Source organism: Lissotriton vulgaris, unplaced genomic scaffold (assembly GCF_964263255.1).
Source record: "Lissotriton vulgaris unplaced genomic scaffold, aLisVul1.2 SCAFFOLD_760, whole genome shotgun sequence".
In the NCBI taxonomy this organism is placed as follows: domain Eukaryota; kingdom Metazoa; phylum Chordata; class Amphibia; order Caudata; family Salamandridae; genus Lissotriton; species Lissotriton vulgaris.
The window spans coordinates 34,658-178,836 of NW_028242555.1; the positions used below are offsets into that span (position 1 = coordinate 34,658).

General features: G+C 47.6%; 1 protein-coding gene across 3 annotated transcripts; it reads left to right on the top strand.

Moving 5' to 3' along the window:
• The first annotated feature begins 28,147 nt into the window (after nucleotides 1-28,147).
• On the top strand, nucleotides 28,148-115,607 carry ILK (integrin linked kinase). Of its 3 annotated transcripts, none has more exons than XR_015303780.1 (12): nucleotides 28,148-28,308; nucleotides 69,081-69,176; nucleotides 69,645-69,741; nucleotides 71,051-71,134; nucleotides 82,710-82,795; nucleotides 90,253-90,362; nucleotides 95,986-96,113; nucleotides 96,262-96,383; nucleotides 100,044-100,143; nucleotides 100,915-101,045; nucleotides 112,454-114,019; nucleotides 114,076-115,607. XR_015303780.1 is itself a non-coding variant. In XM_086948348.1 (11 exons), exons 1-11 carry the CDS (start codon nucleotides 28,207-28,209, stop codon nucleotides 112,601-112,603), a joined length of 1,206 nt encoding a protein of 401 aa, XP_086804474.1. In that variant the 5' UTR covers nucleotides 28,148-28,206; the 3' UTR covers nucleotides 112,604-115,607. The 3 variants fall into 3 exon arrangements, 1 of the variants encoding a protein (XP_086804474.1); XR_015303781.1 differs by having other exon boundaries at nucleotides 114,081-115,607; XM_086948348.1 differs by having other exon boundaries at nucleotides 112,454-115,607.
• The last annotated feature ends 28,572 nt before the right edge of the window (nucleotides 115,608-144,179 follow it).

Here is a 144,179-nt window from a genome sequence, read left to right on the forward strand (position 1 = left end):
GTCCTACAGGTAACCAGTCGCCTTTTTTCTCCTCATTGCTGCTTTGTTTGTAAGAACATAGAAAATGGGAGTCGACTGAGTAAGCCAGGTGTTTTCATTCTCCACCGGTCCCTTTAGCTGGCTCCTACTGTGTGTAGCCCTGGTCGGGTTACCATAGAGTGGACTGTACTGCCTTGCTAGTCAGATGTTTTGGGTTTGTTCTTTCACCATTTGCAAGGGAACAAAAGCAAGCACCTGAATCTAAACAGAGCCAGACATTCAATCAAGACACATGATCCGCATACCCAGGCTGCATGTTATGTCCCATGCATGATGAAGGCAGAGGGATCCTAGTTAAAGGAATTACACTGACCCATAACCTCGAGTACCAGTAGGCAGTCGTCACACAGTGAAGAGATAAAATGCCTGTGCCCCTCTAGTGACATTGCTGCTGCCAGTAAATGCCTCAGCAAAGCCTGGGTTTAGTGGTCAGCAGTCACCGTCACTCAGGAGAACACTTTGGGTCCTCTTCAGTCATCAGAGTACAGCGCTGGTGACAAACAGCAAAGGGAATCTCATTCATTGAAAAGCACAGGCATACGCCATATGGCTATTCAGCAGAAACAAAGGCAAGGACAGCACAAGCTGTCCAAGCAATCACAGGAACTTTCTTCTAGTGAGGACCATGCACTGCAGGTTCTGGTCACACTGGAGATGGGCACATGGCATGAGACAAGAGGTAAAGTGACAGTCTTTTGAGAAGGAGCTGGGTGCATAGTGATGCCAGGGACAAGGACTGGGGTTAGTATTAAATCCAAATCCTGCTGCACACAGCCAAAGGCCGTCCGCACCCAGTGTAAGGGGCATGTGGACACTGCTGTCCATGACCAGAGATCATGTGAATGAGTCCTAAGTCCACACCCTGCAATCGGGCAGTCAATTGTTAAAGGAAGTGCACAGTGCTTTCTCCGGTTAGCCATTGGCCAAAGTATGTAATTAAAGGAGCCCACAAATCACTTTGCTAAAGTCCTTTACACAGGAGAGTAAATAACATAGTTTAAAAAAAACATTTACACTAAAAACGATTAATTTGCTTATATGGACTGGGCACTCAGCACAGGGTCTCATCAAAGCCCAGCCAAAACCCCAGAATTTGCCGGGCAGTGCCAAGAATGAGTTTAGTGAGCTCAGAGGCACAGCTGTATGCTTTGTTTAGTGCACCTCGGAGTGTTGTGCACATAGTTTGCCACAGGGCTGTGGCCTCAGCACCCTTTCATACCCCTCACCGGGCTTGTGCGAGGCTAGTCCCTGTTTAAAGACCAAGCTTGGTTTAGTAGATTCTTGGGTGTGTGGGCATTGAGGGTTTACAATGCAATCGTTGAAAAGTCGGTGGTGATGTGATCTCATCAGTGATGTCATTTGTGATATCATGTATCTTATAGAGACTTCTAGCTGCAGATCCCTTACCTTCAAATCCCCAGGTGTCCAACTGGATCAGGAAATATTTAATAAGCGATACCTCTGTGCCAGTAGGTGGTGTCGTTTGACTCCGCATTGCGTCGTCTACTCCATAAGTGATGTGCGCAATGCCTATATAGGGGCCACCCCAGCTTGCTGGCGGGTCTTTTCTTCCCATGCCAGTCAGCCAGAGATGAGTTGGACCCCCAGTCTTTTTTGACTGAATCTTTTTCGACTTTTTGTTGACTAATTTTTTGATTTTGTCTGCTGGTTTGGCAGGGATGTCCACAAGGAAGGCTGGTTTCCAGACCTGTGGAGCCTGTCACCAACAAATGTCAGTGACTGAGCCTCAAGCACGACCATGACGCCAACACCTGAGCTGATTGTCACGCCATGCACCCCAAGGTCTTGAGGGACCTGTCCCTCAAACTCCTTGCTGCTCGGCGTGCGACGCCATGACTGTCTTGATCCTGGTCGAGAGAAATTTCTCGGGATCGATCTCGAAACCACTCCAAGTGATGGTTGTCACAGTGTAAGTTGTCCGAGCGGTAAGGTTAGTCCCACAAACAAACGGAAGAAGAGTAAGAAGTCAAAGAGTTGTTCGACTTATCCCCATCCGTGGAAATCATCAGATGAGATGTTGGAGCTTCGACATTCAAGGCCTGGCTCTGCGGTTGACCCGGTATCTGCAGCTCTTTCCCAAGTTTATATGTTTATTCTTACACTGGCCCAGCAGGGCTCTGCATTGGGCGCGTTGAAAGGTAATTTGTTTGCTATCTCAGCTTTTCTGTGTGCAGACACAAACCATCTCCCGATGGATTGTGCTCTGCATTAAGATCTGCTATGTAATGCCCAAGAAGCAACCTCCGAAGGGCTTGCTTATTGCACAAGAGCAAAGGCTGCGACCACTGTGCTAGCATTCAGAGTTCCGGTCCTGAACATCAGTCAGGCTGCAACGTGGGCTTAGTTGCACACGTTCACCAAACACTGCTGCCTGGACAGTAGGGGTCCCTTTAGGGGGTATTGCTTGGGTATCTATTCCAAGGTAAGGAATCTGTGGCTAGCAGTCTCTATCTTGCCCCTAATTCCTTATTGATCCACCCGTCCTTCTCGCTTTGCGACTGGATGTTTAGGTACAGGGCTGCTCCCTTTTCAGGGCCTTAGTTACACACACCAGTGGTCCGTGTTTGTGGCTTCGCAATTCTGCCATGGAAAGTCGCAAAAAGAAACTGATGTCAGCGTGCTGGGGTGGTGCCCATATAGGCAGTGCGCACAGCGCCAATATAGCCACTGCGTATGTTACTTCCGGCGTGGACGATGACTATGCCACCTACCGGCACACAGTGGTACTGCTCACACAACATTTCCGGATCCAGTCTGATGCCTAGGGATTATTCGAAGGTGAGGTACCTGCAGCTAGATAGTCTGTACCAAATAAGGCCTTACTGAAGGCAAGTAACTTGTTCAGTAGCAGATGATGTATTTTACATTCTAATGTTTCCCTTTATATTTGGACTTCGGAGGGACATTAGCACATTGGATGTAACATTGGGAGCTAGCCAGCTTATTTCCATGCTTCCGTTGCAGGCTTGTAGTTATTGTTACAGGCCCGCAAAGGGAGCATCCTGTGCTGCCAGCTCTTCATGTCTCTCGGGTTTGGTCTCTGGGAGTGCTGCGGGAGCATTAAGCACAGATTGAAAAAAAAATAGCTCCTTTCATCCTTTATGCTCCCTCAGCTTTTTTAATGCAGTTGCTGGTTCACAGACACCTGACTGTTTTCAGGGTTCTTCTTTTTCTCTGGACGATTGGGCTTTCTTTTCTGCAAAATCAAAGTAGGGAACCGGGACAGCTGTTGTCAACCATCAGCTGTATTCGAAGAGGCTGAGAAAACCGGTAGGAGCCAGTTGCTTGGGGCAGCAAAAGTCAAGGACCGCTTACAAAGGTGGCAGGCCTTTGAAGCTTCCCCTTCATGGACCCAGCCCATCCTGGGGGAGGAGGCATGACACCTCTGCCCAGCATGGGCTTTGTTTCTGGACCCAGAGAGCGGAGGCTCTCTAACCAGGGTCCAGAAACCTGTCCGACGGTGGCAAATGGCGGGCAGTCATTCAGGAACCACACCAGGGCTGGTAGTGTTTCCGGGGGCATCTCTAAGATGTCCTCTGAGTGCATTAAATCCCAGACAGGCATCAGGGGGTTTATTGGGCTGAGACGCTTGCTACCAAACTTCACTGGCTTAGCGTCATTATGGAGCAGTGGAGTTCATAATGACCAACTCCTAGACCATATGCTCCTTATGGCTTTACTACACTCACAATTTTTAAGAATGTACTTGGACACTCTTGGGGTACAGGGCTCATGCCTCTGTACCCTCACCTTAGGCTAGTGCACTCTGCTAGAGGGGCGAATTACCTAGGCCCCAGGTAATGGGTTGCAGACATGGCACACAGGGATGTGTGCCTTGTCGACTCTTCACTAAAACATGCAGCCTGCAATGGCAGTTTGTGGGTGTTAGGGTGCAGGGTCTCAAAGGGTGGCACAATAGGTGCAGCAGCCCCCTAGAGCCTGGTTACAGTGCCGTTGGTACCCATGGACCTTTTACAAGAGGTTTACCTGTGGCCAGAGATGTGCCAGTTGTGGGTACAAAGGTGCAGTTTGGGAAAGAAAACAGGCCCTGGGAACCTGATTGGCAGGGACCCAGGGCACATCAAGTCAAGTTACATCAGTTGTCTGGCAAAATGTGGGGTAACCATGCAAAAAGGGGCACTTACCTACAGCAAGTTCCTCACATCTTCATGTTTTAGCACGATTTTCTTTTTGTCATAGCTGTAGCAAGTTCACCCTAACTTAATGTAATTTGATAGTGTAGCGAGGTAGGCAGTTGAAGCGCTGGTGAGACAGCTTTGAAGTTTGTCAGAGTAGGTGTTGAAAGGAACCAAAATAATGAGGGCAGCAAACTGATGCTAGACCTGCCGTTTAAGTAGAAGGAGATCCAGTCTAAGATTCTCTGTCAGATGCTAAGTTATCCTTGTCTCAGAGTTTGGTGCTGCTCTGTGCCAATGGTGGTAGACAGATCCAGCAGCTGGAAAATTTCTGTCCCGTTATTTTCAGATTATCCCAGATGCGATCTTGCTCCATTCCTCAACCAGATCTGACAATAGTAACAGACATGAGCTGGGGCAGCCACCTGGGAGAGGTGGAGATCAGATGGCTCTAGTCTTCTTTCCTCTGGCCAAGCATCCAGCCCTGACCACCCAAATTTATCTTTTCTTGACATTTGACTGCATACTGAGGCGTCTGGACAGAGGACCTAGCTTTGGGCAAAGTCAGAGTGGGGTCAAAAAGGATTTAATTTGCTAATAACTTTTGGAGCTATTTGACAAGTCTGCGTAAACTTTGGCACGTATCACTCAGATTGGTCTAAGATCCTCCTAGTTAGTAAAAAATTTAACATTTTTTTGACCCACCCCTATTTAACTTTGCCACCCCATGTGGTGGATCTGTGTGAAACTTACAATTGGAAGTGTAAACTAAATGTATGAAATATCTGCCAAATGTAATGCAGATTGGTCATACTCCAACACAATCGTCTCAAAAGCTACTGATGGATTGACACCAAAACCACTAGGAATTGGTAATTACCAGAGTCTGGAGACCGTGTGAAATGAAGGCTTCCTTGGAACAGTATTACCTGCCATGTTCCAATCAAAGGACGGCTTTTCAACCCTTTATCGCTCCCACCTCCATAATCCCCATTATCCCCACACAAAATCAAATCCAGTCATTGACTAAAGTGATATTTAAGGTAGAATATTCATTTATTAGGTCGAGGCCTGCCAGACAGCGCTGCTGTCTAGTTTGCTAATGACATCTTGGGGACACTAGGAAAGCTTCCTTGGGAATGCATTTCACCCATTGCTTACCATTGGTGTTGTGGCTTGTAACTCGCATTTGCTTTCTTTCAATTTGCTGGCTTTGTTTGTTTTCGGGCTGTCCAGCCTGAGTTCGTCCCTTCCGTGGCCCATACTTTATTTACTGTATCCTTCCACCAGTGTTCGATCTCAATAAACAGGCCTTTAAATCTTGTGACATTTGCTGAGCATTCACAGAACTAAGTCAAATGTCAGGCTCTTTCTTCCCGGGAGCTTGGTGTTTACTTTTCTTTTTTTGACTTCAGAGTGAGAGGATTTGTGTGACAATCATGCTGGGTACTGGTGATGTGCTGGCTGTGAATTGTGATGGAAGCAAATTGTGTAATACGATCAGAACAATCTACACCACTTAAATGAAAACCAATGCACTCTGTGTTACTGTATTTTACTCCATTATACTCTGTCACTGCACTCCTTGCCACTCTATTCTACTCTGCACCACTGTACTCTACGCCACTCTACTCTGAACCACTCTACTCTGAACCACTCTACTCTGAACCAGTGCACTCTGAACCAGTGCACTCTGAACCAGTGCACTCTCCGCCACTCTACTATACACCACTGCACTCTACAACACTCTACTCTGCAAGACTGCAGTCTCCGCTAGTGAACTTGTGCCACTCTACTGTATGCCACTGCACTTCACATCATTGCACCTCTCTACACTAATGCACTGGCACTCTGCCCTGCGGCACTCTGCCCTGCGCCACTCTGCCCTGCGCCACTGTGCTCTACTCTGCACCACTCTAATGCTCTACTCCAATGCACTGTACGCCACTACACTCTACGCCACTCTACCTTGTACACACCACTGCGCTCCACGACACTGCAACACTGTACTCTCCACCACATAACTATATGCCACTCTATTTTACTCTACGCCACTGTACTACTCTGCATCATTCTAGTGCACTCTGTACCACTGCCCTACGCCTCTCTACTCTGCACCATTCTACTGTATGCTAATACACTCTACTGTACACCACTGTACTCTACACCGCTCCAGTCTAGACCACTCCACTTTTCTTTGCACCACTCCACTCTGCGCCACAACACTGCACTCTAAACTACTCTGTTAGTGCACTCTGTCACTGCGCACTACCCTACACCACTCTACTTCACTCTGCTCTGAAACCATCTACGCTACACCACTCCATGCCACTGCAATCTACATTACGCCACTCTGCCACAGTCTACTCTATGCCACTCTATTCTAAACCACTGCACTATACGCCAGTGCACACTACACCATATTACTCAAAGCAATGCACTCAGCCACTGCACTATGCCAACAACTCTACACCTCTGGACTGTACACCACTATACTCTACAACACTCGACACCACTGCATGCTACGCCACCCTATACCATTGCTCTCTACGTTACTGCACTCTACATCACTCTATTCTACTCTTCTCCGCTGCACTCTCCTCCACTCTAATCTGGTCTGCTCCACTCTAATCTAATCTGCTCCACTCTAATGTGGTCTGCTCCACTCTAATGTGGTCTGCTCCACTCTAATGTGGTCTGCTCCACTCTAATGTGGTCTGCTCCACTCTAATGTGGTCTGCTCCACTCTAATGTGGTCTGCTCCACTCTAATGTGGTCTGCTCCACTCTAATGTGGTCTGCTCTACTCTAATCTAGTCTGCTCCACTGCACTCTGCTCCACTGCACTCTGCTCTACATTACTGCACTGTCCGCCTCCACTCTGCTCCACTGCGGCAGTGCACTCCATGCCAAATCACTCTGCTCTACACTACTGCGCTGTCTGCCTCTACTCTGCAAGACTGCATTCTATGCCACTGAACTCTATGCCACTACTCTGCACCATTGCACGGTACATCACTGCACTCTACTCTGCACTACTCAACTCTACGGCACTCAACTCCTCTCTATGCCAATCTATTCTACGCCACTGTACACCTCTGCATCTCTACCCTGCACCACTCCACGCCACTTCACTGTGAAACAACAAGACTACTCCACTGCATTCTACTCCACTGTATCTTTTTCCACTCTACGCAATTGCACTCTACTCCACGGTAATCTACGCCACTCCACTCTACTGTTCGGCACCACTCCACACCACTGCAAACTATACAACTTTACTCAAAACCAGTGCACTTTATGCCAATCTACTCTACGCATCTTTAGTTAGTCACTATACTCCAGGCCACTCTAAGACACTCCACAGTACTTCACTCTGATGCTCTACTCCATTAAACTCTAATCCACTCTGACACTCTACTCCAATCAAGCAACTCCACTTTGCAACACTGTACAACGCTACTCCACTCTGTGCCACTCTGACACTACTCCAATCTGACACTGTACTCCGCTCCCTCTACACCATTCAACACCACTTTACTCCATTAAGTTCTATGACACACTACTCCACACCACTATATTCCACTCCGCTCCACACTACACCACTTTTCAACACCCTGCTGCACTCTGTGCCATTCCACTCTACTACTCCACTCTCATATTATCGACTCTACACTACTTCAATCTACTCCACTCTATGCCACTCTCTTCTAGAATACTCTACGCAACACCCTCTACCCTACTCCATTCTGCTTTGTAGCACTCCACAGTACTCTAAGCCACTCCACTCTTCAACACTCTATGCCATTCTCTGCCACTCAACGACACCCCAATTCTCGACACTCCACTCCACTTTGACACTCTTTGCTGCTTCACTCTACCACATTCAACTCTACAACACTCTGCGCCCTTCCACTCTACGACACACTACTCTACTCCAAGCACTCCCGCCACTCCACTTTAAGCTACTTCATAACACTGCACTCTACAAGACTCCAGTTTACAAGACTCCACTCGACTTTCTGTTACACTGTTCACCTCCAGCCTCGCTGAACACCAGACAGGCTGGTATACAACATGGCTAAAACATATTGGCAAAGCCAATAGCTCTTGCTTAGGTGAAACCTATTGGCTTTGCCAATTCTTGTTGCACTGCAAGAGCTCAGGATAGCTGGAACCTATGTGCATTTTGTCAGACATATTAACTCACAAAAACCGGCTTTGATAGAGGCTTACATTAAATTGCTTAATGTATGTATACGTTTGTATGAAAATACATGATGCAAGTTTTCACAGTTCAGATTCACATCTATACATTATTTTCAAGTGGATAATTCGATTTCATCAGCAGGAGTAGACAACTAGATTAAACATAGTGTTGGCTTGTATTATAAGGTATAAAGTACCGCTTACCATACATACCAAGCATTAGCAGAGCCAGTAGGTCGGATTTAAAGGGTCAATGCATATAAAGGCATTCACAAATGCAGTTTACATGCGCCCCATGTACAAACTCAATTTTACATTAACAAATGCATTGTTAGCTTTGCCAGTGCGGCGGAAAAATAGCCAAAAAGGACTGCTTTATCTATAGAATACATTTAAGAAATTAAAGAATTGAGTGAGGGAAGCAGCGTGATGATTGAGTTCATTTTTTAGATTGCAAATATCAACTCAAGTCAGAATTTATATAGCGCACTACATACCCAGAGGGTCTCAAGGCGCTTGAGGGAGGGGGGGAGGTTTAACTATCGAATATCCAGGTTTTAAGCTGTTTTCTGAAGGCTAGGTGGTTTTGGGTAATGCGGAGGTGGATGGGAAGGGAGTTCCAGGTTTTGGCCGCTAAGTAGGAGAAGGATCTTCCCCCCCCCATGGTTGCTTTGTGGATGCGCGGTACAGCGGCGAGGGCTTGGTTGGACGAACGCAGTTGGCGGATGGGAGTGTAGAAGGAAAGGCGTGTGTTGAGGCAATCAGGTCCAAGTTCGTAGAGGGCTTTGTGTGCGTGGGTGAGGAGGCGGAACGTTATCCTTTTGTTGACGGGCAGCCAGTGAAGGTCTTTCAGGTGGCCGGAGATGTGGTCTGTGCGGGGGATGTCTAGTATGAGTCTGGCTGAGGCGTTTTGGATACGTTGGAGTTTTTTCAGCAGTATTGCGGTGGTGCCGGCGTAAAGGGTGTTTCCGTAGTCCAGACGGCTTGTAACCAGTGCGTGGGTGACCGTTTTTCTTGTTTCGGTGGGGATCCAGCGAAAAAAAATTTTGAGCATGCGTAGGATGTTGAAGCATGACGAGGAGACAGCCTTGATTTGTCTGGTCATCGAAAGAGTGGAGTCCAGGATGATGCCCAGGTTTCGTGCGTGGTCCGTCGGTATGGGAGCTTTTCCTAGGGCCGTTGACCACCAAGAGTCGTCCCAGGTGGAAGGGGATGTACCTAAGATGAGGACTTCCGTTTTGTCCGAGTTCAGTTTCAGATGGCTGTGCTTCATCCACTCGGCTACTTCTTTCATCCCTTCATGGAGGTTGGTTTTGGCGGTGGTTGGGTCTTTGGTGAGTGAGAGGATCAGTTGGGTGTCATCAGCGTAGGAGATGATGTTGAGGTTGTGCTGACGTGCGATGGTTGCGAGGGGGCTCATGTAGACGTTGAAGAGGGTAGGGCTGAGAGAAGATCCCTGAGGTACGCCGCAGATGACTTCGGTGGCCTCTGATTTGAAAGGGGGGAGCTGGACTCTCGGAGTTCTTCCAGCGAGGAACAAGATGATCCAGTCTAATGCTTTTCCTTGAATTCCGATGTTAAGGCGTTGTATTAGGGTACTATGAAAGACTGTGTCGAAGGCTGCGGAGAGGTCAAGGAGGATGAGGGCGACTGTGTCTCCGTTGTCCAGTAGTGTTCGAATGTCGTCTGTTGCTGCGATGAGGGCGGTCTCGGTACTGTGTTTGCTCGGAAGCCAGACTGTTAAAAGTCGAGTGATTTGTTGGTTTCGAGGAAGGCGGCGAGCTGATTGTTGACGGCTTTCTCAATGACTTTGGCAGGGAAGGGGAGGAGCGAGATGGGGCGGTAATTTTTGTGTTCGGTGGGGTCAGCAGTGGGTTTCTTCAGAAGGGCGCTGAGTTCGGCGTGTTTCCATTTTTAGGTCGAGCTGGAGTAAGCATCCGTAGGATGCTCCAGTCCAGCTCGACAACTATAGTGATCGACTTCGGGGGGATTAGGACAAGAGGGTGCCACGCGCTTTAACTTGTGGATTTGACCTCGTGCACGCGCACGTCGGCTCCGTCCACATTCACAAGAATTCCCGCGCCTTGCACATCCCCACACATACACACATGCATGCGCATACACACACACAGACACTCGCTCGCACACACTCTCCCCCTCCCCCCCGCAGTCATCACACACGCATACACACACGCACGCATACACACATACAGAGCCCCCCGCCGCCCCACGCACACACACATGCCCCCCGCCCTCGCAGCTCAGTAAAGGCCCCCACTCACCGGTACTCGTCTCCAGGCGAGGGCTCGTTGCAGGCGGCGGCGGTCTCTTCCTTCTGTGCGTGCGAGGCTCTCACCTCACGGGAGCCCGCCCGGGCTTCCGGTGTGTCTTCACGTCCCGCCCCCGGTCTGCCTGACTTCCGCCCGGGATTGTAAACCTTGGTTCATCATTCTTTTGTAGTGTAAATGTTGCAAACACGAATAATGAACGGTCTATTTTAACAAATGGCCTACTGTCAACAATGTTTTAATAGAATGTATTTTATCAGTAACTATATTGCATAACAGCACTGTAACGACATAGGGTCTGTATTTCGACAGCTGTAGGAATTAACATTTTAAAACCAATCCGGCATAAAAGATGTTATGTGGTGAGCCCCTTGTGACGTGAAATCCATACATTGAACTGCCCACATGTTAGCGCAGAATTAGTAATAAAAATACGAATGTGTGCGCAGATCTTTGGAATGACAGGCTTCGGACCTCAGTAAGCAATAATTTGAGTGTTGGAAGCGGTCCGGTCTAGAGTACACATAGGAGCAACGTTTTCCGTCCAGGAGCTGTGGTGTTTCTCACAAACTGTGCTGCGCCTCGTGTATTATCAAATTGCAGGAAAGCCGGTGCCCTGATGGTAAACAGACTTGCCAACCCGGTAAACGTATTCACCCTGTGAAAAGCGGCTAGAAGAGGGTGGCTGCCCGAGGCGCCCTAGAGGGGCAATGGAAGCGGTAGGTCAACAGAGGGTGTGTGACATAGGGCTCGTTGCACCTAAGAAGCCTCCCCTTTCAAAAGTACTACAGCTTTTGTCCCCCTCTGCTGTTCTGGGGATGACGCGAAACACTGGAAAGCTCCTCTCGCGAGACTGTGTGACGAGAGCTGACAATTATGACAGGACTCAATTGCAGAGATAATTACAAGGCTTGACGTTTGACTAAGAGTCATTTCGTGTGTCTATATGAAGATCTTAAATTGAGTTTTAAATCTCTGATGTGGGCTTGAAAGTAAACCTGTGTAGTCCTGGGGCAAACTAATGTATATCAAACCCACAAACGGTGATGGAAGAAGGTGTCAGAGCGTGCAGATGAAATACTGTCGCACCCTGCCGTCCCCTACCCAGCTGGGTATCGCAGATGGATAGAGTACCTGCTGCTATGCCAGACTCATTCTAGATGTCCCATTATGACCTGCGATATTAGTTTTCCGTGACACCTAATGTGATGCATCATTTATCTAGGTATGGCCAGGTCGATTCAATGTCTACTTAATACATGTTATAAGCAATGTGTTTTAATTATGAACCTGTGCATACAACTCGCACCACAAACCTAATTGCTTGTGACCGCCTAATAATGGTTATTATTTACCAAAGCTGCTGATTTTATCGACCCCAACAGAATGAATTTGCCTTCCAGGGTTTCAAACTTCTGTCCTGTGGGTTATACGCATATATTTTTGGTAGTCACAACCCACCCAGCGTTCGCTCCAGGATTCAGACTTGTGATTAGCAGATTTTCACATTACGATACTTTAAAGCTACAATGTAAAAAGAACTATCGTAATGCAGCAGTACATTAAATACATCAAACATTTGCATTTTCAATGTATAATGTAAAGCTGTATTAAGACTTCTTTTAGTTGTCTAACAAAATTAAAACAAAGCATTTGCAATGCAATAGGTCTTGCATTTATGCAAGTTTGAGCTATTGGCATTGTAAATGGCAAAGCCTTTTTATTTATGTTTTAAAAAGGAAAACAAAAATAAAAGGCATTGTTATTTGCAATGTCAATAGCTCAAACTTGTGTAAATGCGAGACCTATTGCATTGCAAATGCTTGTTCTGGGAATGTGCCGGATTTGAGGGAGCAGTTGATGACGTCTCGGAGATGGGGTGCGATGATGGAGTCTGCTTTGTTGAAGATGTGATGGGGGCAAGGGTCTGTGGGGGATCCGGAGTGGATGGAGTTAATTAGGCGCATGGTGTCGTCTGTGGTGATTGGGTTCCAGTTGAGAAGGTTATTCAGGGGGGTACAGGTTCGGAGGTGAGAGGGGTTGACTGGGTTACGGGTTGGTTGTCAAAGCTGTTATGAATGTCGGCGATATTGTCATGGGAGAAAGAGGCGAGGGAGTCGCAGAGGACTTGAGAGGGGGTGATGTCGTTGGAGCTGGCGGTGGGGTTGGTGAATTCTTTGATGTTGAAAAGTTCCTTGCTGTTGTGGGCGTTGTTGTCTAGTCGGTCTGTGAGTGCTGATTTCTTGGCTGTCCGGATTAGTTGGTGGTGTTTCCGGGTGGCGTTTTTGAAGGCGGCTTGGGTGATAGTGTTTGGGTCTTTTTTCCAGGTTTTTTCAAGGGAGCGGCAGAGTTTCTTGGATTTCTTGAGGTAATCATTAAACCATGGGGCATTCTTGCTTCCTTGCTTGATTTGATGTTTTTTCAGGGGGCGGTTTGGGTTAACCATTGTGTGAAGTTGGTGGCGGCTTGGTTAGGGTTTGGTTAGGGTTCGTTGAAGAAGAAGTGATGTGGAGATTTGGTCAATTGTGGTTTTGTTCCAATTTCTTCGTAGTGTTGGCTGAGGGTGGTTGTGGATCGTGGTCTTATTGTAAATGAAGTGGATGCAACTGTGATCTGTCCAGTGGAGGGTTGTGGAGTGAGTGAATGAAATATGCTTGCTGGAGGTGAAGATAGGGTAGAGTGTGTGTCCTGCATAGTGGGTGGGGGTGTTAACAAGTTGTTTGAGTCCGAGATTGGCGAGATTGTCCAGGAGGGTGGTAGTGTTACTGTTGCTCTTTTCCAGATGGAAATTGAGGTCTCTCAGAAGAATGTATTCTTCTGAGGGTAGGGCGTGTGGGGTGATGAAGTCAGTGATGTCTTCGCTGAATTGAGTACGGGGTCCTGGGGGTCTGTAGAGGAGGGTGCCTCTGAGAGTGGTCTTGGGGTCGGTGTGGATATGGAAGTGGAGGTGTTCGGCGATAGTGAGGTTGTTTTCTGAGCTGGTTGAGACGCGGATGGTGTTCTTATGGACGATGGCGATGCCTCCACCTGTTTGCTTGGTACGGTCCTTACGGATGATCTTGTAGCCATCCGGGATGGCAATGGCGATGTCTGGAGCAGATGAGGCATTCATCCAGGTTTCTGTTAGGAAGGCGACGTCCGGGGAGATGGTGTCGAGTAGGTTCCAAAGGTCGATGGCGTGTTTGTGAACCGAGCGGGTGTTGAGAAGGATGCATTTGAGGTGGTTTGTGTTGGATCTCTGTTTGGTGTTGGTGGGTTTGGTGTGGGTCTCGAAGGAGTTGTACTTGCAGGAGTGGCAGGTGGAGGGTCCGTGGGTGTGTCCCGGTGCGGCCTGGGCACAATTAGGGAGTCGGCCGGGGTTAAGTGTTAGGAGGGTCGATGGGTCGTATGTGATGCGAGAGGGGTGGGAGATGCGGGGACCAGGGGGTCTGGCGCTGGGCGCGGTCCAGGCGCGGACGGGCGTAGACGGGCTTACCTTTGGCGCACCTTCGGCGCGGCCGTAGCGCGTGGACGCTGCGCGTTGGGACATCTGTCATATAAGGATAGTGGAGGGGCGGACCGTGGGAGGGTCAGCTGGGAGGCGGGAGCGAGGTGGGGGAAGGGCCAGGGGTTGCAAACAAAATGGCAGGAACAACAACAAGGCAGCAACAACAATAAGCGCAGCAGCAGTGGAAACGGAGGCGCTTTGGAAATATGCAAAACTCTGTACCAAGCACAGCCAAGAAGTGCGCGCTAGCGATATTAAAAGCTATTACAATTCAAGCACTATGATCTGAATAGGGACAGTGCAGTCAAGCGCTACGTAATGAGAAATAATCTGCACTCAAGCGCTACGATAATAATTGCAGAGGCAGAGTCAGGCGCTACAATCTCAGGTTTGCAGTCAAGCGCTACGGTGATATTTCCAGCAGTCAGGCGCTACAATACCAGGTCTTCGCAGGAGGAGGCAAGGGGAGCGACCGCTCAAAAGCTGAGTAACAAACCAAGCCACCAGTGGCATGAGGTGAGCGGGCAGTGCTGCTCTGGGTGGAGAAATTGATACATTTGGAATATTTGGGATCAATACTTTTAGCAGCCATCTGTCTAGTAAGCAACACCTAAAACGGATATTTTTAATAGATACTTCTAACTGCAGATTTTAAGCAACTATTTCCACATGCTGGTAGTTGCTGCCACAGGACATGTGGTGGCTTTGCATCACTTTTGCAAGTGGTAGAATGGAGCCTTGTATTCGCACCAACCCTATGTGTGCTAACCATTTCCTTTCTATTTTTTCCCTTTGATGCGGATTTGGCCTCCACTCAAAAATGTTGTTGGTGTTTTACTGACGCCAAATCGTTTTTCAGCCAGCGTGCAAGGTTGTCTCTAAAGACCCTTGGCTTCAAACCTTGCTGCAACTTCATGAGCAGATGTCTGCTATTGACGCCCTCAATATTGGCTCATGGCATCTAGAGTGCAAGCGTGAGTCGAACCCTGCGATAAATACTTCCTGATGTACCTGAAGGCTATCCGGGAATGCCATGTGAAGCTCTATGTCGCGGAGGTCACATTCCAAGCCCGGATCCACTTTAAGTGGCCATCATCGGATAGATCGAATATGAACTCAAGACAAGTCTCACCCCGAGCATAAGTCCAAACTGGATTCTAAACTCTCCGTTCAGGGGGCATGTAAGCCACCATTCCAGTGACCCAGATAACAAGCATTGGCATAGCCAATAGGGCTCACTTTTGGGATCTTATAAGTATTTAGTTATGCAACACAATATCCTTGGTGCAACATCATCAACTGTTGCATGGCTATACAAGTCCCAAAGGCAAGACCTATTGGCTATGCCAATGCTTGTTAAAGGTTACAAATGTGCACACAATGTGAGTTTCACAAATTGTTTTTTTTTTTTAATATGAGGGAGTCCTATTGAAGCGTATGACAAAATTACACAGCAACTCCAGTATACTTGCTAAATCCCCATTAGGTGAACAGAAAACACATTCAACGCCTTTTAGGAAGCTTTTTAAATTAAAGTGAATTAGATCTATAGTCTTTAGTGAACTCCCATCAAACATGCTTCCTGTTCAGCCAACGGAACTTTAGCGAACATTCCCATAGTGCTAATAAACTTTAATGTAAACACTGAGTGAAATTGCATTAGACGCGCATTGAGGATGCTTGTTACATTACAGTTTATCGCTTCGGCCACGCTTACTGAATTGCCGTTGGGTGTACGCCTTTGGATGTAAAAAAAAATGGTGATTGTTTGGGAGAGTGAATGTAGCATAACATCCCGAGCTGCCACCTGTGGTACAAGGGAACTGGGTTTGAATCTTGGCATGCTCACCACGTGCCAATAAAAAACAAAACCAAAGGAGAGACTGTGGCGGCCATCTTAGTGCGGGACAGCGCGGTGAGAGAGCGCTAGTCTCCGCCATAAAAGGAGCCCCAAACAGTGTCTTGCAGACTTCACCAAGTGACACGAGCAGCTTGTTACGCTGCTACACAGCCTTACCAGAGACTAATTCTAGCTGTACCTATTGGAAATTTGTTTTTAAAATTGAATCGAATTGTTTGCATATTTGCCTTTAAAATCTCATCTTTTTAAAATACCCACTTACTAGCGTACCGCTAGACTGTAGCAAACCCAGACTTCTCAGTGTTTGTGTTTCACTCGCTCGATACCTGCCGATCTAGGGCAAGGCACCGAGCATTAGGAAATACTGTGGCGGCCATCTTAGTGCGGGACAGCGCGGTGAGAGAGCGCTAGTCTCCGCCATAAAAGGATACAGTTGGTCTCCGCGATAGCGGACGCGTTTTAGCGGTCGCGCCTCGTCTTCGCCGGAGTCCAGCCAGAGTCAGCCCGTCTGTGCCCGTCCGGGCCAGGCCGGGACATAGGGCGCAAACCTCTGCTCTTCCATCTTGCAGGTATGGCGCTATCTGGGGAGGCTCTCAGAGCGCTTCGCCCCGCTAAACATGACAAATGTATAACATTGATTCCTTCCTGAGGTACAAAAACGTGTCCTGAGTGCACTATCTCTTTGTCAGATCATCAGCCGTACCCTGATGCTTCTCATGGCCCCTCCCAAATAAGACCTCGGCAGCAAGAACGCCCCAGTAATTTTACCTTTTATCTGGTGAACTGTCGTTCGCTACCCCAACACAAACTTGATATTTTCCACCTTCTGTTGGAAGAGAAGCCTTGCGCAATCTTTCTTACAGAAACTTGGCTTCATGATAGTGCCGGCCCAGATGTGGCCATGGCACTTCCCCCGAGCTATGCCATTGTAAGGAAGGACCGTGTTGGCCAAATAGGTGGTGGCATTGCCATTATCTTTAAAAGGGACTTTGTATGCCATTTTGCACCTGCAGACATTCCGAATTGCGAAGCTGCATCTTTTAAAATTACTCTTAGTCCTAACTTTACCTTCTCTGGACTACTTATTTACCGACCTCCAACTAATAACCCTACTTGGCCAGAAAACTTAGCCAATTTCATTCTGCCTCACCATTTAAAAGCTCAAAACTTTACAGTACTCGGGGACTTGAATCTCCATCTGGACGACGAAGACAACAAGAGTTGTAAAAATCTCATGGATGATCTCATGGCTTTAGATATGACATTACGAAATAAGGGCCCTACCCATAAAGCGGGACACCTTCTCGATCCCATCATCTCAAATATGAAAGAATTGTCATGGATGAACACCACTCCCATCTGCTGGTCTGATCATTTTCTCATTCTCTTTTCAATTTCTCTTAAACCCACCAAATGCTCTTCTATTACACCCTCGGATTCTTTTAGGAGAAATTGGAAAAATTTAAATCTAGAAAATCTTAATAGGGCATTGAATAAAGACCATCCAAGCCTCGAAGGTGATATGGAAAATATAGCTGATGCTATACAAACATGGCTTAACGATGCAGTGAACGCCAGTCTGCCATTGTCCCGCTGTAAAGGGAAAGTTCATCGTCCCCCGGCCCCTTGGTTTACAGAGGCACTCAAGAAAGAAAAATCTTCTTGCAAGAACTTAGAGAGGCAGTGGCGCAAGAAATATGACCTGCAACAAAAAGAGAGCTATCGAAAGGCCAGAAACAGCTATCATTCATCATGTATGAAAGCCAAGGCAAGCTATGTGACCACTACTATAAGCACAGCTGTCAACAAAGTCCAGACGCTTTTCAATACAGTGAAGGAGCTGGCCGGAGAAAATTGTAGAGCGGAGGCGGCTCCACTTAACCCCCAGCAGTGTCAGGACCTTTGCGGCTTTCTTTACTGACAAAATTGAGAAAATCGTCTCAAATATAAACATGAACAGTCCAAATGCCCAAAACCAAAATGACACTCCTCTAACCCATAAAAGTACCTGCCATCTCGATACCTGGCCCCCCATCACATCTGATCAACTGAGGAAACTTCTAAAAACCATTAAATCAGGTTCCCCGCGCGACCCTATTCCCATTAGCATTTTGAGTCAACTGGAGGACTCCACCATAGTGCCTATTATTGACACACTTAATGCCTCTATGGAACATGCTTCAGTTCCTGCTCTATGGAAACACGCCATAGTCAGCCCTTTGCTAAAAAAGCCGACTGCCGATCCAACGATTCTGGCCAATTATCGGCCTATATCGTTACTCCCTGCTTTTTCTAAAATACTTGAAAAGCGCATCCATGAGGCACTTTCCTCATACGTGGAGAAAAATGATTTACTTCACCCTTCCCAGTCGGGTTTTAGGAGTGGCTACTCCACTGAGACAGCCCTGCTCGGGATAACCGAAAAGATCAGAGAGCTCAGAGATGATGGACAAACGGTAGCACTGGTCCTGTTAGACCTCAGTGCGGCCTTCGACACCATCTCTCATACCAGACTGCTTGTCAGGCTGGAAGAGTGTGGTGTCGAGGGCAGGGCGTTAGAATGGATCAAATCATACCTATACCTACGCACCTTCCAGATCATCTCTGCTGAGGCCAGCTCCAATGTCGTCTGCTCTCCCCATGGCGTACCACAGGGATCCATCCTGAGTCCCCTATTTAACTTGTATCTCCGTCCCCTAGCTAACCTTGCTGAGAATTCTGGTCTTATTTTGATGACGTATGCCGACGATTCCCAGATTGTGTTTTCTCATTTTAAGTCGGATACGTCTGCTCCTTCTGCACTCAAAATCGGCCTCCATGAGATATTCCGCTGGATGTCGGCCAATCAACTTAAATTGAATGGGGACAAAACTGAGGTCCTCCTTCTAGGAAATAATAAGGACCTATGGAGTGATCCCCATTGGCCGACAGCATTAGGCAAGCTACCGCCTCCAGCCACCCAGGTCAGAAGTCTTGGGGTCATCGATGACAACCTCTCAATGTCACAGCAAGCTAATAAAGTAGCGGGCATTTGTTTTACGATTCTTAGATGGCTCCGTAAAATTGTTTGGATGCTGCCACTCCCCACCCAGAAGACCGTAGTCAATGCCTTAGTAACTTCTCGGCTTGACTACGGTAACATCTTGTACCTGGGTGCAAATAAAGCAGTAGTAAGACGCTTACAACTGGTGCAAAACGCCGCAGCCAGAATGCTCTGCAGAATACCCAGACATGCCAGGATCACAAAACATCTTAGGGATCTACACTGGCTCAGAGTCGAAAACAGGATTCGTTTTAAAACGCTGAGCTATTTGTTTAAAATTAAAGCCGGGACCGCCCCCAAGTATCTCCTAGATCTTGCCAAACTCCACGTTCCCAATCGCAATCTTCGCTCAGCCACATTAGCAAAGTTTGCGGTTCCCAGGTATTACCGGGCCAAAATGGGCGGGAGATCATTCTCACATCTGGGTCCAACCCTGTGGAACACTCTGCCCATTCAAATACGCAAAGAGGAAAACTACAGGATCTTCAGGAAAAGTGTAAAGACCTGGTTGTTTGACCTATAAGTACCCTGGATTCTCTCTCTGGTTAGCTGGGCTCGTGATCCTCCTTTTCGGCTCCGGGAAACCCTTTGTGGGTAGCTGCGCGCCTTATAAATACTATAAAATAAATAAAAAAATAAAATAGAGACGTGCCGATATTAAAAATGTAAATACTGTATGGTTTTTAACGGGCTGGTAAGACTTGGATTGAATAAGTCATTTGTTACACATTTTAAAGTTTTTAAAACAGCTGCATTTGGATGAAAAAATGCCGATTGTTTGAGAAAGATGTAACATAACTTCAAGAGCTGCCGTCTTTTGAAAGGGGAACCGGGTTCAAGTATTGGCGCGCACATTGCTGTTCAGTAACAATCTAAAAGTCTGTGGTGCTAAAGAGGGTGTGCGAAATCCCGAGCCTGTCTTCCACAATGGCATCTGTAGTTCTTTTATTGCTTTTTCTGTGCTGATGGGGAAGGGGCCAACGGTGCCACCCATAATGAAAATCTCATTGACCAATATAACCCCATTGGAATGGAAAACCCTCTGCTGACACCATCATAGACTTCCAGAAATGTACCACAAATGTTGGGTTTACAGGTAAGCATTAATCTAACCGTCTACATACAACACGTTTTACAGTATTGCTGAACAAAACGAACTAAGGAAAGCTATAACGCCTTTAAACATCGACTTATTTAACAAAAGTAATTCCAAATCCAAGTGTAGTAAAAAAATGAAGGGTGCCATCGGGTGTAAGCTTTTTAAAGATTACAAATGTGCACACAATTTGAGTGTCGCACATTGATTTTCTTTTAATATGACGGGGTCCTATTGAAGCACAAGACAAAATTACACAGCAACTCCAGTAAGTGCATTCAATGTATTTTTCGAAGCTTTTTACATTAAAGTTAATTAGAACTATGGCAATCTTTAGTGAACTCCCATCGGATGTGCTTTCTGTTCACCCAATGGAACTTTAGCAAAGATTCCTGTAGTGCTAATAATATTAAATGTAAAACACTGAGTGAAATTGCATTGGAAGCAGATTGAGGACGTTTGTTACATTACAGTTTATCACTATGGCAATCCTTACTACATTCCCGTTGGGTGTATACGTTTGGATGCAAAAAATGCCAATTGTTTGTAAGTGAGAATGTAGCATCACATCTTGAACTGCCGACTGTGGAACAAGGGAACTGGGTTTATATCTTGGCGTGCTCTCAAAGTGCCCCCCAAAAAAAGTCTCCGCATCGGCTCATAGCCCGTAAATCTGAGCAAACCACTTAAACTCCCCTTTCTTTAAAAACAAAAAAGAAAGAATGGGACCTGGTGTAATGCAACCTGTGTTCAAGTAAAGCACTACAATTTGGTCGAGTTTGCACTTAATAAAACTTCAAAAACAACTGTCAACAAATCGAGATTCTTTAATCAAGATACCCTGCAACACAAATTCCAATTATTGGTAAATGTGTTTTTAGACCTAATTTAAGCATAGCACTTTTTTAAAATATGCGATGCTATGGAATATTCAAAAAATAGCTGGGGTAGGGCACACACTGAAACACAAGGCAAACATGAGCAGGAAACAAAGAACGGACACGCATGTGGAGGAGGTGGGAGGGACGACTGCTATAATAAATAGCTTCAACTCTGAACGTATTCCGGAAACCAGCCAATTCTAAACATCGATACAAATGATTTACGGGGAATCAAAGGCCAATGGAGGTACTGAAAGGCCAGAATATTGCAAGCAGCGATGGGTGCCACAAAGGAGATTCACAATGCTTTTCCGCTGCCAGGAGGAAGATCCTCTCCTGGCCCGACCCAGGGAGGGGGTGGGTTGTCCTGTCCTGGAGAGAAGCGATCGGACGGGTTCTACTCATGGGAAAAGGGGTGGTTTGAGATGAAATAAATGGAGTACAATGCACGTCTGCAAACAGGAGAGTTGCTTTGTAACTCTGGAAAAACATGTTAAGCCACAGGATGTGTACTAAACCACAATTGTCCGTCATGATTTTTGGGGAGAACGGAAGTAGCTGCCTCTGTTACAGAGTTAAAGCTTTCTTCACTTGAAAAAAGAAACAGCCCTTGCTTTTCTGGATATTGTGGTACAGTCCACTGTACTTCATGTCTTGGTTTCAGAAGGCTTAGGAAAACACGGAGTGCTAGCTAATAAAAATAATGAGCCATGACGAGAGAGGAAAGCCAGATGGCACCTCTGCTCGTACCTGTGCATGTAACCGCACGCTCTAGGCCACACAAAAAGCTGTGGTCTGCTTTTTAAAGCCCACTCACTATATGTCTCGCCAGAGCAGCACATGCGCTGGCTCGTACGAGACCTGAAAAGGATTGGTTAGAATTACTGATTGACAAAAACCGGTATGCTGTACTGTAGACCATGTTTTGCCATTGTGCAACATTCCGTCCATCATCTTGTGTGTTTTGCTGTTCACCCTATGTGGGAAGGTTAGGCCCAGACGTGGGTCCCGTGCTCGCTAAGCCACTGGAGTCCAGCTATCCTGGCTGAAGACGGCTGATAGACAGAAACCGGTCCTAGGATGCTTGATTCCGGTCCAGGGAAGACATGGCTTGGCAGTTCGGGCTGGACTGTTCCCATGAGGCACAGGGTCAAGACTGATTTGCATATGGCCATGTCTGAACTGGGGTGGCTTGGTGAGCAAAATAACAATGGATTAAACCCAGATCTGTGACTGGGGGTGAATGTTTTGCCAATGTGCAACATTCCGTCCATCATCTTGTGTGTTTTGCCGTAGACCACAGCCAGCCAATTGAGGACACACGTGGTGCTTCCCTACAGGTCACAAGATTCATTCGGGACATCACTTACATCACGGCACGGATATAGGCTCCTACTGCCACAGCCAAGCCCACCAATAGAGCATCAGAGAGAGCTGTTCTGGTGTTTGACATGTGCCAAGCTGCAACATGGGCCTCACTCCACACATTCACCAGACATCACGGTCTCCCTTCTGTCAACCGGGAGGGCCATGTCACATGCCCGGTCCTGCAGAACTCCCTATTGAAAGTGGATTTCTCAGACCCTTCACCTTGGAGTTACGGCTTCGGTATCTATTCAGAAGGTGAGTAATCTCTGGGTAGAAGTCTGTATGAGAAGAACAAGGTACTTACCTTCTGTAATGCTCTATTTGGTGGAAGCCCTGTGTATCCACAGATACCTACCGACCTTCCTTTCCCCGTTCTGTGGAGTGGTTTGGTCTTGTCTTGAAATGGTGCCAAGGTTTGGACATTGTCATGCTTACAGGCTGTGCTCTGTGTCTTAGAGCGAGTGTCAAAACAAAGCGCGCCTCGGTGTGCAGGGGGGGGGCGCCTCGGTGTGCAGGGGGGGCGCCTCGGTGTGCAGGGGGGGGCGCCTCGGTGTGCAGGGGGGGGGGCGCCTCGGTGTGCCGGGGGGGGGGGGGGGGGCGCCTCGGTGTGCCGGGGGGGGCGCCTCGGTGTGCAGGGGGTGGCGCCTCGGTGTGCAGGGGGTGGCGCCTCGGTGTGCGGGGGGGGGGGGGGGGGGCGCCTCGGTGTGCAGGGGGTGGCGCCTCGGTGTGCCGGGGGGGCGCCTCGGTGTGCAGGGGGGAGCCTCGGTGTGCAGGGGGGGAGCCTCGGTGTGCAGGGGGGGAGCCTCGGTGTGCAGGGGGGGGGGGGCGCCTCGGTGTGCAGGGGGGGGGCGCCTCGGTGTGCAGGGGGGGCGCCTCGGTGTGCAGGGGGGGCGCCTCTGTGTGCAGGGGGTGGCGCCTCGGTGTGCAGGGGTGGCGCCTCGGTGTGCAGGGGTGGCGCCTCGGTGTGCAGGGGTGGCGCCTCGGTGTGCAGGGGTGGCGCCTCGGTGTACAGGGGGGGGTGCGCCTCGGTGTGCAGGGGGTCGCCTCGGTGTGCAGGGGGGGGGGGCGCCTCGGTGTGCAGGGGGTCGCCTCGGTGTGCAGGGGGGGGGCGCCTCGGTGTGCAGGGGGGGCGCCTCGGTGTGCAGGGGGGGCGCCTCGGTGTGCAGGGGGGGCGCCTCGGTGTGCAGGGGGGGGGGGCGCCTTGGTGTGCAGGGGTGGCGCCTCGGTGTGCAGGGGCGGCGCCTCGGTGTGCAGGGGCGGCGCCTCGGTGTGCAGGGGGCGGCGCCTCGGTGTGCAGGGGGTGGCACCTCGGTGTGCAGGGGGGGGCGCCTCGGAGTGCAGGGGGGGGCGCCTCGGTGTGCAGGGGGGGGCGCCTCGGTGTGCAGGGGGGGCGCCTCGGTGTGCATGGGGGGCGCCTCAGTGTGCATGGGGGGCACCTCGGTGTGCAGGGGGGAGCCTCGGTGTGCAGGGGGGGAGCCTCGGTGTGCAGGGGGGGGGGGTGCCTCGGTGTGCAGGGGGGGGGGGTGCCTCGGTGTGCAGGGGGGGGGGGGCGCCTCGGTGTGCAGGGGGGGGGCGCCTCGGTGTGCAGGGGGGGCGCCTCGGTGTGCAGGGGGGGCGCCTCGGTGTGCAGGGGGGGCGCCTCGGTGTGCAGGGGGGGCGCCTCGGTGTGCAGGGGGGGAGCCTCGGTGTGCAGGGGGGGAGCCTCGGTGTGCAGGGGGGGAGCCTCGGTGTGCAGGGGGGGGCGCCTCGGTGTGCAGGGGTGGCGCCTCGGTGTGCAGGAGTGGCGCCTCGGTGTGCAGGGGGTGGCGCCTCGGTGTGCAGGAGGTGGCGCCTCGGTGTGCAGGAGGTGGCGCCTCGGTGTGCAGGGGGTGGCGCCTCGGTGTGCAGGGGGGAGCCTCGGTGTGCAGGGGGGGAGCCTCGGTGTGCAGGGGGGGGGGCGCCTCGGTGTGCAGGGGGGGGTGGCGCCTCGGTGTGCAGGGGGGGGGGGCGCCTCGGTGTGCAGGGGGGGCGCCTCGGTGTGCAGGGGTGGCGCCTCTGTGTGCAGGGGGTGGCGCCTCAGTGTGCAGGGGGGTGGCGCCTCGGTGTGCAGGGGGGTGGCGCCTCGGTGTGCAGGGGGGGGGCACCTCGGTGTGCAGGGGGGGCGCCTCGGTGTGCAGGGGGGAGCCTCGGTGTGCAGGGGGGGGATCCTCGGTGTGCAGGGGGGGGAGCCTCGGTGTGCAGGGGGGGGGGGCGCCTCGGTGTGCAGGGGGGGGGCGCCTCGGTGTGCAGGGGGGGGGCGCCTCGGTGTGCAGGGGGGGCGCCTCGGTGTGCAGGGGGGGCGCCTCGGTGTGCAGGGGGGCGCCTCGGTGTGCAGGGGGGGCGCCTCTGTGTGCAGGGGGTGGCGCCTCGGTGTGCAGGGGTGGCGCCTCGGTGTGCAGGGGTGGCGCCTCGGTGTACAGGGGGGGGTGCGCCTCGGTGTGCAGGGGGGGGGCGCCTCGGTGTGCAGGGGGTCGCCTCGGTGTGCAGGGGGGGGGGGCGCCTCGGTGTGCAGGGGGGGGGGGCGCCTCGGTGTGCAGGGGGGGGGGGCGCCTCGGTGTGCAGGGGGGGGGCGCCTCGGTGTGCAGGGGGGGCGCCTCGGTGTGCAGGGGGGGGGGCGCCTCGGTGTGCAGGGGGGGGGCGCCTCGGTGTGCAGGGGGGGCGCCTCGGTGTGCAGGGGGGGGCGCCTCGGTGTGCAGGGGCGGCGCCTCGGTGTGCAGGGGGCGGCGCCTCGGTGTGCAGGGGGTGGCGCCTCGGTGTGCAGGGGTGGCGCCTCGGTGTGCAGAGGGGGCGCCTCGGTGTGCAGGGGGGGCGCCTCGGTGTGCAGGGGGGGCGCCTCGGTGTGCAGGGGGGAGCCTCGGTGTGCAGGGGGGGAGCCTCGGTGTGCAGGGGGGGGGGGGCGCCTCGGTGTGCAGGGGGTGGTGCCTCGGTGTGCAGGGGGGCGCCTCAGTGTGCAGGGGGGAGCCTCGGTGTGCAGGGGGGGAGCCTCGGTGTGCAGGGGGGGGGGTGCCTCGGTGTGCAGGGGGGGGGGGCGCCTCGGTGTGCAGGGGGTGGTGCCTCGGTGTGCAGGGGGGCACCTCGGTGTGCAGGGGGGGGCGCCTCGGTGTGCAGGGGGGAGCCTCGGTGTGCAGGGGGGAGCCTCGGTGTGCAGGGGGGGAGCCTCGGTGTGCAGGGGGGGGGTGCCTCGGTGTGCAGGGGGGGGGGCGCCTCGGTGTGCAGGGGGTGGTGCCTCGGTGTGCAGGGGGGGCACCTCGGTGTGCAGGGGGGAGCCTCGGTGTGCAGGGGGGGCGCCTCGGTGTGCAGGGGGGGCGCCTCGGTGTGCAGGGGGGGCGCCTCGGTGTGCAGGGGGGGAGCCTCGGTGTGCAGGGGGGGGGTGCCTCGGTGTGCAGGGGGGGGGCGCCTCGGTGTGCAGGGGGTGGTGCCTCGGTGTGCAGGGGGGCACCTCGGTGTGCAGGGGGGGGCGCCTCGGTGTGCAGGGGGGCGCCTCGGTGTGCAGGGGGGAGCCTCGGTGTGCAGGGGGGGAGCCTCGGTGTGCAGGGGGGGGGTGCCTCGGTGTGCAGGGGGGGGGGGGCGCCTCGGTGTGCAGGGGGTGGGGGCGCCTCGGTGTGCAGGGGGTGGTGCCTCGGTGTGCAGGGGGGGCACCTCGGTGTGCAGGGGGGAGCCTCGGTGTGCAGGGGGGGCGCCTCTGTGTGCAGGGGGTGGCGCCTCGGTGTGCAGGGGTGGCGCCTCGGTGTGCAGGGGTGGCGCCTCGGTGTGCAGGGGTGGCGCCTCGGTGTGCAGGGGTGGCGCCTCGGTGTGCAGGGGTGGCGCCTCGGTGTGCAGGGGTGGCGCCTCGGTGTGCAGGGGTGGCGCCTCGGTGTGCAGGGGTGGCGCCTCGGTGTACAGGGGGGGGTGCGCCTCGTTGTACAGGGGGGGGGGGCGCCTCTGTGTACAGGGGGGGGGGGGCGCCTCGTATGGGGTTTGCCATCACTTTCTAGTCCGTGAATTCCCCCAGGGATCAGCCTGGACCAAAGGGTGAGTAGCCGGCAGTTAGACCGGTATCCGCCTGAAAGAGGCTCGCCTGAGGGGTGTCCCTGGTTCAGCAGGTCTCAAGGCCTCCTCCCTCCACAAGTTCCCACAGTGCTTCTCACTTCCATCAGGTTTCGGAGTGTGCAGAGTGGGGCACTTTATTTTGCATTCCTCTCTCTATCTTGACGGGATGGTCCTGGTGAGTGAAACGCAAAACCTAAGCAGAGGAGAATGTCCACCTCCCGTCCTCCGAATCCCATGTGACAGTCACCGAACCAAGAACCTGCCCCATGGAGGCCCCCGCCGTGCCTGCCACATGTGGCCTTCTCGAGGTAGCTATAGTCTTTCCCTGCGTCGATTCTTGTATGTTTGTCACCGCCGCCATGTGTGGGGCTCCACCGCTCTGGACAGTCCTTACCGCATTCCGCTCTCTGGAAGGCTGTGTGTTGAGCGCTGTTTTCCCAGGTCCTAGAGGTGAGCGGTGGTATTTCTGGTAACAGAGGCTCGAATCATAAGTGTGTACCTATAATACGGGATTCGCGAATCTGCTTTCTGCCGCCAAAGGCCTTTCATTTGAGTTGGAGTCACTCAGCTCTGGGTGCTGCCGGCCTGGCCGCCTCTTGTACTTTCACACTACCGATATGATATCTCTGATTTAGCGCCCTCCTCCCACGGGTGTGGACGTATCGCATCACACAGTGACTGGCGTGTGTGCATGAGCAATCTGTCCCCTAAGGGCAGGAACATACACTGCTCTTCCACGGAGAAGGAAGGGCGTGTGCTCCCTCGAGTGAGATGAGTGAATCTCTGCATTCCTCTCGCCAGAAATCTGCAGACAGCGGCGCCATCTACTGGCCAACGCCCGCATAGCATCCATTTCATCGCACTCCCACACGCCACATGCAGTTATAAAGATCTTGGAAATTGCAGCCCTTCGGGAGGGGATTCCTGGACAGCATGAAAAAGGTCCACTCATCTGGAGCTTTCTGCTCTTTCAGTCCGAGTGAAAGGAAGCCATAATGGTTGGCCAGAGGGAGGTTAGAAGGTGGGTCTGATACTGGCTTGTGACACCCAGACCCAGTGTTGAGTTTTTCAACTATTTAACTCAGGCGCATAGATGTGTTTTCTTGTAGAAAGAGGCAACCCTGCACCCAGCAATGTGCTGCAGAACGGATTCTCGGTTTACAACCTACCTTACAGCCCACTACTTTAATCGTACATGTGTGGAAAGAGAGAGGGGGTACTTTAGATGGTGTGGAATATGCCATGGTCCTATAATTTAAAATCTACTCTAGAGATTCCTACTATGGTGGATGGTTGTTCTAAATGGCCCTACAAAGATGAACGAGTTAAAACACCTTTTATTTCAAGTAAACCTCTTGCTACAGTCCCTTGTGAATTGGTGTGCTGAATGGATGAATGAACCCTCTTGTGAATAGGCACACCTTCAGAGTCATGTCGAACTGCATGCTCAGTTACTCTATAAAGCAGCCTCAGGTTGTTTTGCACTTTAAGCTGAGGTTCCTTCCTCAGCGTTCACTTTCCTGAGAATCTTTGAGTTTGCATTCCTGCTTCACCTCCTTGCTGTTGTGGAAAGAGGTTACTGAGTGATGCACCACTGTTGTGCAGTGCCTGTTAAATGTGCTCTGGGTTTGGGCTAATCTGACACAGCTCTGCTCTTGCTCTTCCAGGGATGACCACGGCTTCAGCCCCCTGCACTGGGCCTGTCGCGAGGGCCGCTCCACGGTGGTGGACATGCTGATCATGCGAGGAGCCAGAATCAATGTTATGAACCGGGGTGATGACACGCCCCTCCACCTGGCTGCAAGCCACGGCCACAGGGAGATCGTACAGAAGGTAAGTGTGTGCTTTGCTGCCTGGAAGGGCTTTCATGACTACAGCTCTGTCTGAAGAAGTATTCTAGAACGGTGGCACACATTATAGAACGCATCCCTCCTACCAACACTTGTATCCCCCAGGATTTGTGAGGTTGGGGAGGAGCAGGAATTCATATCAAGCAATAAATCTGTTTTTTAGAAATCGCACATTAATGAAAAATGACACTAAAGCAGAGCTGAATCATTGACACTTTACAAATAGTTTTAAAAACAAAGGCTTTCAAATTGGCAAAGCCTCCCATCCTGCAGTCCTTCGACAAAGCCCCTCATTTGAGGTTAATTTGTACGTTTCACTAGGAGCCTTCTTATCTTCATGCCCCTTCTTATTCCTGTGTCAGCCCCTTCATTTATGCCCTGTCACTCTTCTGGAGTGCACAGCTGATACCTACCCATGTTTTCTCTAGTCTAACCACCTTTAAATCTCTCCTAAAGATGTATATGTCCCTGAGCACATTGATTCAATACTGCACTCGCCTCGCTGTGTCCATCCCAGTGATCCCCTACATCGCTTCTGTGCCCATCCCAGCGATCCTCCACATCGCTGCTGTGTCCATCCCAGCAATCCCCTACATCGCTTCTGTGTCTATCCCAGCGATCCCCTACATCGCTTCTGTGTCCATCCCAGCGATCCCCTACATCGCTTCTGTGTCCATCCCAGCGATCCCCTACATCGCTTCTGTGTCCATCCCAGCGATCCCCTACATCGCTTCTGTGTCCATCCCAGCGATCCCCTACATTGCTTCTGTGTCCATCCCAGCGATCCCCTACATCGCTTCTGTGTCCATCCCAGCGATCCCCTACATCGCTTCTGTGTCCATCCCAGCGATCCCCATAATTGCTGTTGTGTTCATCCCAGCGATCCCCTACATCGCTTCTGTGTCCATCCCAGCGATCCCCATAATTGCTGCTGTGTTCATCCCAGCGATCCCCATAATTGCTGCTGTGTTCATCCCAGCGATCCCCTACATCGCTTCTGTGTCCATCCCAGCGATCCCCTACATTGCTTCTGTGTCCATCCCAGCGATCCCCTACATTGCTTCTGTGTCCATCCCAGCGATCCCCTACATTGCTTCTGTGTCCATCCCAGCGATCCCCTACATCGCTTCTGTGTCCATCCCAGCGATCCCCATAATTGCTGCTGTGTTCATCCCAGCGATCCCCTACATCGCTTCTGTGTCCATCCCAGCGATCCCCATAATTGCTGCTGTGTTCATCCCAGCGATCCCCATATTTGCTGCTGTGTTCATCCCAGCGATCCCCATAATTGCTGCTGTGTTCATCCCAGCGATCCCCATAATTGCTGCTGTGTTCATCCCAGCGATCCCCTACATCGCTTCTGTGTCTATCCCAGCGATCCCCTACATCGCTTCTGTGTCCATCCCAGCGATCCCCTACATCGCTTCTGTGTCCATCCCAGCGATCCCCTACATCGCTTCTGTGTCCATCCCAGCGATCCCCTACATTGCTGCTGTGTCCATCCCAGCGATCCCCTACATCGCTGTAGTGCCAATCCCAGCGATCCCCTACATCGTTGCTGTGTCCACTTGCATGCAACGCTCTGCATGTTTACCAGCCCGTCTTGCATGTGTACAAGCCACCAGCATGCTTCTGATACAATTTGGACACAGTGCTACTATTGGCTTAGTCTGAAACTTGCTGGGTGCAACCTTATGTCTGATCTTCATGTGTGTGGCATTGTGACATAGGGCACGGCAAATAAAAAATGACTGAGTTTATAGTGATGCTACAGAGCAAAGCATCAGAGGGGTAAACTTCTTTTTAGATCTCTGCTCCTGTGCCTCTGGTTTCAAGATTCTAGTGCCATTTTGTAAGATAATCTATATTGATCACATAAACTTTAGTGTTTAAAAGTATCCTATATTGCATTCCACGTTCCAACATATAAAGTGCACAATATGTGACTGCCTCAGATGTGCTCCTTGTTGCTTTGTTTGGCGCTACAGTCCGAGTTTGCTTCTCTAGTTGCCTTTTAAAAGCTACAGTTCACCTTATCCCATCACTTAGCATGTTCCAAAGCAGAGAAAGGTAATCACCCCCCCCCCGTTAGTAAGAAAGGTTTTTAGAAATTGATCAACTGACTTCACATATCATTCTATCAAGTAGTTACAGTATTTAGAATTGTATCTGAAATAATTTTTCCTGACCGGAGACGTGAAGGAATATATGCTCACTATACTGCGTGCCTGGTCAGTGTCGCGTACCCACTGCCAGCACCCGTCTGCTGTGTCATTTCCTCGGCAGGCTCTCATCTCTTCACAGCCTCCCTCCCCTGATGCCAGTTGGATTGTTTCCAGGTTGTTCGGCCAGTTGTGCTTCTCTTCGACAAATGGATCCCTTCAAATTCAGGGAGACTGGAGATGGATCTGCTTTGGAACATAAGTTGACAGGAAAGTTCCCCTTTGCCGATGCTGTTAACATGCGTCGTCATGATCTGTATCAAGGATTCATCTGAAACCTAATCTTGCTGGCGGACAGTGGTCACTCCGTGAAAGGTGTAAAGCTGTCTCAGTTCACGCTTGAAACCGGATGACATAAACTCTCTAAAGTGTCAAAAGACCTTCCTCTTGAAGCGGTGATGTGAGCCTGGATGTCTCTGATGCTGTTTGTATTCTGCAGCCCCAAGAGACCCTTTCAAGTGTAGATGAGTCTTTCATCAGTGGCTTGTTTATTAATATTATCATTTGGAGGCATTTATTTTTGTGATCCAATTTATATCCGATATCTTTGGTCATCACGATCTATCTTTAGGTCAGATTTTCTCCTTACTCAGAGCAGTGGTTGAGATGAGGGGGTGACCATTTTAGGTGAAGGTTGGCTTGAGGTGTGGCAGGTTTTCAATACAACCACTTAGTATGTAACTTTTATTGTATTTTTTATCATTCATAATGTGGAAACAAATTCCAGCGACCCCTGCTTCTGCGCTCTGTGGACTAGAAGAGTTAGATACATCTTATTAATTGTTATTTGGAATATTTCTTAACTGGATATCCTATACCTCTAGCCTGCTTCTGGCCCTCCTACACTTCTGCCGCTCACCCTTGTGTAGGTGATTATGTTAAAGTTCTGGCTGGAGAAGGCTTCTCGCTGGGGTTGTTTGGCCCTCGCTGGGGCCTTTCGTCTTGTTCCCTGATTTGTTATTTAGGCCTTGAAGCCAAGCTCTGAGCAGCTGGAAGCCAGTGTTGAGTTCACTGTCTGGGGTTTGCTCTGCTGTGCTTTTCGTGTATCTTCTATTAGTCTAGTTACTTTATTTCAATCCACTGCACCTTGCAAATGACCGTAGCAGAAGTAGACCTACAGTGGATTTGCATACTTATGTGTCGGACAGTGCCAGCAATCTGTGATGGCAGTGTGACTTATAACCACAGCAGTGCACGGTGCATGTCATTGAGTCCACTGCAGTGTACAATGCGCAGGAGGATTGCACAGTGCATGCCACGAAGCGTGGTCTTAAAGCCCGTTGGTGTCCTGAGACAGCTCCGCCGGTCGGGAGACTGCTGTGACGGATAGCGGGCTGCCAATGACCCTAAAACGGACGGACTTTCCTACATAGGCCGTCGGAACATGTCGGGACCTCCCGGCGGGTATTTCCGAGGTTTGGAACTGCCTGAATAAGCAAAAACGGAGGTGGACGGAGCGGACCTCGGACGACCTCCCAAAATGGCGGTGACCGCGCTATGAAGTAACGGACCAAACGAGCATCTCATGGGCAAGATCTGCGCCCTCTGGTCATCAGGGAGAATACAAGAGGTGTCCGCCAATAATGTGGCGCGGAAAATCGTGTGCTGACCTAACAGGCAACGGACCGTGAGTAAATTGCGATATGCGTTCCACGGAGCGCAAGATGGCGGCCAGCGTGAAACTCACAAAAGTAAAGAGCTCCACGGCAATGTACGGTCATGAAATGTGTGGCGTTCTTGCACTAAACTAGCGACTACGATGATCTGCAACTGCCGGCAAGCCCAGCACCCGGGTCAAACCCTTCTCGGGGGCGCCTGCGACTATCGACTGTGTGTTTGCCCACAAGGAAACACGGAGTACGGCGGCGGCTTACTCAGGCACGCATGCTAGAGACACAAGAGACATTGCGGTGCTGCTGTGGAGCGAACTGAGGGTTAACAGCCATTAGGGACGTGATCGAGCAATGTCAATGTGGCGATGTTGGACAATGCGCGGGGAAGGTCGGGACGTCAGTAACATCGGTCGTATCCCCCCTGTGCGTGGTAGCAATATGCGACCGTGGGCTGCCATAGGAGGTGAACCAATATTGGCATAGCAACCAACGCGCATCCAGCGGGCTGCCCACGCCATCCAACTGGGTTATGTATGTATCCTCACCTACCTGCTCCGGGGGGCCATGCATCCATTCTCCGCAACAGACGGGCCTGGGCCCGAGGTCAGAAATGTGCCCCCCCCCACCCCCCTTCACTGACCACGCTGCTTCGCGCAAACGGTGCCTGACTCCAAGATGGCGCCCTGGGGACACGCTTCAGATGACCGGCGGACACAGGCTCCAGGGACACGAACGCATGCCAGGGGAAACCTTTGCTGCAAACTTTGCTGCCTTCCATCTCTGCCTGGGCGCCGGGGGTCTTTTTCCCCTGACCCTCCTCTGGTCGCTGGATTGAACTCCCCTGCCCAGCTCCTCTTGAACGATGAGGCTGCGACTTTGCTGCGGACTGCCTGTCCCCCCCTGGACCTGCTGGCTATGCCAGCCTTCTTTTCCTAACCTTCGGACTCGGACCTTCGCGCTCCCCGCCATTATCTCTATATGACGTGCCTCTTCTACTAACTTTTTCTTCCGCTATTTTAGAGATCTCTCACTGTCCTTTTGACTTTCCTACTGTCTCTCTTATTGCCTTTGACCAGTATAGGCCCAGAGTATATCCATTTGTATCTCCTCCTCGTGTGATTCTATCTCTTGTACATCTGCAATTTTTTTTTTCTTTTTTTTTTTTCTTTTCTATTTGCACCTTTTTGTAACGCTTGTAATCCTAAGTCAGCTGAAATTCCAGGAGCCTAGTCCCGACAGCTCGACGACTTTCGGAGGGCTGGATGAGGTCCCCCGCTACACGGCGGAGGAGGGCACTGGACATCGAATGCTCTCACTGTCCTTTTGACTTTCCTACTCTCTCTCTTATTGCCTCTGACCAGTATAGGCCTAGAGTATATCCATCTATATCTCCTCCTCTTGTGATTCTATCTCTTGTACATTTGCAATTTTTTTCTTTTCTATTTGCACCTTTTGTAACGCGTGTATTCCTAAGTCAGCTGAAATTCCAGGAGCCTAGTCCCGACAGCTCGATGACTTTCGGAGGGCTGGATGAGGTCCCCCGCTACACGGCGGAGGAGGGCACTGGACATCGAATGCTGGCTTATGTAAAGCGCTCTGATAACCTAAACGGTTCAAGATCCTGAAATGTGCAACGTAACTGATTCTATGTAAACTGTTGTGACAACATGTAACGGAACTGGTGCTATGTAAAGCGCTCTGATAACCTTATCGGTTCAAGTTCGCGCTATAGAAAACTCTAAAAATAAAATAAAATAAATAGTATGCCATAGCAGTGCAGAGTGCTCGTCACAGGCCACAGTGCAAGCTAGCGACCATTGCAGCCCATAGTTAGTGCCATAGCCTTCAAAAAGAGCGCAGTGCATGCCACCGATTCTGCAGTAACAGCATGCAGTGCATGCCCCAAAGTCATTAGGAACCGTGCATGCCTGCCAGCCTGCAAGAGCTGTGAATGGTTCGTTCCATAGTGTCTGTATAAGGGCGCGCTCAGTGCACAGTGCATGTCCTAAAGTCCACAAGAGCTGCCCACAGTTGCACACCAGAGTCTGCAGTGGCAGAAGTCCGAGCGTTTCATGGCGCCTGCAAGAGCCACGAGGCCTTATCTGCAAACAAAATGAACAAATGAGTATGAACAGTTGAGTCTCTGATACAAACTATACAACTGCTTAATACGCACTGACCCATGCTGCATGCATCTACTAATAAGGTCAGATAACAGAAATCATACATGGAAACAAACATCAAACAGTAATCTTATAGACCTGTTCGCCAGACATCCACCACCTTGTTAAGTGAAAAAGAGACACAACAATTTTATGAAGGACTTATTTGCGACTATTGTGAATTCTGAAGATTCTTAAACTTTCTCATTGCAAAAACCATGGTCTCCTGCACCTGGGGAATATTAAGGTAAGGAGATGATGGTTGCAGAGAGAAGCTAGGGGTATGGGTGAAATCTGAGTGAGCAAAAGAACGATGGATTTAACCCAGATCTCTTGTCTGGGGGTGAATGTATGATTTATTCAGCATTCCGTCACCATCATTTGTTAGCCTATCAAGTTCGAAAAGCAGGCTTAAAGCTAGCGTAGGCAATCAGACCAAAGTCGTGTCACTGCTGTGCTTGCTTCAGTTTATCTTTCTGAGAGCAGAGGTATGGAATGAATAAAAGATCTATGGCATCAGCGAGTCTTGCCTGCCATTGTGCTGCCTGGAACAGAAAAGCCAGAGTTCCTATTCTAAGGACTTGGCATTCACCCACACTGATTTCCTGTTTGACATTTCCGGTCCTGCTGCTCGGCCTGCTATGTCGTTCGTCACTGTAGCATCCCCTGCTAGCCCTCGGAGATACCCCTGGCAGCCTTCACGGGCAGCACCCCAGCATGTGCTGCTCCTGCTCAGGCAGAGTGCCTCATTGTGTTGTAGGAGCGCCCCCTAAATCTCCCCAGCCTCCAGGCCAAGCCTGGGCTGGAAAAAAGGGACGCCAGCAGTGGCGACCTGTACTATGAGCAGGGAGAGGCACAGGTCCAGCTCTCCTGCTTGATCTGAAAATGAAGAGTGCCTAGCAGGCTGACCTTTGCTTAGCATGACTGACATTCTTTATAGTGGCCAAAAAGTGAGGGGTTGTGGGCCCTCAGCCCATTAGAATGAGCCGCGGCTGGGTGCCAGCACATTTTTTCCATTCTTTGTCTTCTAGACAGGTCCAGCTGCCGCTCTCATTGTTCCGGTAAATAACATTTTTTAATCATGCTATTTATTTCTCCAGGAACTGTTCATTGTAGCCTCCATTTGCCTTTAAAAGGCTATCTCTGCTCAAAGGCTATTTGCCTGTGATTGCCTAAAAAAAAGGCAATAAGTCTGAGCCGAATTTTGTTTCCCACATCTGACAAGTGGCACTATAACCTAAGGTATAATCAGCCATTCTTGGCATTTCAGTCAAACACATTTTGCACCGTCGGGCTGGTGGTTTTTCTTTTACCACTTCTATTATGGGTTCAAAACCCCAGAATGCAAAGTGATGCCAGAGTGCCACAACAGACCGAAGCTGTTCTGTGCAACAATTAGCCATAAATAAGTTGTGATTTACAATTTTACAAAGTCGTCTAGTCCATTTCTCAAACTGCTTGTTTCATATGTAAACACCAAAAGTGAATTCTGGTCACATATTTTGTCAGGGTTTACGCTTTCATTCACAACCTGCAATAAAACTAGCAGTGGCAATGCAAATAATTTTCTCTTTTGTGTAGTTTAAAGCTTTATATCAAACTTCACAAAAAAAAGCTACAACATGGAACGCAGCAACTCATCTTTCCGTAAAACAAAGAATATATAAAGGATGGCAGGCAGTAGCAGGAGGAACATCACACAATTCTCTCACACATGCAGAACAGAGGCCACCGAAGCAGCTAACACACCAAAGAGGGAGTAAGGAGATTTTAAAGGATTGTTGTATGCTCTCCATAAACAGATCTAATCATACAAGAAAACCGAACTCGAAGAAATAGCCAGACCTTTTTTTGCATTAGCATGCATTGAGATGCACGTGGTCCACCTAGAGTCCTTGGTTGATAAGGCATATCCTTTTTAGGTTTCGACCTGGCGATCTGCGCAAGCAGTTCGCGCAGGCGAAATCTATTGTTTACATATATTGGCTTCAGGAACGTCCCCCGGCTCCCATTGGCTAGCTCCATAAATGGAGGCTAGCCATTGGGAGCCGGATCTGTCCGTCAAGGCCGGACCAGATTCGGGGGCATTCCCGCGATTTTTTTCCCTCTCCGCCTCTGTGATGTCGTCATCGCGGCAGTGGGCGGAGTTTCGTTTTTTTTTCTCGGGGTTTGTTTTTGTGTCATTTTATGCCGACCACGGCCGCCGGAGGAAGCCCAGGTGAGTGCTTGTTGAACCCTGCTGTCCATTTTTCATAATTTTAGTACCTTTCTCTTTTGCTCTGTTTCATAATCTGTCTGATGATGAAAAGTAAGTCCAAGCTACCAAAATAAGTTCCGGTGCCCAACAACACCCTCAACCCACATGGCACAAATTAAGCACCGTTAGACTGTAAGCAGCCCTTCCTTGCCGCGGGCTCTTCAGAGCCCCCGCTGTCCCACATTCCCATGGCTAGGCCTCGGCAGTGCGGTCTCTCCCATGGCCCCTGTAAAAGAGTCTGTCTCTGCTGCCGTCATCTCTTTCCTCCTTCACTGGGGAACACGGGCCAATTAAGCCCAGCTAACAAGTGCTGTAATGTTTTGGCAGCTGCTGTTCCCTTCTGCATGCAAACACCAGGCGGTCCCTGCACGCGACTATTTTTAACCATTTGAGCAGCCCTCGGGGAAGCAGTCCCACTACCGACGCCCCAGACGGTACCAGAGAGCGCACCACGCCGCCCCCCTTAATTGCTCACATTCAGGAAGCATCGGAGGATGCTGCTGTGAGGTTGGCGGCGGTGGGTGTGAAGGTAAGGAAGGGCCCTCGTGGAAATGCAGCTCGCTATACTACTTGGGTTTGTTTGCTAGGGACTCTTGTCACAGAGCGGGTGGGGGTAGGAGGCCGCAGGTTATTAGCCAGTGAAAACTGTTAGGATGGTGGAGGATGCTGGGGTGGTGACCTCTCACAGATGACTGTCCGTGTAGAGGGTGCTGTGGTGCTGACGTCTCACAGATGAGTCCGTGTAGAGGGTGCTGGGGTGCTGACCTCTCACAGATGAGTGTCAGCTTAGAGAGTGCTGGGGTGCTGACGTCTCACAGATGAGTGTCTGCTTAGAGAGTGCTCGGGTGATGACCTCTCATAAATGAGGGTCCACGTAGGGGTGCCCTGAATGGTGGCCTACATGTGGGATGCAGCCAGCAGTGGTGATCCCCAATGAAATACGGCCATGAATGTCTATCCTCAGCCCGCTGCTGCCAGCACCTTGGATCCTAAGGCAGAGATGGAGAGGAGTGGTGATCCTACAAAGAGGCTTCCGTGGCATGGGCAGTTGTGGAGCAGGGTTGGAAGCAGACAAGAAAGGTGATCCTATGGCATAGGTTGCAGGATGTTTCAATGCAAGGTTGCAGGAGCTAGGGACGGTGACTGACGCAAATGCTTGCCACCATGGCGGATCTTGGAGAGAAATATGGCCAACAATGTTGGTCCCAGAACAAAGCCTGTTATGATAGTGATCCTGACAGGCAACGGAGCACTCTCCTGTGTCTTAACAGCCCCTCCACAATCCTACTATCCACCCATTCTCACAGAGTTTACATATTTTGACTTATTGTACCCCCTCCTTGCTGACAGTTGTTGTCCAGAGCTCTTGTCTGTATCACAGTCTCAGTAATGCTATTCTGTACCCCTACAAGACCTGTCTTACTCTCAGTTCACCGTGCAGTGGGTTTCCACCACACTTCTCTTACCTCTGTAATCCTTTTAATGAAACTCTCCTTGCCAGCCCTGCTCGCCAGGCTTTAAATCCCACTTGATGGTCACACCTATGCTTAAAAAAATGAAGTCTGACTTCAATGTTAAACTCTTTAACTGTTTCTCAAGCTTCCTACTTCTCCACGAGTTTGTAACTTCTCCCCACTCTGACCATGACAACAATCCTCCCTTATCACCTTCCATCCTTCAGAAACATTCAAAACAGTTAACCACTGTTTCCTACTCATTGTCTTAGTATGCCCCTCATCACTGTACCCCCCTGGAGGGGTTCTTCTGCTTCTCTGACCAATCTGTCATTCTGCTGGTGCTCCTCCCAGTAACCTGCCAACGACAGTCTTTGGTTTTTGCCTTTTCTCTCTTGAATCCATCTCCTCAGTGACATAGTCTGCTTCAACTTCTCCAACCGCCTATAAACCGATAGCACACATATCCCTTTTCCTCTTTTCGTTCCTGTCTCTTCTTGTCACCTCGTTGAAATCTAGTACCCTGACTCGGTTGCTTCTAACAGGCATGGCATGGCCATTCATTCCCTTATCCAAAACGTATGCAAAAGTGAAATAATTTCCATGCCACCATCTGCCCATGCCAGCCAGTTTCCTGCTTTCTACTCCTGTGGCTGCTCCCTCCTCCAGCAACCGTGGCATGAGGCTGACACGTGGGCTGCTGAATTCATATCTGTGCATAGATCGCCGCCTAGTGTTGGGTCCGGATGATTGCACATTGTTGTCCTGGAAGAGTCTTCGACGTATCACGAGATAGGTGGCTCCTCCCCTAGACTACAGTGCGCATGGGCATCGACTCCATCCCCAGATTGTTTTTTTCCGCCATTGGGTTCGGATGTGTTTCGGTTCCCTCTGTCGGAATCGATAGTTGTTTAACTTACTTTGCTCGAGACCAAAAGGTCTTTAGGACTGGCGTCGGTATTGTTTAGCGTTCGGGTTCGTTTTTTCTTCGGCTCCGAACCAACACTGCCCTTCCGCGTGCTTTCGGCGCGGACGGGCCTACTCGACGCTCCAACCTACTTCCATCATGGAACGAAGTCCATTTAAACGGTGCCCGGTGTGTGCGTCGAAGTATCCACATATCGACGTGCACCCGGTGTGCAATAAATGCTTGTCGCCGGACCACGACGAGGCCAAGTGTATGGCCTGCTCCAAGTTCCGGTCGAAGAAGACACTCAAGCTCCGCCGAGCTGCGCGCCTGGAGGCCCAGCGATCGGCACCTCCTCCGGCAGACATCTTCAACACGGAGGATGTCGGCGACGACACTATCCAGGAGATCCCGGAATCTAACCCGGCGTCGGAGGTCGAGGACGACTACGACGCAGAAGACGAGGATTTCGATGAAGTCGTCGGAGGTAGGGGACGACGACGGGGCCCTTGCCACCGTGGAGGATAGCTCGGACGAAGAGCTTCCTCAAGCTGACTCCGGGGCCAGCCACCAACCTATGGCCCAGGCCGAGGGATCGCCTTCGGGCCTTACCCAAAGCCTTGATACCAGGCCCACGGCTCCGCCTCCCGGCCCGGCCACGGACATTGATACGGCACCACTCACGGTACAAAAACCGAAAGTGAAACCATCAATTTCGACGCCGGACATATCGAAACCGAAAGCGCAAGTCGCGCTGGTCGGGTCGAAGTCTTCGGAGGCCTCGGCGCCGAAGAAATCCAAGATGGCCGTCGAGCTCAAGGGCCACGCCAAAATGGCCGACCCGAAGACTACGGTATCGAAGTCGAAGTGTAAAGCGGTCGACGCAACTGCATCGGCGCCGAAGATGGTCGACGCACTTAAGAGTCGCCTCGATACCAGGAAGGCCGACGACCATAAGAAGGACACTCTCGTCACGAAGAAGCGGCAGGACGACCCCAAGTCTCTCCCTGCCCCGCTTCCACTCGGCAAGGCCAAGGGACCGACCGCGTCGGCTCCGAAGACTGCGTCATTGGTCGCCATCCCGAAACAGGCTACAGAAGACTCTCTCGAGCCGGTGCGTCCCTCGGCCTCATTCACTAAGAAGGTTACGGAGTCCCTTCAACGTATTAGGGAGGGGTCCGCAGAAGTCGAGCGGAAGGACCCTGTGCCGCCCAAGCCTCTTCAAAAACCGGCGAAGACGCCAACGCCAATTCTGTTCACGTTGCCGCCAAAGACGACGCCGAAGGCTTTCACAGCAAAACCTGGGGCCGGGGTGCCCGTGAAGGTATCTTCGACGCCGAAGGCATCGCTAGTGGTTCCAAGCCCGCGGCACCGACCGCTGGCAGACGAAGAACGTCAGGAGGTGATCATCGACGCCAACACGGGCAAGCTCTCTCTCCTTAAGAGAAAGATCACCCCTGAACCACAATTGGAGGATTACCACATTCCACTTAAGAAAAAGATGGACTCTGCTGGTGCCCCTGCCCCTGTGGAGCCTGTGTCTCCACAAGCACATGAACTTTCACTCCCTCTTTCCAATGTGGAGGAGGGTGACGGCAACGACGAGGATGAGTATTCCTATCCAGTCTACTCAGACCCAGAAGATGCGACTGAGCCATGGTCTGCTGGTGGCGATCCTGGGGACCCGCATTCGGGGCAGGAGCATCAACTTTTTTCAGCCAAAACTTCCCCGAAAGAGGACTCTGCAGCTTTCAATGCGCTCATTGAAAGGGCGGCAGCCAATCATGACGTCGATCTACATGCTGACCCAGTAGACGTCGACTTCCTATTTGACACCTTTTCAGTCTCTGAAAAAACTGTAAAGACTTTGCCAATGCTAAAAGGGGTGTTGAAACATGCAGCTGAAGTCTTCAAGGAGCCCACCCGAGCAAGGGTCATCAACCCACGTATCGACAAAAAGTACAAGGCAGCGCCCACTGATCCTACTTATATCAGGGGACAGTTGCCTCTGGATTCCCTGGTTGTCTCCAATGCACGCAAAAGAGCCAATTCACAAACTACGGGTGATGCACCTCCCCCAGACAAGGAATCAAAAGTATTTGAGGCTTCGGGGAAAAGGGTGGCTGCGCAGGCAGCCATCATATGGCGCATATCCAATACACAGGCGCTACTGGCGCGTTACGACAGGGCACACTATGACACTCTAGAGACCCTTTTACAGCACTTACCCGATCAATATAAGGAGGCTGCAGAAATGTTGATACAGGAGGGGAAGCTTATCACCAATGCTTCAATTAAGTGCGCTCTGGATGTGGCTGACACCGCCTCAAGAGCAATTAACACTAGCGTTCTACTTCGTAGACATGCATGGCTCAGGATATCCGGTTTCAAACCAGACATTCAAACCACCATCTTGAACCAAACGGTCAACCCAGACCACCTGTTTGGCCCAGAAGTTGATACCACCCTCGAGAAGATGAAGGACACCGACACTGCGAAGTCTATGGGTGCCTTGTAGTCCCAGCAGTTTCGGGGTGGTTCCTTTCGTCGCTCCAATAATAGAGGCACCTTGAGGGGTCAACTGTCAGTCAACGCAATTCTACAAAAGCAACACCCAACCTTCCTATACCAACAAGGGTCAGGGTGGGTACCGTGACAACAACGTCAAAGGCAGAGGACGTGGAAATAACAGCTCCAGGTCCTCCACCGCCAACAAACAGGGACGCCTTGTCACTGCCCCCCGACCACACAACACCGGTCGGGGGGAGACTCCGGCAGTTCCTGCCCGTGTGGAAGTCCATCACCACGGACTGGTGGGTCAGATCTCTTATCCAATACGGTTATTGTCTGGAGCTCACATCCACTCCACCCAACATACCCCCAAAGAACCGTCCTATGTCCGGCGAGCACTTGCACTTGTTGCAGCAAGAAGTCAACGTCATGCTGCAAAAAGGGGCAATAGAGCTCGTGCCCCTGCAGGAAAGAGGTACAGGAGTTTCCTCCCTGTACTTTCTGATTCCAAAGGACGGATCCCTCAGGCCCATCCTAGACCTCAGACCTCAACTTTTACATTCTGTCAGAACATTTCCATATGCTCACGCTGCCGCAGGTTCTCCCACTGCTTCAGCAAGGGGACTTCCTGGCTACTCTGGACCTAAAGGATGCGTACTTCCACATTCCACTGCATCCTTCACACAGAAAGTACCTCAGGTTCACCATTCAAAACCAGCACTACCAGTTCAAGGTTTTGCCTTTTTGGGGTCACCACAGCGCCCAGGGTTTTCACAAAGTGCCTGGCGACGGTGGCGGCGCATCTAAGACGTCAAAACATCCACGTCTACCCCTATCTGGACGACTGGCTCATTCAGGCGAAGTCGGCCCAGCAGTGCGCCGACCACGTGTCCCACACCATTCACCTTCTGCACGATCTGGGGTTCTCACTAAATTACCCAAAATCCCATCTACAGCCCGCCCACATACGGCAGTATCTGGGTGCGACCATAAACACTCTGGCGGCCACAGCGCAGCCAAATTCAGTGAGAGTCAACAGCATTCAATCGCTGATCCAAACATTCAGAGCTCAACACTCGCTTCCAGCAAGAGTGTTCATGCAGTTGATAGGCATGATGGACTCCTGCATTTCCATAGTCCCACACGCGAGACTACATATGCGTCCGCTTCAGGAGTGCTTAGCACGTCAGTGGACTCAGGCTCACGGGCAGTTAAAAGACCTAGTGTTGGTGAGCGGTCGGGCATACAACTCTCTGCATTGGTGGAATCCACGAAACCTTTGCAAGGGCTGACCGTTTCAAGAGCCTGTGCCGCAGATTGTCCTGACAACGGACGCTTCTCTCCTGGGATGGTGAGCGCATGTACTCCAGTACACGGTGCAGGGACTATGGACACTACAGCAAAGGAAGATGCACATCAATGTACTGGAACTGATGGCGATCTTCATGGCCTTGAAGGCATACAAAGTACATCTGTGCAACAAGGTCGTGTTGATCCGGACGGACAACATGACGGCAATGTACTACATTCAGAAACAGGGGGGAACACTCTCCGCAGCTGTCTCATCTGGCTCAGAGCATGTGGAAGTGGGCCATTCAGAGGAACATTTTCCTCATGGCAGAACATCTCCCAGGCAAGGCCAATCAGATGGCGGAGCTGCTCAGCAGGCACAGCCACCAAATGCACGAGTGGGAGATACATCCATCTGTACTCCAACCGTACTTCCACAGGTGGGGTCATCCAGAGATCGACCTGTTCGCCACAAGGGAGAACGCAAAATGCCAAAGCTTCGCCGCCAGGTTCCCACACCCGCAATCGCAGGGCAATGCGATATGGATGAACTGGTCAGGCAGATTTGCGTACGCTTTCCCCCCAGCACCTCTGATACCGCTGGTGGCGCGGAAGCTCAGGCAGCACTCAATGACTCTCATCCTAGTTGCTCCAACGTGGGCTCGCCAACCATGGTACACCACGTTTCTGGAACTTTCCGTGGTACCGCATCAAAGGCTTCATCTCACACCCAGCCTTCTGACGCAGAGCCATGGCGGCATTCAGCACCCAGATCCGCAGCAGCTCAACCTGGCGATCTGGCTCCTGAAGTCCTAGAGTTTGGCTACCTCAACCTTCCTCCCAATTGCATGGACATCATTCGGGAGGCTAGAAAGCCCACTACTAGAGCATGTTATGCGGCAAAATGGAAACGGTTTGTCATCTATTGCGCAAACCACAACATTAATCCACTAGATGTTTCTATTCAGAACATCATCTGTTACCTGTTCCATCTATACAGGTGTAATCTGGCATATACTTCCATTCGCATTCACCTGTCTGCGATGGCCGCATACCTCCAAAATAGACAGCACCTTTCACTTTTCAAAGTGCCTGCCATCAAAGCTTTTCTGGAAGGCCTCAAAAGAGTCATTCCGCCACGGACTCCACCAGCCCCTGAATGGAACCTCAATGTGGTTCTTACAAGACTGATGGGTCCTCCCTTTGAGCCACTGCATTCCTGCGAGATTCAGTTCTTGACTTGGAAAGTGGCTTTCCTTGTAGCAATTACATCGCTACGAAGGGTTAGTGAACTGCAAGCCCTCACAATCCAGGAGCCTTTCTTCCAAGTTCATTCAAACAGGGTTGTGCTACGTACTAACCCTAAATTTCTACCCAAGGTTGTGTCTCAGTTCCACATCAACCAAACCATTGAGTTGCCGGTGTTCTTTCAAAATCCAGAGTCACTGGCGGAGCGGATGCTCCACACCCTTGACGTTAAGCGGGCCCTGATGTATTACATTGATAGGACCAAGGATTTTAGAAAGACTAAGCAGCTTTTCGTTGCCTTTGCACCACACCACAAAGGTAACCCTATTTCCAAGGCTGGTATTGCTAGGTGGATAGTGAAATGTATTCAAATCTGCTATGCAAAGGCAAAACGCACTCTTACCATTCCACCAAGAGCCCACTCCACCAGAAAGTTGGGGGCCTCTATGGCTTTCCTTGGAAACATTCCCTTAGAGGACATATGTAGAGCAGCCACATGGTCTACCACACACACATTTACTAAGCATTACTGTGTAGACGTGCACTCCAAACAGCAGGCAGCTGTAGGGCAGGCTGTTCTCAAGACACTTTTCCAAACTGCTGCAGCTGGAACGGGCGGCCGCCGCTAATGGAGGGACTGCTATGTATTCTATGCACAGATATGAATTCAGCAGCCCACATGCCTCGAACTGCAAATGCTACTTACCAGTATGCATCTGTTCTTGGCATGTAGGGCTGCTGACATTCATATCGCCCGCCCTCCTCCCCGGCGCCTGTAGCAGCTGCAGAATTCACATATACTTCTAGCATGGTCATCATTCACTGAGTTTCACTCCATCTTGGCCACAATGGCTAAAAACAATCTGGGGATGGAGTCGATGCCCATGCGCACTGTAGTCCAGGGGAGGAGCCACCTATCTCGTGATACTTCGAAGACTCTTCCAGGACAACAATGTGCAATCATCCGGACCCAACACTAGGCGGCGATCTATGCACAGATATGAATGTCAGCAGCCCTACATGCCAAGAACAGATGCATACTGGTAAGTAGCATTTGCGTTCTCTTCTAAACCGTGATCCTGCACCCCTTGTCCATTCTGCATTATCCGAGATAAACCCCTAAGTTATAACATTAGGACTTCCATCTAACCTACAGGATGTCCCCAAAACCTTTGTCTTGTATGCACTCCGATTATCAGACTGCAGTGAAGTCCCTTGCCTACATCCGTATCTGAGCCCCTCTTATGCTTCCATTAAAGTTGTACACTCTTCCCTTTTGTGCACAGCAAACCAGAAATAATGATGCCTAACATAAGTCTATACGTGAGGATTTCATTTTTGAAACATAAGAGCTACCTGCCTCTCTACAGCAGTTTTCAACTCCTATTTCTGAAAGTAAACCTTAAACCTCGGTGCTTGCCCGGGATACACTTGAAAAGCCCTTGGTTTGTTTTTGTCGAGCCTCTTGAGCAGGTTGGCACCCAGCCATACCTTGAGATAAGCATCTGGTCACTTCTGCCAGTCAGCAAGCTTGATTATTGGAACAGCCGCCTAGCCTGCGTTCAGCATTTTAAAGTTGTTTGCCCCATCAACCTCATCATCAGTTCTCCTCAAACCCTTTCCAGCTCCTCCTTGTGGATACTGTTCCCTGTTTTGCTCTAGGGCCAGAATAGCTATTTTCCTCCTATTGTGAAAACTAGTGGTCCTTAGATTTCAAAATGGTCCAAGGCAATGAGAGGCTTAAGGGCAGGCGCTTAATTGCGTCCTCCCCAATTGAGCTGCAACCAAACAAAAAGCAAACAAGTGACAAAATAAAGAGCAAAAGTGCTCAATTAATGGGCATTTCTCTTTACTACAGGTTCAATATCGCCAAACATGTGTAGGACACACAAAGTTTGAGCAAATTCAAATATTTCAAAGGTGTGGCCTCACACCTCCTGGGTGTCATGCTTCATCATCAATCTCACCTCATTCACCAAAGAACCTTCAATGGTGAACGGGCTTCTCTAGATAAGTACTTTTTAGGTTTCGCACTGCGAACCGATCGCGAAGCGATCGTCGCTGCGAAACTATTGTGATCGTTTCTGCTTTCAAGGAGTCCAGGGAGACAGGAGAAAAGTGATGTGCGCGCGTAAACGGATCAGGTCACACGCGCTTCCTGTCTCCCATGGCTCCTTGGAAGCAGACTCGCGCACACACACACACAGACAGACCCCCCCCCCCCCCCCACCCACCCCCCCGCCGCCGCACATTATTGTTGTGGCTTGTTCGCTTGTGGCCTTGAGCTTTGCTCTCTTGTGGCTTGCACGCAGGCGGACATTCATCTCTTGAACCCAGGGCTGAGCTGACAATGGTGCTGTTTTGGAACCAGGTGGAATATACCTGTCGGTCGCTGAATGCTAATCAGGTAGGCCCCGCCGCGACTGGTGTTTTAAATGCTCTAAATACAGCCGTGTGCGGTGCATCTTGTTTTCGCAGTCAGTGTAAAGGGGAGCAAGGGCATTGAGAGGTTTGCCGATCACACTGTGGTGAAAGTGGGGATGACGGGATAAGAATATGATACTCCGTGGTTCCTTAGCTGAACTGCTATGGTAGCTAGCGTTTCGCTGGACAACCTTCGTTTTCTGCTGTGTACGATTCAAACAAATGCGTTCATCTCTATGCTCGCAAAAATTACTTAAGTGTATTCTTGGTTTCAGCTGCCTTGACTGTTAAACGGGTTTCGAAAGCACTGATAGAAAACCGACCATTCCAGTCAGTTTGTTGGTTTCATGCTGGGGCACTGAGTAGAAAAGCACTTTGTTTACAAGCGGTGCAGGTGCTGCTGCTGCTGCTATGAACACATCTGTTCTACGAGACATGGCAGGTGGAAATACATTTACTTTATTGGTGGTAAAGCATAGGGTTTATTTAATACGTCCGATTTAAAGTTTGCTTGTGAATCTACCGAGTCTGAGGCCCTCCTAAACGTTGTTGTGCTTCATGGGCAGTCTCGTTGAAGCTGGGAGGATTCCCTGTCGATGGATCGCAGTTCTGTGGGCGGGACGGAGGGCGAAGACTGCATCTGTCTGTGTTCAGAGATGTGCAACATGAGACCTTTAAACCTGCACCCAGTGTGTCAACATGTACCGCCCCCTCCCTGGCGAAGTTATAAATGTTCGGTATTTAGTTTAAAAGTGTTCATGTACTTTTCTAAGTGGACTTATGAGAAGATAGATGTTGTATACTGTGAAACTGTTACAACAATACCATATAATACAAAACAAGCGCCTGGTGTGTTATGCAACCATTATCTTTTTATCCTATGCTGTGTGTCTTGGTGTTGCTGAGTTCTGTCTTTATCATGTCTTGTGAAGCCTGTATTTTTGGTAGAATGCTGTGTGTTTTAACTAGGCATATATAGTGCGGCCCGTTCGCATATCTGTCGCATACCTGTGTGTTGTTTATATGTTTATAGAAGCTTCTGTGTTTTGTGTTAGACTGGCATGTCTCCTGTCTCTGTTGAGGCATGTGTAGTATGTGAAAGTATTGAACAATTTGGGGACTTGAACTTCAAAACTGTTTGTTTTCCTTGTTTTAGACACTGTAGCGCTGTATGTTTACACACTGTACCCATAGCAGTCTGTTTTGTGTTTTTAGACGACTATTTTTTGTTCAGTTCCTTCTCTCAGTACTTTCCTGTGGCTCCCGTTGCCCGTGGGCATATTGTCCTATTTCCCCAGATTTCTATTTTGTTGTCGGGTCTTGTGCATATGAGCTCCTCAGCTAGAGAGGCTAGCTAAGGTTTGGTCTTTCATTAACCCCTCTTGGTAACTTGCAAGTTAACGAGGCTACTGGCATGTCCTCTCGGGGGTCAGTTACACACTTATGTCAATTTATGCTCCTCTAGACAGTATTTGTACCTGCATCCGCCAGACAACGAAGCTTGATTTCCACAGAGGATATGAGTCTGACACAACTAGTTGTAAATATTTGCTTTTTTTATGTTAAGTCAACCCAAGCTCGTCCAGGGATGACTAGCACATATTCGTGTGTCTGTTATGTTAATTGCTGCCGACCCTTTATCTCGCTCTTAATGGGAACAATGCAGCCAGGGAGGTCTTTTGGAGTCTACTTGTCTTTGGGGGCTATTTGGGGTGGGTAGGTCTCCGAGTGCTAGGGAGTGCAGAGTGACTGCAGAGTGCTAGGGAGTGCAGAGTGACTGCAGAGTGCTAGAGAGTGCAGAGTGACTGCAGAGTGCTAGGGAGTGCTAGGGAGTACAGAGTAACTGCAGAGTGCTAGGGAGTGCAGAGTGACTGCAGAGTGCTAGGGAGTGCAGAGTGACTGCAGAGTGCTAGGGAGTGCAGAGTGACTGCAGAGTGCTAGGGAGTGCAGAGTGACTGCAGAGTGCTAGAGAGTGCTAGGGAGTGCAGAGTGGCTAGGGAGTGCTAGGGAGTGCAGAGTGGCTAGGGAGTGCTAGGGAGTGCAGAGTGGGTAATGAGTGCTAGGGAGTGCAGAGTGGGTAATGAGTGCTAGGGAGTGCAGAGTGACTAGGGAGTACAGAGTGACTAGGGAGTACAGAGTGACTAGGGAGTACAGAGTGACTAGGGAGTACAGAGTGACTAGGGAGTACAGAGTGACTAGGGAGTACAGAGTGACTAGGGAGTACAGAGTGACTAGGGAGTGCAGAGTGACTAGGGAGTGCAGAGTGACTAGGGAGTGCAGAGTGACTAGGGAGTGCAGAGTGACTAGGGAGTGCAGAGTGACTAGGGAGTGCAGAGTGACTAGGGAGTGCAGAGTGACTAGGGAGTGCAGAGTGACTAGGGAGTGCAAAGTGCTAAGGAGTGCAGAGTGCTAGGGAGTGTGCTATGGAGTGCTAGGGACTGCAGAGTGACTGCAGAGATTAAGCTAATGGCAATGCAAATGGCAATGCCATTTATTTATCGGTTTTCAAAACCAACACATAAATACAAATTTTGTCATTTACAATGCCAATAGCTCTAACTTTTCCAAAGGCGAAACCATTGCGTTGTAAATGCTTGTTTAGGTTTCGCCTGGCCGAAGGCTGCGCACTTGTGCGCAGCTTTTCGGCGCAGGTGAAATCTTTTGTTTACAATATGGGCTTCAGGAACGTCCCCCGGCTCCCATTGGCTAGCTCCATAAATGGAGGCTAGCCATTGGGAGCCGTATCTGTCCGTCGAGGCCGGACCAGATTCGGGGGCGTTCCCGCGATTTTTTCCCTCTCCACCCACTTCTGTTCGTCAAAGCGGCGGTGGGTGGGTGTTATTTTTTTTTTTTCAAGTCGGCCTGTTTTCTTCCTTTTACAAGTGTCTGTTGTTGGAGTTGGCTGCAAGATTAGAGTTCCCACGAAGCGATCAGGTAAGGAGCATTTTTTTTTATATATAGTGAGCTCTGTTTCCCGCCCCCCTCCCGCTGTCCGTTCCGCCCCCCTCCCCGTGTGCCTCTTTCCCGCCCCCTCCCCTTTCACTCTCCGTTGCTGTTATTTACTTTGGCTCGTGAGCTGTTTCCCGCCCCGCTCCCCTCCCGCTGTCCGTTCCGCCCCCCTCCCCGTGTGCCCGTTCCCGCCCCCCCTCCCCTTTCACTCTCCGTGTCTTGTTATTTCATGCTTACACCGACAGAACATGCAAAGAATGTATTATAAGAAGGCGACACAGGTCCTGGTAGCCCTGCCGGCTCCTGCTATCCCCTTGGCTACGATGGTGGGCACTTTTCACATCTGCAGCTAGCCGCCTAGCCCCGATATGGACACGGATCTCCGCCGCTGATTTAAATGTCCTCCGTGCCGACCTCATCCCTCATCTGATGTACTCGTTCCTTCCAGCTGCGCCCGCACCCCGTGATGTCTTGAGCCACCCCTGAGCAGGTTCACATGCTAGCAACCCCTTTTATCTTTTAAATTGACTTTGGGGATAGGTTTCTTTCAGGTGCAGAATAAACCGCATTGTCTACAGGGCCCAGGTCTCACTTGCACCGTAATTATTTGCGAAGAGATACCCCATTCAGACAGAACTTTCCAAACACTTGCCTCATCCATCGCATTTTGTTGGAGAGTTTAATCTGGACCCCCCCAAACAAAGGTAAAAACACCTAGGCAAACCTGGCCGAGCTGCAGAGAGCCGAATAGATCTGCTCATGCATGTGTCACGAGTGTAAGCTGCAGCGAACGGAGCTACACGCTGCTGCATGTGTGCCCCAGGAGAGCAGACAATCATGTCTGCCAATTGCAGCTATTGCTGTACCCTCCTCCTGCCTCAAATGCCAATTGTGGGGATGAAGGAGGCCACACCACAAGATGCCTCTCATTGCATCAAATCATGCACCCAAACCAATCTATTGACCCTGGATGGAGGAGAGCAAAATCGTGGCCTAGAACCATTCTTGCCCCTGCCTGTGGAATGTGCAGAACCAGAGTGGCCAGAGCCAACCCATCTGTCAAGAGTACTGGGTCCAGCCAATGGCGAAGACTGGCCCAGCTGAGAGACATCAGCACCACTTCCTGAAGGCTTTGGTTTCTGGGGCCCCCCAGTGGAGCATGTGATGCGCAAGGGTCTGCCCACAATCCTGAACATATCACGCTGTTCTGAGGTGACCGGACATGCCAGTGCTTTCTTGGAAGGTATCAGGCCTATCGGGCTCTCTTGAAGCTTCAGAGTATGAGAAGACTAGTGAGCATTAAATACAGTGCTCACAAATTGCTGAGCCTGGCCGTGTACTAGATAAGTCTTCAGTTGGTTGAGCCACAAATGCACCTGCACTAGCATCCACAGACTTGAGGAAAGAACGGATTAGGGAGACACCACTTTTTGAGATGGAGATGAAATAGGAGGAATCTTGTATGTGCAACTTCAAGCTGAAAAGCCATCACTTTTGCGCACGCATCATGGCACCACCTTGGCATACAACGTAAATCACTACGGATGATATTTTATTCCCCGGCATAAAAGGCTAACAGGATATTAAATGGCACACAACCAGTGCTGGGCATTATGCCCTAATTTTTTTTTTTAAATTATTTCTCTTGGTATGTGATTTTTCTAAAAGGGAACAGCACAGAAGAAAGAAGTTGTTTCCAGTGTGCTGACGATATAGTCGCCTACTGTACACCCAATATTTTGTGGAAGGTCCACTTTTCCCACAGTCACTTGCATGATTTCCTGCTATAGACAAACATATTTCCGGACTGCTGTGACAGACACTGAAGTAGTTCCTTTGAAACACGAAGGCACCGATTAGAAGTGGGTCAGAGTTCCCAACCTGTGCGCAAACCCCCGTTTGCAAAGAGTTCAGAATTAGGAGGTGGCTGATATTTAGTGCATTGGGTAATTACCGGATGTGTTAAATAGCTCTCCCTTTGTTGAATTTAGGCGGGGCAAATATGCCACAATTTAGAAGGTAAAAATGTGCATGGTATCCCTCAGAAACTCGTTATAGGTGCTACTTATTGCACCTAATAAATAACAAACCCCAGAGTATCGTTATTTAACTAAAAGAATAAACAAGCATTTACAATGCAACGGTTTCGCCTTTGGAAAAGTTTGAGCTATTGGCATTGTATATGACAAAATGTTTATTTATGTGTTGGTTTTGAAAACAGATAAATAAATGGCATTGTCATTTACATTGCCAATAGCTCTAACTTTTCCAAAGGCGAAACCATTGCATTGTAAATGCTTGTTCTTTTCATAAGATTGGGCAGTAACAGTGGAAAAACAAACTCTTCTTCAGAGCATGCACACCTTGGGCAGAAACCGTGCAAGCCACCCTCCTCCAGAAGATTGATTCCGCTAAAACAGCAGCATCATAAGCTTTCCCCAGCACAAGACGGGCACAAATTGTGCAGCAGCGATGCAAACTTTGCTGCCTCAGAACAGGTACAGCATGAGCATAGCACAGCAATGTTTGATCTTTCACAGAAGGCATCAAGTGCCCTCTTCCAATCCTCCTGAACAGATCCAGCAGGGAAGACTGGTACAAGCTTTCAGCCCTCATTGAAGGCATGATTGACATGCAGCGTACAGACAGCTCTCTGGAGCGGCTGTTCGCTTACTCAGAGGAATTTATAGGTGGAGGAGTGAGTGCATGTGTAATTTCCAATACCATTCTCATTTAATTGGTATTCCCTGCTGGCATTCTGAAAATCTGGCTGCTGTCAGTCTAAGACATGTTTGAGTTGATTCTTTGATTTTCCGCATATTGAAAGTAGCCATTACCTGGTAGGTCATTGTTATTTGGAGCAGACCCATCGTAGTCTATGTAACTATACTCAAGCACATAGATGCTAACCTCTTTGAAAGGGTTTTAAGTGTGTGCGTCAGGCGCTGTGCAATTCCAGCTTCAGTGCTGCACCTGTTCAAAATGCTGAGGGCTGCCTGTGGTTCAGAGTACCTGATTTAGACACTTTAGGTGGCGACCCATTCCTAATTCCTGAGCCTCTTCTGCGAGGACTGTATCTCTCCACACCAGACCGCTTCCCTTGGCTGCTCCAAAATGGAAATCGAGGAGATGAGTCGATTGTTTCTTGGCATTGGTCCATTCCGAGGTGTGTGTGTGTGCTGCTTGCAGCCACTGTGGCAGTCATCACAGAAGAGCCCCATTGGGCAGACATCCATTTCACCATAGTCCTCTATTCCTGCCTTTCTGTATATCCCATTTCTCCTATCCTTTCCCAAATGCTACCCCACTTTGTACATACCTTCTCCCCATTCCACTTTTAAGTTTTCCTTGCCGCACGCTTTGCTCTTGTAAGTTGCCCCTCACCACCTGTGACACATTTTTTGCTCCTCAATGTGCATTAGGAAAGTTCACCACCATTTGAGCAATGGTTCTACCCTTCCTTTAAAAATAAATAAACAGGAGGTAGTTAGACTCGAGACAGAGATCACCGAGCTGGAGCATGATCTGGAATTGGGCGTCACCCGTGAGAAGATCCATGTTTTGCGTCTTAAACAGCTTGACTACAGGGTGTTGGTTACGGATGCTGCGAAAGTTATGGGCAGGGAGCAGTAGGGTCGATTGTATGATGTTGGGGATAAAGCTGGCAAACTGATAGCATGGTTAGATATAAAAGAGAGGGCTAGTCGTGTGGGTCCTGTGATTGAGAGAGTGAATGGTATGCGTGTGACTGAACCCGAGGAGATCGTCCAGAGTTTTGCGTAACACCTCCAAGAAGTGTATTCCCCCGTATCTGATAGGCCGGAGGAAGACTCCCATTTATTGTTGGGCGACATTGCATTGCCCAGCTTATCTGATTCTGATAGAGAGTTGCTAGATGCCGTAATAACCGCGGACGAGGTGGCTCTCGCTATTCGCTCTATTCGTTCGGGGAAGGCGATGGGCCCTAATGGTCTCCCCATTGAACTTAATAAACTGCGCCCCGATAAAATTGCGCCATATCTTCGTGACATGTTCTTGGAATCGCGAGATAGTGGCTCCCTTCCCCGTGAACAGCGTCTTGCGACTATAGTGGTGATTCATAAGGAAGGGAAACCAAGGGACCACTGCGCCTCTTATAGGCCTATATCACTCCTTAATGCGGAACCCAAGATTCTTGCTAAGTTATTGGTCAATCGTGTAATAAAGGTGATTAGTGACTTGATTAATCCAGACCAGTCCGGTTTCATCTCGCATCGGAATACGGCCCTGAATCTGCGACGTTTGATCGGTATCAGTAAGGTGGGTGACCTCTGGGTAAAAGGCAAGTTTAAAACTTTTGAGGAATTGAAGGCCGAGTTCCAACTTAGTGACGGGGAATATTTTCGATATGCTCAGGTCCGCCATGCCTTGCATTCGGTTTTTACTGAGAGTGCGGATATTCCGAAGTCCTCTCCGCTTGAGGATAGAATACTGGATGGTCATGTGCCAGATAGTACTATATCTTTGATCTATAAAAAGCTGATCAATGGTAGGACTGACCTGTTGGTGCTCCTCCGGGACGTATGGACCCGAGACGGTCTTGAATTAAACGATGAGGATTGGCAGTCTGCGATCTCTTCTTCCAAGGAGGTCTCGATTCTGGCCCGTCTCCGGTTTGTGCAACTTAAAATCCTGCATAGAGTCTATGTGACTGGCCCACGCTTGATTAGAAAGGGTTATTCAGAAGATGGTCTTTGTAAGCGTGGTTGTGGGCTGCTCGGGACGTTTCTACATATAATATGGGAGTGTCCTGCAGTAGCTGCTTTTTGGACTAGGATACACAATAAGATGGAGGAGGCTACTGGTATTGATCTGCTGCCCGAGGCTAGACGTTGTCTCCTGAATGTTTGGGAACCAACTGACTATAATGTTGCACAGACGCAGTGGGCAACCCTGGGAAATATGGTGGCTAAGAGAGACATAGCGCAGCTGTGGGGTTCCCAGAGGCCGCCCACGGTTGAGGCTTGGATGGAAAACGTGGATTGGTGCATGTCTAGGGAGAAGACGGTCTATGTGGCACGGGGGCGACCCAGGAAATGGGTAAGATAGGGGGTCATTGGAACACTTACCGTGGAGATATTTGCACTCCTCCTCTTATGGATATCCCTGAAGCTCCGCTTTCTCCCTGACCTGCCATTCCTCGTAATGTAATATATATAACCGGTTTTGAACTCGTCTCTCCCCTGCTCCCATCCCCTAATATGATTTGTACACCTTATTGTATGGTATTTTTATTCCTCCTTCCGCATTCGGACTGATATCCTATTGTACTGTGTTTATTGCCTTGTTTGTTTCTATTTTCAATAAAAAAGATTTACATAAATAAATAAACGTAAGAAAATACTCCTCTCCATCTTCTCCAACAACCTATCTACCCCCACTCCAGTCCGGCCCTCACACTCCATTTCACAGATACTGTACTTTCTCACCATCGCACACTCTCCATGCTCTCCATGCCACTGGAATCAAGCTATGCTGGCTGATGACGGCTGATAGCCAGAAACTGGTCCTAAGATGCTTGATTCCGCTCCAGGGAAGACAAAGCTTGGCAGTTCAGGCTGGACTGTTCCCATGAGGCACAGGGTCAAGACTGATTTGCATATGGCCATGTCTGAACTGGGGTGGTGTGGTGAGCAAAATAACAATGGATTAAACCCAGATCTGTGACTGGGGGTGAATATTTTGCCATTGTGCAACATTCCGTCCATCAACTGTTGTTTTTGCATTTGTCACCCCGAGTGGGACGGGTATGCTCAGACGTGAGTCCCGTGCTCTCCATGCCACTGGAATCAAGCTATCCTGGCTGATGACGGCTGATAGCTGGAAACTGGTCCTAGGATGCTTGATTCTGCTCCAGGGAAGGCATGGCTTGGCAGGTCAGGCTGGACTGTTCCCATGAGGCACAGGGTCAAGACTGATTTGCATATGGCCATGTCTGAACTGGGGTGGTGTGGTGAGCAAAATAACAATGGATTAAACCCAGATCTGTGACTGGGGGTGAATATTTTGCCATTGTGCAACATTCCGTCCATCAACTGTTGTTTTTGCATTTGTCACCCCGAGTGGGACGGGTATGCTCAGACGTGAGTCCCGTGCTCTCCATGCCACTGGAATCAAGCTATCCTGGCTGATGACGGCTGATAGCTGGAAACTGGTCCTAGGATGCTTGATTCTGCTCCAGGGAAGGCATGGCTTGGCAGGTCAGGCTGGACTGTTCCCATGAGGCACAGGGTCAAGACTGATTTGCATATGGCCATGTCTGAACTGGGGTGGTGTGGTGAGCAAAATAACAATGGATTAAACCCAGATCTGTGACTGGGGGTGAATATTTTGCCATTGTGCAACATTCCGTCAATCAATTGTTGTTTTTGCATTCGCGCCGCTTACTGTAACCTTTACACTTGTTTACTGGAGGCCTGATTAGGGCCTCTGTGCACTTCAGGTTTCAGGCAGCATTTGAGGAGCTGCCAAAGAGAGCCTATAGCCTCGCCCAGCCCACAGTTGTTGCAGCGCTCTTTTCTGATGGGGCTGGTAGAAAAGCTGATTCAGCCCTTGTAAATGGAACATTCCGAGATGGGAAGTGTCCACCTGTGCAGTTTTAAAATAGAACTCAGAGCCCTGTTACAATCCCACAAGCAAGTCTGGAGAGAGGGACTATCGACATCAGGAAAGAAGGCGAGGAATGAACAGGCTCAAGACTGTCTTGTCCTATTGTTTGCATGGGTGTCAAGGATGGAGATGTCCTAGTGAGCAAGTATAAAAAACATGAAATGGCAACACACATTTCTAAGCTATAAAAGGGCAATCTCTTCAAAAATCTAGTCTGAAAAGTATGATGTGAAAAGAGTAAAAGTGGGTGTCAGTAACCTGGGGAAAGGAGAGTCTAGACACAGCTCAGTGTGAGTGAAACTCCATCAGAGACGATGGGCGCCAAAGAGAGAGCAGAGATGAGATACTTCAAGAGAGAAAGAAGGTGCAGCCAGACTGTTTCTGGAAGTCACGCGTGAGGTTTTGGTTTGTGAAATTACTTTTCTTGCACATGAAAATGATCCTGATGCTATCCATTGGAAGGCACAGTGCGGACTCTGGTGACTGGTACGAGGCTCTTCTTGCATGAAGTCCTTTCATGCTCTCTGAATACACTTGGGGTGCCCTCCTGTGTCATGAGAGATCTTTACGTGAACACCCTCCGAATGTCTTCCAGGTGAAGAGCCCCATGACGTGAAGAAGGAAAGAGATACTACTCCTCTGGACATCTTTGGTCCCTGTCCTATTGGTCCCCCTACCTGAGTGTGTGAGATTACTAATCAGTTTACTCTGGAGATATTCCTGATAAATATTTGAAGGAAACCTCATTCCCAACAGCAGAACTTTAATGAAACTAGGAAATTATTCACCTCGGCTGTCAAACTAAGTAGGTTGACTTTGAAATTCTTGAAAACCTGATGAGCGAGGTCACTAAACCTTCCGTTATTCACACTTTGCTTATACAAGCGGTACCCACTATACAGCCGTATCTCACCTATGACACCACAAGCTATGAGCGTTATCTTCTCGTAAGGTTCAGGATGAATTCTTTTTATAGATTGGTTGCATTTCCTACCAGGAACAACTGGGCCAAAGTGCTGTCGCCCTGTGCTTGTGATGGTACCTCTTCTCAATCTACTTTGCACACCATTCTTTTCTGCAAATTTTATTGTGAACTCAGGAAAAAATGGCTTATACCTCTTTTAAGGAGCACTGGTTTTAGACAATGTCGTCCAGCCTTGCTTTTTTTTACAACTGCTACAGGATGAGCAGTTGCTACTTTTAGTGGTTAGCTTTCTTAAATGTCTTGTTCGACATTGCATGAACTTAAACTGTACACTACACAACAGTTAAGTCTGAAATCTAACACTGTAATAAGCAATGCCAAATTTTTAAATGTATTCATTCTGCTGGTTGCCAATCGTCTTATATTTTTTATCTGTAAATATTGTATTTTTTAAAATTGTACTATATATGGTTATTTGATTGTATATATTTATGCATATATGTATGTTTATTTTTGTATGCTTTTATGATTTGCAACCAAAATCGAAATAAAGCAATATTGAATTGACTTTGAAATTCACATATTTATTTAGAGCTGATAATTGAATATCATCTTTTTTTCTGATTTTAAGTGTTGCCTCCCAAGACTTGGTATGGAGCTGCACCTTGCCTGCACGGTTTTAGATTTCATATTTATTGTGAGAAATAAAGTAGCAGGCAATGTTTCTTGGAAGAAATAATCTGAATCACTTGCAATATTTTAGTGTGTGCATTATTCAATATTTTATATATTGATTGTATATTAATTGTAAAGTGTTGGACTCCACATAAACAGGTAAGACATTGTCTGAAGAATGAAGGCAGGCATGGTTTTCTACCCTTACGTAGGTGAACGTCGCAATGGCTTTTGAAGGTTGGGCCCTTCACTCTTCTTATTGTATTTTAGGTCAGATGAGAACTACTACAGTTATGAGCAACACAAAAAAAAATCAGTACATAAGAAGACGAGCATTGGCACAGACATAGGTCTTTAGTTTGTTGCCGGCTTTTTGGCTTTTTTGTTTTATCACGATTTTTGTGAAGCTATTTTTTTGAGGAGCTGCTGGACCCTCACTAATGTAATAATAAATACACAGTGGGAAAATGAAAACAATGTTTCGGCCTCAGAAAACACGCGTTACCTTTGTAGTCCCTGGGACTTAAGGGAACTTCTCTGAGTGGATCTGGTCCACCTAAAACAGCAGACTTCTGTTAGTCACAGTGAAGTTAGCCAGTGTCTGAAATGGCCCACTGCTCCATGCTGTAGCGGGCAGAAGAAAAATGTGAATGGCATAATAACAGTGGATGAAGATGGCTGGCTAAAAGCGTGTACAACAATGTAGATATGTATGTATGTATACATGTATGTCATGGCTAATGCCAGACCTATAAAGCAAATAAAAAAGACCACACCAGACTGTTGAAACATATTTGAATAGCCGCAAAAATGCTTGAAAACAAACGTGTGAAAAGTTTTTTATATTCTTTCATTAATTTTGTGTGTCCCTTTGTCAGTTTGGGATACTTGCCATACCGAACCTTTAGGGTATGGTCTATCTTTAGGAATCAGTACTCTGCCTTGATGGGCGTTGATCGATCTAACAGCCCCCCACTGCCCCTCCCTCCCCTGTCTTCCCCCCCCCCAACCTATGGATGTTCCTGTTTGTCCTCTTGCCCATGCTGTGTTTGTGAGACTCCAGATTGCTGTACACAGTCCCACCCCACCTGTTTGTAGCTCTGCAGAAGGTTACCCCCTGTATATTTGTCTGCACACTGCCTGCTATGCAGTTAGCAATGTAGGACACTGAGGAAAAAGTCCCTTCTGGGTTTAAGTGTTTTTAATTCACATCCTTTTTCGTTCTTATTTGATAAATTTGCCATTATGTGTTCTTATTTTGTACTTCATGACTGGCATAAATAACTCTGAAGATTTGTATCTAGGAATTTGATAAGGTGGGGCACTTACGATTGACAGGGAATGATGAAAAGCTTACTCTGGATTCACTGAACTCAACAGTGTGAGCGGTTTATCAGTTCCTTGATGTGCTTAGTCCTCTGTTTGTCAGTACCATGCTCGGCGGGGATCCTGTGTTTTCCTCCAATTTAACCTCCGGTTCTAAGATAACCCTGGGCGAAGTACTATGCTAAGCTCGCGTAGTTTGCGCTACTTCGCACTATGCGAATTGCACGTAGAACAGTGCAAACACGCGTAGCGGTTTGCTCGCGGACCTCAACTTCAAGTTGGTGACGGCGAGCGAGTAAAATGACATCCCGGAGAGACTTTTTCCTCATTTGCGCTCAGCAACATCAAGTTGTTGATTGCGAGCATGGAAAATAAACCTCCCAGCGAGATGCTCAACACGGGGAGGTTGGGTTTCTCATTGCGAGTGGTCGCGTATGCTCTCGACCGCTTGCGATGAGAAACTACCGGTCCGCGTTGAGAATGCTGCAGCTAGAGTATAAATCTACTTGAGCGGCAGAAAACGACCGCTTGCACTATGCAAGATGCTGTTTGCACTGATTGCACTGTACGGACAAGCATCCAGCACTGTGTGGACAGCATTTTGCACAGTGCACTACGCAGTTCGCGTAGCTACGCGTAGCTCGCAGTGCACTTCGCGTAGCACTACTACGCGAACTGCGCCCAGGGTTATTCTAAGATCTCTTTACAGTTGGCTTAAGGGGCGTAAATGAAGGTTGGATTGGATCAATGGAATCTGCTCCCTTCTGTGGATCAGAACTGGAGTGTCCATGTCTTGGTTACAGATACTCGGCTCCCAGCCGCTGGGCTAAGTAATTCACACCTCAGATCATCTGTGGTGCGGGTGTGTGTATCGTGTTGTGGTGTTCTCAGCTGCAGTGCACTTAGACATCTGCCCTTTAGAGCTGTCAACAGGATGGTCAGTGTAATCCCCTTCATCAAGAACTTGGACAGTCTAGTTACCGCTGTTCCTGCAATTGGTGTTTTATTCTTCTGCTATGAATCTGGCCGGGTGTCCGCTGTGTTACTTTCGTCTCCTTCTGTGTCTCTTTGTTTTACCATTCGGTAGTTTCATACTCCAATCTGAGCTCTGTAGTGCGTCGGTACTGTGTTTTTTTAGTTTCAAGGCGCACTAGATGCACGTGGCGATAGCTGGCAACACCATAGTGGTTCGGAAAGCCTCAATAGTGTAAAGCAAACTTGTAAACCTAAAAGTGACTTTCCAGGGATCTGACACTCCGCAGGGATGCATCAAGACACCCCATCTAATGGCAATGTATAGATCACCATGTGATACTCAGCCAGCCAGTCACAGTTACGCCGGATAAAGCTGCAGACTGAGTACACTGCTCATCCTTGGGTGATCTGAAAATCTTGCTAAGCCAGTTCTGGTAATTGAATAGAAACCTTTCCACAACGTCGGACCTGCCTACCTCACCACCGTCTCAACATCCACCAACACTCCAGGCAACTGCGCTCAGCCTCACTCCTCTTTGCACACATACACCGCTTCCACAGGACCAAGGAAGGATGACACTCTTTTTCCTACATCGCCGGCAAATCCTAGAGCGACCTTCCACACCACATCAGGACCTCTCCATCTCAAATTCTGCAAGAAAATGAAGATCTGGCCTGATCAGCATACCCACATATTCCAGCGCTTGATACCCCTCGAGTGATAATGTAGAATTTGCCCACAATGTGCTCCGGTACAGGAAACAAGCTTATTATCAGGAATCTGAAAGACACTGGAGGTTCCTGAACTGTCCCAGAGCCCAGGGAACCCAGCAGGGCAATAAAGAGTTTACCAATGGGCTTCGTTTGTGCATTTACCCATTTATCTCCCAACAGTCTCTCTAGTTCGCCTTTAGGCCAATGAAACAGTGTGAGACTTTCTGCAATTCCAAACTAGTGGGAAGCTCATATTTTGTGCCATTGTTAATCTGCCTGTCGGTTCTGATGGGTTTGACTGTGCTTCAAAGTGATCCCATGTGGTGAAGCAGAACACAGTGAGGGAGCCACCAGAGTGGATGTGGAGCACACAGGGAAAGCCTTCTGCCTTGTCCTGCCTAAGTCATATGGCGGTGTCTTCATACTGGAGGTCTCAGGGTCTGATGTAGTCTTTGTGTCCCCAGAAGGCTCATCAGCGTATGTCCAATTCTGTCAAGCTCATCCAGGGGGGCCAACGCAGCCCGAGACATTAATATGTGTACTGGTCGAGGGTCCAACATTTCACAACCGCTTCTAAGCATTTATAAAACTAATCTTTCCAAATTAATAATGAAATTGTTCCTAATGATCTGGCCAGTAAGAATCACATGTTCGTTCCTGTGTGAGACAAGAACCAACACAGTGGCAGCAAATTGGAAAGTGGTGACCTATTAAATAATTTCCCCCAGTTAACTTTAAAGTATCATAGGTGGGACAAGGGCAGACTGCTTATCTGCACCAGCTATAGTCCGTTATTGCGCTCACAACAGTTTGCCTGACGTTTTACGGGCATCGCTCCTTTATGATGTAACCAGTATAGAAGGGCTAGCCATTGAAATCAGGTTGCCTAAATTGAAAAATATGTAGGGACTTGCCAGTAATTAGATGGATTTCACTATTCCAACAAACAAAGCAAAGTTGCAACAGGTACAAAGCTCCACCTTGAGAATGTGCTTTTGTGTTTGTACATGTTTTGAATGATATGGCCATAGAACAGTGGACAATGGTCATTCAGTGCTGATGAACAACATTTCTTTGGCACCCCTTCCCGGTGATTCCCCATTGGCGCTTTGTTTTGCTATTTTTTTTCTGTTTCTAGTTTGGCAGACTTAGTCGTCTTATCCTTTGACCCTCATGCTCTGTCTTCCTAAAAAAAATCTGCTTAGCTTTTGTCCTTGCTACGGTGTTCGCCCTCGTTGTGATCTTGTGTCTCTTACTGTAGAATGCATTTTCTTTGTTAGTCCACTTCTACACTACTGGCTTCTGTGTTCCCTACTAGGCTGCCAAGCTCCCCTTTGGCCCTGGTGTCACATGCTGGAATGCTGTGAAGGGGAGGGTGTGGTCGTGGCCCCATGTCGGGAGACTCTGCACTTCAGGACATGGATTAAATGTCAGGGCATTTTCCTGGTCTTGCAACACTGGCAAGGGCCCTGAACGGCAGGGGGGGGAACTCTGCCCTTGATGCCTTACAGCTCAGGAATGGCATCTACATCCGGATGTGATGCAAGGTCTCTTCCATGACTGGTGAAAACCTTGGTTAGATCTATTCGCCACTGCAGAGAACACGCAATGTCAGCAATTTTGCACATGGAAGTTTCCAAGGCGGTTCTCGCTCAGAGACGCGTTTTGTCTTGAGTTGGATTCAGTACTCCTGTACGCCTTCCTGTCGATACTGCTCCTGCCCTGAGTTCTGCAGAATATCAGGACGGACTTAGCCAAAGTTATCCTTGTGGCTCCAGATTGGGCATGGAGAGTATGGTATCCTGAACTCCTGAGCATTGGTCCTTAGATCAGGCTGCCCTCTCTGGAGGACCCTGTGTCACAGCAACAAGGCAGGGTTCTGCACCAAACCTGTGCGTTCTCCGCCTTTATGCATGGAAATTGAGTGACGACTGTTGAGGCTTCGATTTCCCTCCCTAAGTCTATGAGGTCATCTTGGCAGTCAAACGTCCCTCCACAAAGACCGTATAGTCCTGAGTTTCTTAGCTTAGTGCACTGACAAACATGTTGACCCTCTGTCTGCACCCATGTGTTACTGTTTGGTTTGTTTATAACCCAGCAAGACTTTTCTCTGGCCACAGTTATCTTACTCCCATATTTGCTTTTTTGCATTTGCAGGATCAACCCTCCCTGTTTAACTCTCCTATTGTGACATGCATTTTGAAAGGCCTCCAACATATGGTTCCACCCAAAACTTTTGTTATTCCCCAATAAGACCTTCATTTGGTTTTAACATTCCTAATGTGCTCAGTTTTTGAACAAATTCATAGTTACCCTCTAAGACTACTGATGATCAAGACAGTCTTACTGGTGGCCATCACATCGGCTAGGAGAATCAGAGAGCTGCAAGCCCATTCTCTTTACCTTCCGTACACCAGCTTCTTTCCAGACAAACTCGTTCTCTGCACTGTCTCCTTTTTACCTAAGCTGGTGACACCGTTCCATGTTGGCCAAAGCATAACCCTGCCTACCTACTTTGCTCCGCCTCATCCTCCCAAGGATGAGGAGAGACTCTACCGGTTGGATACAAAAGCAGTGTTGTTGCTCTCAATTGATCGCCTAAAAGAACGAAGGGTGGACAATCAGCTTTTGTGTGTGGGTCTCTAAAGCGAAGAAGAGGAAAGCATTACAGAAACAAACCTTTCCCAAATGGATTTCACTTGGTATTAGGATCTTTATGCACTGCCAAAATCGCAACCCCTAGAGGGCTTTGGGGCTCCTTCCACCAGAGCCAAAGCTGAGACCACTGAGCTTGCTCATGTAGTCCCCTTACTGGATATCTGTCCCGCTGCGACGTGGCAATCTTTGCACATGTTCACCAAACACTACTGCCTTGACAATGCGTTCAATCATAACGGGCACTTTGCCAAATCTGTCTTCCAGGACTTTTTGGTCTGAGCCAGTTTGCAGACCTACTTCCAGGGAGATATTGCTTTGGTATCTTATTCTAAGGCAAGGAATCTGTGGCTAGAACCCTCTAGCAGATGAGCAAGTTACTTACCTTTGATAACTCCTTATCTGGTTGAGAGACTATTTAGCCACAGATTCCTTACTAGCGCTCCCAACCTCCCTGTTGGACTTTGCCCTTCTGGCAGGTTCACCCCTGAACTTTTTGCCTAGTGTTAATAAATAATTATAGTGATTTCTGGTCTTTGCGCACTTTGACACTGTGGCGCAGTGTAAAGTGCGTGCGCTCCCTGAGTGCATGTGTGAGATTGGCCTGCTCTCCCATAGGAATGCATGGGGAATGTCTGTGTCCCTGGTAGTTCCTGATGCGTGAGGTGTGCATGGTCAAGTTTTGGTATGTGCAAACTTGTGTGATTAAATGCTTCGCAACGATTTATGTGGCATGGTTGTGTCTTGTGCGGAAGTGCTACTTCTAGACATGGCTGTGTATGTGCTGTGAAGGTGCTGGCGTGTGATTGGCTGGAGCTGGCTGGGATGCCAGGCTCCAGGAGTCTGTGTGGGTCTGCCCCGGTGGTGAATGGAGAAATTAGCATGCTGATGTGAGGGAGGGGCTGCGCCTGTGTCCTGAATGAAGCTGGGTTTCCCCCACACAATGCTGGCTCCGCCCCCTGTGGTGCGACTGATGACCCTAGCCTGCCTGGTGAAAAAAAGGGGTGGTTGGGCCATCAAGGGTACTCCAAGACCAGCTGCGACTGGTTCTGCCCCCACCCTGCCCAAAGACGAAGGATTTGTCTGTATAAAAGGAGGCTGTGACCTCTTGAAAGATGTTCTTGTTTCTGACATGGATCTACCAGGGGCATGCTGCTGCTTGGGCCCAGGGGAAGGCTTGCCCTCACCCCCCCCCCCCCCCCCCCCGGGCCCTGCCCAGCCCCTGGCTTGCTGATGATACCCCAGAAGGACTTTGCTGGAATTGCCTCCTAGCGCTTAGAAGCGCTTTATTCTCTGGTTATAGCGCTGGGAGCGCTTTATTTTACCCCTAGCGCTCAAGGGCGCTTCACTTGTTCCTTGCCGGTGCCCACCCGGCATTTGGCCCGTTTCTGCCGTTTTCGAAGTCCCCTGGCAGGTGCCCACCCTACTAGGGACCTGGCGCTGTTCTTTTGGCCTTAAGCGTGTGCCAGCCTCGTACTTTGGCTGAAGACCCCCGCGCCGCCATTCCTGAACACGTCCTGGAGTCAGGGGGCCTGTCCCCAGGACCGCGCTGCCATTGGTGGCCCCAGGGAGAAATCGCCGCGCTATGATTGGTCCCCGTCTGCAGGGACTCCCGACGCGTCATTGTGGGGCTGCGCAGGGATTGGCCCGACCTCGAGGGCTTCCCCGCGTGCACCCGGAAGTACAGAGAGCCTGGCAGGGAGCGGACGGGAGGCCACCCCGCTGCCTGAGAGAAGAGCCGGCCGTGATCCCGCCCCCGCAGCACCAGCAAGGTCCCGGTGAGTGAAAGGACGGGGTCTTTCTATTTGAGCGGCCCCGGTTAACAGAGGGCATCGAGGTATTTCTTAGAGCCCCGAGAGGCTCACAGGGCATTGATATTTCGAGCCCACAAGAGGCTCGAGTGCTGAGAGAGGCTCACCGCCCGTATTTGTTTCCGAGCCCAGAGAGGCTCAAGAAGGCGCCACAGTTGTTTGAAGAGCCACAGAGGCTCTAGAGGTCATTTTATTGATTTAGAGTCCCCGGAGGGGGAACTCCAACGTTGGCACCACATTTGCTCGAGCCCAGAGAGGCTCAGGGGCATTGCTTAGTTTGAAGGCCTAGTGGGCTCCCAGTTTGCGCAGCTTTGGGTTCCAGAGAGCTAGTAAGAGCCCTGTCGCAGTTCTGTTTCCAGCTGCCCAGCAATTAGTGGGCAGCTGCACCGTTTAGGTATTTTGCTTCCTAGGGACATGTACTCTGGACTTTAGGTGTGAGGCGCACTCCTTCATCCCTGGCCTTTCCCCAGCTGCGCAGCACTTAGTGCCAGCTGCAGCGTTTAGGCCCCCTGTTCTGTCCCTCAGCTGCCCAGCACTTTGTGGGCAGCTGCTACGTTTAGGTCTTGGCGCAGTGGCGCAACCTGGACCCTGGACTTTGATGTAAGTTCTGTGTTAATGTGATTTATGCGAAGTGTTCTTTGCTACACCTCTGAATGTATTGTTGATGCATCATGTGTTTTCCTCCCCTGCGCCTCTTTTTTTTTTTTTTTATGCGTCATGTGCCTTGTTCTACACCGCTGAATGTTTTTATGCATCATGTGCCTTGCTCTTACACCGCTGAATGTATTTTGTGCATCATGTGTCATCTGCACCTCTGAATGTGTTTAGGCGTCATGTGTTTTGTTCCCAGGTCTATACCCCTAAATGTATGGTGATATTTAGTTGGTTGTTTTCTCCTAGTACAGGTGGTGCTAGTGAGGTCCTGGTTCCCTGCGTGACCTGTTCCTAAGGTAGTTAGGATTACGTAGGTGGTACTTACCTGATTACCAGTAGTTACTGATTGTGTGCTATTTTGTGCTACAGTGATTTTCTGTTATGTTCTAAGTGATATTCCAACGGCGTGGTACTGAGCTCGCCCCCTGACCAGAGTTCCAGGACCAGTGGACTCTATTGTGCCTTCCCTGACAAATTGCTGGGACTTGTCTGATCTCCCTTGGGCCCCTGGGGCCTCGCTGAAGTGTGCCTCGCTCACTCCCTTTGGCAGCTCGTGCACGGCAGCCCGTCCAAGCCTCGAGCAGCGCCGCTCTCCCCTGAGCCGCGCCGCTTCGCTGTGTCGCCCACATCCTGCCTTCCCCTCCTCTTCTGAGCCGCACACATTGGTCGCCCCAGAGAAACGCTTGTACCTTGCCGGCCGCCCGCTCAAGCCTCGAGCCGCGCCGCTCTCCCCTGAGTCGCGCCGCTTCGCTAGGCCGCCCGCTCAAGTTTACTAAGGAGGTCACTCGCATTATCCCGCAACCAGGACGGAAGGTACTATCCGTTAGGCTCTATGTTCTAAGTTCTAGGCCTACAAGTGTTGTATTCCAAGTTCTAAAAGTGCTGATTCCTGACAGTGGTCCAGGTGGCCCTGTCTTGTACATATCCCTTGTAAATTCTGCCCGTGCCTGTTGGCACATTGTAAAATGTGTGTTTTTATCTAATGTGTTTTGGTGTAATACAAAGGCTATTTTTATATATAACCTTGTGTGGAGTTTCCTTTGTGGTGGGCCTTGGGTGTTGTTGCTGGGGTGCGTGCGCAAATACTTAACTCATATCGCCTCCAAGTTTAGCCTTGCTGCTCGCGCCACGTTACCTAGAGGGTGAGCAGGGGTTATCTTGGCGTGTAACTCCCTTGCCCTGACTTAGGAGTGGTGGTCTCTGACTGACTGTGGCGCAAGCCCTGGCCAGCCAGGGATCCCATTTCTAACACTCCCTGCTACTGCAAACTGGTCTTTTGAACCGATCCCTGTAGGTCCTTAGCTGGCACTCTGGTCAGTCAGCCTTCTGATTTGGCTGAATAGTCCCGAAAAGAAACTGATGTGTGTGCTTGAATGGTGCCACTATGCTTGCCACATCCAGTGTGAACGCTGATGTGAAGCTGATTGGCGTCACCTACTGGTATGTAGATTTACTGCTCAAGATTTTCCAGATCTAGTCTTGACTCCAGAGGATAGTTCTAATGCAAGGAACCTGCGTCTAATAGTCTCTACCAGATGAGGCATTACGGAAGGAGAGTAAAGTGGTCTGCTCTGCCACTGATGTGGGTTAGACATGACACCCAGTGGAAGGCTATTTCCTTACTCATTGGTTACCTTTGATTGAATGCTTATTACGGTTGGGTTGGCTAGATCTTAGTGTGGCTCTGCTGTAACTACATTACCGTCTCATCACTACCTTCAGTCTAACCACATCCTTGAAGCAAGCTCTACCCTACCTGCTGAAAAGAAAAATGTAATGTTTGAATCTTTGCCCCTTCATGTGTGACCACCTCTACACAGAATCCTCCTGTTTTGTCTGTTTCCCCTGAGAGGCCTCTTGTCGTGCCTTTTCTGCTCCTGCCCCTGGTTTCATGGCCTCTGCCCATTCTCTTTCTGCTGCTGCCTTCTGGCCTTTTCTGGTCTGGCTGTGCATGATTGTCTCCTTGCCTGGTGGCTGGCTGGCTTTGGCTTCTTTAGCGTCTTCATTGTCCACTCTTATGGGCACCTTCTCTATTGTGACCTCCTGTACTTGACTTCTTGGTTGTGCTTTGTGCATTTCACACTTACTGTTCTTGTTGACTGACTTGGCCTTGGAGCTTGTGGCTGGCTTTCGATCCTTATTACTTTGGGTTTAGACTGTATCCTTTTTAGATGAAATGTTTAGTGATCAATCAATTGCAGTTGCACCTGCTTTGGTAGCTTCAATTATTTGCGAGTGATCTCCTTACTCTGCCTTTTGTCTTATGCAGACCATCTTGAAATTGATATGTGCTTCTAGCATCTTCAAACATTGCAAGTGAAACTAGTTTACTAGCTTGCTTCAGTCTCAGACTAGTTTGAAGGTCTAATCTTGGATGCTGTTGGTCTGACAGATAGAGGCCTGTGTTTAATTCAAGGCCACTTGCATCCTTATTTGGGAAGTCCATTGGCCGTAGTTGGGTGCACGACTCCTGAGTCTGTGTTCAAATGGCCATACAAATCTGTTCATTCTGTTTTACTAAAGCCGTGCTTTCCAACACTACCATTAAATCCTGCTTATTGGTAAAACCCGCTCCGTCTTAGCCACCTTGATCTAAAGCGATCGACCAATTGTTCATTGAAGCATCTGTTGTTTAACTGAACTGTTAAGCATTTTAAAGCGGAATACTGAAACAAATCAATTAATGGTGATATTGGTGAAGCGCATGTAACGAAGCATTATCTCTGATTGGTGTCCAGACCTTTCCATAAGTTGCTTAAATTACTTTGATCTCAGTGCAGCCAGTCTTTGCTTGCTTCTGTCAGTTGTGCAAAACTGCTGACTGGATGTAAGTCCCTGTGGTTATCAAAGACACTAGATGGAAAATAAAGAAATCCCTGAGGATTGTACTGCTTGGCCCTTTTGTAATAATAAAGGGGACAAAGTAATGTTCAAATGTCACCGTACTACTACTACTACTATGCAGAGCTCGAAGGCCCACACCAGTCAAGGCGGATTTGAACCTTCTTTTAACTTGTATGTAGGCCTAATAGCCCCATAATGCCTCTGTACTCTGCACTCACGCAGAGCTCTCGTTGGAACTTGCCGAGTGCTTCCTTCCAATAAGTGTGCTGCTCTTAAGGTGTTTCCTTCTCTTGCTGTAACTTGGGGTTGTGCTCTCTGAATTGCTTGTGGGTGGGTGAGTATGGGTTGAGTAGTGTGGACTCCCATGCTCGCTTGTCACCAGTTCGATAATAGTGAAGGGACTGGAGAATGACACGCAGCCTTTCTTTCTCATAAGTTGACGGTGTTTGAGCTATGGATTTGAAATTTCTATAAATCTTTTTTTGTTGCAGTTGATCCAGTACAAGGCAGACATAAATGCAGTGAATGAGCATGGGAACACTCCCTTGCATTATGCCTGCTTCTGGGGTCAGGACGAGGTAGCTGAGGTAAGTCTTTGTGTTTAATCCTCCCTCTGTGACCTCTTTTTTATGTGATCTCCAGGCGAGGCATCACCCATGCCTTCTCTCCATGTGTTGTGCTTATACCCTTCTAGTTGGGATTCAGCTGGTGTCTGACTGCTGTCCGTTGCTTGTGGTGTTTTGTGGCTAGCCTCATCCAGGTGTAGGGTCTGCTGATGCCCCTTCCTCCAAGTGTTGTTTTATGCATGGATTCCTGGCTTTTCAGTGAGGATCTCTGGGAGTACGTTTTGTTATTTTTAATAGGGTTTTGCACGCATGCAGTCACTGTAACGCCCTGAAATCTACATATGCACTAGAGATAATAATGTGGAACACGCGCTTGTTATGACCAACAGCTTGGGCTCTCTCTCCTACCCAGTCCTCCTGTTTCTCTGTAGCTGTCTCACTAGTGGCATCTGTCACTCTGCACACTAACCATTTCTTCTCCTCCCACAGGATTTAGTGGCCAATGGAGCTTTAGTGAGCATCTGCAACAAGTATGGTGAGATGCCAATGGACAAGGCCAAGGCTCACCTCCGGGAAATTTTGAAAGGTGAAGTGCTTCCATTCCAAGCAACACTCGCTTTAGGTCCTCTGCGATTGCTATTAGCACAATAGTATAACGCTTCATTTCATGGCAAGATATTTGGAATCTTGTTGTTCAACTTTGTGAGATCGGAAGATGTTAATATCCTGGCTAGGCGTTCATATACATGTCTGATTCCAGTGCTTTCTAGCAGTTCATGTCTTGCAGAAACCCTCCTGTGAAAGCGACTTCCATCTTTACATGCGATTGACAATGGTCTGTGTAAGAGGAGCATTATGGGATGTTTTTGAATGTGATTGGGTTAGCTCTAATAAAGCACAGAGGGCCAGATGTGTGACTGTTTTTTGCAGTCGAGGAAGGGTTTCAGACCCCTTTGTGACCACAAGAAATCAGTTGACCATGTACTATTCCAATTTTGCGAGTCGCAAGTTATTTGCGACTGGCAAAATAGGAATAGCGAGTCGCTATTAGAAAGGGGCGTTCCGAGGGCGTCCCTTCCTAATAGCGAGTCCTCCAGGTATGTATGACTCCTCGCAAAACAGTGTCAGTTTAGCACCCGTCTCAGAAGGGGGATAAAGCACTCTCAAACTGAGGGACCCCTTCCCCTTTGTGAATGCAGGGGAAAATATTTTTTAAGGACAGGATATAGTGGCTCATGAATATTGATGAGCCTCGCATTTTGCGACCCCATTGGGAATCGCCAACAGTGTCTCTGACACTGTTGTACATTGGATTTAGCACCTCGCAATTTGGTCGCAAATTGTGAGCCGCTAAACCCAATGGTCTTACATCTGGCCCAGAGTCACAGAAATTCACTATGCAATGTTTGTTTGCCTCCAATATCACTATGTAGTGAGTAAAATCTTTAGGAGCATTTTGCGACTGAAGAGTTTTTGAGATGAATGTTGTGCCCAGTATTGTCTGCTTGTATATGGCCCACTATTGGTTGAACCCGAAGGAAGAGGAAGATATTTAATGCAGTATAAGGAGCTCAGTTTGCTTTCAGTGATCTGATGCCGCATAATTTAACTCCTCATTTCACCTGACCCAGGACAAGGCTCAAGCTTGACAACGAATGCCCACGTTCTCCTAACCAGGCATTTGTAGGAGTTTAAAAATCATTGCAGCCTTTGCGTTTTGAAGATGTTGACTAACTTAGAGACGTAAGCACCATTTTTAGTAAACTGATTTTGTGATTAGCATATATATATTTGTATGTGTGCGACCCAAAGATTAGTTCATCCTATCAAGCCAACCGTGTCAAAATTAATTCTTCCAGTACTCACATTTTATTTGTTAAACTTTTTCTTTGTAGACCGGGCAGAGAAGATGGGGCAGAGCTTGGGCAAGATTCCGTACAAGGACACCTTCTGGAAGGGAACAACCAGAACGCGACCCAGTAAGTCTATGTTTTCAAATTCACTGTGGGTGATGAGTTTCAGTGACTTATCTACGTTCACTTTGTCTACCAAATGCTGGGTTTATGCTTTAGAAAGGTCTGCCTGTATGTTTTTTCATTGTTCTTTCCTGTTCAGCCAATTTGTTACAGTCCTACCATGTTAGACCGATCATCTGCATAACGGCGTTAGTAAATTGAAGGTGTTGCAACATGTGTTAAATACTCAGTTAGTCAGTTTAGCTTGAGCCTTATGTAGGTATGCTGGTTTTCATTCCATGCAAAATATTCAGTTTTAGTATGTTTTTTTCTTTTTTCCTAGATGTAAAGATGTTGGAACTTTTATATTTGTTTGAGAATGTATTAAGTTTCTTGTATGTATGTACAATGTATAAAGTGTAAACCTATGTCCAAAGCAGCCAAGTGTTGTACAAAAGATGCAGCCTAGGAGTAAAATACTATTTTGCAAGAAATATGTATATATAAGGAAGTGAAGAGAGGGGAAGGACACCTGTGTTCATTGGCAGAGGCTAAGATTCCATGGGGACACTAGAGGCATGCTGAAAGGAGAATTCTTGATGTTATATGATCTGTGTTTGTCTTTCTGTCTGGCGATTTATTTTGTGTTAAGATGCATAGTTATTTTGCCATTCATTTGTTAAGAGGTGTGGTTATGTTCCCCCAGTCCCTGCTATATAATGATAGATTTCATCACTTCAGTTCTGTAGCCCTTGCAGATAAGATGAGCTGGTTGGATCTAAACACCTTTTGAGGAGGAGGACAGCAGGGCCACTGGGCAGAAAGGGGCTACTTGTCCCCAACTATGATGGTGGACATAATTTGCGGCAGGCGTCCTGTGGTCATTTTTACTTTGGAACTGGGACAAGTATGCCTCTTTCAGCACTTGACTCTCAGTGTACAGAGGGCAAGCAGTCAAAGCCTTCTCTAGGAGGTAGTGTGGTGTACAAATCGAGGAGAGACTGAGGGGACCCCCTCCTAGTATGGATTATTCCTGGCTTTGCTTTCTAGAATAGTTAGCTTTCTCTAGATGCTCCAAACACTAAGATTCCCCTCCTGCACAGTCTTTCCTCCTGCTGGGCCAGGCACACTCCTTTCAACAGGTAGTCAGGGTTATGGGCACTTCTGGCAGATCCCCTGCTCCTCCAGCAGAAAGTGCAGACTCCAGGTAATGTTGCTTTGCCTCTGTACTGTCAGACAGACACCCGCCCTAGCTGCACAGCAGCTCATTGAGTACTTTCTGGAGTAGTTACTTAGAGAAGAATGTGGGATTCGAAGCAAGTGGAGTGATTTGAATCCCACTTTAATATTAATTTTCCAGTGAGGCGATGTTGATCCACTGTCTAGAGCTTCAGATCCTTTTTAGGTTGGTTTTCTTTCAAACTTCATTTTCAGCCTGACCCTCAAACACAGGCTTTCTGCTTTGTGACCGATCTCACTGCAGCTTGTAGTGGCGCTTGCTCCATGAATGAGTATCTAATACAAGAGCACAGTTAAAGATGAGATCTCTGCACTTAGCTGTCATAAACTTTCCTGATGCTGTAATCTAAAACAGACAAAAGGTCAGGCATGCCTTGAAATCTCCTCACCTTGAACCCCAGAAACTGCTGTCCCGCACCTTATCCCAAACATCTACTAAATGACAGTGCTCAGAAAGAATTAATTAGCACTGTTTTGCTAACATAGCCCTCGTTCGGTTTCTAAAGATAGCCCCGGTCTCCTCCTTCTCACTTCAATGTCGGGGTCTCCATCCTCCAATCAACAGGAATGTAGGCAATGCCCTACTTACCCTGTTTGGAGAACCATCCTCATCCTCCATCTTGTGCCGTGCTAAACCAGCAGCATCCAAAATGGATCCCACTGGTCCAAGTACTCAGACTCAACAAACTGAGTCCTACTATCATAAATAACCTACAGACCAACCATACATGCACACGTGACATGCAGACTTGATGTCAGCGCAAAGTTCAGGGTTTTACTTAACCGTGGAACTTAACATGGGAGAAGAACGTAGACTCGCCTGTTTTGAACACAGGAAAAGATCTCGTCAAACTACTGATTCACAAACATGGTACACTGCCTTCACCACTTCATATCATACACACAGTGCATGGACAGTGATCTCATTCCCATTACGAAGGCACACTGTGCGCGCCCCTCCAGGTCACAGAACATGTATTGGACCTTGCATTGTGATGCGCTATCCTAGGCCTCTGCACACACACAAGATTACAAGAAAACTCAGGATACCAGTTTCACATGCAGTTACGCACTCAGGTCAGTGTGCACATGCTCTTTTACCATATAGAGGACGTTTCTGTCCCAAAAGGTTGTGATAGTAACTCCTACTGTTAAGCATACTCCCTCACATACTAGAGACGGGAAAGGATCTGGCTGAATGAAGAAGGTTGGTTGTAGTCTCATTACACGAGCCCAGTGTTTGTGAGCTTTTCCTCTCTTTTAATCATACATCCGAGGATTCAAAAATTGTACTCTTTATCTAAATCTGAGACACTGAAAACCCCAGAGAAACCGCATTGGGCTCATTGTGCCATGTCCTAGACATTGAGCCTAGGTGGTGCGTAGGCAGTCAATCTCACCCTGCCAGTCTCCGCAATGAGGGCTCTCCGACAAGTCATAGAGGGGCGGGTTCAGTCTTATCTAATAGGTTCTCCCTACTGTCTCAGTTAGACGAGAATAACTGACTAGAGTCTTCCCACGTCTGTCATCGGGATCCTAGTCACAACCCTCAAATTATTGATGTTGACGCTGGCCCTAACTGTAGCATAATTAGCTGGAATATCGCAGGGCTTAGATCAAAAAGGGAGGATTTGAGGTGGTTAAAGTTTGTTAAAAATTATGACATTATTGCTCTTCAGGAGACATGGGAGAGAGAGAGCAATTTCTGGCTAGATGATTTTAAATCCTATTGTTCGCCTGCTCGTCCAACGCCGGCAGCGAGAGCTAAGGGTGGTTTAATGCTTCTCTTCTCCCTAAAGTTAAAAGGATCTGTAAAGCTGTTGGAGGTAACTTCTCATAATTGTCCCATGACATACCTTTTTTTTTTTTTTTAGAACAAGTGACAACCTAAGCTTTATATCTTCCCTTTTTTTTAGCGATATGTGATAGTTTTAAGATGTACCTTTACTATGCTGCCTTTACATGATGTGATATATTCGTGCTCTGACCTGCCTTCAATGTATGTATAAAGAACTTTAGGCACTGTAAAGCGCTCTGATATCCACAAGGATCTTGTTTGCGCTCTATAAAACAAGGAAATGCATAATTTCTACATAAAAGAGATGGCTTTCTATAATTTAGAATTGCCCTAGTCAGTCCTGATGGACGGTTTTGTTAACACGAAAACACACAAATAAATTGCCTGCAGATGAAGCCTTTGGAACCCAAAAATAATCAGATTCTAAGACTATGAAGGTATATTCGATATTGAAGCACTTTACAGTTGAAAAGAGCACAGAGCAGAAGAGTTCTTCTGGGACAAAGGGTACAGTAAGGCAACAAACTCCACTTTGAAAGGCAATATAGTTTGAAAGATGAAACTACTACACCAAAAAGACTGATGGAAGAAAAGGTTAATGTGGTGTCCAAGACTTTCGACATTAAGAAACAGAAAAGAGATGCTGAAACAACATTTCCAGAAGAAAAAAACTCAGACATTTTGGTTATCTAAAACCCCTTTAAAGAAACACTACAGGAGGCCCAGAGAAAAACATGACCAGGCTAGGCGGAGAACACAAACCTGACTGTTCCAACCACACTAGAGTGTACACATGAGGATGATGACTAGGAGACTGAGACAGATGATGCAGAACACTCAGACAATGGGATTCTACACATTAAACTCCACATGAGAAACTATTTGGGCAAACTCAGATCCATCAGTCACCACAAGGTCATGTAGAATGTTATGTGGGTGCTCATGCCTCGGATCCCACTTAACTAGTCTAAGGCCCTTTCGGACCTGGCCTCGCTGCCTCGCGTTGTTCTTGTGCTCTACTCTTTTGCTCCTTCTTTCACGCTCTGCTCCTTCCTCTCGTCCTTCTCCCTGACCTTTTCTCCCTCTTTGTGCCCGTTTTCCACTCTCCACTCTTTCATTTTGCCTATTTTGCACACTCTCAATGTGCCCGTTTCCCACTTGCCACTCCCATTGTGACTCCTTGTGGCAATTTGTTCTACTCTCCACTCACTGTCTTAGTGACAGTTTTCCACTCTCGCTCTCTTTTTCCCTGTTTTCCACTTTCTCTCTTTGTGCCTCTTTTTGCGCATTTTTCTTGTGCCTGCATTTCTATTGCGCCTGCTACTCCTGTGCTTCTCCCTTCCCCTGCTCCTAACCTTCATCTGTCGCATGCCTTCTCTTGCACCCCGCCCTTCCCTAGCCCCGTCCATGCCTCGCCCTTCCCAGTACCTACTTAATGGCGGTCGCTACCCGACCCCATTAAGCAGGTGCCCGGGCCCAGCTCCCACTTACTTGGACTGGTCCTCCGACCAGTCTAAGGCCCTTTCAGACCCTTCCTCCCTGCCAAGAGCCCCTGCCTCGTTCTCGCGCTCTCTCTTCTGTCTGTCTCTCTGTCTCTGTCTCTGTCTCTCTCTCACTCTCTCTCTCTCTCACTCTCTCTCTCTCTCGGTCTCTCTCTCACTCTCTCTCTGTGTCTGCTCTTTCTCTCCATCCTTTTCTGTCTGTTTGAGAAGTTTTCCACTTTCTCTCTTTGGGCCATTTTGTGATTGTTTTTCACTCTCTACTCTTTCTTTGTGCCCATCACTACCAGTGCAGACACCCTAGCTCCCCTGAAGAGCATTAGACACTCTGGAACAAACACACTAGCCAGCTGGTACACCGAAAACCTAAGTAACTCCAAACAACTCTACAAACAGCTAGAGAGAAAAGGGAGAACCAGACTAGATGCCACCGCAAGAAACACAAGTCTGTTCTCAGGAAATACCACACCCAACTCAATGAGGCAAGAAAAACAGCCCTAGCTCTCAAACTGGAAAACCGCTCCAACAACTGCAGAGAGCTCTTCAACATTGTCAAATAATTCTTCAACCCCCAAGCCGTCATCCACTCCATCAACGCTTCACAAGACCTCTGTGACAACCTGTCCAATGTCTTTAACAGCATCTACAACCCCCAATGCAAGACACAAGAACTCATCAACCATCCGCCTACCCTCACCAAATTAGACCAACAGATTGCTAAATGGAAACTCCTTACCTCCAAAGACACCACAGAAATCATGAGAACTATCCCCTTCGGTTCCCTGACTGACCCCTGTCCACACCATATCTCCAACCTAGAAGGAACTCTTATCCGCTCCCACCTCACAACCATCAACACCTCTATCCAAAGTGGAACCTTCCTGGACAACTGGAAATATGCAGAAATCACAGCTTCTCCTGACCCTAAAGTGCTCAGCAACTACAGATCCATCTCACTCCTGCTCTTGCCATCCAGAGTCAGAGGAAGCTATCAACAAACAACTCTCCAACTATCTTAAACAACACTACCTAGTAGACATCTTGCAGTCAGTCATGATTCCATAATGCCCACATCACGGAAACTGCTCTCATTGCGGCAACTGACGACATCCGGACCATCATGGACAAAGGCAAAATTGCTGCATGTGTACTATTCGACTTCCCAGCAGCCTTCAACACTGTCTCCCACAGTACACTCATCACAAGACTTCACTACTTGGAATACATGGTCCCGTCCTGAGCTGACTGGTCTCTTTTCTCTCCGACAGGACCCAATGAATCAGGCTCCCAAATCCAAGAAGTGCATCTGCGAAGTCCAGCAGGGATCATCGCTGACCCCTACACTCTTTAACGTCTACATGGTGCCACTCACCAACGTCATAAGATCCCATGAATCATCATTGTATCCTATGCAGACGACACCCAGCTCATCATCTCCCTCACAGACAACAATCACACCACCAGGACCAGCTTCAACACCTGCATGCCTAACGTAGCAAACTGGATAAAACAGAACTGCCTAAAGCTCTATACAGAAAAAAACTGAAATCTTGACCTTTGGGAGCAAGAGCTCTTCATGGGATTCCTCTTGGTGGCCAACAGGCCTAGGATCCACGACCACCCACACTGACCACGCCAAAAACCTCCGCATCATCATGAACGACAGACTCACGATGGCTAAACAAGTAAATGTCATAACCTCCTCCTACTTCTTCATCCTATGTATGCTCTGCAAAGTATTCCATTGGGTCACCACCGACACCAGACACAGTCACCTAGGCCCTCATCACCAGCAGACTAGACTACAGCAATGCACTCTACGCCGGCATCCCGAATCAACTCGTACACCCAGACTCATCCTCCGCATTCCTTGCAATGCACACCTCACGCTCCACTCACAACGACACTAGCTACTAATCCAGAAGCGTTACCAATTCAAACTGCTCACCCAATCATAAACGGCCCTCCACAACATCGGGCCTGCTTATTTCAACCATTGCCTAGACTTAAACCAACCCATCAGGCACCTACACTCCGCCAAATCTTGGCATAACTTTCCACACCACATGAGGACCGCCCAATCCCTTTGCGAATTCCTCAAGATACTGAAGACTTGGCTATTAAACTAGCAGCCCGATCGACCTACTCATCGATTGCAGTGCCTGGATACCCCCAGGTAATGAACGCGCTCTTCATATCTTCATAACATAACATTCTCCCAGTCCTTCACCTCAGATGACTTAGCAGTATACATGTCTGTAGTAAAGAGAGCAGCCGAACCCTTAAAAAAGAACAGTAAATGTGTTTCCCCCTAAAAACACTGAGTTCATTACAGAGATGCATTCAGCTTCTTCTTATGTTCCCTAATGTACTGCAGCAAGAGAATTGTGTGTGTTCGGGAATCCTGCAAGTGCCAAACTAGCGACACTTCGAATCATGAAGTGCAAGTCCTCACCACGTGACCCATTATACATAAAGTCTAACATGGAGAGGCAGATCCAGTTATTGTTGCAACTGTGCATAACCGATCACAGAATCCAGCATACACTGGTGGTTCTCCACCAGATAACGATTGTCAACGCAGTGGGAAAAACAATAATAACGGCAGCTGGTCGATAGAGCATGCAGACTCCACAGCCTTGAACAGAGAAAGTCACCAACAGTGAGGGAGGTTTTGCTGCTCTTTCTGGAGGAACACAAAAAGCTAACAAAGGCTTTGATACAGGGAGGTAACATCATTCCTAATATTTGCCCGAAATTCTTGTTGGTTGCTTGTGGTCCGGCTACCAGGCATCCCGTTTACTGGGTCAGCTCTGCATAGAAACGTGTGGCTCAGAGTTCCATGATTTAAGCAAGAAGCGCAGCGAAGCATTGAACTCCATTCAGCAGTCGGTTCGTTCATAATTACACAGAACATTGAAAACTGAAATAAGCCAATATCTCCGCAAGTACAAAGAGCATTGTGGGCTGGAGGCTCTTCCCACAGAGGAACACCTGCCCAAGACCAGGCAGGATGGGCAGTCACGCCTGCAAATACCCTCTTTACAAGTGGCTCAGGAAAGGGGGAACATTTTTCCCATCCCTGGGGTTACCAATACCAGGAGCGTGGAAAATTTACACCATTATAAGGTGGACGCTGGAGGGCCACTAAGAAATGAGGAATTCCTGGGGAAAGCGATAATTCTGGGTGCGATTCTCCCAACAATTCCTCAATTCCTACTGACAGTAAATAAATAAATAACTTCTAATTCCGACGAGACCGGTAACTCCTTTTGTCAGTCACATCAGAAACGTTAGTCCCTCGTAATGAGGGCCAAACTGGTGCTCAAGTTACATGGGTATGCAAACACGAACATGCAGGCAGCTTTCACCTCTATGGCCTCTGGAGCTTCTGCCTTCAGCAGCAAATGACTGCATCACTTTGGCTCCAGGCAATGCAATATAACAGACAATAAAGGGAACATAGAACCTGAGCTGTGTGTGGTAATCATCTTGAAACATTGCTAGTGTAGAGTTAACTCACACACCGCCCATAGTCGAGCTGAAAGAGGGGTGTTCAAAAGGATCATCATTTTCTTCATCAAGAGTTTTTGAAAATTCTGTTCCCATTAGCAAAGGTGCCACAAACACGAGAAACCAAGGAGTTTACTCTGTGTATTTCCTGATTCGAAAGGCAGACAATGTTAAATTCAAATGTGTACTTACGGTTTGTAAACACTAAAAAAATCAGGTGACAAGCTCATAAAATGTCATATCTCTGCTAGCAGAGGGAGATTTCTTTGCACCTATATGCTTCAAAGATGCATATCTGTAGAACACTGCATTCAAGCTATCGGAAATATGATGTTTGTGATAGGGGCAGTACAATATCAGCTCCAGCTGTTGCCGTTTAGAATAAAAAGGGCCCCAAGAATGTGTCAGATTTGAGGTGTCGGGCAGAACACATTTACCCTTCACTGTTGCAGGGAAACTCGTGGCAACAATGGCAAAACAGTACGAACATATCAATTTAGGTTTCATTGAGCATAAAGAAATCTCCTCCCTTGCCACCCAAATAGACGTTATTCCTGGTGATGATGACAGTATTGTAATGGACATTGTCACAAGTGATGCATACCCAACGTAGAACTATTTGTGTCGAGGGAAGAAGCAAAATGCTGTGACTTCAGATCCAGATACCAGAAAACCCATTCTTGGAGCAACGAACGGTCTCTTTTAATGGATATAGAATATTTTCTCCTGCTTTTCCTCCGATACTTTTCCTCACGAAGTGGAACAGGTCACACGTCAACATGCCTCACTCCATGATGTGGAGTTTACCAGCGATTCCTATCTGGCTGGGGATGGAGGAGAGAGTGACCCATCTCACCTGAAACCCAAAAGTCTGTCATGTGGCATAGCTACTGATGTCTTAAAAATTGGACATTCTAAAATACCACATGACTGCATGGTTGTCTTATAAGAGGTCTGCAGGGCAACAACTCGTAGGTGTTAAGAGGCAAAGTGGAAAATGCACACATTTATAGGAGACCTAATTCAGCACTGGATGTATTTACTAGGCAGTACCCTAAGTTATGAAACTCAGTTCTTGTGGCTTACTCACGAGTTGTTCAGTGGTATACAGCCTTTTAAAATAATAATAATAATAAAGAACAGATAGTACCGTCCACACAAAACACTCAAGTTCAAAAGACCTTTATTCGAATTTCATAAAATTCATAAAAGTACACAGTAAAAACATTCATTTGTACAGTAAAAGCAAGTATGAAAATCATGAGTTTTAAAAACTGAAGCATTTCTCATAAGACAATTAGACAATTATCAAGGGCTTTCTATAGTTTTGCATACACATGTTATAATTCTCAAAAAAGTGCTAGTGCAAAAAATCGGAGCTGAAATCTAGGGTGCATGATGAAAAAGTCCAGTTGAATTTACGCATGAAGCAGATTTTCAACATGGGACACTATTTCACTGTTTCCAATAGCAGTCACTTCAAGAAGGATAAGTGCAGTTGAGGCTTTCACAGTCGAACAACCTTAGCTGTAGATACATAAGACAAGGTATTTGATGCCAAATCCAAAATGTATCTCAAAGGTGATATCTTGATTTCCTGTCAACCAAAAAGTATGGTTGCCCCCTGTCTTTCAGTATCCTAGAAGACCACTTGAAAGAGTGTTGCATACTCTGGATGTAAGCAAAGCTGTAATTTATGACATTAAAGGCGCACACTACCATAGGAAGATGGATTGTGCACATTTCTTAGCTATGTTACTCATTAGCAGGGGAAATGTTAAGATGAACCGATGTCCATTCTTACTTGCTACATTCCGCTTTTCCATTAGTTACTGAAAGGCCGCCCACCCTAGCTTAGACTTTACCTGAGGAAATGCTGTCTTAAACTTAGCTTATATTTACAACAAGGGGTGGTGAGGGACAGAGTCTCTGAATTAAGCAGAAAGCTCTCACCCAGTCAAGAGATCAGGGCTAGATCCAACACCGTTTTTTAGCTCACTGCACCATCCCAGTTTCAGAACCTGGCTGTATGCAAATTAGTCTGTTCCTGTCCCAGTGCATGATGGGAACAGGGCAAACCAAACTACAAAAGCCAATTCTTACACTGGGAAGGAAACAAGCTCCCGGGGACCGGTTTCTGGCATTACAGCCGTCTTCGGCCCGGTTTGCTTGAATCCTGATGGTGCAATGAGCAAGGGTCTCACATCTGAGAATACCCTTCCACGCTTAGGGTGGACAAAAATATTTACAACAAGGGGTGGTGAGGGACAGAGTCTCTGAATTAAGCAGAAAGCTCTCACCCAGTCAAGAGATCAGGGCTAGATCCAACACCGTTTTTTAGCTCACTGCACCATCCCAGTTTCAGAACCTGGCTGTATGCAAATTAGTCTGTTCCTGTCCCAGTGCATGATGGGAACAGGGCAAACCAAACTACAAAAGCCAATTCTTACACTGGGAAGGAAACAAGCTCCCGGGGACCGGTTTCTGGCATTACAGCCCTGATCTTTGGACTGGGTAAGAGTGGTCTGCTCAATTCAGACACTCTGTTCATCACCACCCCCTTTTCTGAATCGATTTTGGCCACTATAGGTGTAGCGGGGTATACTCAGACATGAGTCCCTTTCTCACTGCTCCATCAGGATTCAAGCAAGCCGGGCCGAAGACGGCTGAAATGCCAGAAACCGGTCCCCGGTAGCTTGTTTCCTTTCTGGTGAAGAATTGGCTTGGTAGTTTAGTCTGCCCTGTTCCCATGATGCACTGGGCCAGGGACAGACTGATTTGCATATAGCCAGGTTCTGAGCTGGGATGGGGCAGTGAGATAAATAACGGTGATGGATCAAGCCCTGATCTTTGGACTGGGTAAGAGTGGTCTGCTCAATTCAGACACTCTGTTCATCACCACCCCCTTTTCTGAATCGATTTTGGCCACTATAGGTGTGGCAGGGTACACTCAGACATGAGTCCCTTTCTCACTGCTCCATCAGGATTCAAGCAAGCCGGGCCGAAGACGGCTGAAATGCCAGAAACCGGTCCCCGGTAGCTTGTTTCCTTTCTGGTGAAGAATTGGCTTGGTAGTTTAGTCTGCCCTGTTCCCATGATGCACTGGGCCAGGGACAGACTGATTTGCATATAGCCAGGTTCTGAGCTGGGATGGGGCAGTGAGATAAATAACGGTGATGGATCAAGCCCTGATCTTTGGACTGGGTAAGAGTGGTCTGCTCAATTCAGACACTCTGTTCATCACCACCCCCTTTTCTGAATCGTCTTAAACTTAGCAGCAGCTTTAAAAATATGACTGGGGAACATTACGGCAGGAGTTAAAAATATATTTTTTGGGTGGCTGATCTGTAAAATCAATTCTAAAAGAAGACAACTTTGTGCTTTTCTGTTCACAAACGCATCCTTTTTTCAGATTTTCAACAACCATTTGGCAATGAAGCAGCTGCTTGTGTGTACCGCTCAGGCAAATCCTTGAACACTTCAAATAATTCTGCTTTAACACAAGAGAAAATATAATTTAACTCCATTCTGTTTTTTTCTATTCTTTCAGGAAATGGCACGCTCAACAAACATGCCGGAATTGACTTTAATCAGCTGACTCTAAATCACAAAATCAATGAGAACCATTCTGGAGAGGTGAGTACAGCTCCTCTTGAGTCAAGCCAGATGTGTTGTCCTTTTTTCTGCCCATTAACAGTTACTGGCTGTTTTTGTTCTGCACACCTATGCTCCCTCCTCATACAGCTGCCTCATGCACTGCATCTGTCTCATATGTTCTTAACACATTATTTCTGTTTCTGAAGCTCCCTCAGTGTTAAGTCAGACTCCTGTCTCTTGCTTCAAACACTGTCCAGATCCCCTGCAGTGTCATTTTCCACCCCATGTACATGTTTGCTCTGACTACACCTGCTGTTCCACCTCTGCGGGTTTCTTGCTAGTTTTTACCCAGCACGACACGGTATCATTTTCTTTTCCCAGTGCACACCATTTGGGCCCAGCCATCTCCGTTATCTGCTCGGTGGGGGACACAGACACCTCCTTGGCAGTATCCTAAACTATATATTATTGATGACAAGACTGTAAGGAGAGTTTGCCGATGCGTTCAAGTTTCCCCTCTTGTTGATTGAAAACAAAGCTGAGACAAAGGTGATACTAGACCTATGAGGGTCTAATTCCTCAAATGGTAGAACATCGTTTGTATTTTGGATGTTGTATTTGCATTGTTTGTAGCTAGTAGGTCAGCTATAGCTCTGCAGCTCCTTGATTACTCTGCTTCAAGGATATGAGGAGGCAGATCTTTTTTAAGGCATGTACCCATTGTCCTAGACATCTGTACTCCCCTCTGAAACTACAGGTTTCAGCAGATAGTTGCTAATCAATTCATTGCGGATAGAGGCTAGGACGACGGCTTTGTGACCACCTGGACCTCGTCCCGAATGGTCGCTCCCCCTCGCTCCCACAGCTGAAGCACCTTCACTGAGCACTCGTGTCTCTGCACTAGTGTCTGGTATTGTAGCTCTGCTGAAAGAATTGACTAAATTGCTGTGTTAATTTAGAGCGCATTTGCATCGCAGTTCATATCGCTTGTGTTAGAGCTTGGGCGTCGTACCTTAGAGCGCTTGTGTTATTGTAGCTCTGGTGACAGAATTGCTGTTTGAAATTAGCGCTTGTGCAATATTGATTTTTGAGAAGCCCTCCTTCATTGAGGCCATTGCGCTGGGTTTCGCTTTCAATCCCTCCCACCATTTTGTTGTTGTGCTTTCCCCTGGCCCGCCTCCCTGCTACCGCCTCCCAGCTGACCCTCCCACGCTCTGCCCCCCCCGCTATCCATTTAAGATAGATGAACCCACGTGCAGCGTCCACGCGCTACGGCCGCGCCGAAGGTGCGCCAAAGGTAAGCCCGTCTACGCCCGTCTGCGCCTGGTCCGCGCCCAGAGCCAGACCCCCTGGCCCTCGCAATGCCCAGCCTACTAGCTTCACTTACGATGCCACCACCCTCCTAGCCCTTAATCCCGGCCGCTCCCCCAACTGCGTCCAAGCCGCTCCTGGACACACCCATGGACCCTTCTCTTGCTACTCCTGCAAGTTCGACGGCACCAAGAACAACTCTTCATCCACTAACACCAACCAGAGATCTGACACCAACCACCTTAAATGCATTCTGCTCAACACCCGCTCGGTCCACAGGCACGCCATCGACCTCTGGAATCTACTAGACACCTTTTCACCGGACGTCGCCTTCCTAACAGAAACATGGATGAATGCTTCTTCAGCCCCAGACCTCACCATCGCCATTCCGGAAGGATACAAGATCATCCGAAAGGACCGCATCAAGCATACAGGAGGAGGCATCGCTATCGTCCCTAAGAACTCCATCCGCATCTCAACCAGCTCAGACGTCAACCTCGCTAGCGCCGAACACCTTCACTTCCAGATCCACACCGACCCCAAGACCACACTCAGAGGCACCCTCCTCTACCGGCCTCCAGGACCCCATGCACAATTCAGTGACGACATCACTGACTTCATCACCCCACACGCCCTCCCCTCCAAGGAATACATTCTATTGGGAGACCTCAACTTTCACCTGGAAAAGAGCAACGACAGCAACGCCACCACCCTTCTGGACAATCTCGCCAACCTCGGACTCAAACAACTCGTCACTACCCCCACCCACATTGCAGGTCACACTCTCGACCCTATCTTCACCTCCAGCAAACATGTCTCATTCAGTCACACCACAGCTCTTCACTGGACGGACCACAGCTGCGTTCACTTTACCTACAATAAGACCACAATCCACAACCATCCTCAACCCACCCTGCGAAGAAACTGGAACAAAATCACCAGCGACCAGATCTCCTCATCGCTTCTTCTAAACCCCCCCGCCCACTCCTCAAACCCCGACCAAGCAGCCATTAACCTCACCCAATGGCTATCCAACAGCGCCGACATCCTAGCACCGTTGAAAAAACGCCTAATCAAGCTAGGCAGCAAAAACGCATCCTGGTTCAACGATGATCTTAAATAATCGAAGAAACACTGTCGCTCCCTCAAAGGCCTGGAAAAAAGATCCTAACACCAGCACCAGGGACGCCTTCAAAAACGCCACCCACTTACACCACCAACTAATCCGGTCTGCCAAGAAAGCCGCATTCAAAGACCGTCTAGATAACAACGCCCACAACAGCAAGGAATTATTCAACATCGTCAAAGAATTTACCAACCCATCAGCCAACTCCAACGACATCACCCCCTCCCAAGCCCTCTGCGACTCCCTAGCTTCCTTCTTCCACAACAAAATCGCAGACATCCACAACCACTTCGACAACCGACCCGAAGACCAACCCACCCAATCTTCTGCAGGACCCTCACCCCCCTTGAACATCCTTAACGACTGGAACCCAATCTCCACTGAGGACACCATCCACCTGATGAACTCCATCCACTCAGGATCCCCAACTGACCCATGCCCTCACCACATCTTCAACAAAGCAGACTCCATCATAGCACCACACCTCCGAGATGTCATCAACTGCTCCCTCAACTCCGCCACCTTCCCGGAAAGCTGGAAACACGCAGAACTCAGCGCCCTTCTGAAAAAACCCACAGCTGACCCCACCGAACTCAAAAACTACCGCCCCATCTCGCTTCTTCCATTCCCTGCCAAAGTCATTGAGAAAGCTGTCAACAAGCAGCTCGCCGCCTTCCTCGAAACCAACAAATCCCTCGACTCCTCACAGTCCGGCTTCCGAGCCAAACACAGCACTGAGACCGCCCTCATTGCAGCAACTGACGACATTCGAACTCTACTGGACAATGGAGACACAGTCGCCCTCATCCTCCACGACCTCTCCGCTGCCTTCGACACAGTCTGTCACATCACCCTTCTACAGCGCCTCAGAGACGTAGGAATCCAAGGAAAAGCACTGGAATGGATCACTTCGTTCCTCACCGGAAGAACACAGAGAGTCCGCCTCCCACCATTCAAGTCAAAGGCCTCTGAAGTCATCTGCGGCGTGCCACAAGGATCGTCACTCAGCCCCACCCTCTTCAACGTATACATGAGCCCCCTTGCGGCCATCGCTCGCCAACACAATCTCAACATCATCTCCTACGCGGATGATACTCAACTGATCCTATCACTCACCAAAGACCCTAACACCGCCAAAACCAACTTACACGAAGGAATGAAAGAAGTAGCCGAGTGGATGAAGCACAGCCGTCTGAAACTGAACTCAGACAAAACAGAAGTCCTCATCTTAGGCACCTCCCCCTCCGCCTGGGATGACTCTTGGTGGCCAGATGCCCTTGGAAAAGCCCCCATCCCGACGGACCACGCACGGAACCTGGGCGTCATCCTGGACTCCTCACTCTCGATGACCAGACAAGTCAACGCCGTTTCATCATCTTGCTTCAACATTCTTCGCATGCTCAAAAAAACATTTCGCTGGATCCCCACCGAAACTAGAAAAACGGTCACCCACGCACTGGTCACGAGCCGCCTGGACTACGGAAACGCACTATACGCCGGTACCACCGCAAAACTCCAGAATAAACTCCAACGCATCCAGAACGCTTCAGCCAGGCTCATACTAGACATCCCGCGTAAAGAACACATCTCTGATCACCTGAAAAACCTCCACTGGCTCCCCGTAAATAAGAGGATTACTTTCCGCCTCCTAACCCACGCACACAAAGCACTTTACGATCTTGGGCCCGAATGCCTCAACACACGATTGTCCTTCTACACCCCCTCCCGTCAACTGCGATCCTCCAACCAAGCCCTTGCCACGGTTCCTCGCATCAACAAAACCACTATGGGAGGTAGATCCTTTTCCTACCTGGCAGCTAAAACCTGGAACTCACTTCCCACTCTCCTTCGCCTTACTCAGAACCACCTAGCATTCAGAAAGCAACTTAAAACTTGGATATTCGACAAGTAATTCCCCACTCTCCCTCTAGCGCCTTGAGACCCTATGGGTATGTAGCGCGCTATATACATTTCTTGACTTGACTTGACTTGACTTGTTGAGCCTGCTTAGCCGACATTTTCTCCAGCAGCAGGTAGTGCGTCCTGATGTGTTGAGAGTAGGCTGCGCCTTTGTTTTAAATCCTACTTTGTACCGTGACTAGGCTGACCATCTTAAGCCACAAAATCCCTCTTATAATAATCACCAAGGTCCGTTGCGCACTCCAGCCTAGAACCCCAGACCTTTGCTTATGTTGTGGCAAGACAACTTCGATCATGTTTTCAGAAGTATAAAACGTTTCTAAAGGACTTATTTCTACCGAGCAAAAGATCAACATGGGATATCAGCGCAATAGACATTATAATGAAAGTGTTGCCCTAATACCTAAAGGCATCACATGACCGTTGTGAGCTTTCCATGTAAAAATCTCATTTGCTGCATCTGCCTCCTCATCATTACTCTTTTTATAATGATATTTTTATTTGAGTCTTCCTTTCTGTGGTCACTGCTTCCTGTTTCTGGATTATCTGATTTCTTTAGTGCCTTCTACTTTTATATGTACATAACAGCTTCATTATTTCAGATATTTTAATACCTCTTCTGAATCACATCTCTAGAACCACTGTCAATCAACACAGTGGAAGCAAAGTCAACAAGCAATTAACTAATTCAGCAGTACCTGTTCCAACAACCGCGTGTGCTGCACATCTCTGTAGTGAACCAAGTATCGACAAACAGCCCTAATAACTATTCGTCTAACTCCTATTTGTGTGCTGGATTGCTGTCCTACCAAATGCCTAAAGCAAAGTCATTCCAACAAAGCACCACCTAACAACTCTGCCACTTCTGCACAACCTACTCCTTAAAACCCATCATACTCTATTCACTAGAGACTCCTATATCTGCAACCTCATCTACTGCAGTGAAGATTCACAGATCTCCACACGACCCGTTGTCAAATTACATTCTAAAAGATACCTTTCCAGAAGAAAAATCACTTACACAAAAGCACAGATAAAAAAAAAGTAAAACTTAGAAGGCTCGTCAGAGCATCTTGCTTTAGTCATATGCCCTGCATGTCCTTACAGGGTGTTTGCTAGTCACTACCTTTAATCAATGGGCAAGCTTTCCTTTGGAATGACCCTCTCGCCATCTGCTGACTGGTCACCTTGTTAGCTAGGCACATGCTGAATCACTCTGAAGTTTATGGCTTGACTTCAGAATGCTGCATGTTCTTACCTGATGTGGCTAACACCTAAGCAGTCATTAGACAGCCAAGGTTCTTTGCTGCTGGATTTTGTTTCTGCTCATTGGCATTCCCCTGTCATTGTTTTATTAACCCTTTGTCTGGTAAGCACCGGTATTATCATAAAAGTTATTGAGCTGTAACTTCTGCAGAAGAAGGTACCAACTGTGTGTTACAGGTGTGTGCCGTGCAACATGAAGGTCACTGTGTGTGTCAATCTCTTCTGGCTGGTGACGTTAGGCTGGTTAGTTGCAAGACTGTTGTTTCACCCTGAAAACGTAGCTGAAATGACTGGGCTTTGAAGCCACATACTATGTTTTGTAAGCCGTCAAAACTCACCAATGTCCATTTTTTGAGTACTTCATCCTTTTTCACAAGTAGAACTACTTCTCCAGCCCCTGCCACAGGACCCATTGGTCTTACATAGAAGTGACGTTTTACAAACTGAGCGTAAGCAAACAGTATATTTTTATTTGGATCCAATACCAGACTCCGGAAAATCAATTAGGCAGTTTCTCACCGACAGAGGATGCCTTTGCCAGACAAGCTTTCAAGACACCATTGCTCATTGCAATGTCTTGTACTTCACCAGAGGATGCAAGCATTGCTCTTCCTCTTCCAAGGGAGCAAGGCTCCTTTTCCAGTTCTATGTGCTCATTGGCGTACTCTGCATAACAGCCACCTGGGATTCTTCACAGCCTTAATAGCAAACAACACTCGTGACAGCAGATCTAGAGCAGAGACCCATTTGGGACAGAGTCCATTGAAATGTGTTTTTAGGTTGCTTTGCTTGATTGTGCTGCGTTTTTCCCTACCTTGTTTTCTTCTTGTTTGTTGGAATTGGAAGAGTCTGGGTGCGAGAGTAAGAATGGGTCACATACGTGTTGTTGATTCTGAACTCCTCTTCCTAAGCACATCCTAGTCATGACAACCCATCAACCGTGGCTGCTTTGGCTCAGGTCTACATTGAATGATTGTTCAGGTACATAGGGATATGAGGCACCTTGGTACCTAGAAGGTGGCTGAACATGAGAGGACCGCCGGGTGTCTGCCCACCATATGTACTTGTCCTCAAAGCTTGCAACCAGAAAGGGAGCTTGGACTGCAAGTACCTAGTTTACTGCAACAGGTATATTCTCACTATTCAGCCATCACGTTTTGTAGGAGTCCATGTTCTTGCATGCTCAGTTGCTGCTGTACTTAAACCCGTCTGATTGCACTGTTCTGTTTTCATATATCTATCCAGTTATTCCTACTCTGCCTGTGTCCACGCAACTTTTTTCGACACCACGTTTTCTTGTACTCAGATACCTCCTTGTGCTTACAATGATTAATTTACTGACATATATATCTTTTCTGTTGTGCATGGATGTTCAACTCGACCTCTTGAGTCATTTGCAAGCATCTTTTCCCATTATGTTCAACGTACACACCTGTATCCATTTTGTTTAATGTTCATGTGTGTATGTATCGGTTTCCACATGGGTACCTATTGTTTCACTTCCACATGTGAGTACGTGCTATGTTCTATGCGCATCTGTTCTGTTTCCCTTTCACATGTTTATATCCAGTATTTTCCACATATTTACCTACTGTGTTAGATTTTAAAATGTACATATTCCTCCCAATCCACAGTTCTTGCCTGTGTATGCCGTACGATTTACGATTGCTACCTGTTTTTCTACTGTTTCCTTACCATACGCTGCCTCTTTCACGCTGACCTTACTGTTCTTGGTTATTGGGGTACAGGACACTGCTGTGGTTATGTGCATTAACTGAGAATAGTAGACTAAGATCATAGATGGTGTTAATCTCCATTTGACCAGGATCCTTCTAATCTCTTTGTGTCCCCTTGTCTTCCCAATTCTCTGCAGTTGTGGAAGGGCAGGTGGCAAGGCAATGACGTTGTAATTAAGGTGCTGAAAATTCGAGATTGGACCACTCGGAAAAGCAGAGATTTCAATGAAGAGTATCCCAAACTCAGGTAAGGCATGCAGCCTGACCCGGCCGCTCTGGTGATGTGCTTGGGGTTCTGGGCCGCCTGTGGATGAAGTCTTAGAAAGAATTCTCAATCAATCCAGGGTTCGGTTTCCTGTCGATTTGTCAAGAATGAGACTTTTGAAATGTTTATTTAACCCCTTGGGCGCGATTCTGCGCCTGTGCGGCGCTTTTAATAAGTGGGCGGGTTCATGACGGCCCCCAGCCATCATCAGCACACGCCCATAGCGGTGCATGACGGACGGGGGTCGTCATCAGCATAGAAGGGGTTAAGCAACTCTTATTACCCCACTGTCTTTGGATGATTTATTTATGAATATTTTTATATAGTGCTGCAGCTAATTCTGATGGTTCGATTAGGGTGCTGGATTCCAGTTTCTTGCGTTGCTCTGGCCCTCAGTCCATGGCCAGTCTAGATAGCTGTGTTTATGATGTGTAGATGGGTGGTTCTGACCTCTGGATTCAGGTTGCATCAGGGTCAGGGCACCCAGAGACTTGACTGTATGTTTTGTTTGAACGCTTGGTGGTGGATCAGATTGGGTGCCTGATCAGAGCTGTGGTCGGGGATGTAGTGGGATGCCACTTAATTTACCAGCCCAGGCATTGACACCAGTAGATCTTTGTGAATGGCCTGTAGGTTCTTGCATTTAATTCTTGACTCGACCAGGGGCCAACAGAGTGCTCTCAGGGCAGGATTCACATGGATGTGTTTTTGGGAGTTCTGTACTCCTGCAGTTTCCCAATGCACTCTATATGTGGCTTTTGTTGTTTTCTTTTGGGGGTGTGACATTGTAGACAGACATCACCCTGATATCTACCATCCTGTCATGTTCACCAATAAGGTGATATATTGTAGATAAAGCACCAGTTAAACGGGGTGGAGACCACTGTAATAGGTGCTGGTAAAGCCCTGGAGGCCACCTCATCTCCTTCAGAGTATTGTTGACTCTCCGTTTCTGTCCGAGGAGTATACGATTTGTCTACTATTTCATCTCCACAGCTTTGTTTGACCATTCTCTCAACAGAGGCTATGAAAGGAAACAAGTGATTGAATTCAGAAGGACCTGCAGACAAAATAAGGGACACTTGGACTATGAAAGAGAGCCAGAAGCTTGATATTCATAGGTTTATGTCAGTGTGTGTGTGTGTGTGTGTGTGTGTATATATATGTATGTATGTATGTATGTATATATATATATATATTCACTGAAAAAACCATAGGTTATAGACCATATATAGTTAGGGATTAGCATTTAAAAAACCTTATTTTATTTGCACAAAACCATTGAAATTCCATATATAGTTAGTTGCACTAACTATATATCGCGGACCCGCAATCCACTGCTAATGATGTCACATATTACATCATTCATGACATGGTCAGTGACATCACTGATGACATCACTGATGACATCTCAAATGGGATCACTGATGACATCACCCAGTGACTGTATGTTTCTGTAAAGTTAAAATATGTCTTACATATTGAAGAATGAGTGGATGTATAAGTGTCTGGATGAAGGATTTAGTAGGTGCATGACTGACTGTATGAGAGAATGATTAAATGTGTCTCACTGAGTGCATGGGATAGTGATTAAAGTGTCTTAATTTGGCAATCATTATTTATGTTCTTCTGTAAACTGCTGCATGTTTAAATCAGTAGCTATATCAGTAACTATATGGGTTATTGAATGGTTGCCCAAGTATTTGTATGGGAGACTGAGTATGTGTGTGGGTGGCTGGGAGGTGTATAACTCTGTGCATAGATGTGTGAGCAGTTGATTCCCTAGGTGTATGGGTTCAAAAGTGCATGTAGAAACAGCTGTATGGACAGTTGACTGTGTGCATGAGTATATTAGTGAGTGAATGGATATCTCAGTTCTACATGTCAAAGTAAGTACATATGTAAAACACACTCCATGTGAGAGTTGACATATATAAATAACTGAACATAAGAGCCAGTGAATGTGAGAGTGGCTGTATGAATCATTGTGAACTTGTATCAAGGATTGTATAAGAGAGTAAATATGTGTTAGTATATGTTTGAATAAGTAAGGTGTGTATAACTGTATAGTTGAGGAAATGGAGGTGTGATTGATTCTTTGCATGACTGACTAGGTGTGTGGGTAACTCCATGGATGTGTGACAGTCTGTGAGTGCCTGTTTACACTGAGTGTATCTAAGGTTATATTAGAGTCTGAAGATGTATTATCACATAAATGATATCATCAGTGATGTAATCAGTAATGTCAAATGAGATGTCAGTGATGTCATCAGTGATGTCATTTGAGATGTCATCAGTGATGTCATCAGTGATGTCATTTGAGATGTCATCAGTGATGTCACTGACCATGTCATGAATGATGTAATATGTGACATCATTAGCAGTGGATTGCGGGTCCGCGATATATAGTTAGTGCAACTAACTATATATGGAATTTCAATGGTTTTGTGCAAATAAAATAAGGTTTTTTAAATGCTAATCCCTAACTATATATGGTCTATAACCTATGGTTTTTTCAGTGAATTTTCAAGGTTTTGTAAATGCAAATTCCTAACTATATATGGTCTATAACCTATGTTTTTTTCTGTGAATTTCATTGGTTTTTTAAAAGCTAATATCTATAGCTGTAAAATATATTCTTTATTAAGTGACGTAGCCCGTGAGACGCCTAATGATGCATCGCATAACCGTGACGTATCGTCTCTGCAGCGCAAACCAAACCCAAAACGTAAGCGCGCCAGAACACGCTTAAAGATATATATATATTTTTTTAACCTTAATTAGACAAAATCCACACGTGCACATATCACAAACGTTCAAAAAACACAATATGTCGGACTCCCGTTACGCTGCCGGTTAGCTGCCCGGTTAACGTACCAGGAAGCACCTTTACCGCGAAAAATCGCAATTTTTTTTTTCACCCCCCAGGGAACTTTAATAGCCCCCTCATCAATCCTAGGGGTTCAGGAGGGGTTTGCCTTACCCCTTTCATTCATTTACACCTTTTTTTTTTTTCCACCTCTTGTCTCTCGATCCCACAGAGAGATAAGATGGCGGCCGCTCCAGACTGTTTACAATGATAACAGCCAATCAGGTTCTCCTCAGACTCCCGTTACACTGCCGGTTAGCTTCCCGGTTAGCTGCCCGGTTCGCGTACCAAGACGCGTCTCTACGGCGAAAAAATCGGAATTTTTTTTTTTTTTTTTGGGCCCAGCGTGGCTCTATATTATCCCCTCATCAATCCTAGGGGGTCAGAAGGGGTCTACCTTGCCCCTTTCCTTCATTTCCCCCTTTGTTTTGGCCTCCTCTTGTCTCTCGATCCTACCGAGAGACAAGATGGCGGCCGCACCGGACTGTTTACAATGTTGACAGCCAATCAGCTACTCGTCAGACTCCCGTTACGCTGCCGGTTAGCTTCCCGGTTAGCTGCCCGGTTCGCGTACCAAGACGCGTCTCTACGGCGAAAAAATCGGAATTTTTTTTTTTTTTTTGGGCCCAGCGTGGCTCTATATTATCCCCTCATCAATCCTAGGGGGTCAGAAGGGGTCTACCTTGCCCCTTTCCTTCATTTCCCCCTTTGTTTTGGCCTCCTCTTGTCTCTCGATCCTACCGAGAGACAAGATGGCGGCCGCACCGGACTGTTTAGAATGTTGACAGACACCGGAGAGCCAATCAGCTTCGCTTCGCAAAGTTCCGATACGCGAAAAGTACGCGAACCGGAGCGCTGCCCGGAGCGCTGTTACAGATATATATCTTGTTTTAAACGTTAATTTCTCAAAATTCACTGAAGCACATATATTGAGACCTAGCAAAGGCACATCGGGCTAACAGTCCCTACAATTTTGCCAAGTTTCGTGGAAATCCATTCAGCCGTTCGGGCTAAAAGTGAGTCCAACCGCCCTATGGAAATTAACATGGGAAAAACGCGTTTTGGGACCCCCCTTTTTTCTCGGCCCCCCCTAGACGAACCCCCCCCCCCAAATTTCCAGGAGCTGCTCAGAAACAAAATGTGCCATTTTCCTGAAAATTTCAGCCAATTCCGTCCACAAACGCCAAAGTTATTAGGCATAGAATTTTCAAAAGTTCCATAGAGAAAAAATCCTAACTATATATACCTACTGGCTATCGCCAGTAGGTAATATATATATATATATGTATATATATATATATCTATATCCACACTGTAACACAGCTGAAGTCACTGGTGCTAGAACAGTTTTGGGAGTGCGGGTGCTGCCATCATTGTTACATTACTGAAGTCACAGGGATTGTGAAAAATCCATTCTCAAAGAACAAGTATAGCAAATGAGTTACACCCGTACAGGTGGAGAGTGGTAAGGGTGGGGTATGTAGCCAATGGTGCGCTTTGGAACACACTGTTGCAAATATAAAGCCTGCACATATGTAGACCGTTTTAATAGTTTTTATTTTTTTGATAACCAATTTTTGCACATGGTATATAAACTTTATAAACCATGGGACTCCAGACCCAAAGTAGATGATCATTAACATATACATCCATAGCACTGGTCTAGAACAGTTTGATTTTTAAACCTAGTTTCAGATCCACTATTCATCATTTAGTTACTAAAATCATTCTTAGTATCTAGTTATTTGCATCCTTGTGGACTCTTTAGAGAAGTTAGTGAGTTTCTTTAATATGAAATGACCAATTTACAACTGTATCCATCCCAGAGGAGCCGACCCTATGTAGAGTCAAGTGCCGCCATAACTGCGGCCCTCCCTGTATGGTGAATCGTTGATCTGAGCAGTATCGAAAAGGGAATTTCTGAGCAGCATTCCAGAGAAGCAGACATCTCCTCGCCATCTCATAAGGCCCAGGTATCTGCGCACGTTATAGTCTAGATTCTGGTCAAGGAAGAGCGCAGGGACCATTGGTCAGTGTCTCTGACTTTGCATAAAAGAGCGAAGGAACTCTTGTGCTGGTGCCTCCATTGAAATCTATGTTATTCCTGAGCACAACTTCCAGCCAGGTCATCTCCAAAAGGACTTTATGCCCTCATGGCAGTCTAAGGGCTTTCTTGACCAGAGTCTATTTGCAACAGACACCTCCGCCTATCTTTTGCAACACTGATCCCTATATTTAATAGGGATTGCCCCACTATTCTGTAATGCTAGATGTGCATGCCTGTGTTTGTTTGGCCTCCAGCTAGCTCCAGAAGAAGCCCCAGTAACATACTCTGTTTATCAGTTAGGCACCCACTGAACATTATTTTCCCATTCTTTCAAAAAAAAATTCTACTGCACGATGAGTCCTCCTAAAATGTTTGTTTTATTCTCTAGTATTTATTGTGTTGCGCAACAGCTGAATAACCGAGCGCATTGATAATGTTTTATTAACCAGCTACTTGCATTTGCAAGCAGGAGGCTTGTTCAGTGTGTGTAGTTCCTGAATTTGAAAATGGTTGCAAATCAGTGTTGGGTTTTGTAGATGGGTGGGCTTTGAAGGATTTGTCCTGGTCATTCTGCAATGTGCGGATTTGGGTGAGTGGGTGTGTTGTACATGTGTGGCTGGTCTACAGTGTGTGCACGTGTGTTCACTGGTTCAGTAACTCATTGATTTGGATGTCTCCTCTGACTACAGGATCTTCTCTCACCCCAATGTTCTTCCAGTGCTGGGAGCCTGTCAGTCTCCACCTGCTCCCCATCCGATCATCATAACCCACTGGATGCCGTACGGATCTCTTTACAACGTGCTACATGAAGGAACAAGTGAGTGACTTAGTGATCCAGGGGCTACGGGCTTTGAGACGGAAAAATATTTATTCTAACTTGAGCTCCTGAGACTTATGGAGATATGTACAACGCGAGTCTGAAATTATTGCAGAATTTAAAAACCTTTTTTCTTTTGAACCTCTAGATTTCGTGGTTGATCAGATGCAGGCTGTCAAATTTGCTTTGGATATCGCCCGTGGCATGGCATTCCTACACACACTGGAACCCCCGATCCCACGGCATTACCTCAACAGCAGAAGTGTCATGGTAAATTAATAAAAGGATGTGTCTTACTGCACTTTGATGCACCCCCGAAAGAGAAGCCCAGAGGAAGGTGATAGGAGCTATTGTTGGACTTCCAAGGATGGTGAAATAAGGTGCTACCGCTTCTGTGAGGGAAGCGATGACTGGCGGTCTGGATGATGCATAAAGAACCAACAGGAAACCCATCCTCTAGAATAATCAAAGTGAGACATGATGGGATGTTATACTAGACACGAAGACTGATAAAAGGGCTTTCACCATGGATATCTTGTCAAAGCGGGTTGTTGGACATTGGAGAATAATTTAAAGTGTTCTTATTGGACAAACGACAAGCTTAATGGAAGGGAGTTGAAAAACACCATCATTAATCATTAAATGGTTGTGTTGGGCTATAGGAACTTTCCTTGACATCACCAGATCGCAATTCTCTGAACAATCACAGCCTTTTATTCTAGAGTATTTGCACACAAGGTAGTGGAAAGGTGGATAACAACCTTTAACATGGTGCACCTACATTTATTTGCATACGCCCTAGTGCTCGAGCTCACCAGGGTGCTCAATATTGTATCAGGCATTTTACCAGTGACTATTTTGTCACTCTAGCTGCTTCTCTGCTGGTTTGGAGCAGAGAAGGTGGAGTAATTCAGGAACCCTGAAAAGGCTACGGGCGCAGGCATGGGGGGTATCCGGAAACGTCGAATAGACAAGAGGATCGTTGGGAAACCTCAGTGGGAAGGAGGAGTGCAGAGAGGTTGTCAGGAATCTCTGAAGAGAAGCAGTGGGAGCAAGGGAGAGGGTTGAGTCCTTGAAGGGAAGTGTTGGGCAAGAGGGAGTGTCACAGAAACTCTAATTGCATCATGTAAGTAGACTAAACATTCAAACAAGTGGGGTGCACATATGGCTTAAACTCTGGTTTTAATGTAAATCCTATAATACATGTTGACGCACCATGTGTTTTATTTTTACTCTTTTTTTCATTTTAAGAAATAACCGCATTGAAGGTGGATATTGCCACCTTTTATAGAGAAAAATAAAATGAAAAATCAAATAAAACCCCTGAACATTTGTCTCCCTCCTCCCCGTATCTCTTCCCCTTCCCTCCAGATACCAGTTAATCTCCTCAGATGCCCCCATCATCCTGCAGCCTTCTGAAATGTATCACGCACAATTTAACCACAGGAGGACCCTGAGCAAGGTCAAATTTGTCCTTGCTCACCCTTCTTCCAAAAATGCATTACTTTTCTGACCCCAGGAGCAACATTTATGCAGTGGTTGATGCACAGTTTCCTGAAGTGCCAGCAGTTTGTTCTGCCAGAAGTACATGGGAGATAGCTTTGCCTCAAATTGGAATATTAATCCTCTGATGTGCAGTCCAAAAAATAGGTTTACAGGATCTCGCTAGCTTTGCACTTTGCACTCGTGGCCTGAAATGTCTCCCCAAAAGGTGGCCAATACTAGACTTGCACAGAGAGCATATGTTGACAATGCCTTCATGGGCATTTTTTCTGCAGCATAGAGCTGACCAGGAAGGATCGAATATGTGGAGGAGAGCAGTAGTGAGTGTAATTTTTACATTATGTTTAGGGCTCCCGATTTTATGGTATTTTTATTTTTTTGTCATTTCCATCTGTATTATTCTATATTTATTTTTTGTCCACTTTATCTGTATTTATCCATATTTATTATGGGTTTTGTGAAAAAAGTCAAGCTGAAATTGGTATATTTCCACATTTATTTATCCCAAAAATATGCAATCATGCTTGAATGCATGCCAGGTTTCAGTGATATGAACAACCACAGAAGATAAATCAATGCACTGATATGAAAATATGCACATTTTGGAATCAGCCTTGTGCATAGCTATTGCTGGTTAAGCCTCTTTACTTTAAAATTATTTTCTTTTTAAACCCCTTACCTATCATTCCACACAGTTATTGGCCTAGCAGTCATGGCAAAGTGAATTTAGATCCACTCAAAAAGCACCCGATTTCCGTTTTTATCCGCATTTAAAAATAAATACAGACAGAAAAAAATGTTTTTCTCTCTGTATCTGTATAAATCAGTAAAAATGGAAAACAGGGAGCCTTAATTATGTTGTATTACTCTTCTCGCACCTATGCGTGCCTAGTTAATCTCATCGCACTGTTCTTCATTCAGGTGAATGCCAACTTTCTTTTTCCATTGGGCCTGAAAATGTTATTTCACAAGGTTGTGGGCATTGTGTAAATTTATAAATTCTCATAGAGTGTTTTCCTGCTCTTGCATTCGTTTCTCAAATTCTTTCATGTCCCTGTGGACTACTTTTTCATTCGTGGGTAGGTGACCCACTGTTGTAGATGAAAGTTGTAGAACTTCTCTGCTTCCGCGTGGAGTAAACCTTCCCAAACCTGGTGAAAGGATCTGGAAATTTAATTGCAGAAACGTGCCCTCGAGTTCGCACAACCTACTTTCTTCTGTTTACTAGACGCACTCCAACTATCCAGCAGAGGTTCGTAATGATATGAGCCTAAATAAAGGAAAATAAAGTAATGAAGCAGGTTTTGATATCTAGCCAAGCCTCCTATTGCAGAAAGTCACTGGGACCGTAATCATATGATAGCTTAAGGTTGCTGTTTCTATTCATCGCTCTGTATCCATGGGATTTCCCGCAATGACCATTTTGTCGAAGGATGATCTGTGTAGCACCAGACTCATTCCATGATTTTCCGCAACCATACAGTGAAGAAACGCAACTGAGCCGTTTGGTAGTACCGAAGTATACATGGAATGTTGCCAGCATCCATCCAAAATGCCAGATCTAAATTTTAGGTATATCCACAGAACTGTTTTCAATTCGTATACATTATGTATAGATATATTTTAGAGGACATCATGAATATGTGGCTTGATCCAGCCATCCTGGGCCTGCTTTGGACACCTTCACCTAGATGATCTTTGGACCGTTCACCGATAACATCATCTAGTACCCAGGGGCTTACATTGCTAGTTGTCTTGCACTTTTCAAAAGTCCTAATTAAATGCATCTGTTTTTTCCCAGAATACTGCCTCCAAACATCAGACCGCTCTTCACTGTGCTCTCTTTATTGCAGGGGCTATTTCAAGCCTACTTGACTTTGTTGTTGGCCAGCTCTCCGTTTGCCACTTAGAGAAGAATGAACGCGCTGGGTTTATGGTCATTGGCTGACACAGCCAATTGGTCCCAGTTTACTAAGTCTGGGTGTCTTATGTCCCAGCTATTGAGCCTCCACTGCACAGAATGCATATGTAGAGAGCTCATCCTACATGGGGGGGGGGGGGGTGCTAAAAAAAAAAAACATTTCAAGAGTGAAATTACGCTGTATTGGTCTAAGCACCCTGTGCAGATTGCCTGTTCAGCCGATATTATGTGGTATTTGAATTCAGATTTCATTTGATATAAAATCTCAGGAGGTCTTCAGCAGTCAAAATAACATAATACTTTTCAAAAGCAAAGTGTAGTCACTCTGACTGTGCTATTTGTATTTGAAAAAAATAATAATAGAGTTCTCGTGGCATCAGATCAATTGAGGGAAGAAGCATGTCCACATCATTATTTGTTTTTTTAATTTGCTTTTGAGTAACTCCCTACATCTCATGTATTTTACCTGTCCTATCCTTCCTTTGCCTTTTCTGTCACACATGCAGATAGATGAGGACATGACTGCCCGTATCAGCATGGCGGATGTGAAGCTAACATTCCAGTGTCCTGGTCGGATGTACGCCCCTGCATGGGTGGCCCCAGAGGGTGAGTAAACCCTGCGTAGGAGTACGGTACAGGACACACGTTCTTTAGAAAAGATTTGTTAGACGAGACCAGAGAATGTAGAGAAAGGGAAAACTTAATTAAACAAACCTCTTACTGGCCTGCTTGGGAAAAAGTGGCCAATTTCAATGTTCACAAAAAGTATACATTGAATGTGGTTGTTTATTATACATTAGGTCGGTTTAGAACAGGCATAATTTCTACCTCATTCTGGCCGCTTTACTCTGAGGAAGGGCAGTGTATGGGGTGACAACTAGTACTCAATGTTATTACAGTTTTTACCAAGTGTTTTGTAGTACCCTGTGTTGTAGGCATGGAACACTCAGGGTGACACGTCCCTTGTTTCTCCACGGCCAATTGATTCAGAATTGATCTATCCAGTCTAACCTATATTGTGCACTCTCCCACCAATACACAAATTTCTAGAGTAGTGTGACCCGTTCCTCAGTTTTAATCTTGCACTGGTAGGGAGTTAGCAGCTGATGTTAGCATGGAGGGCCGCCTTGCTCTTCATCCAGTAATTGACTGATGTGTCCAGCAAATCAGTGTCATGCAGATAACTGCGCAGTTCATATGACCAGCTCTCTTCTGTTAGCTGGCAGAGTCTGTCTTCTAATAACCAAAAGTCTTTCTGCGCTGCTAACTGTGGATATAGTCTTGTCTTAGACTAAAATGCCTGTTTGGGGGATGTTCTTCGGTCTTTCTAACACAGAATGTCTCCTGGCCGTTAACTCTAAGCTATTGTCTTTCCAGCTTTGCAGAAAAAGCCAGAGGAGATAAACCGACGCTCATCTGACATGTGGAGCTTTGCTGTGCTCCTGTGGGAGCTGGTGACCCGAGAGGTGCCCTTCGCGGACTTGTCAAACATGGAAATTGGGATGAAGGTGAGATGCCACTAGCAGGGCTGGGGTGGGTGGGGGGGCTAGACCTATCAATATATACTGCTGAAAAGCTTAGGTGCTCAGAATTTTGATGCCCTCAAACTTTTTCTAGGGGATCTTCAAAACGCATCAAGATAATTATCACAGTGAAGTCCTCATTCCATGTCTGCAGTTTGTTAGACGATTCCTTCTTTAATAAAACTTTGAGATTATAAACTGCGTCCATTTCTCTTCCACTGTCGCAATGGACTCTCCTGCTAGCAAGATTGCACTCGCCCAGTTTTACATGATTTTTGTCCTCTGACACTTTCTTTAATAATGCTTAGGCTCAGGCTAACCTTAGGATTTCTGGCTATGTTGAATTCTAAAATAATGGCTGCATGTTTGGCTCTGGTTCTACAACAATTTATTAACACCTTCCTGATTTCAGAATAGGAACTACTTGGTTTCAAAAGTACTGTGGTGTGCACTTATTTTGCTTTACTTTCGCGACTTTTCCCCCAATTGAAAATCTCTCATAATCACCGAAACCTGTAGCGAGGGGATCACTAAGCAGTTCAGGCTTAGATCGTGACACATCATCTACTCAATCCCAGCCAAGCAGGAACTTGGGCCTGATAAGGAAATTAAATTTGTGTTGGGGTGATCAATATTTTCAGTCGGCTGATGAACAACAGTTTGTGTTTTCATCCTAGTTGATCCATTGGCAGTATTCATCACAGTTGATCATTAACTCTTGCTTAATCGAAGTTAACCTCTTCTTTATCGACAGATCATGCTCATAGGGTGGGTAGCTTGTGTACTCTTTTATCTACAGCATACTCAGTTTTGCAGCGTGAATCTTATCTGGATTCACAAGCTGTGCATTACTCTGCCATCTAGTGGTTGGGTCCGAAATTGTAGTATTTTTCAATTCTTTTCTAGTTGATAGGCGTCGACACACCACCATTTGGTGTCCTTCTGTGACATTGACGTGCTTCCTCCGCAAGCTCTCACCTTTGTTCGCCATCTTCAGATTATTTGTTTCCGCCGTTGGGTCTGGATTGATATGGTAGGAGATCCTGAAAATTAGAGAGAAGAATTGACTAAAATAGTCTACAGAACAGGAGAAAGTGTTCTTCGACGTACCAGACTTCGATCCTAGAAGCTGGAGCGCAACGAAGATGGAAAAACAAAACTTCGACGCACTAAGTGCATGCAGGGGGCTCCCTGTGCGCGGTAATGGACAAGACACCATTCAAGTTATGAGACAATTGTCATCACAAATACCCACAAAAGCAACCTTTCCTTGCCGCTGAATCACCGAAGCGACGGCTGCAACGCATGCAAAGCTTTCACCCCAAAGACTATGAGGGTAAAAGAGAGACAGAGAAGAGCCAACTATAACATGCAGGGTCAAGGCCCGCAACCATCGCTTCGAAACCTGGGCCCCTCCAGCGAAGAGGAGAACAACATTGCCGAAGGGCCTGAAGTCAAAGAGGACACAGATGACCCAGTCGTAGAGGTCGAGAAGATGACTCCAAAAGAGGTAAGAGAACCGTCAACCTAGAAAAAGATAGGCAAGTCAGGCAGAAGTGACTCCAAGTCCTCAAGAGGAGACTCGGCGTCGAAACACTCGACGACTACTAGCGCACCCAAGGATTAACAGACCGTCTGTCCATAGACAAGGACTCAGACGGCAAAGACCCTCAAAAAAATCAAAGACTTCGAAAGACTGACACGAAAAAAACGCTTCATTGAAAAGAGAGGTCAAAACAGACTTCAACAGCTGCATTGACAACGGTGTTGTCAAGCTTAAAAAGAAAGGCAGATAGCCTCGACGCCGAAACTCTCACGTCTGCGATGGAAAAAATAAAAAAGAGGCTTGAAACAGAAATGGCAAGTATCTTACAACGCAAGAGAGATTGCAACGACAAAATTAAACAATTCAAGATTCTGCCAGAAATGTCAACTGAGGTCGAAAAAGAGGTTAAGGAATTACATCCGCCAACAACTCCCAAACCACTCGACTGAGAAGAGGAATTCTTCATCGAAGACGAGGGAGATGAAGAGGAGCAAACCTACGCGGGTTTGGCGACCTTAAGGCTCAAGACCTGCAATGACTAGAAGAAGCAGTGGATACATATCTATGGAGGCCTTATGGATTGCAAATGGAGGGGGAAAAAACCAATCATGTTTTTTATTAGAATCCTTGCTGCCTACCCAAACAAGAAGCTAATTCCTTCCCATGTTGCCAAGTGTATTGGATCAAGGTAAGGAAGATTTTAAAGAGCGTGCCACATGAAGGGCAGTCACGCCAAGAAGAGACAAAAATTACAAACATTCTTCTAAGGACCCTATGTACATCAAGGAGTCAGTGCCAGCTGACTCAATTATAACTTCCACTGCTCGGAAAAGAGATAATGTACCAACCAATGTTGGCCCTCCAGCAGACAAAGATAACAAAAGGATGGATCTCATGGGGAGAAAGGATCGAGAGCAGTGCAGCAATTCAGTGGCGTATAGCAAATTCTAATGCTTTGATCAACAGGCATGCATATCAACATTGGGGGGAAGGTAGGAGAACTTCTAAAACACCTGCCAGAGCAGTTCCAAAGAAGGGCAAGCAACTTAGTGGAAGAGAGAAAAAACATGGCAACCCCGTTTGAAATCAGCCCTAGATGCTGCAGAAACATCTAGCAGACAAATGATGATCGGAATCACCAAAAGAAGACTCACATGGCTGCGAATATCAGGTTTCAAGCCATAGGTGCAAAACAACACTACAAATTCACCGTTCAATGGTAAACAACTGTCTGGAAGTGTTGTTGACGAAAGATTAAACCAATTAAAGACGGTGAAACAGCAAGGTCTAGGAGGACCCTACAATTCAGAGGCATGCGTAGAGGCACCCCCTCACGGAGATCAGTGGGCAGAGGTAACCACCAACTTACAACCTCACACCAAGTAAGCCAGGGACAACAACGGGGACAGCAGCAGAATTGGCAATACCAACAGGGAAGACCATCCTTGTAAGGGAGCCCTCGGGGAAGAGACCTGCAGCAATGAGGGGGACCGCAAACCACAACCAAGTGACTGCACTCCAAAGCTTGTGCACCCTCCAAAGACATCACGGAGTGTGCTACAAGAAAGAAAAATAATACAAAACCAAAATCCTATAAGCGAACAGTTCCAGTAGGAGGCAAGTTATCATACTTCCTCCAAGAGTGGAAGAAAATGGCTTCAGACAAATGGATATTAAACATAATACAGTACGGTTACGCCTAAAGCTGGTAAAGCAACCTCCAAACAAGAAGGAAGGTACATTCGATAATGGAATTATCTCAATTACTCCAAGAAGTGCAAGAATTTCAAAACAAAGCGCAATAGAGTAGGTACCACACAAGGAAAGGAGCAAGGACATTTACTCCACGTACTTTCTCATTCTAAAGGTAGACGGAACATTACACCCAATGCTATTCCCAAGGTTCCTCAACAAATTCATAAAGACTCAAAGATTCAAAATTAGAACACTGCAAGAGGTAAAGCCTCAGCTGCAAACAGGAGACTACACGGCAACAATAGTCTTAAAGGATTCATACTTGCACAATCCCATTAACAAAAGACTCAAGGGTCTATTAAGATTTGTGGTCAACAAAACACACTACCAATTTAAGGTGCTAGCATTTGGACTGAAATCAGCACCAAGAGTTTTCACAAAATGCCTAGCTGCAGTAGCCGCTCAACTGAGAAGACAAGGCATTCATGTTTACCTGTACCTAGGCAACTGATTAGTAAGAGCAAGCTCCTACAATCTCTGCAAACAGACTGCAAGTAATAGAAACACTAGTTCAACTTGGGACAAATCGTCACCAGAACAAGTATTCTTATTGGCAGAAATCAATACAATATTGGGAAAAGTATTCTCAAGCAGGAAGAGAACATTAGCACTGCTGAAGGAGACACATCTGTACCACAGGGGGCAAGCTTGGACGCTGAAGACAGTGGGGAAACTGCGAGGAATGGCTTCATGCATTCATTTAGTCCCCAACATTCGACTACACATGAGACCATTCCAGGAATGGCTTCAAGAGCAATGGTCACAGGCAACAGGGCGTTGGGAAGATCTAGTGGTTGTCACGCAGACGGTTCATCAAGAGATGGCATGGTGGAACAAGAGAAACATAGCACAGGGCAGACTTTTCAAACAACCAATTCCAGCAGTGACCATAACAGATGCTTCCCAGATAAATGGGGAAGAACCTCAAAGTAAGGGGCTTGTGAACACAACAGGATGCGGTAACAGATAATGGAGATAACTCAATGGACAATGCACAGGTTTCCAAAAAGGAAAGACCTCTTAACAATGCAAAACGCAAAGGTACTTCAACCAGAGAGCCTAAGCCTGGTGGCATGACGGCTCCTGAGGATTAAGAATTTGCTCACCTCAAGCTACCAGAGAGCGCAAAGGCAGTGCTCAGAGAAGCTAGAAAACAAACAAGAAAGTGTTACACAGCAAAATGGAAAAGGTACTCTCAATGGTGCCTTAAAGAACATCTTTCAAAGAAGATCAATCACAAGGGAATCGACCGTTGTAAAATACTTAACACATTTACTACACAATAAACTAAGCTACAAATCTGTAAGGGTACACTTAGCGGCAATTGTAGCGTATACAAGAAGCAAAACCTGGAAAAGTTTTTCACATCCCACGTAGTCAAAAGGTTCCTAGAAGGGGCAAAAATAATAGCACCTCCAAAAAGGATGCAAGCACCCACATTGAAGCTCAATATAGTGCTTGCACCGCTGATGAAAGCACCATTCAAACCAGTACACAAAGCAACGCTACAAATGCTCACACTAGCCCGACAGCACCATTTCTTTGACATATAAGAAATTGATTAATAATCGAGCGGATCTGTTTGTGCGGCTTCGAGAGGTCTGGACTAGCGATGGTTTGGAGTTGGACGACGAGGACTGGCAATCGGCGCTATCCTCGCCGAAAGAGGTCGCGATTCCGGCCCGTCTCAGACTTGTTCAACTCAAAATCCTACACCGTATATATGTCACCGGCCCGCGACTGATACACATGGGTTATTCAGTGGATTGGTTATGTAAGCGTGGTTGTGGATTGGTTGGTACCTTCCTCCATATAATTTGGGAGTGCTCGGGAGTGGTGGTGTTCTGGAATCGTGTGCATGCTGTGATGGAAAGAGTCACTGGGGTGACATTGCTGCCCGAAGCAAGGCGTTGCCTGTTGAATGTCAGGGAACCGAACGACTATGACGTGGCACAGACTCGGTGGGCAACCCTTGGGAATATGATTGCTAAGAGAGACATTGCACAGTTGTGGGGCTCCCAGCGGCAGCCCATGGTCTTGGCCTGGAAGGTGAACATGGACTGGTGTATGTTTAGAGAGAAGACTGTATATGTGGCACGAGGTAGACCCAAGAAATGGAATAAAATTTGGAGCCAGTGGCACTCCTACCGTGGGAACATATGCACGCCTCCGTTCGTGGAGACCCCAGAGGTTCCCCTCTCCCCCTGACCCGACATTCCAAGTATTGTGTAACCGTTATGATCACTGCTATTGTTTCCTAACTGCCCCCCCCCCCCATATGTCAACGAAGTCTGTGTTAAATTGTTCTGCAGTCTCCTTCCTTCCTGAACACTTGTTGAATGTAATGTTTTATTGCCTTATGTGTAAGTTCTTTCTTAATAAAATAAAAATTATACCAAAAAAAAATGCTCACACTAAAAACTGCATTTTTAGTAGCAATTATATCGCTACATAGAGTAAATAAATTGCAAGCACTAACACTACAGGAGCCCTACTTCCAAATACAGAATTGTCATGAGAACAGATCCACACTTAATGCCAAAGATGGTATCAAAGTTCCACATAAACCAAACCATACAATTACCAAGCTTCGTTCGAAACCAAAGTCTCAAGCAGAAAGAGCACTGCACATTATTGACCCCAAAAGGCAGTCATTTATTACATGGAAATGCCCTAGGAATACAGGAAAAGAAAACAATTATTTGTATCTTTTGCCAATAGTTTTCTCGGACGACCAGTGACCAAAAACACCATTGCAAGATGGATTGCACAAACCATTCAGTTATGCCACAAACAGGCAGGTCAAACATTACAAGGAGCCCCACAGGCTCACTCAACAAAGAAGAAAGGAACAAAAGTCGCTTTCCTAGTAATACTTCCATCCAAGACATTTGCCTAGCAGCAACATGGTCTTCAGTGCACATGTTCACGAAGCATTACTGTGTGGACATTCAAATGAATAAGCAAGCACAAGTAGGGCAAAAAGTCTTAAAACATATGTTCGAGGCATGTGGGCTGCTGAATTCATATCTGTGCATAGATCGCCCCCTAGTGTTGGGTCCGGATGATTGCACATTGTTGTCCTGGAAGAGTCTTCGAAGTATCACGAGATAGGTGGCTCCTCCTCTGGACTACAGTGAGCATGGGCATCGACTCCATCCTCAGATTGTTTTTTTCCGCCATTGGGTTCGGATGTCTTTGAATTCCCTCTTGTCGGAATCGATAGAAAACTTTCTTAAGACCAAAAGGTCTTTAGTCTAATACGCCGGTGTAGTCTTGCGTTCGGTCTTAGTTCTTCCAGCTCGGTCCCGAGCCGGATTCCCTACACCCGCGTGCTTTCGACGCGGAAGGCCCAGTCGACGCTTCAGACCCTATCGACCGTTCATCATGGACCGTAGTCATTTAAGAGAATTCCCGTCTGCAACTCCAAGTATCCCCACATCGACGTCCACCCGGTGTGCAACAAGTGTCTGTCTCCGGACCACGATGAAGCCAAGTATATGGCTTGTTCACGCTTCAGGTTCAAGAAGACGCTTAAGCTTCGACGAGCTGCGCGCCTGGAGGCCCAGCATGCTGCACCGGCGCCTGTGGACATCTACGATGCAGGGGATGTCGAGGACGAATCTATCCAGGACATTAGTGAGTCGAACCCCGCGTCGGATGTCGACTAAGACTACGACGCGGATGCAGAGATGTTCGAGGCCGAAGAAGTCGTCGACGAGGTAGGAGACGACGACGGGGCCCTCGGGGCCATGGAGGATAGCTCGGACGAAGAGCATCCTCGAACTGACTCTGGGGCCGTGCCAATTCATAAGGCTCAGGTCGAGGGATCGCCTTCGGGCCTTACCCAAGATCTTACCATGGGTTCTACGGCCCTGCCTTCGGGCTCGGCCACGGACATTGCTGTTGAACCGCACCCTGGCAAATCGAAACCGAAAGTGAAACCTACGGTCTCGACACAAGAAACTGCGCTGGTGCCGTCCTCGAAACCGAAAGTGCGCATCACTTTGGTCGGCTCCAAGGCCTCGGAGCCCTCGGCACCGAAGAAGCCGAAGGGTGCTGTCGAGCCGAAGGCTCAAGTCAAGGGCGTCGAGACGAAGTCTGCCGCGCCGAAGACTAAAGTCAAGGTGATCGAGCCGAGCGCCTCAGCGCCGAAGACGGTCGACACCGGCAAAGGCCTCGGCGACCCGAAGAAAGCTCTCGGCGACCCGAAGAAACGACTGGATGACCCCAAGGTTCTTGCGACTCCACGTCAACAGTACAGGGCCAAGAGCAGCACACCCCGAGAGTCGACTCCAGGTGAGGCCTCTAAGGATTCCGTCGAACCGGCGCGCCCATCCGCCGCGTTCACCAAGAAGGTGACGGACTCCCTGCAGCGCATCAGGGACAGGACCTTGTCGGTCGGTCCGAAGGATCCTCCGCCTACGAAACCGGTGGAGAAACCGCATTAGGCGTCCACGCCCATCTATTTTACGTTGCCGCCGAAGACGGCGCCGAAAACTTTCGCTCCTAAGGTGGTCGCCAGCGTTCCCGAGAAGGTCTCCTCGGCGCCGAAGTCGTCAGCGGTGGTCCCCGGCCCACAGCCTCGACGTCCTTCAGTGGACGAGCATCAGGAACACTTCATTGATGCCGAAACGGGCAGGCTTTCCCTCCACAAGCGGAAAATCGCCCCGGAACGCCCAATGGAGTCCTACAAGATGCCTCTCAAGAAAAAGAAGGACTCTGCTTTCACTCCCGTCTTGGTGGAACCACTCTCCCCTGGAACCACTCTCCCCACAAACTCATGATGTTTCGCCCACTTACTCTGATGTGGACGCTGGAGAGGGAGATGATGAGGACGAGTACAGTTATCCTGTCTATACAGACCCTGAGGATACCAACGAACCCTGGGCCGCTGGTGCTGACCCAGGTGATCCTCAAGCAGGACAAGACCCTCAACTATTTTCGGCAAAAACGTCTCCTACAGAAGACTCTGCAGCTTTCAATGCCCTCATTGAACGGGCAGCTAACAACCACAACGTCCAGCTCCATGATGACCCTGTTGATGTCGACTTCCTTTTTGATACCTTCTCAGTCTCAGAAAGAACTGTTAAGACTCTGCCTATGCTGAAAGGTGTTTTAAAACATGCCTGCGAGATCTTTAAAGAACCTACCAGGGCGATGGTGATAAACCCTAGGATTGAGAAGAAATACAAGTCAGCGCCTACTGATCCTACCTACATCAAAGGACAGTTGCCTCTGGCCTCCCTTGTCGTCTCTAATGCCCGGTAGAGGGCTAATTCTCAGACTACGGGTGATGCTCCTCCCCCAGACAAAGAATCCAAGGTCTTTGAGGCATCAGGGAAGAGGGTAGCAGCACAGGCAGCCAACATCTGGCGCATTTCAAATACACAAGCGCTTCTGGCGAGGTATGACAGGGCACACTATGACACACTGGAGACCCTGTTGCAGCACCTGCCTGATGAATACAAGGAGGCGGCTGAGATGCTTGTTCAGGAAGGGAAGCTGATCTCAAATGCTTCGATTAAGTTCGCCCAGCACCATGTGACTCTGGGCAATAGCTCGCTTAATCTTCCCGACGGCCCGAGAGCCGGGTTGCCTCAGGGTAGTTGTGCGCTTTAGAAATACTAGATTAAAATGTTTTAAATTTTCTTTTAATGGGCAAAGATAATCTTCGGAATTTGCTAGGTGAAGTTGTGAATATCCTTTTGACATTACAGGGTGAAATCCTAATTGAATGTCTAATCCAACTCGCAAGCCATCTGGGTTTTTACATTTAACTCTTGTGCTAAATTACAAAGGCCAGAAACAAGATGCCAAAACATTTCTTATTTATTCACTGCCTGGGTGCTGGAAACCCTACTTTATCAGACTTCTGTCTCTGGGGTTATTGTTGGTACAGTGACTTCCCCCAAACTGGATTTAAGTGTTTGATTTAACCCTTTCGATGCTCATGACGAGCTCAGCTCGTCATGAGGCACAGTTGAGCTGTGCTGATGACGAGCTGAGCTCGTCATGAACAATAGGATACATCAAATATCAGCACAGGAGGGGAAAATGCACAGCAGCCAAGGTGTTAAGAAGGTAGAAAAAGACTGAATCTTTTGTCTGCGTTCTGAGAAGAGCCCTGGGGATTGGACCTGCTCTCTCTTGTACCCAGGAAATAAAATGTGGACTTCAAAGGTCATAGCACAGACCTCCTGCTAAAGCCACAGGGGTTCAAGAAGCTACAAATTGCCTTTTCTGCAATTGGACCTGGACTGGACCCTGCTGGTTTGTCTCTGCCTGACATCCTGTGAGTCCCTAAGTGCCTCCTCAGAGGTCCTGGGGGCTTTAGAAGTGTGCCCTTATGGTGCAGTTGGACTTTTTTGGACCAAGTGAGAATGTAAAATCTTTGACCCGTACTAACCTGGTTGGTGTATCCGACCCGCGCTCCATTGCGGTCAGAGTCCAAATGCGCGTAGGTTTCAGTCTACTACAGACCATTGGCTATCATTGACACTTAAAACTTCTTGGTACTAACTCCTGTTTAAAACTTTTAAAATGTATATCTCTGGTTCCCTTATTGGATTTTTGTCATTTTGGTGTTATTTTTTTATTTAATAATACTTTGTTTTCCTAATTCGTTTTGGGATTTCTTTAGTTTTGCATTTCAACTTTATTACTGTTTTGATACTGCATAAATACCTTACATTGTGTTAAGTTAAGCTAACCTGCTTTGTGCCATAGCTACCAGGGATTTGAGCTCTTGTTTATTTGGTGACTCTACAGGACTAGGGTTGAGTTTATTTCTTGATGTGAGTAGTCACCCTCCCCAATTAATAACCAGTTTCTTACAGACAAGATCATTAAAAAGCACTACCTAATTGCTTAATTTACCTTAAAAAGTAACGCACTGGGCAATCTTTTAATACCAGTGTTAAAGCTTTAAAGACAACATTGTTTAATAGCAGTAATCTGTCTTATAATTGCTGACAAAGGACTCTGGACTATCTCCCCTTGCTCAGCGTACTTTACTTAGTTTTGATTGCGCCACGCATTTGCAGCTCGATGGTCAGCTGTTCCCCATGTGCTGAGGCATCAAGACTGGCTGAAAGATGCAACTTTCTGTAGTGTCTAGATGGAACCCTATGCATCGCTACAGACCCCTAGAGCCAGGCCTTAAGGCATATGGGGTCCACTTCTGGGACTATGTTGCCGTAAGTGTCCTCCCTGGGATTCCCCCCCTCCTTCTGTGGGTATGTCACTACTCCGCTCTGGGTAGTGTTGGGCCGTGTGGGCCTGCTACGTTTGTGATTGGCCCCTATGCCCTTCCTGGGATTGTTTTTGTGTAATCCTGCGGTTTCGATTTTCTGAGCAGGAGCCGGTATTGGCCACTAGGACTATGCTGCCTTGAATCTTATTGTACCCATTACGCCTGACTGATCACTTTCCTTTGTCATTTAACTGCCTTGTAACTTCAATAAAAAATGTTTAAATAAATGGAATTGCTGACAAAAGAATTCCTTTGTATTGCATAAGCCATATGAATTATTAGCCCATATTTACTTCAATTCTTAACATTTATTGCATATGTATATGATTTAAATGGTATTTAGTTGTATTTCAATAATATTAAATATAATACTACAGTAAAAATTGTTTTATTAATGTCAAATGCAATACATACAATTCAGATATCAAGGGAAAATTCTGATACTCCTATTTGTAAATGCAATCTAGTTTATAAAGGTTTTAAATTGAATACATTTAATACATTCCCGTAAAAAGAAATTCAGATTCAGTTCCATATATTTATATGGATTATATTCACCAAATCTGAGTTTTATATTAAATAACGTTGACCGAATGAATAATTTAATTTAAAAAAAATAAAAAGTTATTCAAAGTGGGCCGCATCACCTCACTGGTCATATACAAAGGAATGTGTAGGGATGTTGTATACCCTGATTGCTCAGCAGTGTAACTTTAGAAATCTACGTTCATAAACGAGACCAACGTGGCATGAGGTGGAAATGAATGGTAGATTGTTGCTTTTGATTCTCAGCTGTACAGTCTGGTAAGCCTTTGTCCTTGTGTTTTGCTGTGGCAGGTATCTCTAGAGGGGTTACGACCAACAATCCCACCTGGGATCTCTCCACATATCTGCAAACTCATGAAGATCTGCATGAACGAGGACCCCGCCAAAAGACCAAAGTTTGACATGATTGTGCCTATCCTTGAAAAGATGCAGGACAAATAAGAGTGCTTCCACAGACTGTGCCAGCTACCCACAACGCACTGCCTTTGCTGGTGGAGCAGTGCCCAAAGCTTTCTATCACTAACCGAGAGGGGTGTCCGGAAAGGCTGCAGTAGGCAAACTGAAAACATCATGCCTCCCTTACAAATAAGCATGCTGTGCCTGCGACCCACAATACCCAGCTCCCTTTGGCAGAACTTCGTTCCCTAAGAGAGGGCAACATCCTCAGCAGTAGAAGGAGACCAGGTGCTGGATGTATCTCCTGTGTGCACATGTGCAGTAGAAATTGTCCATACTTCGATGTGCGGCGTTGACAGACCTCAAGGAGAGCGATTGAGTTAATGGGTACCACAGGTTAAGCAGTGTTTCATCATGTGCAGGTGCTCAGAAGCCTGTGGGCATCCTCTTCACTAAAGAGTTCTCCTTAGTCTTCTGATACCAGTGGTACTCTTGAAGCCTTACCTCTAGCATCTTTGTTTGGATGTTTGCCTAGGAATGGAGGCAATCCTGCACACGCTTGTTACTTTTTAAAATCTCTTTTCTGTGCCAGACCCCAATGTACTGTACTTTTAAGAACTTTTTCCTGCCTTTTTTCATGGGCATCCTCTCCTCTCCACTCCTGGCCTCCTCCTAAGTGCCTTCAAGGACTATTCAATAATGTATGCTCTCTCTGAAGATATACATCCAACAAGATATAGAATCAGCCATTATTACAAGCCGTACTTCTGCAGTGACGCCTTATATGTTTGACCATAAGGAAGGGCATTTTTTAATATTTCAAATTAAATAGATATCAATTTAACTAAGGCAGTATTACACCCTTCGAATCAATGTATGGACTTTCCTTGAAACATTGGGACCTCTAAATAATCTTCTACTTGAAAAATATGTGGCTTGCTAGGCTGTGATAGTAAAATGAAGGCTAACCATATGAACAAGAGACCCCAGATATGGATTAACGAGCAAACTCTGTGTGCGTCAATCCACACTGGGCAAGAGCGAGAATGAATTGTGCATCTTAAAACCAGAGTAAGTGGGGATAGTCTTGCGGCATACATTTTTTTTACCTCTAACATGTGGTTTGAGTCGGTAGTCTAAAAATACTGTATGTGCATCCAGCATTCATGTTTGGGACTAGCAGAAACCCACTTGGCAAGAGGTTTCCACAGAGGAATCTGCAGCCCATCTTGGAGATCCAGGGTGGCAGAGGTGATGGGAGTTAGTTGTTGAAGCAGAGGGAGTGAAAACCATAACATAATAATACATATTGATAATGAATCAAAACAATCTTTTTAATAGTCATCACTATAAAGCACTACAGGGTTAAGAAAACAGAATAGTTGGGTTACGCCGTGCCTTATTTAACCACATCGCTGCTGTGGTTATTTTTCCCCTGTGCTGGAAATTGACATTTTGCTGGTGTCATGACGAGCTCAGCTCGTCATCAGCACAGCTCAACTGTGCCTCATGACGAGCTGAGCTCGTCATGAGCATGGAAGGGGTTAAGGTGCTCTTCTTACACTTCTTGCATTTGGTAGAGGAATGCTGCACTTTAGACTGGAAGTTAGCCAGATAGTACAAAAGGGAAGACAAAGATGTTGCCAATCTAGAAAACACATGCTTTAACCCCACTTTTTGTTTGATGGAGGCAAGGTCTGAGGTAATTAATGATAAATCTTTATTTCTATGCTTAAGTGCAGCAGAACAATAAATGGGAACCATCCCCGATAAAAGGTGACTGCTTAATAGCCGTTCTATAAAAGGCAACTTCTGTTCAGTGTTAGGCACCTTACATTCAATGTCTGACTGTGCCTTAAATGTGTTTATCAGTCAAAGCCTCCTGTAGAATCTCAGTGAGACAGGTGAATGCGTTTGTTCATTAAACAGACCATTCATTCAGTTTTGAAATTGTCCTTTGCTAAGTGCTGATCAATAGAACACCACACTCACGGGGACGTGCATATGTGCAGTCATACATTGTAAAGAGTAATGGATCTGAATAAGACCCTTCAATCAAGGGTGCTACCATCGACTCCGCACAATGTCATGGCTATGTAACCCTGAAAGACAGTGTTTTGGTCCTCTTTAGTTGCCGTCAGTCAGAATGTTCAAGCCTCTTCCTTTGCGCCTCCTGCTTTTGGTTATGCCTACCCCAAATGCAAACTGCCCTCGGAGAAGGACTGATTAATAGAATCTCACCACTAGAGTTTTTACCACTTTTCTTATGGTCACTCAACGCCTTCCAGAAGTATTACGCCTACCTCTCTTGCTCTCTCGTGTAAGAACTCCTATCCTCTTCCCTTCCTACTAGGCAGTGTTTGATCCACATCCTCCTTATTGTCACTGCACTTCAGGACTGTATGCGATCTCCCAGCCGTTTACTGTTCAACTGTGTATGAGCTGCAGTTACCCACCGCTCATCCTGCTTTTGATCGTCTACCTTCCTCTGTCTCTCCCTACTTCAGCAGCCCTTTGCTGTGTCCTTCATCTTTGGTCTCTGGTTGGGATTAAACCTTGAGTTACTGTCACTCTTATTTATGAGCTGACTCCCCCTTACCCTTTTACTGCCTTGCTGTGCGACACAGTACAGTTGCTTCCTTCCTCATTGTAGTCGCAGTCACCACGTGCCACTTGTATTTCCGAATCCAGACACGGTATCTAAAGGAATTATTTTATTTATGTGTAACATTGTGTTGTTTTTTTGTATTTTTGTGTTCTAATTTTGGTTCTGCATTCTACGGAATCCTTAACCTAGAAACTATGCAATGTCAGAAGGTGTCCTCAACGCCATGCCAGGTTATGTATGCCTTAGCCATTATATACTTTGTATTTCTATATAAATATATCTCTGTTACACATTGCTCGGGGTTGAGAGTGCTTACTTCACAGATAGTGTATTAAAAAAAAAGGGAACGTCCCCATATCATTTGGGGTTCATGCCTCACCTTTTGGAATGTTTCTCCCCGTCATTGTTGCCACAAATGTATAATAAAAATCAGTTTTGCCATGTTGTTGCCATGTCACTTCTTCACAGTGAAGAAACACATTTCTGTGTACAACAGCAATACACAGACCTTCGTTGTAGATGAAGACTGTGGGTAAACGGTTCAAGCCGCCAACCTTTAATTTAATATAAAGGGAACCATCAATAAACTTAGTTTTGTAGTATCAGTCCAAGTATACACACATACATAAAACACACTGCAGTCTCAGTACCAAACAGCCAGCACTTGCCACCTTACTTGACTGGACCACAAGGCACAGTCCCTTATCTGAGGTGCATAATAACTAGGAGCGGAGCAGAGCAGCCACTTGAGGACCTAGTCCCACGGTCGGAAAATTCCTGCAACAAATGATACTGTACAACAGGAGGTGGATTACTTCATTTTTTAAACTTTATCTGAGAGAATAGTCCAGTATTTTCCAATGTTAAAGAGTTTTAAAGACTACTGTGGAGCATTTTAAAACACCTATCAAAACATGGTAATAATGGCCAGAGTTGTAGGTTAAAATGATGCTGTGCTCAAGATCAAACTTATCTCTTAGGCCGTGTAAATAACTGCATGGCAAAAAGGTTGGGGTTGCTCGCTTTTAGTTTTGTCATAAGTATAAATGGGTATAAAGTCCTCAGTATGATGAGTGCGCACCAAAAAAGGTGGAAAGGCGGCCACTCACACCTTCCCAATTCTGGGTATAAAGACACACGGGAAGGCACGACTGTCAGACGCACCCGTCCTACAGCACGTGTCCCTACAATTTATCCTCACCCCACCTGATACAGCTGGGTCCTTTACACGAAACCTGCAAAACGCATACTCTTGAACAGTGTCTAATTGTAAGACCAGATGCACTCCACTTTCTCATTCTTTTCCTTGATGTAACAAGGATCACCCGTACGGGATAAGCGAAACCTTTTTATTGAAACACATGCTTTTATCCGGTCCTGAGCCCTGTCGGGTTGGAAGTATCACCGACTAAGCGACCTTTGGACTCTATCCATTCTTGTACAGCCCTGAAGAGTCGTAGGCAGATTGTGCCACACACAACAAAACACGTGTCGGCTGGTTCTTCTTGTATCTGAACATTAAAGAAACTTCACATCGATGATGAATTTGCTCTTGTTTTGAATAGTATTATTGCCACTGTGTTTTTCATGCTTTTGTCTCTCTAACTGAATCAGATACTGGCTTGCATTTTTAATCTACTTACTCTAGAGTGTGCATGGGCATTTGTTTTTGTCTCAATACAGTGTCAGTCTAGGTTGACACTCCACTGAGGGGTTACAGGTTTTTTTCCCCTCGCCCTCTTGCAGCTCATCACCTCACTGATAATCTACTCTTCCTGAGTCTTAACGTTAACGCAGGGCAGTGCACCCCAGCCCTAGAACAAACACCTTTCTTGACCCGTACACAAATCTGGGTATAATCCCAACTAGTTTATTTGTCGATTCTCGTCACGCTCAAGTCGAAAATCTTGTAGATTCCTTTGCAGTCCTTATTTTGCATGTACTTCAAGTAACAGAGCTTAAACAACCAATACATGTTTTGTATATGACAATTTCCTTCATCAGGGCTTATATAATATGTAGTGTATCAGGAACCAATCTGGGAAGATGAACTTTGGAACGTGCGCTTCTCTCTGCTGGACACGCAGAGGCAGCTGGACCCCAACAATCCCCAGGAATCATCCGACGAACACTGAACCAGAGACACCAGTGCTCATCCAAAAATCTCAAGGGAAGGGGATTTGGGAACAAACAATAAACTAAAATAAATAGTTAAAACAGAAAGCTAAAATAAAGAAACAACTGGTGCACGTTCATGCCGGTGGAGAAGCAAACTCTAGATCACATAACAATCTGGGACATCTGTCCTGAAGCTAGGAATGAGTATGGAGACCAGCTCCTGCAGCAGTAGTAAAAGACCTTGATAAGAACACAAAAAATCAATGACATATATCATGCATAAACGTCTGCATTTGGGTTGAGCTAAAAGAAGTCTTTTAGAATGATAAGAATAAATCAGAACTGCACTTGCACCACATGGTGTCAAAGATAAATACACACACACACACTATTGCGCCAAAGATAAATACACTCACACAATATTGTGCCAACAAAGATTACACATGAGCACACCATACATTCTTATTTCAATGAGATAAAACATAATCTGTATCCTTCAGCTGAAGTATGTCCAAGGCTTGAGAGCGTTACCAAGACCTTCTTTCAGCAAGAAAAAAGACGTAACAGGGTAACCATAAACACTGCAAAAATAATGTACACTTCTATCAGCAAGAACTATGCACAAATTGCATAAATGATATGAGGAGGAAATGACCAAAATCCAGGCAAGTAGCGTAAAATAAGCTGAGTGGGAACAAGAGGGAACTTTGATGTAGGAAACTAAGTAAGGAAGTCTCGGACTGTGAAGAGTTTTGTGTGCAGTTACTCAACAGCTCCGCGATAACCAGGAATCCATTTAGCACAAGATTTAAATGTAGCCCAAAAAGGATTTAGACCTATCTGCGAGTAGTAGTAGTAGTAGTAGTAGCAGCAGCAGCTGCTAGGATGGAACTGGACTCGTCCGACCAGCAACTGCAGAGAAGAGCCATCACACCGCAGGATCTTCAACAGGAAACTCAAAGCGAAGCACTGAAGATGAGCCTGGGTGAGTGTTAAATACCTTTTGCCAGGCTTGTTGAGTCACGGAGGCTTGTTGAGTCACGGAGGCTTGTTGAGTCACGGAGGCTTGTTGAGTCACGGAGGCTTGTTGAGTCACGGAGGCTTGTTGAGTCACGGAGGCTTGTTGAGTCACGGAGGCTTGTTGAGTCACGGAGGCTTGTTGAGTCACGGAGGCTTGTTGAGTCACGGAGGCTTGTTGAGTCACGGAGGCTTGTTGAGTCACGGAGGCTTGTTGAGTCACGGAGGCTTGTTGAGTCACGGAGGCTTGTTGAGTCACGGAGGCTTGTTGAGTCACGGAGGCTTGGTGAGTCACGGAGGCTTGGTGAGTCACGGAGGCTTGGTGAGTCACGGAGGCTTGGTGAGTCACGGAGGCTTGGTGAGTCACGGAGGCTTGGTGAGTCACGGAGGCTTGGTGAGTCACGGAGGCTTGGTGAGTCACGGAGGCTTGGTGAGTCACGGAGGCTTGGTGAGTCTCGGAGGTTGCTGAATCGAGCACTGGCGTGGCCCGGCAACAAAGATAAGGAAAACATCACCACATACCGGAGCAGAGAATTAAAGAAATATGTCAGCTTTTCTTCATCAGGGAACACGGGGAGTAAAAGAGGGGGATGAGCCGAGGGCGAGAGGCATGTGTTGAGAACCTGCTAGGAGTCCCCACCCGACAGGCAGTCTTCCTAGGTAGGATGTAAGTGAGTGAAATGCACCCAGCGCTCTGGGGTTCACCCTGAATAGTCCCCCCCCCCCCCCCACTACTGCTGAAGTGGGGAAGGTGGTTGACAGTCCGATGGATCTTGACAGTGCCCCCCTTCCCAGGCCCGGTGACAGGGCCGGGTTTGTGGGGGGTTACTTTGATGGAATATACGCAACAGTCGGGTATTATGTGGCTCCCAGGTACATTGCTGTGAGCCATACCCTTTCCAAGCTACCAGGTAATATATTTATTTAATTTTTAGAGGTTTTATATAGCGCTGGCTGGACCCAGGGGTATCAGAGCACTTTACATTTTTGAGACAAGAAGGTCAATAAGACAGGGAACATACATAGCACCAGTGTGTATATATACAACATATAAGTCTCCGCCTGACATATTTCAAAATGATAAATATCGGAAATAAACACACCAAAATGTGGAAGAAGTGATGATCAAAAATATCATAAGGCACAAATTGAAAAGAGAGCTGGAAAATGTGCAGAGTCAGGATAGGGAGGTTAGTGGTCAGTTAGGTTGGTAAGGAAGAGAGCGGGAGGGGCAGATGTGGGTGGGGTTGGAGGGGATGAGAGCGGAGGGTGGACAAGGGAAGGGGGTGCAAGGAAGAGTGAAGGTGGTAAATAGGGATGGGGAAGTGACGAGGAGGAAGGGCGAGTAAGGCTGATAAAGAGAGGGCGGATGCATCTAGGGTCGGACAGATGAGGCCGGTGGAGGAGAACAGATAGGGATTAGGGTCCCCAGTATTTGAGGAGATGTAGTTTGAGTTCTACTTTGAAGCTAGAGTAAGAAGGGTTGCAGCGAAGGTCAATTGGAAGGGCATTCGAAATGCAAGGAGCGTTCCCGGAAAAGGATCGTGACTGTGTGGTTTTCTTTTTTAGAAGGGGGGGATAAGAAGGAGGGTGTTAGTACTTCTCAAGGAACCGAAGCAGCCGGCTTTAGTGAGTTTGTTAGCGAGGTAGGTCGGAGTGTTCTGATGGAGAATTTTGTGTGTAATGCAGGCTGTTTTGTAAGTGGACCTACCTTCAATGGGGAGCCATTTAAGGGTTTTAAGGGCAGGGGAGATGTGGTCGAATCGCTTGCAGTCTGTGGTAAGCCTAGCTGCAAAGTAAAGCACAGATTTAAAAGGTGCCTGGTGGATCTTGGAAATTCCGGTGAGAATGCCATTGCCATAGTCGATGCGAGAAAGAACAAGTCATTGGACTGCTAGTTTGAGATCATCAATAGGGATGAAGGGCTTAATTTTCTTAAGGTGACGGAGAGTGAAGAGGGCCCCTTTATCAGAATTGTTGATGTGTACCTTGAGGGTTAGGAGGTTATCAAGAGAGATCCCTAGTTATTTGACTGAGGGGGACAAAGATAAGGAGCAGTTGAGGGCATTAAGTTCTGGGATACAATTCTGCATGGGGAGCTGGTTATTTTTAGGGGAAAAAGAATAATTTCAGTTTATTTAGGGTTGAGTTTGAGGTGGTTAATGTGGAACCAGGCTTGAATCTTGATGAGTGTTGTTGAGGTGAAGGATGTCAGCATGAGTTATAATCTTATAATAGAGTTGGGTGTCGTCGGCGTAGAGATGGTAGCTGATCCCGGCTTGTTTTAAGAATGAGTGTGAGGGGTTCCATGAGAAGGTTAAAGAGGGGGAGAGCGGATGGATCCTTGTGGAACTCCTAAGGAGATGGAGGTAGGGTTAGATAGGAAATTTTGGACTTTGATTTGTTGAGAACGGTGTTGTAGGTATGAGACGAACCATTTGTGTGTCGTACCATTCAGACCGAATCGATCTCTAAGAACATGGAGTAGAGCAGGGTGGTTAACAATATCAAACGCTGCAGAGAGATCAAGGAGGATCAGAAGGCTAGATTCGCCATTGTCAAGTGAATGGTGGATGTCGTCAACAATGTTTAGCATTACAGTTTCAGTGCTGCATCCTTTCCTAAAGCCAGATTGGAAGGGGTCTAGTAAGTTAAGTGTTCAATGTGTCTATCTAGTTGGAGAAGGACTCTTTTTCTAGGGCTTTAGAGAGAAGGGGAAGGTTGGAGATGGGACGAAGGGTATTGAGGTAGTTTGAGTCTGCCAAAGTATTTTTGATAATGGGGGTGATTTGGCCAAGTTGCAATGAAGTTTGGACAAGGGTGGCAAGGGAGCTGTTGATAGTAGAGGTCCAGGAAGGGGTGATGATGTGTTTAAGGTTTTGGACAAGTTTGGAGGGGAGAGGGTATTTGGTGTGGGAGGAAGGCTTGAGTTTGGTAATGATGTTAAAGACTTCTTTCAGTGACTGGCTGGAAGTTATGCCATGCTGCTTTGTTTTTAGGAAGAGGATTAGAATGTTTGGAGTCCAGGAGATTGGAGGGCAAGGGAGGTGGGGGGGGGGGGTAGTGAGGGAGATCAGAGTTGTGATGGGTAGTGGTGAGTGTAAGGGGAGTTGTGATGGAGGGGGGGATATTAAGAGAGATGTTCGGAATGGCGGTAGGGATCGCAGTAAAGAGGAAGGATTGCTCAATTTGTTTAATTTTGGCTGAAAAAAAGAGCTATTTCTTCATATCTAGTCGTCGAGGCCAGTGTGACAGGGGGAGCGGAAGCAGTTTGATTGCGCACAATGTTGAATAGTTCTCTTGGCCTATTCTGTGCTTGATCTAGTTGTGTCCTGAAGAAGGACGTTTTTTGTCTAAAGATGTGTTTTTTGTAGTTCGATCTAGCAAGTCTGAGGCGGGCCAGGTTAGAAGGAGAGGTGTGCTGTCTCCATGATCTTTCCGTCAGTCTGAGTCCTCGTCTTTCATTATTTAGCTCTGTGTTTAACCATGATTTGGTGGGGATATTTCTTTGTTTTTTGAGTTTGAGAGGAGCTAGAAGGTCGAGGGTATCAATGACTGCTTTGTTATATTGTTCGGTTAGTTCATTCGTGTTAAGGGAGGGAGGGATAGCGAGAAGTTGGGCTTGTAGTTTGGATTCAAGTAAGTCGGCAGGGATATGACTGAGATTTCTGATCAGTTTCATGGGTTTAGTAGTGTTTGATAGGAGGGGGGGAGGCAGAGGTAGTTATGGAGAACAGGATAAGGTGATGGTCGGACCACTCGATGGGAATGATATTAGATAGGAGGGCTAGATCCTTGCAGGTAATGATAGCGTCAAGGGTGGCTCCTTTGAAATGGGTTGGTGACTGACAGATTTGTTGGAGGTCATTAATTTCGAGAAGGTCAGAGAGGAGGGAGATTGAGGGATCTTTGGTATCATTCCAATGGAGGTTAAAGTCTCCCAGGAAGATGTTTTCAGATTTGGATATTGAGGATTGGGTAAGGAGGTTAGACAGCTAGTCAATGAATGGGTAGTAATTTCCAGGCGGATTATATATATTGTGTAGGCGGATGGAGTGGGAGCCCTGTATTTTGAGTTTGGCTACAAGGTATTCAAAGGAAGAATATTCTGCGTTATTGATAAGGGAGAGCTGTAGTTCGTCTTTGAAGATGATAGCTACACAATCGCCTTTTCGAATGGGTCTATCTTTCCTAATGATGGAGTAGCCCGGGGGTGAGAGTAGGTCTAGAATGCTTGTAGAGTGGTCATTAAGCCAGGATTCTGTAAGGAACGCGATGTCGATGGATTCGCCCCTGGTTCGCAAGAATCTGAAATAGAACTTACTTGATGTTCTAAGTGACCCTCCACACTTACTGCGGGTGGTGGTGCGAGGTGACGAGTGTTTGGATCAGTGGGGTTTAAAAGGGAAACATGAAAGGTAGGGTGAATTTTTAAGTGAGCCAGTAGGGCCAGGCGTAATGCTGATTTCTGATATAGTTTTAGAATGGGGAATGGACTGATGTATCATGATTGAAATTTACGTGACCCTTTTAAGCATAAGTGTTTGGTGGTTAACCACACTTGCTGGCCCACTTGGTAAGGAAGTCTGCGTACTGTTTGTACAATAGTTTTGAACCTGTCGGGTTCTTTAATTCTTTGAGAACCTGATTTTGTAAGGCGTGTTTTTGAGCTAAAGGTTTAGGAGAGAGCATGCTGTGTTAGTAACTGGAATGATCTGGGATGATACCCATACAGAGCGTAGAAGGGTGAGAATCCACTAGATGTATTTACTACATTGTTGTGGGTGAATTGTGCTAACCAAAGGTGATCAACCCATTGCTCCTGTTCGGTAACATCATTTTGTAATAATTGTTCGATCTCCTGGTTGGTTCTTTCCGTTTGCCCGTCAGACTCCGGGTGATATGCGGAAGAGAGGTCCACCGAAATATTAAGTAATTTGCGAAATGCTCCCCAGAAGTACGAAACAAATTGCGAACCACGGTCTGAAATGATATGTGATGGTATACCATGGAGCCGTACTGTGTTGTAAAAACAGATTAGCTAGACGGGGGGAATCAGGTATCCCTTTAGTCGAGAAGCAATTGCATATTTTAGTTAACAGGTCTACTACCACCAAGGTAAATCTTTGGTCTTGAGGTAGATCAACTAATAAATCTATAGATACTGAATGCCAAGGTGATGGTGGTGTTGTAAGAGGATTAAGCAACCCCGCGTGTTTTCATCGTTCTGATTCAGTTTGAGCGCAAGTGTTGCATGTTTTTACGTACTGATGGCAATTGACACGCGTTTTCGGCCACCAGTAATCCCTTTACAGTAATTCGAATATTTTTGTGATTCCAAGATGACCAGAAAGTGGAGAGTCATGACACCACCCCAAGGCTTTGTGTAGAAGAGCTGATGTGAGTAAAAATAAGTGTTTTTGATGGTATAATATACCCTTTACCACGTTTCTGTTGGGGTGTTCCTTTATCCATTTTTCTTGATCAAACTGAGTAGGCTTATTTTGTTTGTTACGACCATGAAACATCTGTGATGTTGATATTGTTCACAAAGTTTGTTTTATCCAACAAAAAAGGAGGTTCATTCGGTTGTTCCGCCTCTAGAGTCAGTCGGTAAAGAGTGTCAGCCTTTCCGTTCTTTCGTTCCGGTCGAAATGTGGTCACCAAGGAGAAATCTGCGTAAAACAACGACCAGCTTAATTGCCAGGGCGTGAGCTCTTTGACTGACTTCAAGAATTGTAAGTTCCTGTGGTCCGTGTACACAGTGACTGGATGTTTTGTGCCCATAAGATATTTTCTCCACTCCTGAAAAGTGGCCTTGACAGCCAATAGTTCTTTATCGAAGACGGTATAATTCTTTTCAGCCTCTGCTAGCTTTCGGGAGAAAAAAGGCACTGGGTGGAGTTGCCCTGTGTCTGAGTTTCTTTGAGATAATATAGCACCTAAAGCAATATTCGAGGCATCAGCTTCTAGATAGAAGGGTTTGAGCCTGGGTGGTAAAAATAGGTGCAGATGTAAAGGCCTCTCTGAGATGTTAAAAAGCCTGCTCTGCTTCTGGGCTCCACCAGAATTTTTTACCTTTACGAAGGACAGTGATAGGGGCAACCACTTTTTAGAAGTCTGTGATGAAGCGCCAATAGAAATTGGCGAAGCCAAGAAAGCTTTGGATATCTTTCACGCAACTGCTTGCTGGCCATTGGAGGACGGCTTGTACCTTGGTGAAATCCATAGCCAAACCTTCAGGTGAAATAATAAATCCCCAAAAATGCACTGTAGTGACATGAAAGGCACATTTTTCCATCTTGGCGAATAGTTGGTGTTCGCGTAATGCCTGTAATACTTTTAGCATATGTTCAATATGTTCGGAAAGGGAGTGTGAAAAGATCAAAATGTTATCAATGTACACTAGTACAAAAATATCCAAAAACTCTTGTAGAACTCTATTTCTCAAGTGCTGGTAGGTGGCTGGGGCGTTGCATAGACCATTGGCATCACCTGGTACTCAAAAAGCCCGAACTTGGGGCAAAAGGCTGTCTTCCACTCGTCAACTTTTCTCATCTATATCAAATGATATGCACCACGTAAATCCAGTTTGGTGAAGATGGTGGCGGATTGTACTTGATCCATCATGGAGGCGATGAATGGTAAGGGGTACCGGTTCTTAATGGTCGCCTGGTTTAAGGCTCGATAGTCGATGCAAGGACGGAGGTCCCCTTCCTTCCTATGAACGAAGAAAATGGGAGAGGAGGCCGGTGATTTAGAATGGCGGATACATCCGTTAGCCAGATATTTGTCTAGGTATATTTTTAAGAAGTCGTTCTCCTTTTCTGCTGAGGTGGAAATTCGGCTACAAGGAACCCACGACCCTTGTTCTAGATTTATTTGACAGTCAAATTTCCGATGAGGGGGGAAGAGTTTCTGCTTTTTGTTCATCAAAAACATCGGCAAAGTCTTGATATTCATTTGGCAGACCAGTAAGGGTTGTGGCGATGACTTGCTTTTGAAATGATAAAGAGGCGGTGGTACGGGGTGCAGAAACATGACCTATACAAAACTTAGAGCAGTAATCGGACAGAAAGGTGACGGTTTGCTTCCACCAGTCAATGGTGAGGTTATGTTTTACCAGCCATGGGATGCCTAATATAACACCGTACTGGGGGCATCTATTAAATCCAGTTGGAACTGTTCTTTTTGCCCTGTGAGTGTTTCCATGACCAGGGAGATAGTGCTATGAGAAAGGTGCCTAGAGGATAACAGGGAACAGTCAACAGCACATACTTGTTAATGAGGTTTTTTTCTTGTCACATGAATTCAGTGAGTGCAAGCAAATCCCCAATAACAAAAGTTTCCTGTGGCCCCTGAATCGATCAGGACTAGCACCCTCTGGAGGTGAAAATTGGGACCAGATAAGGACACATTAAAAGTGACTTGGGTGGTGGCAATCTGGTTGGTGTTGGTCACAGTACCCTTTCGGAGGTTTGGTGTTCTCCATTCTTTCTTGGGTTTGTTGGTGCAGTCTTTCACAAAGTGTCCACTTAGGCCACAATACCGATAAAGATTGTTGTGCTGTCTTTTCTCCTTTTCGGTCTTGGAAAGGGGAAGTTGAACTGAGCCGATCTGCATGGGTTCTCTGCTATCCATTATCGCATCGCGGAATAGTCGGGAGCCAGTATGGGGCAAAGGTGGGGGTACTCTGTTCTCTGCACATTTCTTCTCCCCTCGTTGTTCCACTAACTGATGGTCTAATTGAAGAACCAGTTTTATGAGCGTATCACAGTCTCGAGGGCGGTCGACCACCAGAGCCAGCATATCTTTGAGTTCATCATGCAAAACATTCTATGTAGACTAATGATGCACCTTTGTGTTCTGGTCAGTGGGCCTCTACCAACAGTCTGCTAAATTGTGTGAGGTAAGCAAGAAGATCTCTATTCCCTTGGCGTAGATCAATCAATCAATCGCTGCATTTCTAAAGCGCGCTACATACCCGTGAGGGTCTCAAGGCGCTGGGGGGAGGGGGTGGCGCTACTTCTCGAAGAGCCAGGTCTTGAAGTCTTCTGAAGGCCAGCAGGTCCTGAGTCTGTTGTAGGCTGGTAGGGAGAGCGTTCCAGGTCTTGGCGGCGAGGTAGGAGAAGGATCTTCCACCGACGTGACTTTCCGGATACGAGGAACTGAGGCGAGGGCGAGGTTGTCTGAGCGGAGGCTTCGGGTGGGGTTGTGGAAGCTGATTTGGTTGTTGGGGTATGTGCGTCCGGTGTTGTGTAGTGCTTTGTGTGCGTGGATGAGGAGTTTGAAGGTGATCCTCTTGTTGACGGGGAGCCAGTGGAGGCCTCTCAGGTTGGGTGTTATGTGGCTGCATCGGGGGACGTCTAGGATCAGTCATGCCGAGGCGTTCTGGATTCGTTGTAATCGTTTCAAGAGCTTGGTTGTGTTCCTGAGTAGAGGGCGTTTCCGTAGTGGAGTCTGCTGGTGACGAGGGCCGGGGTGACGGTTTTTCTCGTGTCGGGGGGTATCCATTTGAAGATCCTGCGGAGCATTCGGAGGGTGTTGAAGCAGGACGCGGAGACGGCGTTGACTTGCCTGGTCATGGAGAGGGTGGAGTCGAGGATGACCCCCAGGTTGCGTGCGTGATCTGTGGGTTCCGAGGCTGAGCCTACCAATGTGGGCCACCAAGAGTCGTCCCAGGCTGATGGGGTGGGATGAGGACCTCTGTCATGTCTGAATTCAGCTTCAGTCTGCTGTCCTTCATCCAGTCGGCTACGGCCTTCATTCCTCTGTGGAGGTTGGCTTTGGCGGTGTGGGGGTCTTCGGTGAGGGATATGATCAGCTGGGTGTCGTTGGCGTAGGAGATGATGTTGAGGTATGTTGTCGTGTGACGTGGGCGAGCGGCGCCATGTAGATATTGAACACGTCGGGCTGAGGGAGGACCCCTGCGGGACGCCGCAGATTATCTCGGTGGTTTTTGAGCGGAAGGGTGGGAGGCGGACGCTCTGGGTTCTGCCGAAGAGGAAGGATGTGGTCCAGGCCAGGACCTTCTCTTGAATTCCGGCGTCATGGTGGCATGCTGATAGGGTTCGGTGGCTGACTGTGTCAAAGGCTGCTGATAGGTCCAGGAGGTTGAGGGCGGCTGTTTCTCCTTTGTCCATCAGGATCCTGACGTAGTCAGTAGCAGCGATGAGGGCGTTCTCGGTGCTGTGGTTGCTGCGAAACCAGGATAGCGAGGGGTCCAGGATGTTTTCTTCTAGGTAGCGGGTTAGATGTTTGTTGACTATCTTCTGTCGCTTTTGCCGAGAACGGGAGCATGGAGATGGGCCGGAAGTTCTTGGGGTCCGCCCTGGGATTCTTCAGAAGGGCGTTGATCTCTGCGTGCTTCCAGCTTTCGGGGAAGGTTTCTGTCTCAAAGGAACTGTTGATTGTTTTCCGGAGGTGGGGCGCGATGGTTGTGCTGGCTTTGTTGAAGACGTGGTGAGGGCAGGGGTCGGAAGGAGATCCGGAGTGGATGGAGTTCATTGTTTTGATGGTGTCTTCGTCGCTGACGCGGGACTATGCGGTCAGGCGGGTGGTGGTCGCAGGGGTGGTGGACTCGGTGGTTGGTGTGGGGGTGTCTGTGTTGAAGCTGTCGTGGATGTCGGTGATCTTGCGGTGAAAGAAGGTGGCCAGGGAGTCGCACAGGTCTTGTGATGGTGGGATGATGTTGGTGTTGGAGCTGGGGTTGGAGAGTTCTTTCACGATGTTGAAGAGTTCTTTGGTGTTGTGTGCGTTGTTGTCTAGGCGTTCCTTGATGGCGGTCCTCTTGGCGGTTCTGATGAGTTGGTGGTGTCTGCGGGTGGCGCTCTTGTGGGCTGTGTGGCTGTGTGGTGTTCGGTCATTGAGCCATTTCTTCTCCAGCTTCCGACTGGTGTGCTTGGAGACCCGGAGGTCTTCAGTGAACCAGGCGGCTTTCTTGTTGGTGTGGTTGGTTGTGGAGGTCTTGAGAGGGGCAAGGGTGCTGGCGCAGTCGTTGATCCATTGTTTGAGGTTGGTTGCAGCGGTGTCTGTTTCGGTGGAGTCGGTGGGTGGTCTCAGGGCGAGGGTGGTAGTCAGTTGGTCCTTGGTGACCTTGCCCCAGCAGCGGGTGGTAGCTGTTTGGTGCAGTGCTGTGTGGTGGGTTTCCTAAAGGTGAAGTGGACATATCTGTGGTCGGTCCAGTGGTGTTCGGTGGTGTAGTTGAAGGAGACGTAGGGGCTTGTGGTGAAGATGGGATCCAGCGTGTGTCCGGCGGCGTGGGTGGGGGTGGTCACTAGCTGTTTGAGTCCGAGGTTGTCGATCAGGGCGGTGGAGATAGCGTTGTTGTTCTCGGGTGGAAGTTCAGGTCCCGAAGAGGATGTAGTCCGTGGAGGCGAGGGCGTGGGTGCTGACGAGCTCGGCGATGATGTCGCTGAACTGTGGTCATGGTCCGGGAGGTCTGTATACGAGTCTTCCTCTCAGGGTGGTGTTGGGGTCAGTGTGGATCTGGAAGTGCATGTGCTCGGTGGTGGTGAGGGTGTCGTCGGTGTTGGTCGAGACTCTGAGGGTGTCCCTGTGGATGATGGCAATTCCCCCTCCCACTCCGTTGGTGCGGTATCTGCGGGAGATCTTGTAACCCTGTGGGATGGCTATGGCTATGGCTATGGCGATGTCTGGTGCTGAGGTGGCGTTAAGCCAGATCTCCGTCAGGAAGGCGACGTCGGGGGAGGTGGAATCTAGGAGGTCCGAGAGTTCGATGGCGTACTTGCGAGCGGAGCGGGTGTTGAGGAGGATGCAGCAGAGGTGGTTGGGTTGGGTTCTCTGGTTGGGGATTTGCTGGGCTGGTGCAGGCGAAGGGTCCTGGGGTGCGCTTCGTGGTGGCCCGGTAGCAGGGGTGGCCTCGTCCGGTGTTGAGTGCTCAGAGGGTGCTGGAGTCGTAGTGCAGTCTGGTGTTGCGGGGGCGCGGGGTCCAGGGGTCCTGGCGCGGTCCAGCTGTGGACGGGCGCAGACGGGCTTGCCTTTGGCGCGCCCGCTGAGTGCTTCCGCGTGGTGATCTCCATAAGAGGCGAAGTGGGAGGGAGGAGCAGCTTGGAGGCAGGAGCGGGGGGCCAATGGGCGAGGGACACGAGGCAAAAGGGGGCGGGCCGCAGGGGAGCACGGAGGGCAATGCCCTGAAAGGAGCGCCTAGAGCAGACAATTAGAATAAGTACTCAAAATGAAAAAAGACTAAATTACAGGATGGGGAAAGGAGACAAGATGTGGGGAGTGACCCGAGGTCAGATCCAGTCGTTCGTTGTCTACTGTGTGTGCGGAGGTTTGTCAGTTGAAAATGCGCCTGAGATCCTGCTCGAAGAGCGCAAAGAAATACAACACAGAATAATCATTGGCCACAAAGGTTGTTGACCAGGCTGCCACATCCCCAGATAGATATGAGAGAATGAAGGCTACTCTAGACTCAGGTGTTGGAAACGCAGCTGGTCTACATAAAAAATGTAATTTACATGGTGTAAGAAAAATATGTAATTTCAAAGGATCCCCTTAATAGCGCTCAGGGGGTGCCAAAGGAACCGCTATTTGTTGACATACCTGTATGTGAGAGGTATAAGTTCCACCCGTAGGAAGGCGAAATCCAGAGTCAGCACCCCCATTATGTACTCTATCTAACCTTTGGAACATCCCTATTACATGTGATCAAAAGGTTTGTTTCTCCACTCGCACCAAGTCTACCTGTCATTGGAGATCCCTGAAGGTGTCGTTAAGAGCAGAAACGTCAAAAGAACCGGACACCTAGCTGCCTGGGCGGGACAAGAAGACAATTTTTTTGTTGTTGATTTTAGGGGCTTTGCAGTCTATCAGGAACCAATTTGGGAAGATGAACGTTGGAACGCGTTCTTCTCTCTGCTGAACACCCAGAGGCAGCTGGACCCCAACAATCCCCAGATATCATCCGACGAACCCTGAACCAGAGACACCAGTGCTCATCTGATAATCTCAAGGGAAGGGGGTTTTGGAAAAAACGATACACTAAAATAAATAGTTGAAACAAAAAGCTAAAATGAAGAAAGAAACTACTGCACATTTGTGCCGGTGGAGAAGCAAACTCTGGGATACAGAACAATCTGGAACATCTGTCAAAAAACTAGGAATGAGTATGGCGTCCTTCTCCGGCAGCAGTAGTAAAAGACCTCAATAAGAACACAAATAATCAATGACTTATATCATGCATAAACGTCTGCATTTGGGTCACGATAAAAGTGGTCTTTTAGAATGATTAGATTAAATCAGAACTGCACTCACACCACATGGCGCCAAAGATTAATACACTCGCACAATATTGTGCCAGAGATAAATACACACTTGCACAATATTGTGCCAACGAATATTACACATATGCACACCATACATTCTTATTTCAATGAGATAAGACATAATTTGTATCCTTCAGCTGATGTTTGATCAAGGCTTGAGAGCATTACCAAGACCTTCTTTCAGCAAGAAAAAACAGACGTAACAAACACTGCAATAATAATATACAGTTCTATCAGCAAGAACTATGCACGAATTACATAAATGATATGAGGATGAAATGACCAAAATCCAGGCAAGTAGCGTAAAGTAAGCTGAGTGGGAACAAGAGGGAACTGTGATATAGGAAACAAAGTCAGGAAGTCTCTGACTGCGAAGAATTTTGTGTGCAGTTACCCAAGATTTCCCTGATAAACAGAAATGAACCGGGAGTCAAAGCAATGGAATTCCACTGAGCACAAGAGTTAAATGTAGCCCAAAAAGGATTGACTTCTCTGTGGGTTTCAGCAGCAAGGATGGAACAGGATTTGTCTGAACAGCAACTGCATAAAAGAGCCGAAACGCCACAGGATCTTCAACAGGAAACTCAATGTGAAGCACTGAAGGTCAAGGCTCCTGTGTTGCCAGATACTCTTGATAGTTGTGGTTTATATGTGCTTGCTTGTGTTTGAGCTGAATTGGTCCCCATTACTCTTGCATTTTGCCCCCTGAGAGGGCTAGGGCAGGCCTGATCCTCTTTCCTCAGTGTTTCTTTAGCTTTCTCGGCTGATAATGTGGTCTTAGATGAGACGTCCCTGATGACCCTCAATAGTTTGGTCATTAGAGTTGGAACTACGGCTAGTTAGTCTATTATTTGAGTGCAGTGGCAATGACACATTTGGTAAGTTGTTTCTCCGTCTAGCTGCACCCTCATGATCATCTCATTAAAGTTTTGCAACTTTTGTTCCACCCCCTGAACGTGGATGTCTGGGGTGTTTCAAATTTCAACTTGGGTGTCTAATTTATCTGCATGGTAAATTATGGCTTTACCAATCCATGGTGTTTAGCAAGTGCAGCCAGACTGCGGATGATAGTGAACTGGCTGGTCCTGCTAGGGGTGAGCTGACTCCTTGTTCTTGAAGGAGTTGAAGATTCGGGATGGAAAGTCCCAGCAAACCTGGAATCTCACTTGATCTGTTCCTTTTTTTGAGAGAGTGGCATCATAGGAGAATTTTCAGGGTTTTTAAATTTAAAATGCATGTCATTGTGTTGGTTGAAAAACAGGAGTTCCTGACCGGGTTGGTGGACCTTTTCCAATGAAAGAAGTGGCGAGGCAAATTGATCTTGCTTGTTAGGGTTTACTTTAACAGAATCAGAGTCATCTGCAAGTAGGACCACCGGCGACATGTGTCGGTTTCCAAAAGGACTATGGATATCTAAACTTGTCTGATGTGTTGGGACACCCTTGTTGTAACCGTTGTGACCGAGTAAGAATTGTTATTGCTGCAGCGGTTGTGATTCTGAAGAGAGTGGATGACAGTGAATTAGTGCCTCGATGTCCTTGAGGTTATGACTTTGATGCTTTCTAAGGAATGAAGGGCTTCGGTTGTTACAAATTGCGAGACTTTGACTTTTCTATTTATTGTGTGCTGGGAATCTGGTTCCGTTTCCCGAAGTAATTCCATTTCATTCTTATGGCTCTTGCTGCTTCTATCATATGAAGGATTCATGTCGACTTTGCTTTGAAATTCAGACTAGGATGGTATGTTTGAGGCATTCGAAGTCATTGCGGTCCTGGTTTTTCTTGGTGTTTTTTTGCGGCCACTTTTAAAAACTGAGTAATCAGCTGGGTTGCCGCAAGCCGCACCCAACCAAGTTGTGCCGCTTCCGCAGGTACACCTGGGCTCTTCACTCTGCAGCCTCCGGTAAGAGGGACCGAGTTCTCCCTCTTCCCCACGCACTTGCCTGCTTGTTTTCACCACGACACGCCACAAGTTGCACCGCCTTTCCAGATATATATATATATATTTTATATTTCACGGGATAGTTTGTGGGGCCATCCACAGAGAACAGTGCAGCCTGGCGGGCCCCGCCACTCCAGCTACGGCTTAGGCTCTGGATTCTGGATAGCAGCTCCGCACTTGCACCCGGCTTCTTGTGGATCTCGTGGGATCAGTCAGTCAGTCTCTGTGCTGGGTTGGCAAGGCAAAGACCAGCAAAGTTCACAGAAGCTGCGGGGTCCGCATGCAGCAACTTGGCATCCCAGTGGTGTACAGTGGCGCAAAGGAACAAAGATTGGCAAGATCAGCGGGAACTGCGGGAGGCAGCGGGGATCAGCGACGCAGCGAGGCAGCAACTCTGCGTCCTCCTCGTACACTCACCCGGCTGGCGGTCAATGCGAAAACAGGACAGCTATGAAACTCACGGGCATGAAAGCATCATGCATTCCCCATGCATGTCTGCATCATGCGCTCGCTACAGGAATGGCTGTGCAATAGTTGGTCACAAACCTCAGGGAGTTGGGAGGATCTAGTGGTTGTAACAGGAACGGTACAGAAGGAGATACAATGGTGGGCATCCATGAACATAATACTAGACAGACCTTTCAAATTGCCAACTCCCTCAGGAACCATTGCAACAGATGCATCCCACAAGGGCTGGGGAGCACATTTGGTAAACCTGAGGGTACGGGGTCAATGGAATAGTGCAGACTCCATAAAGCATATTAACTTCCTAGAGATGAAGACTGTGTTCTAGGCACTGAAGGCATTCTAAGCCCACGTAGGAGGGAAGACAGACGGACAATACAATGACAATGTTTTATCTCAGCAAACAGGGAGGAACTAAATAATTTACCCTAAGCAAGCTAATTCGGCAAATATGGCAATTGGCCAATTCAAGGAAAATCAGCCTGTAGACCATTCACCTGCCAGGAAAGGACAACACAGCAGTAGATCAGCTCAGCAGGGAGAACAGCAGCTCGCACAAATAGGAGATAAAACAAAGGAGCCTGCAAAGGGTCTTCAGTCCCTGGGGGCCACCAGAGATAGACCGATCCGCAAAACTGGAGGACAGGAAATGTAAATTCTTCGCCTCCAGGTTTCAACACCACCTATCCAAATGGAATGCCCTGTTGATAAACTGGTCAGGGACATTTGCATGCGTTTTTCCTCCAATTTCTCTTCTACAAAGGATACTAGAAAACAGACCTAATTCTCATGCCCCCTCAATGGACAAGGCAAACCAGGTCCTCAAGCCTACTCGAACTGTCCAAGGGACAGATGATTAAATTCAAGGCAGAACAGAACCTTTTTGCAATGCAGTGGGTTCAAATATTTCACACAGAACCAGCTACACGCAGCCTAGCAGCCGGGCACCTGAGTACATAGAGTTCGGACATTTAAACTTGCAGCAAAAAACAATGGAGATACTGAAGGAGGCAAGAAAACAAACCGCAAGACCATGCTATGCAGCTAAGTGGAACAGTACATCATATGGTGTACGGAGAGCAATACCCTAAATTCAATTTCCACACATGAAACAGTGCTCATATATCTTATACACTTGCTAGACCGCAATATCAACTACTCCAACCTCAAGGTGCACTTGGTAGGTTACGACAGGGGAGATTCATGTGAAAGTTTTTTTCACATCACCAGTCGTCAAAAGATTCCTGGAAGGTTCCAAGAGAATTGCACCCCCTAAGAAAGGCTCCAGCCCCAATGTCGAGCTTAAACACAGTTTTAACACAGCTAATAACCGAACCGTTCAAACCCATCCACAAAGCAGAACTCTGATGCATCATGATAAAGACTGCCTTCTTAATAGCTATAACATTTCTACTGAGTGAAAGTGAAATACCGGAATTAACTATCGAGGAACCATAAATGCAAATCCACAAGGACAAGGTTATCCTAAGGACCAACCCTCAATTTCTACCTAAGGTAGTCAGCAAATTCCTTATGAATCAAAGCATTCAGCTAGCAGTGTTTTTCACAATCCCACAAACACGACTATAAAGAAACCTTCATACCGTACCTTACCTTCATACTTTACCATACTATCGACAGGAGACAAAATAATTCCATAAGGGAAATCAATTGTTCGTCTCTCACTCCAAGTCCAACAAAGGGGATAGTTGCACGTTGGATTGTAGAAGCAATTCAGGTATGCTATTAGCAAAAAAAACTATACTCCCGGCCAAATGCCCATTCAACAAGGAAAAAAGGGGCAATCCTGGCCTTCATGGCCAATGTGCCAATAGACAATAAATGTGCAGCGATGACATGGCATCCAACTACCTTCACCAAGCATTACTGTGTGGGTATACAGATGACACAGAAGCTCAGTTGGGACAAAAAGTACTTCAACACCTGTTCGCTGGGTCTTCCTCATCTTACCGCAACCACCCAAAGGAGGGGTAAATGGCTACATATTCCAATGCACAGCATGTGAATCCAGAAAAGGATTCATGCTGCAAAACGAAATGGTTACTTACCAGTAGGAGTAGTTTTGCAGCTTGAAGAGTTTTCTGGATTCATATGCGACACACCCACCTCCCCTCAGAGGATGAATGCAAACAGGTGGGAGAAAAGATCATGTAAAAGAAAAACAAAAAACTAAAACAAGAACATTTAAGACATACTCTATTTTACCAAGGAAAGAAAATGGAAAAAAGAATCCGAAGATGGCTACCAAGCACAGGAACATCCGTGGCGCTGTCTTTCATCACAAGGATTGGACCTAGCACCAAATAATTGACGACGACGTCCCACGGGGAAAAAAAAGAAACGCACAATTTCGGACCCAACCCCTAGATGGTGGAATAATGCACAGCATGTTAATCCAGAAAACTCTTCGAGCTGCAAAACTACTCCTACTGGTAAGTAACTATTTTGCTTCCCTACATCTTTATCCACCTGCCCCCCTCCCCTAAAATGCATGCAATAGGTACAACACCCCAAAATGTTTACAATTAGGTATCTCTTTTTTTAAAGAAATTGCAGGAGCCAGCACTTTTACTTACCAGAAATCTTCACGTTATCACTCAGCAGCTCATCAATTTTATATCCCTTCCAGTATCTCTAGTGCTCTCCGGTCCTAATGGGATGCAAATATATATTTTTCTAAATTAAACTCCTGTCACCATGTACTGTGAGATGAACTAAGCAGAAGTCTCATTTAATTTTTTTAACGTGGACTTTTTAAAAGCATATCTTTCCCTAAAGAATGCTACGCTTTTCCTAATTTCAAGACTTTTACTGACTTCTTTGCAGGCTGAATGTCGTTGCTTATAACCATTTGTGGGGTACACAAATTATCCATGGTGCAGCCCTACAGCTTTATTGACAGCTTTGGTAGGTGACTCTTAGTGCTTTTAGAGCCTTTTCTTTATTTAGGCTATTGATACGATGGATGTGGTTCTCTATTAGAGCCTGTTCATTGGTAGCCCATACATAGTGAATGCTTTACCAGTGTTTCAGAATCCCAGATCACTTTTACAATAAATTTGATCTTTTCGGTTAAAAAGATAATTTTGAAATTTGATTTATTTTTCACATGAAAAGAAGCCAAATAAACTTTTCAAATAACACTCCTGAGGAACTAGGTTGCAAAATACTGGTCACAATATGTGACCAGTGTGGTATCTTGCAAATCAACCTACATACTGTTAGATTTGGGGGTCTCTAGTTGGCATTGGTATTCACCTTTTTCCAAATAGGGACCCTTACTTTTAAGTCAGGATAAGGGGATTACACTCCTTAATAACCCCTGCTCACCCCATTGGTACCTTGGCAAGAGCAGACAGGCTTATCTCAGAGGCAGTGTGTTAAGCATTTGTGAATATACACAGTAATACAGTGAAAACACTACAGATGGACACAACACAGGTTTATAAAAATAAGTATTCTTTATATAGACTTAAAACAAGACCACAAACGACAAAAATCCACAATACTATACTAAAAGTTGACTTAAAGATGATAAATGTAGCTTAGTTCAAGTTGATGTTAAATGCGACCAAGTTCTCAACAAAGTATCTGGATGCGTAACGCAAAGTGAACAAACGGCTCGCAAAAGGGGAGATGCGTTGGTTCTGGGATCCGGGGGGACGGTTGCGTCCTGCCTCAATGCTTGCGCAGAGTAGGGGACTCGTCGTGAGCCTTACCGGTGCGGAGATGATGCGTAGATTCTCGGCCTGCGGGCAGGTTGCGGTGCGCAACATGGCGCCTTGATGCGATGCAGTGATCCAGTTGCAATGCGAGAAGATGGCGCCCTTGACGTGGCGATGCGATGACGCCCTGGCAGCCTTGAAACGACTCTGTACTTTGGATCCGCAACAGGCCCTGTGACACGCTTCTCCGGTGATGCGAAGGCGACTTTCTTGATGGCGTCACGCTTCTCCGGTGATGCGACAGCAGGCAGTTTTGATGAACACACGCTCCCAGGGAGATGCGGCGGCAGTACGCTTCTTTGGCAATGCGATGATCTGAGCTGCGGCGGCGACACGCTTCCTCTCGGTGCGTCGCGCTTCCAGCTCCCAGCGACACGCAAAAGTCTGTAGATAGAATTCCCAGCAAGGAAATTAACAGGGGGAGCTGGAGGTGAAGTCTTTTGTCCCTGAGACTTCAGCAGGAGGCAAGCACAGTTCAAGCCCTTGGAGAAAATTCTGAAGATGAAATTCCTTAAAAAGTTCCTTCTCCTTTCCCTTGGCAATGAAGTAACCACTCTAGGCCAACCCAGCAAACAGCACACTGGCAGAGGGGCAGTCCAACTCCTGCAGTTTCCTTGGTTGTTCTCCTTGGAAGAAAGGTTTCTTGTTCCAGAAGTGGTCTAATTTCTTGGGATCAGGGTCCCAATATTTACGCCCCAAAATCTTTTGTTCTCTGAAGGCAAAGAGGCCTCTGCCTAGTCCAAACCAGTTCCTGAGCACTTTGTTTACATGACATCAGCCGCCCCACAGGAGGTGGAGCCAGCACAGGGGAGGGAAGATACAGCTCTGGAGCACTTTGTTGACAAGATTCCTTCTTCCCTTTCACAGTGCTGGGCAGAGACACCAGACAAGCCACAGGGGATGGCGCCAGCATTGTAGAGGGAAGGCCCAGCCCTATTCAGGTCCCAGGTGCAACTCCTCCCTCCCATCTAGATGCAGATCTCTCTATTCACCACCGGGCTGCCCCAGCCTGTCTACTGGAGTCCCCCAGCCCTGTCACTCACAAACCCAGACAAGGAATACACAACCTAGCAGAGGCAGGCCTGGACAGTTAGGCAAGAAAATACCTACTTTCTAAAAGTGGTATTTTCAAACACATTGAATATTAAAACCAACTTTACTAAAAGATGTATTTTATTATTCTGAGTTCAGGGATACTTAAATTCGAATTTCTACTGTGTTCCCTGAGTCAGTTAGGATTATAAGAATGTAATAATCTAACTGCCCATTCTGGCCTATGGGGAACATATAGCCTTCAATAGTGAAAAACGAAAATGGCTGTAATTCACTATTAGCACATGCTACACACATCCGGGCATATCCTACCTTATACTTACAATGCACCCTGCCCTTGTGCCTACCATAGGGGTGTCTAATATGAAGCAAAGTTAAGGTTTAGGGACTGGCAAGTGGGTGCACTTGGCCAAATCGACATGGCAGTCATGGACTACACACAGGCCTTGCAATGGCAGGCCTGAGACACACTTTGCAAGCTGCTTCTGTGGGTGGCACAAACAGTGCTGCAAGCCCACCAGCAGCATTTGATTTACAAGCCCTGGGCACACATGTGCACTGTACTAGGGGCTGACAGTAAATCAAATAACTCAATCATGGAATCACTAATCAATACATCAATTTAATATAGGGAGCACTTGCACTGTGGCACTGATTAGCAGTTGCACGGTGTCCAAAACATATAACCAGCAAAAACATATCAAAACAGAGGAGGCAATCCGACAAAAATGGAAGGTAGACTCACGCCAATGATGTCAGGTCTAACCCATATTAGTAGGTTGGTTCACAAAATACAGAGTCAGTAAGTTTAGGTGCAATGCCCGAGGCACCATTTAATAGAGACTTACAAGAGATACCAACAGTTTTGACAATTGTGGAACAATTGTACAGTTTAGGACCGGTAAAGAACACTGGTGCTGGAGGTTCTGGTTGGCAAGAACCCAGCACTCTTTCAGTCAAAATTGCTCCAGATACCAGGCAAAGAGTTGGGGGCACTGCAACAAAAAGCCAGTTTCCTATATATTTAATGTATGTAGTAATTGTAGACACACACACACACACACACACACACACACACATATACATACACTGAAAAAAAATACCAGTGAAATTAAACCGTTATAGTTACCTGAGCTAACTATAACTTAAGCCCCCGCAATGCACTCCTTATGACCTCACCTATTGTATCACTCATGACATGGTGAGTGACATCACTGATGACATCATCCAGTGAGTGTAAGTGTTTTCTAAGCATTTGATTGTTAATAATATATATTAACCTACTACAAAAGTTAAATTACTATACTAGGTGCCCTACTACTGCTTCACACATATTATGAAAGTGGGTGTGTGACTGTACTTTTGTGTGTAAGGGTGTGTGAGTAGCTATGTGGGTGAGTGAGTGAGATGCCGTGTGAGTGACTGTGTTGGTGTTTGAGTGGGTGTGTCGATGGCTTTATGGCTGAGTCAGTGGCAATGTGAGTTCAATGGGTGGGTAAGTAGGTGTGTAGTGACTATGGGTGAGTGGGTATCTGAATGGCTGTATGAGTGAGTGACTGGGTGTGTAAGTGGTCTTATGGGTGGGTGAGTGGATGTTTCAGTGGTGTTTAGTTAAGTGAGTTGCTGTATGGGTGAGTGAGGGGATGTGCGAGTGCTTGTATGGATGTGTGAATGGGTATGTAGGTGTGTGGGTGTGAGTGGTGGCTCTGTTGAGAGGTTATATGAGTGAGTGGGTGTGTGACTAGGTAAATAAGTGGGAGTGTGAGTAGCTGGATGGGTGGCTATGTGGCTGACTACAGGTGAGTGACTGGTTGTGTGAGTGGCTATATGGGTGTGTGAGTGGCTGTATGGGTGTGTGAGTGGCTGTATGGGTGGCTGTATGAGTGAGTGGGTGGGTGTGTGAGTGGCTCTATGGAGGAGTGAGTGTGAATACTGGTATGGGTATGAATGGGTATGTGAGTGGTTTTGTGGGTGTGTGAGTGGACATACAAGAGGTTGTATGGGGTGTGAGTGTTGAGTGGTTTTGTTGATTATGTCATCAGTGATGTCACTGTCCATGTTATAAGTGATGTAATATGTGAGGTCATAAGCAGTGCATTACGGGGTGTAAGTTAAAGTTAGCTCAGGTAACTATAACTGCTGAATTTCACTAGTTTTGTATGAGGGAAATCTAAGCCTAACTATAACATCCCTGTAACCTTTGTTCTTTTTCAGTGAATGTGTAAGGTTTTAAAAAAAATGTATTTCCTAACTTTAAAGTCCCTGTAACCTTTGGTGTTTTTTAAAGGGAATTTCCTTGTTTTTTTAACTGGTAGTTGTGCTTGCAGAGTGTTGGAAAAAGGGGGCATGGCCTCCGACCAACTCTCAGGAATGTTGGCGTAAGGGACTTAGTGGATGTAACAGGAGGGTTTCTGGGCCCCCAAGGTCCCTTAGCATCCTAGAGGACTTCATCTCCCAACCAGTATTGCACCAGGAGGCGTGTTTGCAGAGTTGGGGAGAAATGGGGCGTGGCCTCCGAAGTCCTCACAGCAATCGCACTCTGTGGAACGTACTGAAGGTAACATGAGGGGTAGTTGGCCCCCAAAGACTCTCAGCAGGCAAGGGGGACTTCATCCCCCAACCAGCACTGCGCCAGGAAGCACGTTTGCAGAGTAGTGCAGAAAGGGGGCGAGGCCTCCAGCGACTTGCCAGCCTTTTGAAGAAAACAATGTATTTATTTTTTAGGGGATGGGGTCACGTTGCCCTCCTTTTCCATGGGCCATTTTCGACCCCATCCCCGAGGGCCAGGTGTTTTTGTAATGAGGGGGAGGGGCTGTGCGCCCCCGATCCCAGGGCTGATTTAGGACCTGGAGGATCCTATCACCCAGGCCCGGCTTTTCTTTTTAATTTTTTTAAATAAATTTAAAGGGGGCTTGTCCAAGCAGTTCCCCTTCCGGGCTGATTTCAGCCCCGGGGCCTGGCCTCTAGTGTGGGTTTCCTGGTCCCACCCACAGCACCCATTTTAGCAATGTTTGGGACTGTGGTGGGGGGAGCCTCAAAGGCCCCACAGTCCCTGCCTGCTCCCCACCTCCTGCGGTGACAAAGAGCGAGCTTCTGAACAAGCCACTCCCTCTTTGTGAAAGCAATTGTGGTCGCTTTCAGCAAGTGTGAGCATTTTTTGTGCTCTCGCTTGCTGAAAGCAAGCACAGTTTTCTATGGCTTGGGGGGAGCATTAACGCTCATGCCAAGTCAAAGCAAACAGCAATGTCCTGGGTGTGGGCACCCCCGGACATAGCAGGAGCCGGCCCAGGAGGGTGGCAGTCCCCAGGGCCATCTCTGGCTCCAAGAGGAGGGCTGTGCGGCCCTTCTCCAATCTTTACTTTAGCCCTTGGGAGGTAGTGGTCCCCTGGCCGAAGGTCTGCAATTTACCTCCTCTATTATATTATTTAAGCCCCGAGGAGGTGGTGGTCCCCGGGGCTGTGAGGCCGAGAAGCCCCCTTAATTACTATGTTAATTGCCCCAGGGAAGTGGTAATCCCGGGGCTGGGGGGGGGGTTCATGCGGCCCCCCCATTAAATAAAGTTAAAGCCCTGCTGAGTGGGTGGCCCCCACGAGTGCAGGGGGGGGCGTGTGGCCCCCTCACATTATTCAAATTTAAAGGCTCTGCAGAGATGGCAGCCCCTGGAGCCGCAGGGGGTTGTGGGGTTGTGCATCCTCCCCACTTTGTTCATACATTAAGTCCCAGGGAGGTGGCGGTCCCTGGGATTGCGGGGAGGCCATACGGGTGTCCCCCTCACTAATTTAATAAATAGCCCTGGGGGTGTTGCGGCCCCTAGGGCTGCGGGGGGATTCGTGTGTCTTCCCCACTTTGTTCATACATAAAACCCCGGGGAGGTGGTGGTCTCTGCAACTGCGGAAGGGCCACACGGGCGTCCCGCTCACTAATTAAATAAATAGCGCTGGGGAGGTAGCGGTCCCTGTGGCTGCAGAGGAGGCTGTGCTGGCCCTCCTGCACCAGTACATTATTGTTTACCCTGGTGAGGGGAGGTCCCCTGGGTGTGGGTGTGCTGCATGGGCACCCCTCGCATGATTATAAAACACTACCCCCGGGATTTGTCCCACCCATGGTATTCCTTTGAACATGCGGGGGAGTAAACGCATCTTTTTGTTTTCCTTTCAAATCTGCCCCAGGCTCACCAGCGAATTTCACTGACGTGTAGGCACACACAAGTCCTCCTTTGGAGTATAAGCATTGCCCTTCTATGTTGAGACCTACATTGCCGGCGAAGCCTCTGTCGATGTTGAAGCACTGCCACTCTGTATCGAGGCACTCCTCTGCATCAAGGGCCCTGCCGAAGTCTAAGCAGCCTAGCCACTTGGCGTCCAGGCACACATCGCACGTCCGGCCAACGTCTGCATTAAAACACTGCTCTACGTCAAAGCCACATTTAGCAAGATCACAGCTGAGGCACTTGCTGGTGCCCACTTCTCCGTTGACGCTTAGACGGCAAACTCAGTTGAAGTCGAAACTTCAAGCGAACCAGAGGCCCTCATCATCAAAACACACATGGTCACAGTCACCGATAACAATACCTTTGATGTCAGGAGGACGTTCCATTTCGATTCAAGTTTTGCCGGCTCAACCAGTGAACTTCAGGTTTTGTTCAGTCTCTACCTCATGAGACTCCACTTAACATCTTCCCATGCTTGCTGGAAAGTCTCTGCAAAAAGCATGTAGAGCATTTTCACAGACATGCTCTCCATCTAGGGCTATGTGGCGATCATCATTGCGAAGCCAATCGCGCCACCTGATTTCACTTTTGTCTTCTCCTCCTCCGGGGGGGGCATGTCCCTGAACCTAGATCCCCAAGGAGATCCATGACATCCCTGAGGAATAGATTGAGGTCCATGACAGCAAGGACCAGATCCACCTCAAGATCCTGAAGGTCTAACTGATCTGGTCTCTGCATTGTAGATGTAGGTCTCCCATTTGGTCTTCAGTGAGGGATTACTTGCCCACACTAACAGACACTCTATTGGCAACAGTATACCAGATCGATGACTTGACCAAAATCAACGACGTGTTAATCAGGGGCGCATCTAAGATGAACATTGACATCCCAGCGCCCACAGCACCATCGTCCGTCATCTTTGAGACTTTGCACCATAGGGCAGCATCGAGGCCACTGCTCCCAGGCCTTCTCAAACCGGCATTGGATCTTTTTCTTACTCCGGCCTCCCTGCGAGCGGCTCCGTCGTGGATCCCTAAAACGTTTAAGGCCCCAGACCAGGATCCATTATTCCTGAGGACTGACCCACCACCAGACCAAGTCATCAAAGCCACTGCAAGGAAAAAACCCTCTGTTGCTGCATTATCATCGCTGCCCCCAAATAAGGACAGCAAGCAGATTGACGATTTGGGGGAAAAAGATGTGTGGCACATCCTCTTCTATCATGAAGGTGGCTAGCAAAGCGGCCTTGCTTGGCAGATATGACCACTTTCTCTGGGACTCACTGAAAGATTACCAATGGAAGACCAGCAGGGCTTGCAAGAGAATCCACATGAAGGGGGCCGGATTTCCAACTAGGTTATTGTGGAGAAGTGTGGCTCAGGGGTTAGAGGCGGCAGACCCGGAATCTGAGATCGGTCCTGGACCAGGGTTCAATTCCCCGCCCCGGCGGGTCTTGGGCTAAAAAAAAATTCCACGGACTCGATAATTCTCGTCCCGGTGCCTCCTCGACTCACGGGTTCACGCTCTGCGACTCTGGGCAATAGCTTGCTTAATCTCCACAACGGCCCCTCGCGGCGGAATGCCTGACTTTCACCCTGTGAACACCCTGTCGGGGCTTCTCACAGGGGAATACCAGGACGGGTTCCCTAGGCAAGCGCCAGGATGCCCTTTGTGGTGACAGGTTGCGCTATATAAGTATACCTACATTTACATTTACATTTACATTTAGTGTGGCTGCAAATGCATCAGACCTGGCTGCATATAGGTATTCCCATGGAATCTCTGTCAGAAAGTCCTCTTGGCTTCGCCTCAGACACCTGAAACCAGAGGCACAGCAATGGATTCTCAACTTTCCGTTCACTGGGAACTCACACTTTGGCTCACACGCAGATGACAAGCTGCCCAATATGTAGCTTGATACACTCAAAGATGGAGGTCTAGAAACATGGAAAGAATTCCGGCTGAGATACAGGCCCCATTATAGATGACCCTATCAACAGGGGGTTCAAACTCCTCACTGGGTCCCGCAGCGGCACCAGCACGACCAGTCTCATTACCATCCCCGCAGATCAGCTAGGGGAAGAGGAGCTAATTATCAACTGGCATCTTCCTCCAAAACACCAGCCCAACAATAATCCCTCGCTTCCCCTTCTCTGTTACCTGCTCCGGTGGT

Bases quoted from the DNA above. Each gene is read 5' to 3' on its own strand.
- ILK (XM_086948348.1), top strand. From the start codon at position 28,207: ATGCTGATCATGCGAGGAGCCAGAATCAATGTTATGAACCGGGGTGAT. The intron at 69,177-69,644 runs GTAAGTCTTTGT...CTCCTCCCACAG, and splicing joins GTCAGGACGAGGTAGCTGAG to GATTTAGTGGCCAATGGAGC. The intron at 71,135-82,709 runs GTAAGTCTATGT...CTATTCTTTCAG, and splicing joins AACAACCAGAACGCGACCCA to GAAATGGCACGCTCAACAAA.